The sequence below is a fragment of the Gossypium arboreum genome, chromosome 7 (genome assembly GCF_025698485.1).
Source record: "Gossypium arboreum isolate Shixiya-1 chromosome 7, ASM2569848v2, whole genome shotgun sequence".
Classification (NCBI taxonomy): domain Eukaryota; kingdom Viridiplantae; phylum Streptophyta; class Magnoliopsida; order Malvales; family Malvaceae; genus Gossypium; species Gossypium arboreum.
The window spans coordinates 5,301,241-5,415,168 of record NC_069076.1 but is presented as its reverse complement, the minus strand read 5'-3'; the positions used below and the strand labels follow the sequence as shown (position 1 = coordinate 5,415,168).

Sequence of the window (113,928 nt, the reverse complement as noted above, 5' to 3'; positions counted from 1 at the left end):
CGTCTGGAAGCATTGCAGCTAACAGCCCTGCTTGTGGATTCTTAGCACTAGCAGTGGATTGGATTGGATTAGGGAAAAGTCCAAAGAACTATATGTTGATATTAATTGTCATTTCAAGATTTCAAAATAAGGGAATATCTGAAATGATTATAATAATAATCATTGCAATATAAAATCTTGAATACAATAATACTCAGTCAAGTAGAATGTTTTGGAAGAATTAAATTAAATTCTACAATATTGCAACTAGATTGGGTGCAGAAGATGCTTATAAATGAGAGTGGGGCAGAAGGTGTTTGTCTAATACCTGAAATGTAGAAATCAAATGTACCACAGTAAACATTGAAAATTAATACTTCTGTGTCATTTTTTATAAGCCTACTTTTCCCCTAATTTATTATGAATTTTAGCTTTCCATGCCAGCTCCCCCTGTTTCTTGTTTTAAATCAGTTCCATGTCATCCACTTTTGCAGTTGGTTATAGCAATTAGTTGATTTTATGTTTCATTTAGGTTTATCATTGGCAAATTCTGTTCATGTTGTGTGATTCTGCCAATGCATTGCAGGTGGGAGGTTCCTCTTCTAAATATGATAAAAACTATTTATTCAACTTCACCTAAGCAGGGTACCGACCCTCGCTTTGTAAAATTGGACCCAGTTTTCAAGTGCTCAAAGTTAAAATGCGGTGATATACAGAGGTAATTTGCAATCTATAGTTTTTCTCTATTAAATTGTTCTATATGTGTGTGTGTGTGCTGCTTCTATAAAGTTGCAGTTCTTTAGAATTTCTAAAACATTTTGGAAACAGAACGTTTATCATAATGCTAAGTAGGGTTGTTCTTTGCTATGCGTACAAAGAAAATGGAGGGATGGGGTGGTTGTGGACATGTGGGTTATTAAGCAGCATGGATCCCTATTTATACTTAGGCAGTTATATCACAATATGCAATGCAACATGTCTTGGTTGTTCCTGGGTGCAGTTCATCTCAATGACGCATTCCCATTGACTGCTCCCATGTTTAGAATTATAGAAATCCTTTGCATGTGGAATGCAGGAGAATTTTTCTGTTAGAAAAGGAAAACTAAAGAACAAAAATTTTGCATAAATTGCTATTGAATATCATACTTCTGAGACTTTATTGATATACTAATTATTTATTAGAACTTCCTCGATTATATGGAAAACATTGTAAAAGAAAAGAAGAATTATTTTCACTTTACACCATATGCAGCTCTATTACTAATTTCATGTAAATGGTTCTGGGTCCTTCTAAGTGATATTGCATCTTCCATGTCGAGGAAATTAATTTGTAAACTTAGAATTCAGCCGACTGATTTACTAATTTACAGCTTTATTTGGTTGCTTGTAAATCCTTTGATTCATAAAATTGTTTAATTAGTCCTGTGACCTTTTGCTACTTTCAGTTTTCCTTTATGATCTAGTTCCGCGTTCGATTCTACTTCATTTATCACTAATTCAGAGGCAACTGTTTATTATACAGCATTCCTTTAACAGTTGAGTGGTCAACCTCACCTCCACATGATTATTTACTAGCTGGATGCCATGATGGAATGGTATAATGTTTGTTAGTTTGTTGTTTTATATACTTTTTCTTATAAATAATTTCACTCATATAGTATTTGATTTTGACTCTTGGAGAATCAATATAGTGCCTTTGCATAAAAGGAATTAGAAGTGTTCTTTTTGTTTACAAAATTGGTCTATAATCAATGAAACTTTTCCAGGAAATATTTGTAAAATATGTTCCTCCTGCATTAATATGTTGATTGAACATTTGCTGGGTTGCTTAGATTTTTCCTATTATTTCAATGGCTAGGATTATCATTTACTCTTGATTTTGATTTTTGTAGCATCAAAACTAATGTAGTTAATATCAGGTTGCTTTGTGGAAATTCTCTGCAAGTGGTTCACCAAAAATTAATGGTAACAAATTAGTCAAAGTTTTTTTGGTTATTGATGTGGTTTGAATTAGGGCTTTGGTTATCGGCATCAAATCCCTAGTTGAATTTTATTTCCCACTTCGTAATTATGCAGATACGAGACCTCTGCTTTGTTTTAGTGCAGATACAGCACCGATTAGATCAGTTGCATGGGCTCCATCTGGAAGGTCAGTTATGTCTGCAGTGTTCCCTTTCCAGACTAGATTTTATATAGCTATCTATGCAGCAATTCTTTCTTCTGTTCAGAACCCATATCTTATGGGAATTCGGTGGCTAAAATGCAAAAGGACTGGCCTTTGGTAGATTTGTGCCTGTCTTCCCTTTTTCTTTAAGTTTTCAAGGTTATGGGCTATCTGCCCTCCGTTGGACAATTGCTAATAAATTGGAACTGCTTTATTAACCAGATCTTTTTGTCTGTCAACTATACAGATGTTTGATGCTTACTGATTGTTGTAAATAAAAACTCTAATGTTGAATTTCAGTGATATGGAGAGCTCAAATGTTATTCTTACTGCTGGACATGGAGGTGTTAAATTTTGGGACATACGGTAACCTTGATAGCATGTTAAGTTTGATCGCTTTGTATCTCAGTTATCTCTGAGCATTTGCTTGTCATGTTCCCTATGCATTTATTTCAATTGAATCCAGATGCTTGGGTGGCTTTATTCTGTTTATTAAGATTGAACTCTTTGACTGTATAGTTCAAAAGCTTAATTGAACTTTAGAATCTTCTTAAAGATGGCATATTGCATGACATAGATCAATAGTGTAGATTGACAGCTTATGTTCACTTTTTAATTTTCTATTATGTATTTCATTATCTTTAGAAGTCATTTTAGTGCCATAAGCTTACATGATGTATTGAAGCTTACAGAGTCATAGGAGGTTCAACTGAAGTTAGAGTTTTTTTTTTTTTTACTGAAAAGTCAAACTAATTTCTATTTGTTTCGCTACTTGTGGATGGAATTTGGTTGATCCTCTTCAGCGTTTCCTCTAATTCATTTTTACCTTCACTTGTAAATCACTCAAAATTAGAGTAGCAATTGTTGTAGCTATTATTGAGTAGATGATAAATGAATTGGCATTTCTAATGTTGTCAAGGGTGCAGGGCAAGGGTGAAGCCAGAAATTGCCAAAATGCAATTTTACCATTCTACTAGCTTACAACTAACAATTACTGGAGGGACCAAACTAAAATTTTACCTGGGGGTGCATTCTAGGTGAATTGCCTGAGGCTTTAGGCCCAAAATAACCATTTGCCTGAGTGAAGTAAGGTGTGATGTATGTGTGTGTAATAATGTAAGGCTAAGATATATAACTATGATAATGAACTCTAAAGAGTTATTCTGTTTATCTACAAAACATGCATAAAATTATTTTTCTTTATTGGCCAATATGCATGGATTCCTTATAATCACATTTGTTGTGGTTTACTGTAATACTTAGAAGTATATTATCCCCATTTTTAACTAGTGATGGTACAATTAATGGGAAGTTTAAAAGAAAAAAAAAAGAAGAGAACTTCAATTAGGTGGGATTTTTTTTTGGCTCTTATCTCCATACAAAAAAAAGCTAAGTGCACCGGATGTGTGCCTTGCCCGAAAGGGTTTGATGCGCTTGTGTTTCCTGGCGCTAAGGCGCAACCACTAGGTGCATACCTTGACAACAATAGGCGATTCTATTGCATTTTATGCTTGTTTAGTTGATGAAATTAGGCATTAAGATGAAAAGATTGTACATATCAATTTAATGCTTAACTTGATCTATGTACTTGCTTTTCTTCGGTTGATTGGGCTTATGTGTGGAATTGCAATTTTTTGCATATTCGAAGTGCTTTCCTATTTTCTTTTTAAGTTCTGAATCGTTCAAAGTTTGAACTTTGTGTTTTAAAAGAATTGTAATTGTCTAGGATGTCACAGAAACACATTTACATATGTTAACTTCTGAATAGGTCTCCCTTGTTTTAAGGGGAGGGATCCTGAATTATGGGTCCCTTTTAACTAAAAGCACTGAAAATATGTTCTCTTGGTATATTGTATTGAGCATTTATCTCCAAGAACCTACATCTTCTTTAAGAGCTCTACTCTGATGATTGTTTGCAGTGATCCATTTCTTCCATTGTGGGATGTCCATCCAGCACCAAAGTTCATATATAGCCTGGATTGGCTTCCAGAACCAAGGTAGGTTATATGTCTTTCCTATTATTTTCATTTGGAATTGATGGTCTTCTCTTCAACTAGAATTGAGGCAACTTTTATGTTTGTAGATGCGTTATCATATCCTTCGATGATGGAACAATGAAACTGCTCAGCTTAGTTCAAGCTGCATGTGATGTGCCTGTCACTGGAAAACCTTTTGGTGGGTCTAAGCAACAAGGACTGCACGTTTATAATTGTTCATCCTTTGCAATCTGGTGTGTACAAGTGTCACGATTAACAGGTATGCTAGGCAATGATTTTCTTACATTACTAATATTGCCTTCTGACAAGAGCAATAGCCTTTCAAACTATTTGTGCGTGTAAAATTACAAATAATTTTTTCTCACTGTAGTAAAATTTGCTGTGGACCTAATATGTTGGACAGTAAGTCAAATTGTAGTTTGTTTTTTCCTAAAAGAAATATGGTGTGCAAAAACCTGAAAACTTTTGGAGTACAAGATATGCAAACAAAAGATCATGTAAAAGATTACATGTGACAACTATCCCTTTTTTCAGTTTGTGAAATATTAATTATAGATCTAGTATATTAGCTGCAATGTTACATGCCTACTTAGTCATAGATTTCTCTTTGTATTTTTTGTCCTTGCAAGTCATTGGAAATGCTTACAGCGGTTACAAATGTGATTTTTGACTATTAAAGTGGGATGAAGAACAACTTGATTTTCAAATTGTCATTTCCAAATTTACATTGACTGGTGGATTTAAATTTTAGGCATGGTTGCATATTGTGGGGCAGATGGTACTGCCACGTACTTTCAGGTGAGTTAGTTTACCTTTATTTACAATGCTTGCTATAATTTTTACCCTACAGACTTTGTTTCCAATGAGAACTCATCTTGGAGACTGTTCGAGAATTGTTCCTATGAGTTGTTTTTTGTTGCTTAACATTCTGCATTTCTCCCTTCGTTTTTAATCAACTGGCAGTGTAAAATTGTTTTAATCCTTTCACTAATACTGCGTATCATAAAAATCTGTCATACAACTGCTTGAAATTTCCTTTAATAAAGTTTAAAACCACTTGTCATATTCCGTAAGCTGCTTCTTCCGAGTTTTGCCTCATTGATACTATTGTTTCTGTAACCAGCTAACCTCAAAAGCAGTGGACAAAGATTTTTCACGAAATCGATCGCCGCATTTTGCATGTGGATCCTTGACCGAGGAGGAACCTGCTGTAATAGTTAACACTCCGTTACCAGATAAGCCTTTGCCGTTGAAGAAGCCAAGTAGTGAGTGTGGGGATGGCCAAAGATCCATGCGTTACTTCTTAACCGAGTCACTGGGCAAAAATGCAAAGCATAGGAAAGCGAAGGTTCCAACTTCCAATCAGCGAACTTTAGGTAACCTTCAGAATTGGGTTACTAATCAGATATTCCAACTTTCTTTCTTAACAATCAGCCAACAAATTACTTAAACCTGTTGCAGCCCTTTATGATGGCAACGATCCCAGCGTGGAGTCTGAACCCGATGAAACATTGGCAGCTCTGAAAAGCAAAATGAAACCAAAATCTAAAAGTGAGCGAACTTTAGGTAAGCTTCAGAATTGGGTTACTAATCAGATATTGCAACTTTCTTTCTTAACAATCAGCCAACAAATTACTTAAACCTGTTGCAGCCCTTTGTTATGGCAACGATCCCAGTTTGGAATCTGAACCCGAGGAAACATTGGCAGCTCTGAAAAGCAAAATGAAACCAAACTCTAAAAGTGACGGTAAGAAGAAAGACAATGATCGTCAAGCATTGGCACAAGGAACCAAAGAAGCAACGAATAAAGAGAGAGAAGAAACCGAAAAAGAAGGTGAAAGCCAAATGGAGACATTTCCTCCCAAGATTGTGGCAATGCATAGAGTGAGATGGAACATGAACAAGGGTAGTGAGAGATGGTTGTGCTATGGCGGAGCAGCCGGGGTTGTTCGATGTCAAGAAATTACAGTGCGTGATGTTCATAAGAAGTTAACCAGAAAACGTTAAAACAACGTTACGAACTGTGCCTGTAACATTCTGGCAATTATGTACATATTTAATTTAATGGCCTTTCCCCCCTTTATTTCTTTTAGCTCAAATTGAGCTAGCCTTGGGAAGCCTAGTGTGCATTCCTTGAATTGAAGTGGATGAAAAATGAAAATAATCAAATAAGAAATTACGTGGCTTTAAAAGAATTAATAAATATATTGATATACTAAATTATCATTCTATATCATCTATAAGTATATCATAGTTTTTTTTTTTTTTTTAATATAAAGTTTAAAGGGTAAAATGATCTAGGGATTAAAACTTAGAAGTAAGGCAGTTGGAATCGGATTGTTAGATTGGGAATTAGTTGAGGTATTAATTCGGAGAAGGGTATTGAAGAATTGGTATGGATTGGTTGAATCAGGTAAAAAATTGCTTGAACTAGATTTTTAATTTTTTTATGAATTTTTCAAATAATTTATTTAATAACCAGTTTGACTATCGGTTCGGTTTTAAAGATCTTGCTTAAAAGAAAATATTATATGCGAGACGGTTTTGTTATTTTAATGTGTTTAAGTGTGCTTAAATCTATGTCTTTCTTGTAAAGCTTAATATAACATTTGGTACTTAAATTTAATATATATTTTTTAAAATTTAGTATCTAAACTTATCACTTTTTCCTAAATTGGTACCTAAGCATTTTCTTGGTCCAACTTGGCACTTGATCTTAACCCTTTTTTTTTTTTTTTTAATTTGGCACCTAAGCTTTTTGAGCTATGCTTGTCGAATGGATATTGAAGAAGAAAACAAGAGTTTTAAGAACTCAAAATAAAAATTGATTATATTAAATTAAAAATAAAATAAAATTAAAAATAATTAAACATTTGAAAAAGAAAAAAAATTCCATGTCATTTGTCACATATCAGTCATATACTGTTTATTTTATTACCTTGTCAAAAATAACACTTAGTATATTAGAGTAATTTGTATAACATTTGACAAGGTATCAAAATGGAAAAAAAATTTAATGCCAAATTAGGAAAAATGTCAAATTTAAATACCAAATTGAATTAAAAACACTTAAGAACCAAATTAAAAAATTAAAAACCAAATTAAAAAAAATTGTGAAGGTATCAAAGATTATATTAACCCTAGTTGCTAGCAACAGTATTATTCATTATAGATTTCGATTATATCGCTCTTTTTAAGATAATATTTAAAATTATTCATAATCTCTCTTTAATCTATAAATAGGAGAATAATGTATTTCATCACACTTAAACCCACATCCTCTAATATTATCATTTTATTTAAAATTTTAAATTCCATAATGGTACTAAAAATAATTCGACTTGATTTAGTTTGCGGAGTTAAATATTTAAATAATTATTTTATTACTAAAATAATAATTTATGATCTGACGTACATAAAATGATAAATATACAAACAATGTCAGTTAAGTTGTTGCTATCTTATCCAATTTCACAGTAAATTTTAAATTATAAATTTGTCTTCTTTAAAATTAATGTTCAAGTAATCAGATTCATTTTTCATAAGTCTCAAATTGTGGTAAAGAAAATTAAAATAATATCAGCCTTAAATTAAAATAAATAAACAGCAAAAAATAAATAAATAAATAATCCATCAAATATAATTAAATAAAAATGCATAAATACAAATTTAATCTTTTTGAATTTTGCAACTTGAGTCCTTATTTATTTATTTGTACCAATTTGATTCCATTATGTTGTTTTCTGTATTGATTTCATCTAATTTTAAGGGTTAGTGACCAAGGGTGATTCACGTCGTGCCAAAGGTGCCAAGCACTACTAGAGGTGGGTTGTCAATAGTCTAAATGGAGGAGAGAATCCTTCTTATTGTTGAAAAAATCTAGTTTAGAAAACGATTTTCAGTCACAATGGAAATTTAATATTTTTTAAAAATTGAGTCGGTTTGTGATATTTATAATAATAAATTTTCTTCTGAAAAGTATCTGTGTTTTTTACGAGACGGATTTAAATCGTTCCGGCTTTTAACTGAACGACCTTCTCCGCTATCCTTATATCCCGAATTGCGTCAATTATGGGCTCGAGCAACACAAACCAAATACAAAATAAGAAGTTGAATTATTTCTTTCAGTGAGAAAGCAATTCTCTCAATAGAAACCAAAAGAAATTGTAATTTCTAAAAAATAAAATTTATTCTTGGAAAATAAATTTCCATTACTATATGGCAGAATAATAATATATTTATAGGGAGAGAAAAGAAAATCATTATTGATTTAGTGTAACAAAAAAAAAAAACTCTCCTAAACTAACTAACTAGAAAGGAGGGTGAAAACCCTAATGGCACACCCTAAATAAGAACACTAGGGTTGCCGCCCATCACATGTAAAATGAGGGAAATTGAGTCTCTCATGTATTAGGTCCAATTATATGTGCTTCATAAACTTTTGATCTAATATTTTATAATTTAATTTAACCCAATATTTATTTTCTATTCCTAGAATAAATATCATTAATTTAGTTAATTAAATTAAATTAACTAAATTCTTTTCTTAATTAAATAATTCTCGCAACCCAATTCTAATTACATTAAAGTTATAATAATTTTACCGTAAAAGAATCTATAAGGAAATATTTTAATTTACATATTCAATAGATTCATAATAACTAATTAATTTAATTTAATTTAATTTTCAAACTTCACTTATTTAATTATAACTAATTAATTAATAATTTAAAAATTCTCAAGTCATTTCTTTTCTCACTAACACATTTATTTGTAAATGCAACCAATTTCTCTAACTTTATCATTTCTATTCATTTTGTTTTATATGCAATTCATTTTTGGCTTCAACGAGCCAGCAAAGAGACAAATTAGTCATATATAATTAAGGCTCAAATAATTTACAATTAAGTTTCAACTTTTTGCCTATTAATTAAAAGCTTATTTAGTCACGAAGTCATTCAACTATACTATCGTGACTGAGCTCTCCGTAATTACATAACATTACGAAAGCTACTCAATGGGTGCTCCTCCAATGACCTTGTCATAAGTGTGTTACCCTCATAGAATATTCTTAATCTTTTTGAGATAAATATGTTCTCCTAATATGATTTTGTTTTATCTCATGGTAACCATTACATCTTCCTTCATGAAAAGGAAATTACTATCAAATAGTAATCAAGTCATTTATCACAAAGACAAATAACTCATGGTCATGTTTACTTTTCATCTATCATGTAATGTCGATAAGAGGATATCATTTACTCATTAGTTAGGCTATGAATTCCACTATTGTGAATGATACTACATACTACAGAAGTCGTATACCAATGCATCAACTTTCCGTTCTTTATCTATTTGAGCTCAAGCTTTTACTTACATCAAAGTATACGAGTCACGTATACATAGTTCATCATCCATTTAGGTTTAAGGTATGTTACACTATTATTTCAGTCAATATCAATCATTCACATTCCATATGTAATCAAATCAAGCATACAAAGCTTTAATCATACATTTGGGACTAAATCGGTAACATATAAATATTTCAAGAACTTAGAAAATTTTCAAAAATTTCAAAGGATACACGCCCGTGTGAACAAGCCGTGTGTCTCACACGGTTACCAGACACGCCCGTGTCATAGACCGTGTGAAAACAAGGCATACATACTGACTTGAACCACACAGCTGGAGACACGCCCGTGTGCCTTGGCCGTGGTCGAAACTAACTTGGGTCACATAGCTGACCACACTCCCGTGTGTCTAACCCGTGTACCCTTTGTAATGGCCACACATGCCTATGTGCCAAGGTTGTGTGCCTTACACAGCCACCAGACACGCCCGTGTGTCTAGACCGTGCTCGAGACTGACTTTCTTCTAAAAGAAACATTGAAGGACACAGTAAAGACACACGCCTGTATGCTCAACCATGTGGGCAAATATAGGCCATTGCTAAGGCCAATTTTCCACCCATTTTGGTCATACCTACAAGCCAAATTTAAGCATCAAATATACCACATTTCCAACCAATTTCAACTCCAAAATATGCATCATTCAAATCATAATATCAACTACCTAACCAACCATAAAACTTACCAAAATGACCATTTATAAACACATCAAACTTACCAAAAATCATACCATAATTTCATCCAAAATCAAACCATATATCAGGGCAATGATATATATATATACATCTCAAAACATATCCAAAAACTTCTAGCCTATACATGCCATACTTCAATATATACATTTTCAAAAGATACCAAAATAACGTTTGATAGTGTGGTGACGATCCTCGATGATCCCCAAGCTTTTAGTAGCTTCAATATCTATAAAACAATGCAAACACGCACAAAGTAAGCTTTCAAAAGCTTAGTAAGCCATATACAAATAAACTTATCATTTAAGCAAGCATATAAGCATTATAAAATACATATACTCCATAACCAAATACTATCACAAACCTCATAGTTCATATACATTTCACATATTTCCAATTCATTTGCACATATCGCTAATTTTCTCATACTTATATCACATATCATCACTTGTACATATACTTACTTCATATTAACAAATGTTGAACACATTTCAACATACTTGAATCGGATATTCATTCATTTAATCACGTATTTCTCTGAATGCCCGTTGAACCATTCGGAATCAAATAGGATACGCGGATAGCTTGGAAGCCTCGTACAATGCCAATGTCCCAGACGTGGTCTTACATGTAATTAATATCGAAGCCACTGTCCCAGATAAGGTCTTACAAGAAATCAAATATGATGTCGATGTCCCAAACATGGTTTTACACGTAAATCTCAAATCGATGCCAACGTCCCAGATGTGGTCTTACACGATAACACCTATCGGAATTCTATGTCATGACATATGTATCCTAACTATTCCTATGGTTCGTATGGGGCTTTCGGACGTCGTCGCATTATCAAAACTTTCTCAATTTCACATATTCAACTTCTATAACCATTCATCACAATTCAATATCATATAAACATAAATAAATCAATTTAAACACATTTATTTGTATATAGACTTACCTTGTACTTATTCGAACGGATGAAATCAACTAATTAACGACTTTTAACTTTCCCCGATCTAATTCTATTTTCTTTGATTCTTGATCTATATAAATTCAAATGTAACTCTTTTATTCAAAAAATCATTCAATTCAATCCATATACACATATTTTAGGCATTTTACAAATTGGCCCTCACATTTTCACATTTTAACACTTTAGTTCCTACTTCATAAAATCACAAAATATGCATAATTTCATTTCACATATGCCTAGCCGAATTTTCCTTTAGCTCATATAAATCCACATATTTCATTTATTTCACATTTTAGTCCCTCAAAATCTCATTTTCACAATTTAGCCTAAATTACTCAAATTCATCAAAAATTCAAATACAAAACATATTAATCTAACACATGTCTTTCATTTTTCATCAATTAACTTCATAAAGCTCACATTATTAACAATGGAACATCTCAAAATCATAATCAAATTCTGAAATTGAGGCATGGCCTTAATAAACACAAAGCAACAATCACAAAAACATAGAAATCATCAAAAATCGAGTTCGTATATTTACCTAATTGAATTTAACAATGGCCGAACCCTAGTTGAGCTTCTGTGCTTTCTTTTTCTTTTGTTTTTCATCAAGAAGAAAGAAAAATAGACAAAAATTTAACTTTGGTTTTAATTTTATTAACTTAATAATCAAATACCATTTTTAACCTTACTAACATCATTTAAAATCCACTAACTCATGTCCAACTATGTCCATGCATTAATTCAATGGTATAATTGCTTCATAAGGATCCCACATATATAAAGACATAGCAATTCGACACTTATTCATGTAGCACATAACTTTTGCATTTTTTGCGATTAGGTCATTTTTCTAAATTAAGCACACAAACGATCAAATTTTTATACGAAACTTTCACACAAATTAATTCACATATTATAAGCACAAAAAATAATATTAAAATATTTTTCTGACTCGAATTTTTGGTCCCGAAACCACTGTTCTGACTAGGATCTAAACTGGCCTGTTACAAAGCATCTGCCCAATTGGACTTGATAGATGACATATTAGTCTTTCAATCGATTTTCTCATTTTCGATTAGACTAAGGACATGTTTAGGTTCATCTACTAATACAAGTTGTCTTTTTGTATTACAATATGACCACATAATATCGCTTAGTATTAGTTAAATGTTAGATAGCTAGTGAGCCAAAATTTACTTCCATATTTACTTCCATTTTGCTTTGCATGCAAAAGCATTGAGGACAATATACAAAGGATATTAATGTAATTAATGGATATTTTATTAAACCAATTTGCTCAAAAAATACAAGTATACTTAGACGAAAATACCATACTAAGGGCACTAGATCCTAACACTTATTGATCTATCGTAATTTGATACGTCAAATTAGGCTCTCCATTATACTTAAAGAGATTATTCTCAAGAAAATTAGTGTCTTTTCATTGCATTTATTGAGTTTTCGTTCTTGTCATTAATAAAGTATTTTTGTTAGTTTTATGCCATTTTTTAGACCCAAATTGGTCAAACGCGCCATTGGGAACTAACGATATGGTGGAGTGGTGTAGGAAGTTGAGGATGGCTCGAAATCGAAGAAATTACCTTCTGAAGTAGGAGTATTGCGACACTGAACATTGGAATGTCGTGATACCCCTGACAATGCTAAAGTGAAGAAAATTTAAGTCAACTCCAGTGATATTGCAATACCTAGGATAGGTATCGCGATACAGAGAACTCCAAGACTTCCAATTTCAATACTGACTTGGGTATCGCGATATCACTAGATATGGCGATATCAAAGGTCGGGTATCGCGATATCAACACTTGACGTGGAAAAAAAATGACTGTAGGGGTAGTTTTTGTCCAACACCCACACCAATCAAAATTAGGCACTTAAAGGCTTTTTGGTCCAAAATTTCAGGTTGAAATCAGCTATTTAAAGCCACTTTTGGCTGAATGAAAAAGGGGACTCCTTTGCTTTGGTTTTCTATAATCGTTTTCCTTAATTTTAAGTTAGGGTTAAGGTTATTTTCTTTTGTTTTATTTTTTCATTTTTAGTTTAAGTTTTTTCTTTTATTTTTTAGGTTAGATTTTAGTTTTGTTGTTTACTTTCTTTTTTATTGTTAAAATATTTTGTAAACAATGATGGATAAACTCTTGGGCTTCAATGAAATTTCATCAATTGAATGAGCATTTTCTTAAACCCTTTACTTTTATTTTATGTTTACAATATGTTTGATAAAATGCTTGTTTGGAATTTGAGTTTGAGTATGTGTTAAACTTGTTGGATGATTGATTGTTTGGTTGTTTGTTAGCTTAAGCTGATGTTTGTTCTTGATTGATTAGTTGTTCAATTATATCGAAATGCTTAATATGTTAGAATTGATCGCTCTAGCAGAAAATCTAGATAAACGAGATTGAGAGGAGAGTTTATCCTTAGATAATTCGATATAATCGTGCTGAGTAATAAGATCGAAAGGTAATCTATATGCCTTAGTAAGACCAAAAGGTAATCTTAGGTGGTATCTCTTAGTTTAGGATGAGACCAAGAGGAGATTCCTAACTAAGAGTGGCAACCAATATAATCTTTATAGGTTCATTAGTTTAATTAGCACTCAACTAATCAATCGACCATCGTTTAATCATTTACATTATCTAAAACATTAGAAAGGAAGTTTAGCTTAGTTGGTTTAATTAATAGTTTAATTTTAGTTTATAAACAATTCTATTTGGACTTGCACTAATAATTTTTGACTCAATTAGATTAGTAATTTTTGACACATTTACCCACTTGACAATCCTTTGGGTTTGATCTTTGGGATACTTGAGTGTCCCATTGACACTACAAATATTATAATTGACATTGTATGCTTGCAGTTAAAACCCACTCTTTAAATTGTTTCATAAAATTATTTGTTTTTCTGTACACAAATATGAGCGGATCACTTATATAGGTGATGAACTTAAAGGGGAGTTGTCATGGGTCCCATCAAACAATAATCCTATCTCATAGGCTAGACAGTAGGGTTATGAGGATCTTGCAACGATGTAAATTGATGGCAAAGGCTATTTGGTAGATAGCTAGTGGTAGGATGTTATGACACGCATTGGGACATAGCACATGTGATGAGAATCATATTTAATAGATTTTTTGCAAGATATGAGTGGTTCTCTAAATAGGCAAGCCTTTAAGTTGAGCAAACCTTTCAAGAGATATGACATTGGCACAGTATTGGTACAACAATTGCCCCCTGTCGGGGGAAAGTTTATAAAGTGATATTATTCAAAACGATTAGGTTTGAGACTTTGTAGTATAGTGAAGGGGTTATGCATTTTTGGCTTTGGTGATTAAGCTTGAAAGGGCAAGGTAAAAAGGCAAGCCTTGACAATCAAGCCTGAGAAGGCAAGTTAGAAGCGCAAGCTTTGATAGTTGAGCTTGATAAGGTAAGCTAGAAAGGTGAGTCTTAAAGATTGGACCTAAGAAAGCAAGTTAGAGAAGCGAGATTTGTCCTATACTTAAAAAAATTTGCTTTGTTTCTATTTGGAAACTGATAGGTTTTTCTAGGGTATGTGTTTACCATGTGTGACATTTATAGTCTTTTTACTATTAGTTTTTCACGGTTTAATATGGTAGGCCTTGTGTCAGTTTTTAGGTAGACACTAACACATCATGTACTTAATGATTTTTCTACGTGCCTTTCACTGATTTGCCACTTGATTCCCACGTCTTTACAACTCCACCTCATTCGAGAGCTATAAAAGGGGGATCAAACTACTATGGATAACAACATGAACGAGATCATCTTAGGTACTTCAATGAAGGGAAATAATTCCTCCTAGCAAGAAACCAAAAACAATTTTTGAACTACTGATGAACAATGGGACCACTACTAAGACGAAAACTTCTTGTAATGCATCTTAGGAGATGATTTTGCCTATGACAAGTTTTGTTACCACTCTTCATGCTACATCACCCTAAGTTTCCACAGTGGGTGATCCTATTAAAATTGTGCCTCGAATACTCCTAGGTGGTCCTTTTGCTTTTCTCTTTATGTTGTGCCACAAAGGGAAGGTAAGTTAATTGAAGACTATCAAAAGATTATTAAGCGAGGGAGGTCTTGGATCTGGCTCCTAGTTAAGAAAACGAAAGGAGTAGGAGTTTTTATGATCTCAAGTGGTAGAGCTCGAAAACCTTCATTCTCCTAAATTTATAGTACAGTTTCGCAACACCACCAGACAGATAGGTCTTTCATTGTGCTTGTATTTTTGTGAATTTTTTAATAAATACCTACTCACTATCTATAAGCATATAATAACAATTTGCACTTAGCATGGAAGTGTAAGTAGATGGAACTAGAATTAATAATATATTAGACTAATAACTAGAATATATCTGGACTTTAATAAATCTAGAAAGACTCACATATAGTGAGACTTGAACTTGAAACCTCAAAATAGAATTGTTCACAAGTTGGATGACTTTCCTAGCTTGCTTTCGCTTGGGCTTGGACAAAAATTTTATGTCATCATCTTGGTTCGGCCTGATGCAAATTTTGAATTAAATAACTTTAAAATTATTTTGGAATAATATTTAGTATACTACCCGTTTTTAAGGGTTAGGAAGTTAACAAATATCCTATATAAATATAATATAATATTTAAAAATAAAATTTTTAAAAAGAGAGACACATAACAAGTTTTTAAAGTACCAAATGCTAATCCAATTATTCTATTGAAATTTAATTGTAAAAATATAAATATTAATATGAAACTTTTAATATTTTATTTCTTTTAAACATTTGGGGATTCCAATCAAGCCAAATTTAAGTTCTAAAAAGAATTAAATCGAGTCGTGATATGACTTGACTAAAACAGAAACATTATTATTTGAACTAGATTGACTGGTCGAATTAGTTAGGTCGAGAACCAATCGAAGTATCTATCTGGATAAAAACATTAAATTGATTGATTCGAGAAATATAGACATGATAAATCATATTTTTTATTTATTCTCGTTTTAAATTTTTTAATAATTAATTTAATCAGAACAATCAAATTAATTAAATTAATAAATTAATTATGTAATCGATTTGACAATCTAAGTATAAACCTTAACCATAAACGCATTTATATCGCCCTCTCAAAAGTTGCGAAGCTTCCTCTTTGCCATAGATTTGATAAATAGGAAGGGCAAAATCAAGGGGCCCATTTTATTTTAGCCCATTATCAAATGTCAATTTCTCAATTCACTCCTCCCACCTAAAAACGCGACCGCCGGCCCCACCTTATGTTTCTACCTAAAATACTTTTTTCCAAGTCCATCACCACGCGCCTAGTTCAACTCTTCGTTTACAAGGCACGTATTTTCAAAGCTTACTCGGATCGTTGACTCACGTTCTTCAAAAAATCGCGTGAACAATCTCCCGGCAGAAAAACTTGAAAAAAAGTAAATAAAAAAGACCCAGGAAATCCCTTCCTAATTAATGACAGATTAACAAAATTAAAACACAGCTTCCTCTGTTTTGCTGAATGGTCATGGTAAAGAGTGGAAATAGTAATTAAGAAATCCAAAAAGAAAAACATAAAAAAAGTTTAAAAAGGAAAAATATATGAGAGAGTGAAGGCCAAAAGAGTAAGGCTGAGAAGTAGCAGTGAGTGCTGCTTCCACTGCTTTATATGATATTTAAGTAAAATATTACTAGTATTTGTTTTTTTATTAATATTTATATCTGTGTTTGTCCGTAGTGAGTTTGCTTCGCTTCGATAAATAGTGAAAAAAAGAAGATGAAGTAATTGTCGATCTCTGTGTAACGGCTACTTTTTAGGGTGTTGTTGTAGAAGTGAAGACTGGGATTGCAAAAAAAGAAGGGTGTTATTTGATTCAGTTTTGAAGGGGAGAAGAAGAAGAAGAAGAAGAAATGGATTACAACTATGATCAGTAAAGTTTCTTTTCTTTCTTTTTCTTTTTCTTTTTCTTTTTTTCTTCTTTGGTGTGATTTTGTTTTAAAATGCATGATATTGTTTCTGGGTTTTTCTTGTTTTATAATTTTATGAGATTTTTTTAGCAACTTTTTGAGATTAATGCTAGTTTCTTTTTCCCCCTGAAATGGGTTTTTGCTTGATTTTAAGTTTTTTTAATGGGTGTGCTTGGATTTTTCTTTTCCTTTTAATTTTGGTAGTGGGATTTGTTGGATTTGTATTTGTACTGTAACTAAAATTGTAAAATTGAGAGAGTGAAGGTGTGGCCTCTCAATAAAAGGGTGGGTCACTGTGTTTTTTTTTCTTTAATTCTTCTCTTCTTTTTTGTTTTGCTTTTTGATTAGCTTAAACATCAATGCTGAAAATCATATAGATTATGATCCCCTTTCCTTGTTGCTAGATCTAAATGGTACAGGTGTCCTTTTTATTATTCTGCATGTGATGTTTGTTTAGGTCGTAAATAATTATTGGATACAATGCTTCAATTTTACTTTTCTTTTTTCCTTTTGTTGTTTTACTAGTAAGGTGGAAATGTTTACTGTTTAATGTTGTTTATCTGCATAATAAGTTTTTTCTTTGTTCCTTATTATGTCTATTTAGTTTTATAGATTATGTTGTTGATTTGATTCCTGACTTATTTAGGAACCCCATTTAAGATTTTGGCTTAATGCTGGTAAAATGTAGCATGGATTCCACTTTGGTAAAGCATTGGATGATTCATTGTGAAGTCTATCTGCTTTCGCCTAAATGCTTTGCTCTTTTTCTGTTTATTGTTTGATTGGTGACAGGGAGCCATGGAATTGGCATGGAGATCAAAAGAACAACGATTTTGGTAAGTTAATACCTGAGATTATCTAGTTAATATATTTGAAATGACGAAGTGAGTAAAAAGATTTAAGACAAAAGATTAGTGATGTCTGAACTATATTGAGCAGGTGCTTCCGAAGGTGCATGGACTCAAGTGACCTTGAACGAGGAAGACCTTTCCTACATGTTTGTTGAAGCAACCCCTGTTAAGGAATGTGGGGATCTGTCATACCATGTTACTCAAAATGGTAAACTTTGTTTCTTGATTTTCTTTGAAAACTTGTTGTCTTTGTAAGACATGTTCTTCTCGTTCCTTTCGAAGTAATACCATTGTGACCTTCAGATGATATAAGTAAGGAATCAGAGGAAAAGAGGGAGACTGCTTCACAAGTTAAAAGGCGTAGAATGCTTCAATTTGACACTCATGCAGTAGATTCTTCCCTTATCTGTGAAGAGATGCCATCCGCATTCCTAAAATCAAGGGTGAGTGCTATATAACTTTTCTATTCCCAAGAACTTGAAGGAAGCTTACCATTCTTTCTGAACAGCTATCTTTCTAATTTGTTTGGAAAAGTTGACATGAGTTAATATATTAGATGAGAATCCTGATGTTAGAACTTATCAGTTAATTGTAAGTTGTTTTATTTTACTGAGAATAAAAACTCCATCATCTGCATTATTTTGTGCATCCCATCTTCGACTTCTTTGCACAAGCCGATTTGTTTAGTACATCTACTGGCTTGAGGTTGCTGATATTTTCAAATTTTATTCTCTACAATTCATTACTTATTTAAAACAAGTTCTGGACTTCTGCCCATTCTGGTGGCCTTTGAAAAACATGCATGATAGATCTATGTCTAATTACTTTCTCATGAGATGCAGTCAGAACTTATTAATACTGTTGTTACTACGTTTTATTTATTTCTTTCTTCTTTCCACGCATAGGAGAGGGATGATGTGATTGAAGAGATCTTGCCCGATGCATCTGAGTGGGTTGCTGGTTTATCAGGTTTTTCATCCAAGCCCATTTTCATAGGGTTTAGGGTATAAATAGTAACCACTTATTCAAATGCATACTTGGGTTTGTAATCATAAGAAAAAATTGCAGAAGATGCATCAGCCTCCAGTTATGATGGCCTAGATCAGTCATGTGAAGGGTGGCTTGCTGAATACTTTAATGACCCGGAGCTGCTTCTTAGCTCTGATGATATGTATGCTTCTGTGGACTTTCAAGATTTTTGTTTGAATCATGTTATTAATTTGTTCTGATTGCTTTATAACATGAGATTCAGGAATCTGACTGGGGCATCCAATGTTCAAATTGATACTTCAGGTACATGAGTGCTTTTCTTCCGAAGATATTGTATACAGTGTACTTTTGTTATCTTCATTTTTTCTTTTGAAATCATTTTGGACATCATTGTTCCATCACACACTCTCTCTCGAAGTGCACATTTTCTTAACTTTACGATGAAACTTGGCTCTGTTCATAGAGTTGTGCAATACCCAACCTGAGTCTGGGGCTGATGCGGTTCAAAAGCAGGCAACTCGAACACTTGGAAATGTTGTTCTCAAAGGTAACCTATCTAATCTTGTTTATTTTTATTTAATTTTGTTTTCCTTTCAATTGTTGTGTCTCGGCATGTTCTATATCCAGTATCAGCCTATCTATTCCCTGCTGTTGTTTAAAGGACAAGTATAGCTTCTATGAATTGTGTCTCTCTATTTCAAATACCATGTCCTCTAAGTAAGATTAACACTGTCAGATCGGTTTTTTTTTTTTTTCCTTCATTTAGGTAGGAAGTCTTTCATCCGAATGCCCCCTAAGGTAGCATCATCTGTTGCCTACCCATTTGCTTTCATTAAACCCTGTGGTTTCCATGGAGATGTCACCCTGAAGGATATAAATCAGCGAATCCGAACTCCGCCACCATCAAAATCAAAACAAAGCAATGAAGATCTTGCTGATGCTTTCCCTACTTCTGCTTTTTCTGGGAAGCCTGTTGTCGGCAAAACTAAAATTCGTACTGAAGGAGGAAAAGGCACCATCACAATTATGAGAACCAAAGGCTGAGTAGATAAGTGTTCTGCTAAACTTATTTTTAACTTTTTTTCTCCTTTTTAGCGCCCTTTGCTCTCCCCCGTGGTTAAAATTTGGTGGTTGAGTAACTCTGTATTTTTTTGTTGGACGCTTGGAATTCATAATACACATCGAAGTGTTTTATGTTTCCAAATAGTATTCTGAGGGTCTAATATTTGTCTAATACATGCTTTATTTTTTTAAGGCTATAAATGACATGATATTTGAGATCCACCTATTCTTTTCGGTTTGCCAATTTAATGCTTTAGCTAAGCTGAATTCATATATTCAAATAGTATTTAGATATTCTGTAGAAGCATAAGATTGTAATGTTGTCCTCTCTTATCTCCATACTAAGTATGACAATATTATTATCTTGGTGTATAAAATGGTCATTGGCATCAAATTTTATGCTACCCCGTCATCTGTTTAACCTGTATTTGGTATATGATCACTGGGGTGATTGCATAGGTCCGGTGTCGATCTTTGTGCCTCAAAAGGAATAGGATTTGATTTTTTGAGTACCAAATTTCCAACATAGTTGCAATTTCTTTTATTTTTCTTCTTTCCTTTCGTTGTTATGTTGGTACAGATCTTGCGGTCCGTATATATGTGTCGTCTTTGTTCTAGCTGTATCATTGGAAACAACAGATTTCAGAACTTTCTCTTCAAATGGTTTTACACTTTTAGTAGCTGTTTAGTTCCCAAATTCTAGAAGGAAAAAGTAGAGGTTGTGATGAAGGCAGCTTTGGGGTTGGCCTTTGGGAACTGTGTTTTGATGTGGAAACTCTTACTTTGTTCTGCTTTAGAATGCTCGAACCTTGTGAAAGCTGCCTTAAAAGCTAAATTATATAATTTGGCCCTTCAACTTCTACCCTAAAATTGTTGGTGGTTCATGAATTTGTATTCCATCAACCAGGTTGGTACTTCTGCACTAACACCGTTAAGTTGTGCTGACATGGCACTGCTAACCAATCCAATGGTGCCATTTAGCAGTCTCTCAGCGCCATGCGGCAAACATAAATATAATTTTTAATTTATATATTTTTATTTTTTTAAATTATGTTTGTCATTTGGTGATCTGAGAGGTTATCACATGACATCATTGGATTGGTTAATTGGATTGGTTAGGTTAATTGGATTGGTTAATTGTGTTCCGTCAATGTAAACTAATGATATCATTAATATAGAGATGACGAAAAATACAAACTAGGTTCACTTTAGGGACCAACTAAGTACAAAGTTACATCAATATAAAAGCTGCAATATCCATGGATTAACTTTGACTTAAATCAGTCACAAGAATTGTTATATATGTGTCCTGTAAGAATAGGATTGTGCTTGTGATCGAACTTTTTTCAAATTGGACCGGACGGTGTTGAATCATTTAATTGGCTTAGTTGTACTTGCTATAAAATTACTCATAGTTTTATTGGGGTAAGCATTCCATCGTTTCATTGTTTATCTATAAACCACGTAACCGGTAAAATTATAAAATTATTATAAAATTCTCTGTATTAGAAGTTAGATTATATTTTTGTTTCTTTTAAAAAATAGACAAATTAGTCTTTATATATCGATCAAAGAACAAATTGGGTTTGTTTTTTTATTTTATTTTTTAATTCCATTAATTTTTACGGTAAAAAGTTTATCCTTGTGCGTCAGTATCAGATACACATGGCACGCCATGTGTCATTGTTTGGTAATTCTGTTGATTACGTTAGTTTTTAACTGTACAAATGGATGAAATTTTTAATAAAAATGATCAATTTTTCTTTGATTCTAGCTAAGAGTAATTTGACCATTTTTTAGTGGAGGGAACAAAATACAATTTAACTCTTAAGACAAAAACCTTCAAGGTACTTTTACTCGACAAACATTTCAACTAACCCTAAGTTGCTATTTTTAATATTGTTTTACAGAAGAAGAAAAAAAGTTTAATTATTAATTGCAAACTAGTGATGGTGGGTTGGGTATTTGGATTTTAGAATTTTGTTTAATTAATTTTGGGTTTGGTTAGATATGTACATTGAGTTTAGGGCTAAGTAAATTATTAAACTATTTGAGTTTCGAGTTTAGTAAATGTCAATAAAAAAATAAGTTGATTAATTCGAATAAAAAAATGTAAACTCAAAACCGATTGAATAAATCTATTTAAATTAAACTACTTAATAATTAAATCAATTCAATCAAATCGGTTCAATTAAATTCGATTTTATAGGATAATTCTTTTACGAAACCTTAAAACATGTAGTCCAGCAATGGGGGACAACATTGTATGATGATGTACCTCTTTTATGTTATACAATTTACAAACAAAAGCTGTTTGTTAAGCCAAACCTAGGTTTATATTTATTTTACCTACAAAGTCGCCTCATCCAAAATAATGGGAAATCATACTTCATTAATGCACTCAAAGGCAAACCCCAAGACATGGGATTTCTTTTTATAATTTTCTCTCGATCTTCCAATACAAAATTTTTGACTTAAAATGCACTCATGGCTTCTCTTTACGACTGGTATTTGCATTATCTAACACATGGTTGTAGTTGAAAATTGATTAAGTGAGAGGGTAGGGTAGCATACTAGCATTGCCCCCACCCCATTAAACACTACCAAAAGGGGCCTTTTTCAAAACAGTTGTGTTCCCATGCCTTGTGTTAATTGTCTGCAAGCTGTTCGTCATTAATATGGTGGCTACCATGTTTTGGATTTTGGGAGTAGATATAGTTAACAGAAAGGACTTTAATAGTTGATTAAGTCTTCGCTCGATTGGTATAAATATTGTTATCAATGCAGAAGAATATGGGTTCGAGTGCACTAATGCGTAATATCCTCTTATTGATGAGTTGGGAGGGGCTGTAAGTAGTTTTAGGCATTGTGTCAAAAAGAACAAATATGATCAGAACCACCTATAATGAGAATTAAACTGACTTTTGTAAGGTAATTGAATCGAACATCTTCAAACTATCATTATCAATGTTGATTAAGTATTCGCTCGATTGGTATAAATATTATTATCAATGCAGAAGAATGTGGGTTCGAGTACACTAATGCGTAATATAATGAGTTGGGGAGGGGCTGTAAGTAGTTTTAAGCATTGTGTCAAAAAGAACAAATATGATCAGAACCACCTATAATGAGAATTAAACTAACTTTTGTAAGGTAATTGAATCGAACATCTTCAACTATCATTTATATTTTAAATTAACTTTTAAAATGTTACGAGTTATTAAAATATCATAATTATATAAATTAGATCCTTCCATCAACTCAGTCATCAATTTAGCTGTTAAGTGTCAACTTGGTTCAACATGGAGTACGTTTTAAACCGTAACTTACAAATATAGCTCGCACAATTATAACCCTTTCTCCTTCATGAAATTAATTTTTTAGGAGAAGCTATATAAATAGCCACCTAATTATTAGTGTGTTTCTATTTTAGCCACTCGATTTAAATAAAAATTATTTAAAGAAATTTTAAAAACTTTAAATTTAAAAAAAAGAATAAACTAATTAATTTTAAATTTTTAAGAATCAAGATTAATTTGACATAATTGTAAAGTCGAGAGCTAAGTTTGTTGAATTGTTAAAATTAAGACCAAATCAATAGAATTTATAAATATTGGAGGGCTAAATTTATTATTGTGCCAATAAAAAACAGCTAGATCGGATGAAATTTTGATAATATTAATAACTAAAATTAAAAATTAAACCTAAATCACCCAAACAAAAATACACTAAAATAATTAGAAATATAAATAAGAGTATTCATCAACAAATGAATCAAAACAAAAGTTTAATTGATTATTATGTGTCTAAAACAAAATGATTGAACGCACAGAAAGTGAAATTCATTATAATTGTTCATCATTCATCACCATCCATGTTGTTTGTTTTATGGGACAAAAAGGGATTTCAACCTAATTGTATTTTTAAATATTTTTTAAAAATAATTAATTTATTTTATGAATGAGGTTATATAATTTGAAAAAAATTCACTGTCGTGACAAAAATAAACTCTATTGACATAATAAAAATGTTTTAATTTTTGCAAGAATAGAACATAATAACATATTAACAACTAATTTTATCACAACTTAAACACGATATATTTATGACTGATTGAAAGTATTTATATAAAAGAACCAACCTCGAAAAATTCAAAACGATGGAAAAAATTAATAGAAGAATTAAGCATCCACCAAGGTAAAAAGCATGACAAATCTATTTCTAAAAGCAAGTAGTCTAATCGCATTTGCTGACCAAATAAGCCTAAAAAATTATAATTTATTGTAATATACTTTTTTGGCTAGTAGGTGAGTAAATTTTTTTTATTTTAAAATGCAAGTGCAATAAATTTAACCCAAAAAAAAATAATTAGACTTTAATTTTAAAATTTAAAAATAAAAGATTAAATTTTTAAAATATAAATATAAAGACTAAATTTCTAATTTTTAAAAATACAGAGCCTATAGGCACATTTTAACCTATTTTTTTTAATCTAATCATTGTTTGGTTAGTTTTTAAGATATTCTTTTAATCTCATTAAAGGTTTGTATCCAGAGGCGAAGTTAGAAATTTTGTTTAGAAGGCTAAAATTAAATTGTAATTTTTATAATAATAAAAATTAAAGGATTAAATTAAAAATTTATCATTTTAGGGGGCTAGAGTATAATTTTACCTTTACTAATTTAAAATTTTAAAAAATTTAAAGAATTAAAATAGAAAATTTTTCATTTTAAGGGATCAGGCCCTTGCCAACCCCTAGATTCGCCCCTGTTTGTATCATATCTATTCTTTTTGATAGAATGTCTAGAACTACTCGTAGTCTCTTTCAAATCCTTAAATAGAAAAATATTACGTTTCAATACACTCAAACCTACGTTTTCCTACATTAACAACAATACCAATAGAAACCAATATCCAATCCACTTCAATCAATTTTTTTTATTTCTTCACTTTTTTTCTATTTTAGAAACTGTGTTGTGACAGTTGAAAATGATAAGACAAAATTGGCCTTCTTTTTCTTTTCTTTTTTTTTTCGATTTATTTTATTTACCTTTAAATTCCTCGAAAAACTACCAACACTCAACATTTCCAAGTAGCAGCAACAAACAACCATCCTCATCCTTTTACAACACTTCCAAAGCCAAAGCCAGTGACAGCTTTGCTTTTCTGCAGACCCTTTCATCACATCCCTATCATTCTCAATTTTTGAATTTTAATTCTATAAATAAAATAATATTATTACAACAACTTACCTCCTATTTAAATATTCAATTTAATTTGGTCCCCAATTTAGTCCACTAAATATTATAAGTTTTTATTCTTTTGTAAATAGGTCCACATTTTTGGAACATACCGACAAGAAAATTATATTTGCTTGATTACCAATTCCCATCAACCAACTCCCTTGCTTTGCCCCCTCCCCCACCTATTTGTTTTTAATTTTAAAGTTTGAATTAAATCGGTGAAATGGCCTTTTAGTCCTTCTCAAATTTGATAATGATCAGATTGGTCCCTTTTAAAAAGAACTGGAACAATAAAGCAAACTAAAGATTATTAAACACAATGTTAATGTTTTACATAAATTTGATTGGTATAATAACAATTTTAGTTCTAATAATTTACATATTCTATCAATTTGGTCATAATTTAATAAATTTAGCCATAATATTTTTCGTAAATGTGTAAATATTTAGGCTAAATTTATTATTATCTAATTAAAAATATGCACAATTGATGAAAGATATTAAAGATGTGATTATTTATTCTTAATCACTCACTTTTAAAGTTGATAGGGATTAAATTACTCCAATTGAGAGGGATTAATTTGCTTAATTTAAAACTTTTAATATTTATTAAAATAAGAGTTCTCATGATGTATTTTTCTTAATGCATGTTAAAATAAGAGTACTCTTCTAAATTCCCAAGTTATACTTTGATTTCTTTTAACAAATTTGTTTTTTCAATTATTTTTAATAATCTCATTATAGATTCTGATTATATCTGTTATTTTTTATACAATGTCTAGAATTACCCATAACCCCTCCTCAACTCATAAATAGGAGGATAATACGCTTCAACATACATGAACTCACGTCCTCTTGCACTGACAACAATGTTTATGTCAATCGAATTAAGACTCAATCGACTTATTTTTAAATTAAATTAAATCAAATTAATAGTGTGTTTGGATGAAAATTTTTAAATTTTTTGAAAATTTTAAAATGCTCGTTTAAAATTCATCAATTCAAAATGTTTGGATTTGTAAATGCTTTGTTTGGATAAATAATTTATTTAAGTTTACAAATTATAAAATAAGAATCATTATATAAAAATAAATCATATAAATATATTCAATATAAGTATCATTATATTTATAAAATTTTATAAATAGTTTTAATAAAATAAATTTCAATATATATTATAATTAAATAAAAATGTTTTTGAAGTTTAAGTTTTTATATTGCAGTGAGATCATATATATTAAATCAAATAAAATTACGAGAAATTTAAAAAAATTATTTAAATGAATTTTGAAAAAAATTAAAATTATTTTTTGAAAATTACTTATAAAATTCGAAATTTTAAAATATATTTACCCAAATAAATAAATTCAATTTTAAAATTTTAAAACAAATTCAAATTTCCTCTTTCAATTTTAAATATTTTTCCAGAAAATAAATGGAAATCAAATGAGCAGCATTTAAACCGAAATCAGGATAATAAATGCAATTTTTCATTTTTTCAAAGTGGGATAATAAATGCAAATTTAATAGCCTTATATTTATCTTAAATTAATTACAAATATATCATATCTTTAAAATACGATATTGTTGAAAGAATAAAGAGCCAGTCGAGATGGATTATAAAGATAAAAAAAATTAATTACTAATATAATTAAGAGTTAATTACACCAAAAATTTTAAATTATGATTCTTATTTTAAATTAGTTCCCAAACCTTAAAACATTTTAATTGCATACTGAAACTATCGATATTATATCAATAAGGTTACTTTATCACTAAAATAGTTAACCTAATTTTTAAATGAGACGTCAAATTTTATATGATATAATTTATTTTATAAAGGAAAAACTATTGCTCACTATTTTTTATTTACTTTATTTTTAATTTTTACTTTTAAAAGGAATATCAACATTTTACTTTTTTTTTTGAAATTTTCATTTTAAATATGCCGTATAAGATTTCACATGTCATTTAATGGATAAATTAACGATCTCAATAATAGAAAGACTTGATTGATATAACATCAATAGTTTAAAGATATAATTAGAATATTTTAAAATTAGGAATCAATTTAGAATGAGATCATAATTTGAGGATATCTAGTACAATTAACTCTATAATTAAAATTTTAACCACAAATACAACTTAAAAAAACGGTAAACTACGCGGATAGTCACTTAATTATTAAAAAATTCATTTTAGGTACCCAGAATAATAAAAACTTACAATTTAACTACTTATATTATATATTTCGACTATTTTAGTCACTTCCGTTAAAATTATAGACAATAAACTGACATGACAGTTAAAAATTAATATAATAATAAATTTAACCCTAAAATTTTACATAATATATCGATTTAGTCATAAATTTACAAATATTATTCACATGTGTGATTTACCCGAAAACAAAATCATTGAAAGCAGCATCGTCTCTTTTTTTATCATCTCAAAGATTATATAAAAATCACACACAATAATTGAAAAAAAAAAAAAAACAAGCGGAAGAGAAGAGAAGAACTGTTGTTTACAGAATTTCTCCACAATCAGAGATATGGGAGAGATGAATTTAAGTTACTGATATTGAAAAAATAATTACTAAAATTCTTAAAAAAAAAAAGAGAGAAAATTATTAAAAGATATCAAGAATTTCCTGGATTGTGCCATTGCAAAGCGGGCAATTCCCTCGCTGAACCCAAAGCTCCCTTGAACAAAGCCGGCAAAACGTATGGCCGCATGGAATAAACGCCGCACCTTTATGCCTTACCATGCACACGCAACACGTCTGCTCCATCCCGCCGTTCCCTTCCGCCTTGTCTTTCTCCTCGTTTTCTTCGTTATCGGCGTCGGCGTCGCTCGTCGTGCATTTCGATCCCGTCAGGCCCATTTGTCGCTCTGTTTCTTCCAAAAAGTCCATCAATGACATCCTCACCAGCTCCTCGGTGGAACCAATTGGCCTAGCATTGGTCTCTGCCACCGTCGCCGCTTCCTGTGCCGCGGCCGCTTCTCTCGCAGATAACGCCCTCTCCTCCTCTAATGCCGCTCCAAGTCGGCGCGTTTCATCACGCGCCACAGGAGAGTCGTCGTCGTCTTCGCTGCTGTTAGCGTTGTTCCTGGCGTTGTTCAAGGAAGGAAAAGGAGTCAAATGTTGACGGCTAATTTCTGACTCGTGATGCTGCACGAACCGACCCGAACCAAACCGCGCCAATTGCGGCCTAGAGTTCATAACCGTCGGGTCAGAAACAGGAGCACTTCCTCCTCGGTCCTCAACACCAGTCGAGTCAGCCGAGTGAAAACGAAACGAACCGTGCCGCGAGAACTGGGATCTATTATTATCATTAACAATAACATCAGAAGCCGGGATACGAACCGAGGAGGTCCGAGCAGACACCGCCAGTCGCTTGAGCCGGAGCTTGTCCCGTAACGCTTTCCAACTCTTCTTCTCCTTGTTGGAATCATCGTCTCGTATAATCTCCAGAAGGGTACGGTTCTGAGCAGGCGGTTGCTCAGGCCGCTTAGCGTTTCCCAAAACGGCGTCGAGAGTTAAACCGGCCAGAGCATCCCGGCCGTTCTCGACCGCCGAAATCTGCTCAAAAAGCGTAAGCCTCCTCCGGTTACCACCTTCCATTGCATCACAGTTTCATTAAAAAAATTGTACTTGTTTGGAATTAGTAATATATATAGAGAAAACATATGGAGGATAGAAAGAGAAAGTGAGAGTTTGTTTGGTTTTATAGCGGGGGAGAAAGCTGATCTTCTAATGAGAGATTAAACTGTAATTTAAAGTGGTAATGATGATTATCATCTGAGAATTTAAATATTAACTACGGAGCAGTTTGTTGGGGTGTACAATAACAGACGGTTGCTCAAATTATTTTTAACTAACTCAGATATTTATAATATTTATAATTAATTTAATTTTAATTTATTAATTTTAAAATTATATTATCCTAAACATTTTATTTTTATTTAGAATAAGGTAAAATGGACCATATTTAGATGATATAGCACATGTACCAAATTACGAAAAAAAAATGATAAGTTCAAGTATCAAATTGGACAAAAAAAAGTCAAGTTTAAGTATCAAATATTATATTAAGTCTAGGGGTGAGCATTCGATCGAGTCGAGTTGAATCAAGTTAAAAAATTTTGGGTTAGTCGAGTTGATGAATCTTATTTTAGCAATGAACTCAATTTGAATCGAGTTAATGAATCTTATTATTTATAATCAATGTTGCGTTTATATGGACCAGTTATTTAACTAGTAGACAATGAATAAGATTATTTAACTATATAAACAATATAATTTACTTAATAATTACATATAAAGAACTATTTTAGACATACAAAGTAACTATACGTAATGTTGCAAGACAGTCATTATGGCTATAATTCGAGTCAACTATATAAGCTATTACACCACACGCATAGTTATGCGTCAAGAACTATCCTATATACAATATGAGAAAATGATATACCAAAAGTTCGATATAGGGACTCGGGAAGGAAAGGAAGTGTACAGGCAAAGTAAGGCTGATGGATTCAATGGTTTTGACTTTTAACTTTAGAAAATGTAAGCATTTATCAAGAACGACGTAGTTTTACCTTCTTTTTTTTATTTGAATTTTTGGTTAACTTGAATTGTGTAATTCATGTTCGAGTTAAACCGAAAATTTTAATTTTTTTATTCGAATTGATTCGAATAACTCGAACTATTTAATTCAAAATTTGAATTTGTTATCGAGTTTTCGAATCAAATTGAATTTTGCTCACCCCTAATTAAGTTTAAATAAATTAAGTTTCGTTTCTCTCAAAATTTAGATGTGCTTATTCATTTCGACCGATATCAATGTATATCAATCCATATTGTTTGATACGAAAATTTGATATTTTAAACTAAAATATAATAATTACAATCACATAATTACATAAGAAAATATAAAACAAAATAAAATTCAAATATTATACGAAAAAATACATATGAAAACCTTTTATACGAATTAAAGTTTTATCATTAAAAATCAATAGTATAAGCTAAGATATATAAAGATTTATTATATATTACAAAAGAAAAACATAAGATTATATGCATTAAAAATGAAAATTTTATATCAAATATTATAATAATTTAATATTTTCTATTATGAGTATAATATGAAAATATTAATATCATAATTAATGTAAATATTATCGTTTAATTAATTGAAAAATAATATTTTTAATAAAATATTAAAATTAATAAGATTTAAAATAAAATTACCAATTTTATCATACAAAATTATAAATTCTATAAAAAAATCAAATTATAGAACTTTGGAGCAGTGGAATGTCAAATTATAAATCATAAGTATAAATTATAAAACTTTAATTAATAAAAATATTTTTAAATTGAATTTTATTAAACTATAGTTCTCTGTTTAAAATTTTCAATTTATAATAATTCTAAAATTTTTATTCATTATAAAAAATTATATTTATGATAACTATTTAAAATCAAGGCTATTTTAAAAATTATTTTAGTTATTCTATCTGCTTCTACATTTTCGACATTCTTCAACAGATGGTAATGCGCTTGATCAAAATAAAACTTTGGCGTGAGTTCAAATTTTACTGTATGTATTTTTCTTAGTTTTTTAAAATAAAAATTAAAATACTCTCAAATTTTATAATTTTTAATAAAATTAATATCTAATTAACTCGTAACACTAATTCAATTAAATATTTTATTAATAATATAAATATATAACTAATAAATATTATAAATTACGTATATTAAAAATATATATAAAAAGAAAATTATTTAAATTTTATTACTCGATTTACTCTCGAAACACCAGTTATGCAAACAGTTTTAAAAAGAAACGAAGATACTGAAGAATAAATGTTGTAGTATATAAAATTTTGTAATTGGTGGTGCGCTTGTTGTATTATTAGCCGCAAATAATACAAAATTCAATGCCGCAAATAATTCACAAAGACAATCGGTTAGCTGGCTTACTTAATTGCTGCCAAATTCTGAAACCCATTTCTTCATTTTTCCCTACTCTATTACTGGCCACCCTATTTCAACCAATAATAATAATTAAATACAATACGGTAAAAATAATTATATAATAAATATATTTATATATTTTGAAATGGTAAAAGAATTTTTAAATGTTAATGTTTTAGGTTTAAATTTTATTACGCGTGTATTTTTTATTTTTCATATAATAGATATAAAAAGATAAAATATTGTTGCTTAACAAAACAAGTGCTAAATTACAATAGCCATTACGACCTGATATTATGAAATTGTGCAAACAAAATAATAAGTAACACTACATCTGTGGAACTTAACTTAGTAAGAAATTCCATTATTCTTAGTCAATAATACAATAAGTGACTCATACTTTATCACTCTCCAAATACAAAGACCTCACTCTTGTATTTAAAAACTAGAACTCTCACCTCCAAAACCTTCTCTTGAGACCTTTGGCAGTAAACATTCTCAACAATGTTTACAATACAACATTTACGTTCTTTCACAAAAACAGTTCATCAATGAACAGATTCAAATACTTTTAATAAATTATCTTATAAAACCTAGGCAAGCTTTATAATATATATTCAATTCGGTTTGTTAATATAGAATCTAAATGAATACAAAGTAACTCATTGAAAATAACTATTATAATCACAATAATTAAAGTACAATCAATTAAAGATATAATTTTCAAAATAACTACATAGTCTTCATCGATCCTCCATGTTTCAAAGAATTATTTGATTTACTCGAATCCAATTCAATCTTAAAATGCCAAATGGACCGTAATATCTTTGATAAAGCAACACATAACTAGGCCAAAGATTTTCTTCATTAAACTGCCGAACCAAATAAGATAAGTATTAAAACTACCTCAATAGTAGTTTGCATTTGGCATTGCCGAATGCCACTCAACTCATTTTGCCTCAACAAACACCATTAAAGTAAATAAATGATATTTTACATAGTACCCAATTGAGTTAGTACTCGATTGATTTGTGACACCAACTTAGTCAAGAACTGAAAATATAGACTTACTATATAATATAGATATAGATAGATATATAAAAATAAATTATGTTAAATATATATATATATATATATAGTTTACCCATGTCCTCCTTATAGCTTAAAATTACCCATAGCCTTTCTCTAACCTACAAATAGGAAGATAACGCGCTTCAAGACACTTGAACCTACGTTCTCTTGTGTTGACAATAATATTCATGCCAATCGAGTTAAGAATTAATCAACACCTTCTCAATTAACTTCATCTAAGTGGGAATAGTTAGTTTGACTCAAAACATGATATATGATTATTTATCTTTATCTTTAATTAAATTTATCTAATATTTGATGAGCTCACATGTAAGACCATTATTTATTTATTAAGATGATTTAATTAAGAGCTTAATTAACGGACCACCTATGTTTCTTAATGTTCTTTTGTTTTTATATGACATGGAGGAATCAACGTGCAGTTTACGCCACCACACCTATGAGTTTTTACACTCCAACTTCGAATCAATAATTAGTGCACCAATATTAGTTTAATACGTCTCTAACACTTTATTTTTAAATCAACTCCAAAACATACAATAATTATTCATTTTACTTTGGGATATAGATTAGTTTTGGATTGTTATTGCCGTTAATAACTGATTTTTGAATGATTTTTGAATTAGTTTGAGTTTTAACTCAATTGATATGGATATTGTTGTTAATATAGGAGGATATGAATTCGAGTGAGCTGAAGCATATTCAGAGGTGAATCAGTAAAAGTAAAATTGCACTTTGACCCCTCTAAAATTATAAAAATATAGACTATAAAAAATTAAAATTTCATTCGGCCCCCCTAAAAAATTGTTCTGACTTTGCTCCCTGAGAATATTATCCTCCTATTTATGGGTTAGGGAGACTATGAGTAGTTCTAGGCATTTTATCAAAAAAAGTAGATATGACCAGAACATATAATGAGATTGATAAAAACCAAAAAAAAAAAATGATTTTAAAAAATGGTACTAAATATAAGTTTTAAATATTTTAACAAATTGGTTTAACTTCAAAGAAAATCAATTACATGTATATATATATTCAAATAATTAATTGTATTATGATATCTCTAAAAATCAAATTGAAAATTGATTAAAATATGATTTAAATTAGATTTGATCATGAGTCGGGTTGGTGTAAAAATTTAGACTCGTTTTCTAGGTTCGGGTCCGGCTTGGTCCAAAAAATAGGCTTAAAATTTTATCTAAGTTCGGTCTAGATTAAAACTACTAAACTCGAGATCGACCTAACCCACTTGTATTATTTTTTAGATTATTTTATATAAAATTAAATTTAAAAATATAATACATCAAATACACTAAAAATATTAAAATAAATATTTCTAAAAAATTGAAAATACATTAAAAAAAGGTCTTCATACTTAAATAATACTAAGATAATTGCAATTTAGTAAGCAAATGCCTCTAAAATAGTAGCAAAATTAATAATAAAATAAGAGTTATATAATATCTAAACAATAATAACAAAATATTAGTAATATAATAATGAAATGATAGCAAAACAACAGTGAAATAGTAGTAAAACAATTTATTCGAATTGGGTAAAAAAATCTTACCTAAGGCCTAACCCATTTAGAAAACGGGTCTTATTTTTTTGTTCAAACCTATTTTTCGGGCCTATATTTTTGCTCAATTTGACCTTTTTTTTAACAATCTCATTATACGTTTTGATCATATCTGTTTTTTTTTTTTACACAATGCCTAGAACTACCCATAGCCCCTCTCAACCCATAAATAGAAGGATAATGCTTTTCAGCACACTCGAATCCACGTCCTCCTGTATTGACAATAATGTCCATACCAATCGAACTAAGACTCAGTCAACTTAACTCACGTTTTCTTATTCGGAATTGAAACAAAACCAATTATAAAACTCAAAATAAATATTATTTTTAAATTTTACATTGAATTTAATAAAAAATTATCTAGAACTAGTTCAGTTTGTGATTTTAGCCTCACAAATAATTGATTTTTCCTATATATTTAAAAGACATTTTGATAGATATCTTCATGTGCTTGGTTATAAGTTAATATCAACTGGTCCCTTAAATATATGAATTTTTGTTTGTTTGTTAGGTTTTATTTTTAAGATATTTAAATTTTATGTATTTTCAATCAAGTAATTAATTCCAAGTTAAAAACAATTTAAGGATCAATATAGATATTTGCTTAAATTTAAGGGCTCGTTTAATTATACATATTTTGTTTAATTCAAGGAATACTTAAAGGTACATTTTGCTAAACTGTTCTTATTATATTATTCGTTTAATTTTTTATTCTTAATTTCCATAAATTTATGATAAATTATTGTAGTTCTTACTTTTTATTACGATTTATATATATTAATAAATATATAATGTTAAAATAAATTTATAAATCATAATTATTTTAAAATATAACATTACGGGTCATAAATATTTAACCAATCAAACATAACAATGACATTTTGCTCTGCCCATACTACTCATAAAGAATTTGCTTTTGTGTAAAGAAACCAAATATTTTTGAGGTAACAGATCTTGTTATCTAGCTTTAAATCAAGGGTGAAGCCTAAAACTTTGTACTAAAAAATTGAGAACCAAAATTAAATATTATGTTAAAAGAACCTAAATATAATAATAGTTATTATTATTATTTTAAAGGTAGATTTGGATGGAAGTGTGTTTACGTACAATTAGTGTAAAAATATTAATGTTGATGAGATTAAATATTGTAACGATATTGTAACATGAGACAAAAAGTAACCTAAACGTATCGCACTCTACCACTTATCAAAACTCATCCTAAGAACGATCAAAATGCAATTTATCCATTAAGCAAGAGGAACCCGAGCCTATTTTTATCCTCTTTGGATCCGCCAGTAGTTTAATTTAATTTTAGTTTTGGTATAAGAAAACCTTAGCTTGAAATAATTTTCTATTCAATTTTAACACATACATAAAAAAGAGAGTATAAATATTAACATAAAATTTTAAATTTCTTTTATTAATGATCCTCGCTTCATATATAGTTTCTTTTTCTTTTGTAACTTTTCTTCGATTTAGTTTAGAAATGTTTTTCAAAAATACTTTTAAAAAAAAAATACTTTTGAGGAGAATTTCAGCTTATGAAAAAAGTGCTTTGAGGCCAATTTTTGGCTTGGAAGAAACACTTTTTTCTTTCAAAAAAATAACTTGTTTAGGAATGTTTTTGTTCAAAAAATGCCTTTTATCCCAAAAGCACTTTTGAGAAGCATTCCTAAACTGGACTTTCGTCTTTTCCCATTTTTAGTTTTTCACCCAAGTTGTGCATGAGAAATCTTGTATATATCTATATTATGAGGATATTATTTATCTTTTTATTTTTTTATATAAAACTTATAAACAAAAATAATTTAGATTTAAAATAAATATAAAAATATATACATGGCGAGACTTAAACTCTTAGGCCCAAAATAAATCAAGAGGGGAAGATTTGGTGTTTAAAATGTTTAGAAAAAAAAATTTGCTTAAAGAAAATTAGTATAGGAGATTTAGAGTGGTTTAGTCTCAATTGCATACCTCCACTACTTTAGGTTTCCATTATTAACTATTCTATCAATTCATAAATTGGTACCTTTTAAGGACAACCTATAACTTTTATAATATACTATCTTTTCAATCGTTAAGATAGAATCACTTTTCCTTAAAGTTTTTTATTTAAACTTCGAGTAAATTCTCACAAATTGAGAATGAATAAGTACCTCTAGAAGGTAGATATATAAAGAGATAGCTCTCACAAATACAATCGAACACTTGAAACAATAAAAAAGAAATTTGACCCACAAGTGTTTGTACAAGAAAGATGAGAACAACAATGAAAGATTTGGATTTTTTCTTTTTTGACTTTGCAAGCTCGTTTCTTGTCTTCATTTGAGTGTTCTTGAACTCTATTTATATTCCCTAATGAGTTTAGAGACATTTGGAGATGTTGAAAGCAATCACTTCACGCATTATATGCAATTTGCGAGGTAATTTTCTGATACATTGCTTAAAAAATTATAGCCATTGGAGAATCGACTTATTGGAACATAGGATCATGTATTGTTACCTCATAGAGATGTTCCATTATACTTTTACAAGATTATGTAAAAAGTTTATTGACTTGGTTGTTTCGTACTTCACCAAGCAATGTACCAATACATTTGGGCATGTTTCGGTGCTTTTCTCCCTTGTTTCACAATTTTACTTATTAACTTGAATGTTCTGGTACATCAAAGTCTATGTAACAATACAACGCTCGAGACTTGGTTAAAAACACTTAGAAACATTTTCAAAACTTGGAAATGTTTCTAAGTCATTTGGACACTTATTTCTCGTATTTTATCACTTGAAAATAAATTTAAAATATTTGAAGTAATTTTATAAATTTGATTTATTTTATTATATCGAAACATTTGAAAATCAAAGTTAACATAAATTTATAACACTAATATTTCTAAAACTTCAACTTTGACATTTCAACCAAAACCTCTTTGATTTCTCTTTTATTTTTATTTATAAATATAATTTTTACATAAATGCTTTTTTACCTACAACATGTATGCACCATAATCTAGTATATATATAGGTTAAAATATGCTATTAGTTCATGTACTTTACAAAAGTTATGGATTTAGTCATTATACTTTAATTTGGTCTTTTTTTAGTCCCTGTACTTTCCAATCTTTAAAATTTTAGTTAGTACTAAATGATAACTATTAAATTCATTAAGTATGTTATTTCCAAACTTTGATCGACAAACATATTATCATGTATGTAATGTCATGTCAGCTTGTTAATATCACTAAGAATCCATATAATAGATTAACGATTGTTATTTATGTCAAGATTGAAATTTCAAAATTCAAAAAATATAGGACTTAGAATGATTCAAGTGAAGAATATGAACAAAATCTACAATTGTACGTGTAGTACAAAACTGATAATTGAAGTTAACCAAACAAATATTTTAACTACTACAATTTTGGGTTAGGACTAAAATTTCAAAAATCAAAAAGTATAAGGACTAAAATTGACCAATTTAAATTGTACATAAACTAAATTTGATTAAATAAAGTACAAGGACCAAATCTACAACTTTTACAAAGTATAAGGACTAATAGTAAAATTTAACCATATATATACTATATATCAAAAGGTCATTAGTATTAATTTTTATATAATTATTTTACATAAATATATATCAAAATTTTAATTAAATTTAAGTAAATAATAATTATTTAATGTTTTATTATAAAAGAGATCGAAACAATGTGTTGGGAAAACGATTTAGTGTATATCAAATGTGGCTTTGGTTGAAATAGTAAAACCATAATGTTTTAAGTTTAAGTATGCTATTTTTTCATTTTTATATAAATGAATAATATTTGGTACACTTCGAGTGACCTTTTTAGACTTCATAAGTAGGGTAATGGAGTTGACAAGTATCTTGTAGGAGTATACAAGTCCGTTCTTGATATTGTTGGGGCCCTAAATGAAACAATAAATTAGGCCTATAAAATGTAATACAATAAAAGCTGAAATTTTTTTGAGGCACTAGGAGATGAAGAATTTATGGTGAAAAATTGAAAGCTCTAGACATTTAATTAACTTATTTTAGTCTGAAATTGTTTTTCCTAAGTTAAAAATTAATTTTTTTTTTTTTGCCCGATTCCAACACTGGGTCCTGGACAACTGCACTCTCAAATAAACCCCAGGGTTGAGCCTGAGAGTATTAGTAAAACATTAAAAAGTTAAATATTTAAAAAAAAAAGACACATGACAATTATTTAAGTTATTTGTGGGATACAAAAAGTACAGTGCTAATGTACTAAATACTAATCCTTATATAAAAGGTTAAAATAAGTCATTAATAACCAAAAAGTAGTTGTAAGAAATAGAAGTGGACTTCTTCGCCAATCATTTAAACGAAGTTTGAATCCTAGAGTTCACATTGTTAGTAGAGCTTTACTTGAATGTCGCTCTTGACTCAAACAGGGCTATATTCATACTGTAAAATGGATAAGGAGACTTGCGATTTTTACTTATTTGATTTAAAAATATCAGTACAATCATTAGAAGTGTGAGTATTTTCTATCAAATTTGTCAACTTGAAATTTTGAGCAGGTTGTCCTACATGATGTGATATATGAATAACAAAAAATAAACATGGTAAACTAAAAAATTTTAACAAAATTTATCAACAGTTATAATGATTAGGCTAGATCATTTAAATTGAAAAAGTAGGAAGATTGAAATTTTAACTTTTAAAATATAAGGACCAAATATCAAAATTTATACTAGTACAGGGACTAAAAACTCATTTTAACGTACCTAAAAATACAAAACGTACTAAAAATAATATTAATTTTTTCGTAAAATTAATAAAAATTTGATATTATTACAAGAGTTGAGATCGATTGAAGGGTGATATCAATTTAATTAAATAGCTAATAAAAATTAAGGCTCTGTTAGTGTCCCAAAACCTTCGGTCCAATAGGTCCAACAAAATTGGCCCAAATTAGAAATGCCGAAGAAGAGGCGGTCAAGGAAAGTCTCCTTGAAATCGGACGGTGAGAACGTGGTACCCATTATTCCACAAATCGAAGGGCTATAAGTTGGCATCAAGCAGCAACTTGATCACAGCTGTGATCCCAACTTGTTCCCAAAATCTAGTATTTTATTTAAATTCCGATCAGAACGGGTAAGAACGAATATATTATACGCGACTTCTCGAATCTTCCGCAGATCCATTGGCTCTCAAGCAACTCTCCTTCTTTTAAAGTCTACGCCTTCGTTCTTCCTCACATTAAGATTTCAAATCCCCCTTTTTTGCGGGTAATATTTTTTTCTTGCTCACTTTCCCGATTGCTTCATTTATTTTCTTTGTACGTTTCATCCTTTTGTTGATTTATGGACTGTTTGAATTTTTCAGCGGTTAACGTTTGCTGATCGTTGCTCGGTTTCCGAGGATCAATCATGACTCATATCCTTTTGGTTTGTTTTGATTAATGCATAATTCGTGAAATTTGGGCTCAACTTCTTGTTTTTTTTTTTTGAATGGGTATTTATATATTATATATTTGTTAATTCCTTAGTGTAAGTTAACGCGGTAACCAGAGAGAGCGAGATCGAGAAAGGGCTCAAGCCCGAGCGGGCAAAGGCAGCAAGAACAAGGACGATGGCTTAACCCCAGAACAACGCCGTGAAAGGTTTCATCTCTTTTTTTGCCCAAAATTTCTCGGTTTTGTTAATTTTAGTCTTATTTTTCTGACTTTTGGAATTGTGTCTTTTTTTTTTTTGGATGGGCAGAGATGCAAAGGCCTTGCAAGAAAAGGCGGCAAAGAAGGCTGCGCAGGCGGCAGCTGGAGGGAACAATGCTGGAGGCGGAAGTAAAACCAAGAAATAATTATCCGATGATGTCAAATTGTTAATGATTTTTTTATGCTGGACGGTAAAGATAGTGTTGTTTCGTTGACTGGGGAATCAGATCTATGTGTTTCTTTTAGGGTTTTTCAGAGTCTGCCTATGTCGTCTTAAGATTAACAGACGTGTTTGCTTGATTTGACATTGATCTTGACTCTTAAATCTTCTATCTGATTTATATTGAAATTGATTTCCTATGTAGCATTTGTTCTTTTTGTTAATTTTCTGTAATTATAATCGATTCCCCGTTAATAGAACGCCATTTCATAATTTTTAATCATCTTATTGGTTTAATTGTTTCCCTCTGCATCGCATTGCATAGTGCAGATATGAATATAATTTGGGATAGTTAAGGCATTGGGGCTGATTTTTACCGTCACAATTGTTTGTCTGTAGCTATATAGAACTATCTACTCAACTCATGCCCTGTGTTATCTGAATTTGGATGAGTCCTAAATATGTGGATGCGTCCGTATGAACTGAGGTAGTTTAGGTGAAGTACGAGTTCAAGAAATAATGCTTGTTGTGCATCTCCACCTCGTACTTGATTCGAGTAGTTTAGGGAAATAAGAGTTCAAGAAGCAATGGTTGCTGTTCATAGGGTGTAATCAAGCTGAGTCGAGCTTGAATATTTCCAAGCTCGAGCTCGACTTGAAATTCGAAGCTTGATACTCTGCTCGAGGTCAATTGAACATTTGTTTTTAAGCTAGAGCTTGAGATATAATTGAACTACTCGAGTTGGAGCTCAGTTTACTTATCAATTTTTGTACTCGAGCTTCGCTCGATTAATAATAAATATATATTAATGGCAATAATGTAATTTAATAATTTAAAAATATGAATAGCTCAATAAGGCTCACAAGCAGTTCTGAGTCAAGTATTATTAAGCTCAGTTTTGGTTCGATCAATAGCTCGAGCTCAGCTTAATAATTACCGAATCAAGTTCGAATTTTTTTTGAGACAAACTCAAGTAACTGGTAAGTACTATATCACCACCCCTAGTTGTGCATCTCCACGTTGCCTAGAGTACCTCACTTCACTATGAAGCACCTTGCCAAACTCTTCTTAGAAGGATCTGGCCAAGAAGGGTCGACTCTTGGTCGTCTTTCTGCCATTTGTCAAAAGAAAAAAGGCAGAATCATGTTAATTTAAGAGTTTCTTAGAAAGTGACACTTGGTTACTTAATTACATCCAAACAGACGTGCAGGAGTCACACAATGGTTCAGCTTACTAGGATGAACACCTTTGGTCATAAAAAGCTATGTGTCACACCTTGCTCGAGAAAGAGCTTGAGCTTGAGCATATCTGTGAGATTTGATGAAAAAAATAGGTAAATCTCGGGTCACCAGTAAACCCATATGTGGCCAACTCGGAAATGTCATTGCTTCCATTTTGAGTTGAGTTGTGGATTGATAATGAAAATAGGTAATGTGTCTCAAGCATATATTGGTCTTGGCTTTTTCACCATCTGGTTCTACTGTTTTGTTGTGCCTGGTTGAAGAATTTTGATAAACTTGAGCTTCTATTGCTTAGTGACCACCACTGTCTAAGCCCAAGGCATGCCGGTTAAAAGTACTTAGCATAGAGGATTACTGTATAGTATAGTAGACTACTGGCATTCTCTATGGCATTTAGTGTTCGCAGCATGACGAGCCAAATGGTAGAGCCGTAGTGTATAGATGTCTTGTCGTATGGGTTCAAGTGTCCAATAAACGCGTAGAACTCGAAACAGTGTCTTCCATTTCTGTTGCGGACAGAATAGTTGGACAGCCGATATCCAGAAGTGTCGGAGTTTCATTAGTATTGATCTGGTTAGGAGTGGTTAGGAGAAGTTCGAAATGGAGTTCGGAGTGTCCAATGTAAGATGTAGCCATAATTAGCAGCAATGGTGGAGCCAAATAGAGGCCCGGGGGGCCATGGTCCTCTCAAGGTTTAAATTTTTTTCAATTTAGTCTTTTATACATATATTATGGCCTTCCGAAAAGTATGAGTAAGTTGCTTAAAGTTTAAGATTTTTGCAATTTCTTCTTTGTATATATATTACGACCCTCCTAAAAATATAAATAACCTCTCCAATATTTTTATAGTATTAAAATAACATAAAAAAGGTATTCTTAATAAAAATAAAGAAAAATCTCCTTAAAGAAGCTTATACTCATAATGACTAATGATATTTTTGTTAAATAATAATTTAATATTTATTTAATATTTTATAAGTAATATAATAATGTATATAAAAGAAAAGAAATAATGAACAAGCTTTTATTATCTTTCTTGTTTATATTGGGGCCTAATAAGAAAAGAAAAAACAATCAAAAATAATTTTTTTTCAAAATTTAAATATAACGTATGTTTTATTTAATTTTTTTATAGATTTTGAATCTTTAAAATTTATTTTACATACATGTATCTATAATTTTTTATACTATTTATAGTTAAAGTTGCTATTAAAGAATATTAATAGAAATTTATTTTAAATTAATTATTTATATATTTATATCGACGTTGTAGGCTTGCAACTTATTAGCAGGGAGGGGACAGATCCTTTGATTGCTGCCGCACCCTAACGCCGTGTGTTACAATTGTATGTGAACGCAATGATGACCGAGACCAACAGGATATGCTGGAAAGTGGAAACCGTGGTATTGCAGTGACAATGGTTATTGCTTTCCTGATTGTTTCAGGTTTGTCCTTGATGCGTGGTTGGCCTAAGTAAAAGATTTGGTTATGTTGATGGCATATCCGTGTGCACCGTAGTACTGACATTGGATTAGAATGTTGTTTCGATTGAATTTATCCATTGGAAAAATGTAAAATTATTTAAAAGTATATTTTATTAAATTAATTTTTCTTAAAATTATTCTTTTATATAGATGTTGTTTGATAAATTAAAAATTAAATATTAAAAATAATATATTTTAATATTTTAAAATTAAATTTAAATTATAAAATTATTTGATAAATCATTTAAAATTAATTATAGAATATAATTAGATTATTTGATAAATATATATTTTAAATTATAAAAAATTACATTTTATTCATAAATTTTAAACATTTCATATTATGTTAAACTAAAATTAAATTTTAACTGCAAAGTTTTTATAAGATAATATAATATTAAAATAAAATAGAATTAATCAAAAAATTCTCCTAAGCGATTAGTAGCTTATATTTATTTATTATTTTTACACTTTCTTATATAAAAATTTTTATTAGATTATTTTTATTTTTAATTATTGGGTAAAAAATTAAATCTGATTTAACTTTTGAATGGTGAATCCAGCAAGGCCTTAGTTAGATGATATTTTCTTTGAGTCTAAGAATGTGTTTGGAATAAAAATTTAAAATTTTTGAGATTTTGAAAATACAAGCATTCTAGAATTCATTTATTCAAAAGGATAGTATCTTGTAATTGTTTTGTTTAGATAAATAATTGATCTTTTGAAGGATAAAATAATATTTAAATTTAATTTTTGGTACTTCTCTTAATTTGATGTTTAATTTTTTCTGCTCGTAAAAGTAGTTTTAGAGTTTGACTATTTTTAAGTTAGTCTCTAAATTTAAATTACGTTAAGATACGATAATTCGTCATTATTATGACATGTTTAAGTATATAAAGTTTTAAGGTTGGTACAATACTTAAAACTATTCACAATTCATTCTAATCTTTAAATAAGAGGTTAAATGTGTTTCAACACGCTTAAATGTACATTCTCTTACATTGATAATAACACCAATATCAATCAAGCTAAAACTCAATTTACGAAATCTACTTAATTCTATTATTGGACCGGATTGAATTTAAGAATTTGTAAGATTGATATCTTACTGAAATAAAGTTAAAAAAATTATATTCCAAAATAGGTTGTCAGCTGGATTATTTACTAAAATGGGTCGTTTTTTTCATTTGCGCCTATTTGATAGGCACAACTCTTTTTTTATATTAAAATATTTTTTTATTTTTTAAAATAAAATATTTTTTATTTTTATTAAAAATATTTAAATTTATATATATATAAGATACGGTCAACGGGTCAAAATACGGGTAAAAAATTCTCGAAAATGGGTCGCGCCTGACAGGTAGGCGCGAATGGCCTGTTCCCCGCGCACATAGACCCCCCCCCCCGGCGGCGTGCCATCTGTTGCTGCTGCTGCATGCCTCCCTGCTCATGGCACCCTTGCTGGCTGCTGCTTGCAGCTGGCTGCTGTATATGTGCTGTCCCTTCAAAGGGAAAATGAAGATTGCAAATTGGGGACCTTATAAGCATGGTCCCCCAAACCAAACACCTGCCACTGGAAGAGAGAAAGAAAGAAAGAAAGGAGAAGAAAAAAAAGAAGAGAAGAAGAAGAAGAAGAAAGAAAGAAGAAAAAAAAGTAATGTTTTATTTTAATAAATTATTTTATATTTGAGATAAATCGAAAGTTAAAATCGAAACCCTCTAATGGATATTGATACCTTGCTTTGATTATTTAAGAAACCCTCTAATGGATATTGATACCTTGCTTTGATTATTTAAGCTTCACTATGGTATAAAAATAATATTTAAAAAAACAAAACAATAAAAATGGTTTGATAATGTTATTTCAGTATCCTTTCTAATTTTTATTGGACATGCTTTATATAAAACGAGTACATGTAAAAATTAACCTTGAAAAATAATTATGTTCTTAACAAAATTGAACAAAAATCTACATTTTAATAAAAATAAAAAAATAGAAAGCTATATTTTTAGAAAATTTAAGGAATAAAAAGCTTTAGAAACATAATATTCTTTAGAAATTTAAAAACATAAGTTGAATCCTTATTTTTCTTTATTTTGTTTTTGGTTCTTGCCTTGGTTTTGATTTTGTCTGGAAAAATATAATTTTCTTCAAGATTAGTATTTAATTTATATAAACTATTTTTGTATATGATTATTTGTTTAATTATATATCTAATAAAAAGCTAGACATATATGCGAAAAAAAAGAATTTTAGCAGATTTAAATTAATTTTAACAAATTTGATATACTGAAAATGATTATTTTGTGAATTTAAATATCAAAAAATAATAATATTTAATTGAATTGAATTTAAATAATAATACTTGAATAATTTATAGATATTAAATAGATTATATTTTTAAACAGATTCAAATAATTCAAAAATATAAATACCCAACCTCCTATCTTTCTTGAAATAAGGAAAAGACAACCGAATTAGCCGCAAATTTGATTAAACACTAATTAGTGTAGCATTAAACTGAAACACATGTCACAAATATATTGTTGGGGGCATAAATAGGGGTTTAAAGAGTTTATTAAGATGTTGTGAAATTTTTTATTATTAATTATTAATTATAAATTATTTATGTTTAGTGTTTATGGTTTTAGGTTAATATTTTGTATGAATGTATTTTTTATAATAATTTTAAAGGTAATTTGTTAGTAATTTAGAATTATGTTATTAATTTTTGTGTTTGTAATTATTTTAAAATTAATTTATTAGTAATTTAGGATTAAGTTATAAATTATTGCGTTTAGTTTAGTATTTGGTGAGTTTAAAACATATAAGCTTATAAAAAATTAAAAGTCATTTTAAAATGAAAATGAACTTGGACAGATGTTTAAGCTCATTTAATTTTTTAAGTTGTTGTTAAGTATTTGTATGTTAATAGTTGCTGTTAACTCATTTAATTTTTTTATACCAACTTGGATATCAATTTGTCCAAGTTTAATCATAATGAACTCTTTTCATAAATTTATATACTTTAAAATTATTTTTATAAAAAATGATTGTAGAAATATTGAAGAATATAAATCAACTTATATGACAAGGAAGTCTTCAAATATTTTTTAATCTATATAAATTGCTAATGTTTAGGTATGTGTTTTGTGATTTTTAGGAATATATTTTTAAAAATAATTTTATAGTTATTTTGTTAGTAATTTATGATTAGGTTATATAAATTGTTAGTGTTTCAAGTGTTTTGTATTTTTAATGTAATTTTATATAATGTAATTTTATTTGGTTTTTATTTATTTGAAATTTTTATTGATTTATTAAAATGTTGATTAAATGTGTTGTTATTTTTATAGGTTGTTTGTTTGAAAGAAACTAATTAGGTATGTTTCTATTTCTATTTTATTTTTTTAATTAGTATGTTTTTATATTTAGATAGTTTATATTAATTTTAATTATATTATTGTAATCTAATATAATTTTTTTATTGTAGGTAAATTATGGGAAATTATTAAATATTTACCGTGTTTTATTTCTAAAATTTGAAATAATTTATTGTATTTTTGAAACAAATTAAATGAATTCATTTTTTAATTGTAGATTTGCAGCAAATGGGTTCTTTGATTAATAATAATAATCACATATCAAGTACTATTAATGAGATGGTAATAAAATTTTTATTCGATACTCATGTTATTTGCGGAATTAAATTATATAGTATTAACTATTTTACTAATTTAATAATGTCAGCGCCCGTATCGTGTATTGAAGGGCCGTGTTAATAGTGTAGGGTTTCTGCCAGATGAACACCTAATACCATACTTGGAGTTAGCCGGGTTCGGATCAGCGGCATTGATCCGGACTTTTGATCTGCGATACGACTTGATTTCCACTTTAGTCGAGCGATGGCGTTCGGAGACCCACACATTTCATTTTCCGTGCGGGGAGTGCACCATCACTCTAAAAGATGTTGCACTACAGCTCGGGCTTCCCATCGACGGGAATGTGCTAATGGGCGTAAGTTCGATCTCTAGGCTGATTACCTTTTGCTATGAATTAATTGGACGTTTGCGAAGTGAGGGGAAATTTACAAGTTTGAGGTTTTCATGGCTAAAGGCCAATTTTGAGCATTTGCCTCGTATTGCCAATGAATGGGAGGTGGTGCAGGCTGTTCGAGCTTACATTATGCACCTTATAGGGGGTGTACTTATGCCGGATGCAAACGATAGTACGGTCCACTTGATGCACTTACCCCTATTATCTAATTTGCATAACACCCGTTCATACAGTTAGAGGTTCGCAATGTTAACCATGCTGTATCGCGAACTTTGTCAGACGATAGATTCTTCTGCGATAGACATAAGCAGATGCCTCATATTACTGCAATCGTGGGCACTTTACCGGATGCCATTCTTGGCATCCATTAGTCACCAATCATATATATTTCTACTCGTTAATAGGTGATGAATTTTTACTCGTTATAAGAATTAGTTGACTTTTTCTCGGATTATATTTTTCTAACAATTTGTTTTAGTAGATAGAGCACTAATCAGGGTATTGAGAGGTCATATACGGTTTCGATATATAATCTGATGATTGAGAATCATGCTGGAGAGGGGGTAAGTTTTTCTAATATAAACTTAATTTTATTATTTTATCTCTCTCGACTTGCGTTAATATAACAATGTTATTAAATGTGCAGTTCATTTGGATGTCGTATTCTGTTCCAGAAATTATGGCGGTTATTCCCTCATCTGTCCATGTCCGCTCAAACCTATGGTGCATTAGCGCACCCGTTATCAATTTTCAGATAGTGAAGTGGTATCATGGTGATCGAGTACTCCGGAAGTTCGGTTACATACAGTATATCCTGATACTGCCAGTACGATTGGGGGAGATCCATGGGATGAGTAGGAGGGGGCGTATGGAAATGATTAGGACGAAATGCATGAAGAATATATTACGATGTGGAACAACCGATTGGGGAGGGTACCTAAGATGGATCGTGCTTTGGATCTGCAGCCCTCGTTAGAGTACGTATAATGGTACTCTGAGATAGGGAAACCATTTTTGTTTGGTGGGTGGTCGATGGTAGTCCCTCAGCATACGACATGAATTGGGCGACCTCTTCCAGATCCGTATTATGCACTAGAGTCAGAGTCGGAGCCAGAGCCGGAATTACAATTTAGAGATAGTTCTTATCATCCAGATTTGGGGGGCGATGACTATTTCCTGGGCTCATTAGGCAACGGATATCATTTAGAGTTTGATATCTTCAGCCTACTACCACCTCAGTACTCAACTCCTTTCGGCCCGTATCCACCTCAGTACTCCACTCCTTTCGGTCCATATCCACCACCGTACTCTACTCCTCTCGGCTCAAGTTCATCGATGGCGTTTGAGACATATGATTTTCCATCTATGTTTCGTACCCCCCCACATACTGATGAAGAAAATGTTGATCACCGTAATCGCGCGCAACGTGAACATCGAGCTCCATAAGAATATACTCCTAGAATGACACCATCAAACTATCAATTTTAGGGGGTTTTTTAATATAAATAACTTCATATTTATGTAATAATTTTTTTGGCATTTTATTTATCAATCTAAGTTTTTTTTTTTGCAATTTAAATAGTCAACTTTGTATTTATTTAATGACTTTTTTGACATTTTATTTATCAATTTTATTTTTTTATTTTGAAATTTAAATAAATAGACTTTATACTAACTATGTAAGTCAAATTAGATTAACTGCAACAAATTGTAGACAAATTTGTGATTCAATCCTCTCAACATGTAATTAACTACATTTTTATTCGGTTGAGACGATTGTCCAACATGGTAGTTTCGGAGCGGACATTTACTCCTATTATGACTGGCTAATCTACATACGCCACATAGCTTCCCGTCAGATTTCTCCTTAATGTCCATTTTGTTATGGATTCTGGATGATTGTGGACGACCTTTCCGGTTCCTACGCAACCCTTTGTCTGGGACAAGCTCAAAGGTCGTCGAAGGTATCTCCCAAGTAGATAGGTTAGGAAGCACGAGGAACTCGTTCTCTCATACACGCAACGTACGTTCGAGGGTGTACACTTCATCGATAAATTGTTCTACATTAAGCGAGACTTTAGCACAAGCTGCCACAACATGTGCAAATGGATAATGAAGTGTTTGAAACCTCTTGCAATTGCATCGTCTGTTTTGAAGATCAACTCCATAGGATCTAGGTGGTATACTAGGTCGACGATCGATGGATTCTGTAACTCGAAATGTTTTATTACGTCATGAATATACTTCTACAAGCATGGACCTCGCCATCTTATGGTTTGCAGCAATTGCATCCCTAACATCTTCTACAAACACGTATCTCGCCTCCATCTAGTTGACTTTTTGTTGACCCATTATTGGCATCAAGGTAGCCAACCTTTAGAATGTAGCTGAGAAGACAAATGAAATCGGAAGATGTTGTGTTTTTAACAACACAACGTTGATTCCCTCCACCAAGTTTGTGGTCATTTGACCATAACGAAAGCCCTCGTCAAAACTTTGAGCCCATTGCCACGGCTCTATAGTATCCAACCACTGTCGAAAAGATGTGTTCGTTTGACCTTCATGTCGCTCTCAAGTCGAGTCATTCTTTGACGAAAAATGCGTGGCTTTAGCTCGTGCGCTGCATATGTATTAAGCAAAGATAAGTTACAGTATTGCCCTAAAACATTAAAACTTATATTGAAAAGATAAGGTAATCCTTTACCCATTCTCACAACTTGTCTCTTCCAGTCTGTATTCTTATAATCTTGCTGGAAGTTAGACACGATGTGTCGGATGCAGTAAACGGATCTCCATGGCACACCGGAACGCCTAATAGCGGTAATTAATCATTTTCCTCTATCGAAGATGATGCAAATATTATCGTTGTTAATAACATACCTCCGTAGGTTGGTAAGGAAGAATTTCCATGATTCCATGTTCTCCTTTTCGACGATGGCAAATGCTATCGGGAGCACGTTCCTATTACTGTCTTGAGTAATCGCAAGAAGTAGGATCTGTGTATAATTCCCATATAGTCAGGTCCCATCTACTTGCACAAATGGCTTGTAGTGGGGAAATGCGCGCATAAATGGATCAAACGTCCAGAACATCCGATGAAAAATTCTTTTTCCCGATTGTAGTTGGTCATCTGGCCCGTAATAAGGTCGTGTCTACAACTTAATGACAGTCCCCAGCACATACTCTCTCATAGCGACTATCCATCCCTGCAACTCATTGTACTATGCATTGATATCTCTGTACAATTATTCCATTGCCATTTGTTTAGCTGTCCATGCCTTTAGGTATGATACTTGATACTGAAATTGTACCTGCATTTCGACAATCAGTATTGAAACTTTAATGGTAGGCATGTCTTTCACAATTGGCATGATGCACGTACAGATAATTTTGAAATTAAGTTTTCGATGATCTTCTGTCATACGTGTTGAAGTGTATGTGTGAGGCCCAACAAATTTTTATATCTCCCACATCAGTGACTTCTGGATAAATGCAGCTCTTATCCGCCAATTGCAGCCTTCCACTAACCTTCAATACTCTCCAATATATAATGTCAGTTTAGACACTACAACTTTGTAGTCTACTAATATATTCATGCTATACCGCTTAATGGCAAATACACATTCTTCCTTATTTTCGAATCTCTGGCCCATGAACAACTCTTCAGGATCAGAATATACAACCATCCAGTAGCGGGTAGTATTTGAGGTACTCAAAAAAACTATTTGCGGCATGACGATCGGGTCTATCCGAGACATGTATACCCTAGGATTATTGTGTATCACAATACGACGAATCTGGTTCCCGATTGAAGACGCGTTAACGTTTCCATCATCATTCACGCCTTCGTCGTCAATATCATCTGGGACCTCGTCCACGTCGAGATCACTCTCACTATCGACTTTGTGATCAGAAGGATCACTACTATAGTATACATCATCACTAACCACATTAGTCTCGGGTGCAACATTAAGATTAATGTCGATCCCGTGTATAGTTGATTGACTATCAACGTACGATATCTGAACCACCATACACGGCTCTTGAGTTCCATCTTCTTCACCTAATAGAGTGGGATCTTCAGTTGCCTCCACACCAGCTAACTCAGCAAATAACTGAATCGGTGCATTTTGGTTGCTTCGAGTCCCACAATAAAGAGCGACCATTGTCTCCACGTCTTTATCGTCTACAAGTTCTATTTCGGTGAATTTTATGGGATCCGTCGAAACTAGAAACTTGTAGAAAAGTTTCGAGATCCTTCTCCCACAACGTTTATAAATTTTTTCACTAATTTTTCCCTTCATATCATTAAACGAGATATTTCTATTAAATCTCATTGCTACTTGTTTGTGACATTTAAATATATATCCCACGGTTATTGTCAAAATTTCTCCATCGAAATAAACAAATACGAAAAACTGATTTTCCATCTTCAATACTAGATCTGTTAAAAAATTTTTAAAATTCTTAAAACAGTTTCGAATAGCAAAAAAATTACATAAAATTTTTAATGCAAAATTTTTCATTCAGAAGCTAACAAAATTAATAACCTAACAAAATAGCTTTCAAATAATAAAATTACTAACAAAACTTTACATTCTATTTAAAATGAAATGAATTAAAATAGTTTATCCTTCTTATTGCTTTCCTTTCTTTTTTTCTTCTCCTTATCTTCTTATTTCCGTTCAACTAAATTTTGTTTCTGTTACTCTGCTAAATTTTGTGTATGCTCATTTGATTTTCGAGGTATATATAAGGGAAAAATTAAGCAACAGACGCTCCTGTGGGTCACACTATTTGCGCCTCTGAGATAAGCACAATTAGTCGCACCTTTTAGAAAGGCACAACTAGTCGCGCCTCTGAGAGCAACCTGTATTCGTATCTAACATGTCATACTGATCCGAAAATAAAAAAAATATTTTATTTAAAAAAATAAAAAAAATATTTTAATATAAAAAAAGAGTCGCGCCTACCAGATAAGCGCGAATGAAAAAAACGATCCATTTTAATAAATAATCCAGCTGACAATCTATTTTGATATATATATATTTTAATTTATTTCAATAAAAAACCCCTGATATCATCTTTGTGTTTTATATATGTTTTTCTATTTTAAGGAATCAATGCTTATCCTTTTCATCCCTTGGATTTATCCACTCATTTTATATCACTTCACTTTTATTATTTTCATCATTCATTGCCAAATACGCAAATTTCAGCTCAACCGTAATTTTTCTCCCTATTCTTTTCTGCAACAGTCATCATAAAATCATCACCGTCAAGAGTGGATTTATGGCTATAATTTATAAAATTTTAAATTAATAAAATAAAATTATACTTTAAGTCCTTTAAACTAATAAAAATTAAATTTAATCGTTTAAAATTATAAAACATAAATTTTAAAAATAATAAAATTTTATTTTATTATTATAAAAACATACAATTTAATTTCAATTTCCCAAAAAACTTTCCTAACTCACTCATCACTATCAACATCATCCTCGTTCTAATGCAAAATAATATTTCAATATATATATATACATATATTAATGTAAATATAGATATATTAAACATAACATACTTTCTTTTAATATTAAAACATTATATACTTAACAAAAAAAAATCATTACTTAATTAAATGATAATTATTAATTGAAAATGAAAACAATCTTGTCTAAATGACTAAATCTTACTTTATTATAATTGTTGTCGATTAAAGATATCATTTATTTGAAAATCAAATGTATCGAGTAAATTTAATGTTGTTATTATTGTCTAAAAGTGTTATTATTAATATTATATAACTACTTATAACTTCTTAACACTTAAATAGAAAGATAAACACGTCTTAGAGCATTCGAACTCATAAATTTTTGCATTGGAAACAATAGTAATGCCGACTGAACTAAAACTCTAATTTTATGATTTTAAAAATAATTTTATTTGATTCGGATTATATTCAAATAAATTCCTTTTAAGAAAGGATGAACTATACTTAAATTTAACTCAAACAAATGAAAAATTCATCACTATTCCTTTGTCTAATAGTTGGGTAAGATTGAATATAGACGGTTCGATTAAAGCAGAACATGCATTCACCGCAGCAGGTGGTCTTTTGCATGATCAAAATGGGGGATGGATAATTGAATTTAATAGGTATTTGGGCAATTGTGCTATACTTGAAGCTAAACTCTGGGGCATTTTAGATGAGTTGAAACTTGTTTTAGATCGAAAGTTTGAGAGAGTCTTAATTCAGTCAGATTGCCTTGAAGCAATAAACACCATTTAGGCTTGTGATAGCTAGAGCTCCAACTCGACCTTGGTAAGAAGAATTCATTCACTATTGAAACTCCTATGTCACTGGAGTATCGAGCATATTCCTCAAAAAGAAAATAAAATCGCAGACATGATCGTCAAGTCAATACATGATAGAAGAATCGGTCTAAGCTTGATGGAGGACCCCATCCTAATGTTTTACTCTTAATGTTTGATTTTTGAGTTGTAATTATTTAAAAAAAAACATTAATATGAGATTATTTTATCTCAATTTGATTGGTTAGTAGATGGTTTTAGTTAGGTTTATCCTGTTTACTAATTTGAATATTTATATTAATTTATTAATATATAAAAATATCCTCAAACATTTTATATGATATTAAAAATAATAAAATTTACAATTAACTAGATTTATATATGTGGGTGAAATTACTAGATAAATATATTTATTGAAATTTTATATAAAATTTAATTGATGCTTTGATTATCATGATGAAATTAATGATTTATCTATTATCACGCATGGAATTTTGGATTTATATCTTATTAAAATTAATTTTTCATTCATTTATTATATATAAAAAGATAAAAACACTACTATAAAATATATCTTAAATTATTTACGAAAATCTTTTGATACTTTTATAATTGAATTGGCGTTTATTTGTGAGTAAAACATTTAACATAACTATTAAATAAATTTATATGTGTTTAAGAAAAAATTCAATTAGATATATATATTTTGAATCTCCTCAATCCATAAATAGAAGGATAATATACTTTAGCACACTCGAACCCTTAATCAACAATGAAGCCAAGTAAAGGCCCAAGGGGGCCATGGCCCTCCAAAAGTTTAATGTTTTTCAATTTAGTCATTTATAAATATATTATGGCCCTCCAAAAAATATAAATAGGCCCCTCCAAAGTTTTAAGATTTTTGTAATTTTCCTCTTTGTATATATATTATAGCCGTCCTAAAAATATAAATAGGGTGCTATAATATTTTTATAATATTAAAATAATATTAAAAATTTATTATTGATAAAAATAAAGAAAATCTTCTTAAAAAGTTAAATTATTGCTGATGACTTTAGAATGATATTTTTGTTAAATAATAATTTAATATTTTACTTAAAATAATATTTTATAAGTAATATAATAATATATATAAAAAGAAAAGAAAAAATGAACAGACATTTATTATATTTCTTCTTCATATTGGTATCATTTTTCCCTAAATTTTAAGTATAATGTATGATTTTATTCAATTTTTAATAGATTTTGATTCTTTAAAGCTTGTTTTACATATACATACTAATAGTTTTTTTTAAATTTTATTTGTATTTAAAAGTTGTCATTAAAGAATATTGATGGAAGTTTATTTTGAATCAATTGTTTATATGTTTAAATCGATTGTTACTTAACACGTCTAATTTTAATTTGGCCTCCTAGGATTAACATCCTGACTCCGCCACCATCTTCAATATATTCAACTCATTTAAACTCAGATACTGATGTGTTGTTAATAATATTTATGTCGATCAAATTAATATACTAATATAATAAAACATGCTTTGTAAACGCAATGATAACAACCACTCGCTTCTTATGTATTATCTTAAAATATAAATAAGTAATCAAAAAATAATAAATAAGGATGATATTGAATAAAAATGGTAAACACATGACAAAGCCTTAAACGACGCCGTTGACCTAATAAACAACACATAAAGCTGATGTTGGCAGCAGCGGTAGTCTTTGTTCAGACTTGCAGAGATAGCAAACAAAAAAGGATCGCCAACAGAACTTAAAGACGGTGGTGATGAATTTCCCACTTTCCGATAAAAACATTTGTCACTCACGTTGTCGTTCACTGTAACTATCATAACCTCGGAAATCGACAGTTCTTTCATACTTTTCAATCTTGTCCTACGCCTAGAAATTTCCCCAGCCCACCTTTGATCTCTCATGTCTTTATTACCTTCGGGATTCCTTTTTCTTTGCTTAACACTCAAGCTTCTGTAAAATCACAGGTTTTCTCTCACTTTCTATTGGTTTTTTTTGTTTTTTTAGGAATTTTGTTATTTAATTTCTCATGGTGGGTTGTTTTTTTTTTGTTTTTTCAGGGTGGTGTTGTTTGAGCTTTTGAAATTGTAATGGTTTCTTGTACAATTCCTTCATGGACCTTAATTGGTCTTGTAAGATCTTTTCTTGATCTTACACTAGCTTATTTCCTTTTATGTGGATCAACCTTGGGTTTTTTTGCTTGGAAATTTTTTCATGTTTTTGGTATTCATCTGCCATGTCCTTGTTCTGGGTTTTTTGGTTACCCAAATACCAACCTCTGTTGGCATAAGCTGCTTATTCAATGGCCAAGAACAATGATTTACTCTGTTCAACACCAGGCTTTGGATAGGTTCCCTTTTAACTCGGTTTCATTCAACGATTCCAATGCCAAACCCATTAGTGCTGATGGGAAATTTGGCATTGGGATCATTGAATTAGAAGGTGAAGCATGTTCTACTTCACTTTCAGGTTTGAGATTGCAAACTATAGTGGATAAAGATAGTGGATATGATGCTAAGGGAAAGAGAACTATAAACCAGAAGTCGAAATCCGGAACTCGGCGCCGGAGAAGGGCTGCTTCCGGTAATGGAAAATCTTCTGCTGTATCATTGTCTGGTAATTTCCCAACATCAGCTGTTGCAGGTGTTTCATGTTCTTATATCAGTGGTTGTGAAACAAGACGTGAGATTAAGGATAATTTGGGTCCAGTTAGTGAAATAGAAGATAGTTTTCCTGGTAATATTTTGTGAAATCTTTTTACTCTATATGTGTATATATATGTAGATATGTCAAATTTGGAAGTGAATTTTTGGTAGTATCATGATTTACATGTATATTGACCTATATGAACATGCTGTTTTAGATGATAAAAATACTCGAGCTGGCACTGATATGGGTGAGGCAACCCGGCATGATTTTGAATTGAGCAGTGGAGAGGAGAAAGGTTTGACTTTTATAAAAAAAATAGGGTTTGTTGGAGAGGAAGCAAATCGGATTGGAATGTTGGAACGAGCGCTTGAAGAAGAGAAAGCTAAACGTGCTGCTATTTACTTGGAGTTGGAGAAAGAAAGGGCTGCTGCTGCTTCGGCTGCTGATGAAGCCATGGCGATGATTTTGCGTCTACAAGAGGACAAGGCTGCTATAGAAATGGAAGCGAGGCAATATCAAAGGATGATTGAAGAGAAATTTGCTTACGACGAAGAAGAGATGAGCATTCTGAAAGAGATGCTGGTTAGGAGGGAGAAGGAGAATCACCTTTTGGAGAAAGAACTCGAAGCTTACAGGCAGATGAATAATCGAGGAGAGGAGCAGGAGGAATGTGATTTTAGTTATATGTCGAGTAAAGGGGGACAACTGCCTTCGATTCCATTTGGTCTAGACGAAGATCAGCTGCGAATGGTGAAACAGGCAGGGAATGGTGGATTGACTACAAAGAAGGAAGTGGAGAGAGGTCCTGGTTGGGGTTCGGAAAATGAGATTCCGTTAGCTGGGGAAAGAAGTCATACTGCAGACGCTTATTTAACCGGGAAAGCAGAAGGACTGGATGACGGTGACATAGCAGGCCAAGCAATAGCAACCAAAACAGTCCAAGGTGATGAGAGAACTTGTTTAACTGGAGAAGAGCTCAAGAGAAATGTAGAATTTTGTGAGGCAGTAGATTGCAATCCGCACGATCCCACGGTTGATATGGAACCGGCTGTTTATGACATACATGTTGTCGATGATAAAGTAGACATTCTGAAGGAGGAGAATACAAAAGAAAGTAAATTACCATCTGGTTCTGCTTTAAATCACAAAACTTTGCTATATGACTCGAGGGGGAGTTTTTCTGCAGTCGGTACTGAAATGTTGGAGATTGGTGCTGAAATCAAATGCCTTAGAGAAAGGCTGCAAATCGTACGAGGAGAAAAAGTGAAGCTGAGTTTCTCATCGGATCAGAGGAAAAGGATAGATACCCATTTGAAACTCATCGAGGAGCTGGTGAACCAACTTCGAGAATTTCAGCAGCTAAAGGAGCCCGTTCGGCAGACTTCTTTACCTCCTTTACCTTCACCTTTCAAGGTGTGTCACTAGTCGATTTTTCTGCCTTTAATTTTATAAACCTGCATGCTTGTTTATCTAGCTTCATGCTGTTATTTTTCTGCAAATGTCCATTTTCGGGTACTTTAAAGGATGAATGAGGTGAATGTCCACTGCGTTTACGTAGCGTGCACATGAAGCAAACCCGTAATGTGCCCCATAAATTGCATAATACTGCTGTATGCGTGTTATTACTTCCTTAGTAAGCAATCTTCGAAGGTGCTTTCTTGAGCCGAAGTAAAAAAGATACTCATGATTCCATATAGAGACTCCTCCCTTCGTTGCCGGTTAATCATGCCGATCTTGTTAACAGTTAAGGTGCCTATACACCATTCCTTAGAGCTTTCAGTACTGCTTTTTGGATGTGTCATTTTAGGGTCATCATCCATACCATAGGAAACTTCTTTTGCAAGTAATTTAACATCCTATGCATCAAAATAGCTTGAAAGTCGTCTAAATCATGTGTCGTCTAAATCATGTGCCGATTTTTTCATTTAAAAGCTGTTGGAATGGTAATCCCTCCATTAATGTTTCCTTTTTCCCTTCCATGAATTTTGTGATGACTACAGTCACGTATCCGTTCTCGACATCTCTTGTCCGTTAATGTTTCTTTCATGTTAACTGAAAAAGCGATAATCCCTCCATTTTCAGGTAAACTCCAACCGGAGACGCTGCCGGAGCGTATCGGATGGAATCGAAGATAGTGCGTAAGCAATGTAAGCAATGTACAGAATAAGCTATGGAATCGGCTGTTTCTTAGGTTTTCTTTTTTTCAGATAAGAAGTTGATAAAATATCTGTGAAGTCCATAAATACATAAATATTTAAGTTTAATTGTTAATGTGTTTATATTTTTTCGTTAAATTTATTATTGTGATATTTTGAAAAAAAAAAAACTCATTTAGTAGTCCAATAACTAGAAAAATAATGTTATAATGGATCTGCATTTAACAAAATAGTTTCTAAGAGTGTAACAATTAGACCTAAATTTAGAAATTTAAAAAGTAGAGAGACTAAATCTTAGAAAAAAAAAGTACAAGGATTAAATTTCAAATTTACAAAGTGTATAGAGACTTATATCATATTTGAACCAAAATAAAAATATACTTATAGTGATATTTGACATTTTTAAAAATAATAAGTTGTTAAATCTTTTATTGGTTGAGCCAGTGTTTAGTTAACTCGTAATATTAACTCAATGTTAAGCGTTGATATGTAATTTTTTATATAACTGTTGCGACAAAAATTTCACTTTGGTCGCTAGTTGAGGCGATTATTTGAAAATTTGAAAACGGGATTTCGGTTCTAAAGAGAAAAGGAGTCGCCATCGATCTCTTTTCTAGGTGTGATCGGACACCTAATAAATCATCTTTTTTCTTTTGAAAGAAAATTTATTTTTGAACAAAAATGAAGGCCGAATTTGGGGCTACGTGAAAATCCAGAGAAAAATAGGGTTCGGGAGTCGGTTACGCACGAGAAAGGTATTAGCACTCTCGTGACGCCCAAAATTGGTATCTTGTTAAACACGCGTTGTCTCAATTCTCAAAAATACAAGTTTAATTTAATATTTAATCTCTAACCGATTGAAATATGAGAATTTGAAATTTTTGGTTTTTTTAGAAGGACGTCTCGTTTTCAACACGAGCCAATGATATTCACTTAACATAGCGATGAAATCAGCGACTTAGTGTTGAAATCGGTACGTTACCTTATTTATTGAAATTAATTGAAAACATAAAATGATGATATCATTTGCAATAGGAGTTTGTAAATAATGCAAACGATGATACAATTAATGAAAAATTATTAAAATACAATATTAGAATAAAAATAACAATAACATTCACAATAAAGAAAATAAAAATAAAGAATGTTCTAATAATATAATAAAAGAAATAATATATTCGTAATAATAGTAGAAAATACTAATATGAACATGAAAAATACACGTATATATATGTTAATAATGATGATAATGATAATATGAAAATGTAACAATAGTAATGATATTAATACCTAAATATAAACATAGATATAGTACCTAAAATATAATAATAATGAAAATATAAATAGATAAGAAATATAATAGAGGAGTAATAAGAAAATAAATATAGATGAAAATATAATAGTCATAATACAATAGTAATAGTAATTATAATAATAATAATAATAATAATAATAATAATAATAATAATAAAACATAATAGTAATAATAATGATAATAAATATTAGCGGTAAAAATGATAAAAATAATAATGATAATAATAATATATAAAATAATAATAATAGTAAAAAGATAATAAGAATATGATAAAAATAATAATGATAATAATATATAAAATAATAATAATAGTAAAAAGATAATAAGAATAGTAACAATAATAATGGTAATAACGATAATAAATAATAGTAGTAAATAATAAAAATAATAATAGTAATAATGAGAAGATTAATAATAGTAATAATAATGATAATAGTAATAGAAAATAAAAAAATAAAAAAATATAATAATAGCAATAGCAATAAAAATAAAAATAATAGTAATAATAAGGGTAATAGTAATAATAACAATAATGTAAATAATAATATACATATGAATAATAATAATAATAAAGTAATTATAATTAATAGTAATAATAAACAACAGAAAAATAATAATAAAAATAATTAATTTGAAAGTAAAACAGCAAAATAACACAAAAAGGACTAAATCAAACTTAAAGTGAAATTTTGGGGCGAAATCAAAATGAAAAAGGAGAGGGAGGACCAGATTGTAACGCACGCACAACGTGGAGGGACGAAAAAAGAAAATATCCCCACCCCTTTAAGTGCAGCGTCTTGCGCGAGACTTGGCAGCGAATCGATTTCTTCTTCCATTGCTATTTGTTTTTGATTTGTTTTTGTATTTGAACACCTACTGTTTGTATTAATAGTTCTCTCTTTTTTTCAAAAAAAAAAAACCCTCTTTACATTCAGTTTTAGTATGCCTTTTATAGCCATTTTACAATGCCCTAATCCTATTGCTTACGTGTTTGCTTGATTTTGTAGGTTAGTTGATGGCAGTGGAGCAGGTGGTGGTGGCAAACGGTGGACGTGACAGGCATGGGGCGATGGGACAGGGGCAGAGGCGGTGGCAGCTTAGGATTTCTTTTTGTTTTGTTTGCTGATAATTGTATTGGGCTAGGTTTAGGTTGAAATTGGGTTTGGGTTAGTGGTTAGGTGGGCTGAAATTTTGGGCTTCGAGTTTTAATGGGCCTTTGTATTGGGTTTTCATGTAATGGGTTAAATGAGTGTAAATTGTGTGTGGTTTTATGCATATGAGGTCAAAATTGGCCTATAACAATAACAATTTTAAGCTTTGGCTTATTAGATTTTCATATTATCTTAATTGTGAATAATATTTAAAAATTTTACATCATCACTTTAATAGGCAGCTAAAAATGTTATTAATTTAAACATTATAAAGTTGATAAATTAATTCATACCAAACTATAATATTTAAGTATTTGACAAAAAATACTAATAACAACAATATATAAACATAGTACAAATGGTCAAATTTTACTACTAGTTCATGTATTATGAGTAAGTTGTAGATCTAATTTGTAACACCGTATCTCTAACTCGATCGTCCGGTCCCAGCTATAGGATGACATATTCATTGTCAGAGCAACTACAATCAAATATAATTAATTTATACCATTATACGGTTAAATTGAACAATAGATGAATATGATACAATATACAATCATTTTAAAGTTAAATATTTCCGAGCAATATAATTAATTTATACCATTATACAATCATTTTAGCAATATTATTATTGAACTTTATTGTTAACTCAATATCGAATTAGGACCAAATTGTAAATATTTTAAAATATCAGGTTGACTTGCAACTTTAGGAGTTCCTCATCGCGATACAACATCCTGATCTTGTCATGGTGTGACCCCTGTTTTACAACAAAGCCCAATTTGATACCTATTCTACTAATTAACACAATTCAAACATACTTAATACCAAATATCAAAACCATTGGTGCTATTTCCAACATACAATTTCAACCTATCTTACCATATATATGTATACATTACTTAAACATACATGCCTAACTTAAGCACTTATGCCATTCACCATTCATTTACCAAGTTGGCATATATATATATATACACATTCACATTTAAGTCTCAAATACGACAATATAATTCACCAAGGTACCAAATTACCAAATTCACATATGCAAACCAATCATTTGGCCATTTCCATGTTACCATTTCAAGCTTCAAATATAAACACGATCACTTATTATGTCAAAATCGACTCAACCTAAGTACATGTCATAAATTTAACAAAATGAAACTATATAAACATTGCTGAGTCGGGGATCTCCTCTTAGATGCTTGAACCACATTTAGGAACCTCGAAATGTGCCTATACTTGTGCACGAGAAAATAAACCGTATGTTAAGCGATAATGCTCAATGGTAATTTCCATAATTCAAGTCAATGCAATATAAACTTATATCAAATTCTATTTTCAACTAATTCATATACCATTATTGAAAATTCTTATTCAACACATCAACCATTACATGCAATGCCATTTATATCTTATGATCAAACCATACATAGTTCAATTAACCAATCTAATGAGCATATCATATTAACATGCTAGTGTTAATGTTTACAACCATATTCAATTTAAGATATTTGAGCATAACAATATATATATATATATATATATATATCATTTCCAAATCGAATTGATTGATTCATCAAATTCCATTTCGGCTCTCCAGGCTCGTATAATGATTAGCATGATCTTTCACATGCTATTGATATTCATATATCGAAATTCACATTTGAATCATCAAATCATGATATCAATCCCATTCATATGTTATTTAATCTATTCACATTTTATAACTATATTAACCTAACTCGGAATCAAGATGGATACATGGATTAACCAACCTCTATCCCCATCTAACATCGTAGTGCATCATCGAATAAACTGAAGGAAATACACTAGTACACATAGTGCATCATTGGACAAGTTGAAGCAATTGTACTGGCAAACGAGCTGCATCATCTGACGAACCGAAGCAAATGTACCGGTACATAAGTGCATAACCGAATGAACCAAAGCAAATATATTGACACATAAGTGTATCATCAGCTAAACCGAAGTAAATATACTAGTACATAAGTGCATCATCGGTTAAACCAAAGCAAATATACTGGCACATAAGTGCATTATCGATTAAACCGAAGTATAAACCCATACACAATCTAATCCTATAGCATGCTAACTATATCCAACTCTGCCCAAACAATTAATAGGGTAACCAATTTTCCAATTTCATCACATAGTTCGATTCACATTCTATCATTCTCAATTCATTATAAATTCACCATTTCAGCACATCATATAACATTTTTCAACTCAATTTCATACCAATTATTACATATCAATTAAATCATCTTACTTTATAATTTATTCACTTTAGTCCTCTATCTTGATATACCATATAAATCACCACAGCTTAGTTCATACAACCAGTATATACTTACCTCATTATTAAATCTTACAATTTAACATGGATATGTAATAATTAGATTGATCCCAAATAATAGAAATACAAATTAAAAGCTTACGTCATTCGTCGTCAACTTTTGCTTTTCCTTACCCTCTTGACTACTCAACCTTATTTTTAATTGAATTTGATAGTTGAATATTCAAAGGTTTTCAAGCTTTCTTCCTTTTTTTTTTTCCTTTGATTTTCACGGGTTGAAGATGAAAATGATAACATTTCTCTTTCTTTCCATTATGTTTATTATTTATACCTAAATTACCATATTTTAACCTTAATTAATTAACATAATTCTTTAATTAGTTTAAGTTAATGCAATCCACCATAAAATCTCACTATGTATATTTTAATTTAATTATTTATTTATTTATTATTTTAATTCTTTGGATAGTCTCCATCTAAGTACTCAAGCTTTTTCTTAATTAAAATCTATAATGATTAAAATTTTATAATTTAGTTCCTAGACCTTAATTAACCACAATTTCAGCTAAATTACTTAATTGAATTTCAAATCATTTATACACTAACTCCATAAATATCTCTATTTAATATTTACTGGCTCGGTTTACAAAAACAAAGGCTCAAAACCATAATTTCCAATACCACTGAATTCTAGGTCGTTAAAATCTTTGTACTTTAATTTGATTAATTTTTTTTATAATTTAATTTGATTAATTTTAATCCTTGAATTGGTTAGTTTCAATGCTTGTACTTTACAAATCCAAAGTTTCATCCCCAACTAAACTCATTTGATCAAAATTTTGCTATTAGTCTTTGTACTTTGCGAAAATTATAAATTTAGTCATTATACTTTAATTTGGTAAATTTTAATTCCTATACTTTTCAAATTTTGAAATTTTAGTCTTAACCCAAACAATAGCAGTTAAATTTATTTAGTTAAAATCAATTACTAGTCGTGTACTGCACGTATAGTTTTAGATTTAACCAGTATTTTCCAATTAGATCTTTCCAAGTCTCTATACTTTTCAAATTTTAAAATTTCAGTCTAGACACACATGACAGTTGTTAATCCATTAACTAGATTTCTACTAAGTAATATGTGGAAATAACAAGTTAATATAGTATTACAAATATGATAATATATTTATTGTATCAAATTTTGAAAATAGTAGAACTTAATGAATTTAGCAATCATGGTGAGGATTGAAATTTTAAAATTTGAAAAATACAAAGACTAAAAATGACCAATTTAAAGTATAGGGACTAAATCTATAACTTTCTTAAAGTATAGGAACTAATAGTAAAATTTAATGATTTTATTACAAGTGTTGTAGTATGCATAAAATTATTAATTTAATTCAAAACAAATTGGTTTATTTTTTTAAATAGAATTTTATGCTCTACTGAGAAGCTTTGCATTCCAGTGAAACAGACTTTCACAATTTTACCCTTTATTTTACTTTTCCTTTCACAAATATGGTTTTAAAAAGATTAAAGATAGTTAAAAAAAACTTATAAATTATTATTAAATGAAATAAATCTATAAAAATTATTTTATATAATATTATTATAAAATTAATACGAATCATTACAAATAAATATACATATAAAATAAAAATATTCTTCATTAATAAAATTATTATTTAAAACAAATATATTTTTAATAAATTTTAATTAATTATTATTTTATAATATCAAATAAATCTGAATTTTCATTATATAAACTGAATTTTCATTAATATCCTTAATAGTTTGGCTTATTTCATTATATACAATTATTTAATCTAATAAAACTATAATTTGTTGTAATTTTCATAAATTAATACTTGTATTAAGTACAATTTTCAATCTACTATTCTTAATAGTCATTTTTCATTCTTACTTCATTGCTATAAATGCGTTTGAATTTAAATACATATCTCATCAATAATTTTTTTTGAACAATTTCATTATAAAAACTAATCATATCTGTTTTTTTTTTTTTTACAAAATACTTAGAAATACCCATAGCCCCTCTCCGGCCCATAAATAGAATAATGTGCTTCAGCACACTCGAATACACGTTCTCTTGTATTGACAACAATATCCCTGTCAATTGAGATAAGATTGTTATATTAAATCCCATCACTACAATAACTAATTTAACTGGCACTACTACTTTTAATTTCACTGAAATTAATCTTACCGCCCTTCCAAAGAGAGCCTTAATTCTTATGGTTTTTCAAAAATTTGAAATTCTAATCTTAACATAGAAGATGATCATTAAATCCATTAATTGACTTTTTTTGTAAGTAATATATTAAAAATAAAAAACTAATATGATAATATACATTTGTTAGTGTATTTTTCGTATAAAATTTTAGAGATAACAAAACTGAATAAAGTTAACTTGGATTAAATCTTGGAAATTAAGAACCCCATGCAATTTGATGATCAGAATGTTAACCGTCCCAGGTGTAGCCTGGATTCGAATCGCGCTATTCGTGTTTATTGTTTGGGATTTACCCTATTCTTATATTTCAAAAAAATAGTGGAAATTGAAATTAATAGAATTTAAGCCAATGAAATCAACACCTACATTTTGATCAAAATTGTAATTTCAAAATCGAAAAAAATATAGAAATACATGAAATTTCAAAATTCCGTAGTGGTTAAAGGGTCACAGCCGGGTCCGGGGAGCCCATTTGAGTAGTTGGGTTGGGCCTGATTTCAAGTACAGATCCAGAACAAAATTTTCGGGTTCGAGTCCATAAAATATTTTTAAAACGGAAACTTAAAAAATGAAAAACATATTTGCCACCTAGCTCCACCGCCAGCCACCACCGTCATCCTTCCCTCGCGCCGCCCCCCAAACCTTAATAATCAAAATTTAAAGCCCCCAATTCAAAAAGACCACTTTGAATTTTGAACCTCCAAGGCCTAAACTATGTCTTATGATCCAGCGCCGGCGGCTAAGAAACCCCAACCACTTCCTTGGACTCACCCAGAGACTCTCAACCTAATCCAAGCCTACCAAGAAAAATGGTACTCTCTCCAGCGCGGCCAACTCAAAGCCAACCAATGGGAGGAGGTAGCCGTAACCGTCGCCACTCGTTGCGGCCTCTTCGATGATTCCGCCGCCAAAACCGCCCTCCAGTGCCGTCACAAGATGGAGAAACTCCGCCGTCGCTACCGCTCCGAACGCCAAAACCTCGGCTCTGCTTCCCCTTGGCCTTACTACGACGCCATGGAATCTCTGGAGCAAGGGCCTTTGCCTATCTCGGCTCGACCATTGGCTTCCATTGTTCCAAACGGACATGAAGCTGGGAACTACTACCATAACGACGACGAAAACAACCCAATCGAGGAAGAAGAAGAAGATGACGAAGAACATGAAGGAGGAAACCGGTTCAGCAAAAGCCGCAGCATCAATTACATATTGCGGCGGCCGAGTGTTGTGAACCGGTTTTCTGGGCTAATGAAGAAAAGGGTTAGAACAGAAGAGGAAGGGGATGGTGATGGTGATGCAGCAATAACGGGAAAGGGGGAAGAAGACAAAGGGGTGGAACTAGCAATGGAAATTAGGAGATTTGCAGAAAGGTTTATGAGGTTGGAAAGGAAAAAAATGGAGATAATGCATGAAACTGAAAGGTTGAGAATGGAAATGGAAAACAAAAGGATTGAGATGATATTGGACTCGGAGAAGAAAATTGTGGATGCCATATCAACCAGTTTGGGGTCAAAAACAAAGGAGTGAAGGTGGAGCAAGATTTGGGTTCTTCAAGAAACTTTCTTCTATTGGAGCTTCAGGTTGTATAGACTAAATAGTGATGGAACTGAACATAATTTTTGAGCTGCAATTGTTGAGATTTTGCATTTCTGCTCTCTGGTGCCTAACTCTTTTGAACAGTATTTCTAATCTGATCACATGATTAAGCTTTGAAACTGTTTTTATCTAGCAATTGTTCTAGTGGGTTTTTTTCTTCTATCTTTGGCTTTCATTGATGAATAATGAGCTTAAGGTCATCCACAGTATGTCTAGGTTTCTCAATGTACATTTTTTTGTCGAAACCATAGTGTCCACTGTGAATGATTAATTCCCTTGTCTTAGATGCTTTCTAAAAAAGTAAACGATTTGTTATTAAATATACTAAATGTCTGGTGGGTAAAGATTAAATGTCTGGTGGGTAAAGATTAAATGTCTGGCTTCATTATTAAATGACGGGTAAGGATTGAAATCCAGTTCTCATTATTAAAGGATAAGGGTGTATAATCATCACATTATATCTCATAGTTAAATTTTTCAATGCATGTATATATATTTCAAGAATCTTTGAATGATCATATTCTCAGACGAACATCTCTCTCCGCGAGATACTTAAACTTACTAGGAACTAGGAATTTTTCTATGTATTTACACTTTTAACTTGAAACCTGAAGGTCACTATTTATAAAATGCCCAGAAATTCTTTGAAACATATTACTGCTTGGAGGTTTCTAACAAACTACAGTATACGTTTGATCCTTAGGTGCTAATTTGAAGCACTGGTTAATTTTATATCGGTAGAATCTGAAAATGTATAACAAAGTATGGTCTTTGTGTACTTCAAACACTTGGATGGCTAATGTATGGAGAACATTGTAGGAAAAATGAGGGAAGGAATATACTAGAGTTGATAACTCAAAAGTTATGCATATAATAAAATTGATAACTCAAAAAGTTCTGCATCTGATTGTTTATTGCAGTTTAGTTCAAATTAGATAAAAATTACAAAAGGGCCAAGCAAAGAGCTTTCCGTACCGCATTTCAGGTCTCTTAAAAATTTTGGATATAGTTTTTTTTCCAGTCAAAAAAGGGAAGAGACACTCATTACAGATGCCAATGAACTAACCAAATAGAACTAAATTCTCAAGTTTCATAAGCAAGAAACATAAGGGCTTATGGTAGACCCAGAAGGAATAGGGAATGGAAAGGGTATGCACCAATTAAAGGATTTTTGTATTATGAGAATCTGATGACTGTTTACAAATTACAAATAAATGCTTGGGTGGGAATGGCCATGGCCATGGCTATGGCAGTGACGGCTGCTGGTCGTTCTAATAGCAGTGACCAGTGTCTACACCACAACAAACCTTAATATTCACAAAATTCCCCAAAGGCTTTTTGCCCATAACAATGATTGCTAGATACCCACTAGACCTCAAAGGGTAATAAATACATGCACTGACCTACTGGGCCAAAAAGAAAGAAACCATGGAAAAGGGAGATGTGACCTATGTACAAATGCCACTATATCTGTCTCCACTTCCCTATAAGTGGTTATATACATGATGCCCTAAAAAACAAAAAGTAGAAACCCCAAAAAATGTCCAATACTTTCCGTGTATTTCTAACCTGCAAATAGCAGCAACCTCTTTCCACATTGCAATGCCAATATGATATTACCAGCTTCATCTGCGTTAAAACCACAGCCTGATTAGTCTCCACTCTCCATTCAAGTTTAATAAAATTTAAATACCAAAGAAATAAACAAAAAGGAAAAGAAAAAGACAACAAATTTATACAAATCATATAGTATACATGGATAAGCACCCACAGACAGCTAGAGTTAAAAAATAGCTATCCATAAATAATTGTCAGAAGTTTTAACAAACCAATAATGCAACAAAGTGGCAGAGAGCGGATATGATTCATCTCATTCCAATATTACAACATGATAATAATTCTAAATGTTCTAATGCTTCCTAGTAAGCGAACCTAACATATAACACCATATCAAACCTGCCTAAATCCGTAAAAGTTATTACCTGTACACTGCTGTTACATGGGCAAACAAACTCAATCATGCCAGGACCCATTGCTGTTGGAACTGCTCCAACCACTAATTGCTTCATTCCAGCTTAGAATTAGAAGGCCTGTGATACAAGCTGCCCTGTACTGCTTGTAGATGCAGAGTTTGCTGTTGCGACTGCTGTTGCAATGGCTGCTGTTGTGGCAGCAAACTATGCTGATTTTGTAACTGCTGGTAAGGCTGTTGAGATGGTGGCGATGTGGAAGATTGTTGTATCTGTGGCTGTTGTGGCCACTGTGACCCATCAGTACTCCCATTAGAGGGTAGACTACCTGATAATTGTCTCTTCCCTAACCCTTGGCTGACAGAAGGTAGCGAATCACTACGAGCAGAATTTGGATGAGGAGGGCTCCCCATGGGTCCCACTTGAGTGGCCACATTTGGCAAACCCAGATCACACACTGATTCTGATGGTTTCCCCTGATGGCCAACAGAAGGAGAAACAACCGATACATTGTCAGCTGAATCAATAGCAGCCTGAGGCATTGCCATGCTTGTGGCTGTACCCATAAGTGAAGCATTACTCATGGGCTGTTGGTCAGCTTGGGCTGGCTCAGCTTGAGATTTGCTGGAAGGATCAGAATTCACTTGCTGATTCTGCTGAATCATCCTTTTAACAGTAGGCTGAATTTGATTAACCTGCTTTTTATGTGATTGTGACTGTAGCTGCAAGTGCTGGCGGTTTAGACCCATAGCCGCTGGCAGGACGGACTGATGCACAGCTGATTGTGTATGAACAGAAGGCGCTGTGGAAACCTGAACTTGAGAACTATTATCAGAATGTGCAGCCATCTGCTGGAGATGCTTTGTAGAAGGGGGTGCTGCCCCAGAAAGTAGCTTTTTCTGTGGCTGGGAATGATTCATGGACTGAGAAGAAACTGGAGGCTTAGATGGTTGGACAGGGCTCATAACAGACCCAGAATACAGGCCCTGACGTTGCATTAAGTGCATCATCTGCTCTCCTTTCTCAGCAGCTTGGTTGCTAGTGGCCATGCTAAGGCCATTCAGAGGAGAAGGATCAACAGAAAGGTTCTGATGCACCTGCATGTTCCCCCTCCCTGCTCCCTTCAAAAGTTTAGCTTGCTGCTGAGATTGTGTTTGTTGCCGTTGCTGAGGGTGGTACCTACCAGATTGTTGAAACTGCTGTTGTTGAAGCTGCCGCTGTTGTTGCTGGCCTATCTGATTGTTCAACCCACTAGCACCAGGTCGGGAACTCCTACCAAGCCCACGAGGCACCAAGTGGTTTTTTTGTTGCTGATGTAATGACATAGGAGTTATTGGCGTAGATGGCGTTAGAGGGGAAAGCGATAATGCCTGAGTTGAAGCTGGAGATTGAATCTGGGAACTACTCTGAAGAGAAGATACGGGAAGTTGAGTCTGAGGTCGGACATGTGGCTTCAAAGTATTAGATACAGCAAACTTTTGATGTTGCCGATGCATATGAGACTGCTGCTGCTGCTGCTGCCTCTGCCTTTCTTTAGCAAGGCGCATGGCATATGCTTGCTGCTGTGACCCATTAGAACCCTGAAGAGAGTTGTTCAGCCCCTGGGACTTCTGGGGATGACCTGGATATGACTGAACAGGCGGTGGGGTTGATTGATTAGGGTAAGCAGAAGTCAACCCATTGAAAGCAGCAATTCCCTGGCTGTTCTCTTGAACGTGCAGTTGGTGCTCAGGTACCACCATTTGCCTCTGGTTCTCTGGACTCTGACCAGGCTATCAAACAAAAAGGAAAATCATCTTAGTTTGAAAGTCTGTTCTAGATCACCATAACGAGCAAAAATTAGAGTACCATTATCATTGATTATCCAGAAGTTCAATGTAATTTTTAAATAAACAAACATAAAAATGCTATATCAAACACATTTCAGTTCCTAGAGGAATACTCATCAAAATAAACACAACAAAGCGAGATTTACCAACTAGCTTTAAGGCATTGAGTTCAACAAACCCCCATTATCAAGCCTAAATTAAATTCCTCAATTGGAAGTCGTTACACATAAAGAAAGGAATTATCCAGATCTGCTTGCTACACAGAACCATAGGTAAAGGAAAATTTTGATGGAATTTTTTGCAGCAAGCAATCCTCTGAAAAGCCATACATATCTAGAACTGAAGTCCCCATTCTAGATTTAGATGGGTGCAGCAAGAGCTCAAGGGAAGGGGTTGATTGCAGTCAGTCTAAGATTAGCATGGAGTGCCTATCTTTGGATTGAGAGAATAGGAGAATTCATGGCAGCAAAACTAATTCTAATTCAGCACTTTTTAATTGAATTAAGGTTGTTGGATACAACATTCAAGGATTAAGGCGTACTGCAGATTGGCTGGCGAAATGCTTATTTTAACTGCTCTTCTTTTTTTCTTTTTTTGGCTGGTTTTAAAGTTGTAATACTGCAATATCCAGATTGTTCACTTTGTAGTAGATTGCTACTTATTTGGATGAATACAAATCACTGGGGGAAATATTAACTGATTTCTTCGTATATAACAATTATCGTTAATATGGGACAAAAGAACCCCAAACTGCAATAGCATGTTGAAGAACAGACTTGATCATACTGCTCCTTGAAAAGTAAATAACTTACTTGCATCATGTGAATGGTATCCCGAGGTCTCAATGTAGAGTTTCCTTGACCAGAACCTGGTCCAGAGTGCATATTTCCAGGGCTAGGCATTCCCACCAAATTAGAGGAGAGCATGCTGCCAGAATTTAGCATTGTTGATGATACCATTCCTTGAAAGCCTGGCCTTGACATTGGCATGTCTCTATTTATTCCACACATCATTCCCACACCATTTCCACCAGCCAGCATACGAACCCCACGATCTGACCCAGAAACAGCCCCAGGGAGAGTCAAGTTGGACTGCTGAACATTCCTGCCAGATAAGACTGGATTATGTTGTTGCACTCTATGCTGCTCATCAGCTGGCAAAGATGTTCTTGGAACACCAAATCTACCATCCCTGAGAGCAAGTATGACCACAATTTGTGCCATTGGTATATAATATATATTAAAAAACATGAATGAGGAGAAACTTCTGAACTAACTAAAAGTAGCCTTTGTTGTTTAATATATTTCTAAAAACCATTGTAAATACTTCTGTATTATATGAATAAATTATCTAATTTATAAGAAGTTTGATTTTCATTAAAATACTTTTGTTAAATAGATTTATTAATAAAATCTATCCAAATTATGAGTAAGAAATTTAATTTAATTACTTAAGTAATAAATTTAAAAATTAAAATTATTGAATTGCTTTATCTTCAAGATTCTAAAATAAGAGGTTAAAGTTCACATTAATTTTTGTTTATTTGTATAGAATTTAATTTACATTAACATTAAAACAAAAGACTTTATATTAATTATTATCAATATAATTTGCACATGGAACATCCATATGCTAAGGCAAATTTCAACTCTGTTTATTTATTTGTATAATGCTCAACTTATTCAAAAATAAATAAAATAGCAGATATTCACATGCAATGCATGTTAGAACAGATACTAATAATAGCATGTCATACTATGCACACAGAGAATGCAAGCTACAAATTAGCTTAATACCTCACAGAAGCATCGAGTGTAACAGAGGGTGATGATAAATTACTGCCAAGAACTGCATTAGAAGACCCCTGCAGTGACGAATTTGCTCCAGATGCAGGAAGCCTTGGTCCCACAGCTCCTTGATTCGATCTTGCTAAACTACTAGCCTGATATCCTAGGGGAAGAACGTCTTTGCTTGATGCAGGGGCATCACAAAAATCAAGAGGCCTTTATCCAAATGATAGGAAATTATATTACAGTCCATTACAATCAAAATAAAACATAATACGAAGAACAATGAAAAACTAGAAAACATGAATGAATTAACAAGTTAAAACTTTAATAAAAATGGAAGCAGCAAAGCTTACGTTAGAACCCCTCCATTTAGGTTATTTGGGCAGACTTGTGAAAGAGACATAACATGAGAATTGTGGACCGGCACTATCTGCTTCAAATCCTGGTTATCATGCTTTACAATACACAAGAAGACAGAAGGGACAATTGAGAAAAGGCCGGAAGAACCAAAGTGAAGAAAAGGAGGAGAATTTAGGATGCTTTCAAGTATTAAGACTAGGTTTTCATCATATTTTTGCCACACCACTGAATGCTAACACCAGAGTTGTAAAGGGCTACAGGTGAACTTGAAATGCTAGGGCCCCTATATTGTCCAAGGAGCAAGGTGCAAAAAGAGCACTTACGTAAGTGGAATAAAGGCATATATATATATCAAAGAAATTTTATGAATTAATGCGTGAAATAACATGTATATCAAAAAACAAATATGAATTCATGTCATAAGCTAGACTTTAATTGATGTAGTTCATTTAATAACTCAATTGATTGTGTTAAGTCTAATCCATTCTCTAATAAAACTAATAAACTACAAGGGGAAAATGCTTCACTTATAAACTAAAACAAGAGAAGTTTAACAAGGTATATCTAGCATATTTTAATCAAGTCCCATGCACCTTAAGAAATTGAACTAACAGTGCATAAAAGTCTTCTTTAAATGCCCATAGTCAGATGTTGCATCAAACTCGTATAAAAAACTAAAAACTTGATTGCATTGAAGATGCCAAAAGGACTATCTTCAACTAGGTTAAACTACTGGCTTATTCTTAAAACTACAAACATGCCATGACCTCTAGAGATAAAATAAATGCACTCTAAACTTCACTTATACCTGACTCCACCGGTAGTGCTGTTTCTTGCCAATAAGTATAATTTTTTCAAAATGAGACTTAAGAGTCTCCTCTTCTACTGGCCCTTGCAGACGTTGAAACAACTGTCTAGCACTTCCCTGCATGAAATACGGCAGTAGAAGCCAACCATAGAAGACAAAATTAGCTTCATGGAAAATATCCACCTTCAGTATATTAACAAAAATATGAATCTACTAGCTTTTGAGAAGAGAAGGGACCTTTGGAATGCCAGGTAATGTGGATGGATATGACTGAGAAGACATTAAATCATCAGCACTGTCAGCTCCATCTCCACTCCTATCCATTAAAATCTTGTAGCGTTCCTTACATTCTTTAGGCTTGTGAAATATGCACTTGACACATCGAGAAGTTAAAGAAATTATAGACATTTATAAGAACAAGTAGCAGTTTTAGAGCAATGGACACATCATTGGTGATAATTTAGAGTTATTCTAGACATATTAAAAGGAAGCCATTCATGACCTAATATGTTTGTATAGACATTTTACTCATGCACTAACCTTAAGTTGAAGGGTACCGTTGATGGCATCACTTACAAGATCCCAATTTGGACCCATGTCATGTACAAGGACAACAAGTGCCTGAGCATAAATACAGTAACATCTCATGGACATAGTTCAAATGCGAACAGGAATTGAAGATAATTTCACAAAAAAAGATAACAAAAGTTAACCTGATCTTCAAGTAATGACCATGGAGTACTAGAACCAGGCTGAGCAGCAGACATCTGGAGGAAGTTTACATTGTTTTAACAATTACACTGGAGCTAAGACGAACTCTGAAGCACATTATCAATCAGACAATCAACAAACAGGTAAAAGGAAAAAATACCTTAGGTGTTTTGGATTTTCTACTCTTGTCAGAACCATGAATTAATCTGATGATTTTGCTGGAGTTGGACATGTTACTCATCTGGGACCCTACTGGTGAAGGGATTGATCCATTTGAAGTGATGTCAAAAGTGTTATCTAGCTGTTGCTTCATTATCTTCAGCTTCTTGGCATTATGTTGCCCAAATAAACCTAATAAAAAGATAATTGACAGGATGAGGGGTGAAGAACATGACTTAAAATAGATATACCCAACCACGTAACCCGTGATTAAATCAAATATGATAAAAAAGCTTTACCGCTGGTTCCATTAGAATCAAAATGAGAACTCTCAGGTCTCTTTTTGGAATAATTCCCCTGCAAAATAAATGGAATCATCATAAAATAAAGTTCATCACAACTATCATGGGGAGCAGGAAGTCAACTTGATCCACCTACTACTTGATCTCATAAAATTTTGAAAATACTAAAATGACCTCAAAGCTTTAAAAGTTTCCTTAATTAAGAAACTGGACAAATCTGACTGAGGATATTCAGAAATCAACTTAAGAACCTATAATACCTTTGAAAATGAATCTCAAGCTAGGTAAAGTTACACAATTAAATTAACATAAACAAGGACCAAAAATGGTAATTAGACATCCAAGAAGAAAAAATTAAATTAAATTTCTTAATGATAAAATGACTGTACTGTTCCATTAAAGAGGAAGAAAACGATAAAGCAAAAGATCATTTACATCAAGCAACAGAGCTGAAGATGACAAATTACCAGTTCATTATGAGTAGATTCAAGTTGCCAACCCTCATCATATGCAGAACCCTACCAGAAACACGATTCATGACCTTAGAAACTAAGGCAAATAATGGAACTATACCATTCCATTATAAAAAAACCCAGTGTCAGTAAAACAGAAGAATCCCTACGTACAAGATTCTTGGTTTTTTTCTTCTTTTTAGCTTTTGTCGGTGGTTCTGCACGGTCATATTGTAGCTGCCTTTCAAAGTTCCCAACTGATTCAACCTCCGTGCTTTTCTCGATCTGGAATCCTCCATTCAAAGTACTCTGATCATCCTGAAAAGAATTATTATCTCCACTAGAAGCATCTGTTTTTGTTGGAGCTTGTAAACCCCCAGCAGCAGCTGCACAGCTAAAAGGACTTAAAACCCTCTGCCTGGGACCAGTGCGAACACGTTTCGTTGGAATTGGACCAACATTTAGACCACTGGCAGGCCTTTTACCCATTAAGGTTGATTGTTGAGCACAGTTTCCATAAGGCAAATTGGAACCCATTTCATATGATCTTGCAGGAGGATATGATTTCATAATTTTCATTGTCCGCTTCTTCTGGTTTAGTTTTGACGATTTGCTACCTTGAAAGGCTCCAGGCAAATAATACATACTTGTTTCTCCTTCATCCTCATCATACACAAAGTTGCCATACGGAAACTCTGAATTTGAAGAAGTGGTAAGGAACATATAACTATTGAATAACAAAGATAATCAAAACAAAAAAGTGTCATGATTACCGGCTCCAGCATCATAAACAGATGTTTCAACCACCTCTTGCACGTTACTCTCAATTTTCTGGGGGAAAAATTAAAAAATAAGCAAGATTTCGGATGAATCATACAAGTCCAACAATTTTTCTTCAGATTACTGTAAAAATATAGGGGGGACAAAAGAAAAAAGACAATGTATAAACTCATTAAAGAACCTACATTTACCTCAGCCTGTACCAAATAAAATTCAATAGATCTTCGGTAGGTTTCCATAGCACCTGAAGGAACTGCATAGATGAGGCTTTCCTGGAAATAAAGAACATAAAAAGTTTGAGCATAGGATGTACAAAGAATTTCCGCAAGATAAGAACTCCAGAGTCCAGAATGGGCATGCATGTTTAACAGATACAACTGGTTAAAACAGATGGATCAAAAAGCTATTTTCAAAAGCCAACAATAATGTGCTAATAAAACTGAAAATCTAAGAAAAAATAAGTCATACTTCAGTTAGGTGTTCATCCCAAGAGCTGTCCATAATGCTTGAGTCAAATATCCTGTCAGAAGTTGCTGCTGTATCAGCTTGACGTGATGGAACAGAGGAACTGCTATATTTTAAAAATCTAAGAGCATATGCCTGAATAGCAAGTTCATTGTCATTTCCAGGGTGCTGCTGCTGCTCCTTATTTGTATCCTTCTCCATAACATGTTGCACAAAAAGATGAGACATAAAGTAGAGTATTTCAAAGATCTGATACAACTAGAACATGAATATAAAATATTCAGCAATTTTGCAAGACAAAGTTACTGAAGACGAGGAAAACAAGACCAAACAGATCTATAGCTATCAATCAATTCCAAATACTTAATTGGATTTTCTTGATCTGAATTCCAAAGACCATATGCATTTAGATTTAAACTTTACATATGCATTTAGATTTAAATTTTAACTTATAATCCAGACCCTAGGAACTCAATCATCAAATAATCCAACCAACCCCAGAAAGCTAACACACTAAAAGAAAAATACGGAGACCACATTTCATATAAACTAAAATTAAAATCCAAAAAGGTTTTAATTAGAAAAAGACTAAAATCCATATAAATACCAAAGTTCTCAGTAACCACTTCTCTACATTTTTAAAGCAAGCCAGTTCTCCCATATCAAGTTTCCTACATAGCAACTAAGATAAACCATGTACCAAAGAACAGAACATATTAGTGGATAATCAATGTGCAAAAAATAAAAAAACAGTAACTGAATTTGAATATTTGAAAGAAACTACCACCAAGCTTTAATAAGAAAATTAAACATAAAAAATTATAATCATTAATGTCATCACATAGAAAGACATGCATAAATTGATTAACCTTAAAGACCAATAGAAGTCCATCAACATAATCAGTACCATATCAAGTTCTGCATTGTTGTTCTTAAGAACTTCATCAGCCTGTGGCCCCACTAGATCATAGCCACAGTTTTTTGGACCAAGACTTGCATCCCTACTATTTAGAAGCACCTGTGCTGAATGCCAAAAGTCCATGACAGCATTAGCTAGGATTAAAGCTACTTTTCTGAGTTTCCAATACTGATTCTTTTCTTCAAGTTGCAATCGCAAAGTAAAAGTAACACGTCTACATATTTGAGCAGCAGCAGTCATCTTCCAAAGACGCTCCTATAAGCACACAAAATTAATAAATAAATAAGAAAAACTCCAAGAAAATTTGCCAATTTTGTTATCTAGTCAACTTCAAATAGAAGCCCACTGATCAAGTAAAGCTAACAATAAAAAAAACTCTAGATAATAAAGGGAAAATAAAAGATCCCATAAGCTAAATCTAATCTATATTTTATAATAAATAGTACCTGAGCGAAATCATTTGCCAACCATGCCATTTCCTCAAGAACAAAGTCCCAGTGAGATTTTTGGCAGTTCTCCACAGATAAGCTAGCAACAGATAACTCTGCAATTCTTTTCCGCTTAGCCTGTTTACCATAATGCCAGACCATTTAAGATTTTAAAATACAAAATAAAATACATCTCAGTTAAGAAATCAGCAATAACTATGCATATATCCAGGAAAAGATACACCACCTCTATAATCCGTGCCTCTTCCATAATGGAATCTTCATGTGCCTTGTCCACCACTTTCACATGATTATCCAAACTAGCTTGAGTGTCAGGAATAGCAATAGAGGTTATTCCTAACAAAGTTGTGCCAGGAATCTCACAAATAGTGTTGTCCATTTTACCTTGAGGCAAACTAGACGAAAAGTTTTCCTTGCAGGAATTAGAATTATCACCTGGCACAGTACTAACTTCCCTTTCAGCTTCTGATACAGCATGACTACTTCGTTGTGCCTCATCGTTGGATAGACAGCTCACCTCATTTTGCAATTCAGATCTAATTTCTTCCACCACTTTGAAAGTAGAATCATTCAGAGAGTCATTTTGAATCACAGGTCTATAAGTATCAAGAACAACAGCACCATTATCAACGGCCTTAATCTCACTGTTTTGTTTTGCCATTTCACCAACAGCTAAGTTTAGTGACTCCTCTTTTTCTGATGTTTTCTCCACGAGCTTTCCATTAGAATCAACATTTTTTGGATTTATACATACATCTTTATCATTATTTACATCTAATCTTAAACTGTTTTGAGTGCAAGAGGACTCTGAATCTAATCCCTTCATCCCTATTGCCACACTGCTATTTTGCCCTTCAATTGGTTTTTTCTCATCTCTTTTGGCATCACCAAACCCATTTAGCTGGTTATAATCAGTTCCATTTTCAGCTTTTGTTGTACCTGTTGCAGGTGATTCTTCAAGACCAGTTGAAACTCCCTGCTCCTTCCCTGCAACAAGATAAGACTCTGCAGGAACCAATTTAACTGGAGATTTATCAGCCTCAACTTGAGCAGTTTCCTTATGCAGGTCATCGATCAAGCTTTTAGAAAATGTGACGTCAACCTTGCTTTCGGATATATCACCTTTTGATTGATCAGTTGTTTCTTCTGTAGCCTGACCACCATCAAACGCCATGTTGAACTGATTATCAGAAGTTATCATTTTTGAAGCCAAATCACCATCTGAAGTTGTCAATTTTGTGGCATCGACACAGTGTATGTTCTTTCCCTTTTGGTTATTTGTTTCAGAAGTCAAAGCCTTCACATCCTTCGATGCTACATGAGCAGGTAAACAAGGGCCATGACCACCTCGACCCTGAACAATATCTTTTGGACTAGATCGTGCTCCATCTCGATTTATTTTGGACCTGTTCCTTCGAGCATATGGGCGAAAAATAGCAGAATCTTCTGATTCCTTGGTATTTTGAGCTCCATCCATTTGAGAAGATTGCTCTGATGGAACAACAGTATTCCACTTACGAGATTTCATAGACTTCCTTTCACCTTCAGGCAACTCATTTTCACCAGAAAATAGTAAGAGACTGTCAGCACTACTGGGTTCACAAACTGCAGGAATCCCTGGTCTTCCACTACTCTCTACGGAATCACCATGAGGTGAGGCAGTGGGTGCAAAACTACCTTTTGCATCACTGCAACAATAGCGGACAGGGAAGCATCAGCTAGTTGCTCCAATACAATTCAGAATCATAGTATTGTAACACACAACAGTAAAAAGAACAAACCTGGTAACCAAATGTTCTGCTTGCTGATCAGTGAGAGAAGTAGACCGGACACTAACTGAAGCTGCATTGCCAAATTTGAAATCCAACGGATTGCCACCCTGACATCAACGTGTTTTATGGTGAAATTAATCTATAAGAAACTAGAATAACAAGAGAAGATAAAAGTGCATACTTTCTCAAGAAACTCTAGTTCCCTTCTCCTTTCCTCACGAACAACAAACTCCTGCCTGTTATATAGACAAATGTAAAAGATGATAGAAAATAAGTAGAGCTTGTACTTACGGATGTGAACCAAGTGCATAATTTTAGAATGATAAAATAGTAAATAAAAGTGGAATGTAAGCATCACCTAAGCTCTGCTTGAGCCTTCTCAATAGCTGCTCTACGCAGAGAGGTCTTGACACCAATGTCAACTCCGCTGTCAACAACCCCTCCCATAGAATCAACCTCAGCATTTAATAACAATGCAGATCCCAAGCTGCATCCATGCATCCCTCCCTATAAATCTACAGGCTGGCCCCTCCCATTGATGCAAAAAAGAAGGTATTGGTAAACACCTACAATAGATATCTGGAAAAAGTATCAGAATCAACCAGACTACTAGAGTAAATAGAAACTAATACAAACAAAAAATTGAAAACTACTACGATAACTATCTCCCCTTCATTTCAATGCAAAAACCTTTGTAACTACATTAAAAATGATTTTATTATTCAATTAAGGTTTGAGCTTGTATCAGTTCAGGATCACGCAAGCTGATCACAAACAGATATCATCAAACTCACTCAAGATAATCCAAAAAATAGGGAGTTTTCTGGAAGCTCAAATATATGCAAAATCAACACCAAAAGAACAAGGTAAAAACTCCGAACAAATGGATGATAATACATGAAACAGAAGAACTATACATGAGTCTATACATTGTTTACCATAAAAAGGATCACTGTAGAAAGATTTTTCCTGGAAACGAACAAAATGCATGATACAAAGACTTGAACTGGATTAAGACCTACTAATATTATTCCAAACAAGCAACTTTCTGCCAAACTTAGGGTGCGATTGTTTCACTTATTTGTTTTCCAGAAAATAATTTCATCATTTTCCGACATTTGGTTGAGGAAATTAAGTTTGGTCAACGCAAAACATTTTACAAGTCAACTAAAAAGAAAAGATAGCGTTTTTCCATAAAATGTCTTACGACTTTAAAATCCGGAAGACATTTTACGCAACTCAATCTCCTTTCTCTCTTTGACTCTCCCTTTCTCGTTTTCTTCTTCTTCGGTCCTCTCTTTGAGAAAAAGAACTCTAGAGGTTTTTAGAGAAATAATCGACAATGATGAGAAATTAACCAAAATGCAGGACCGATGAATTCCTTTCATATATATTAGAGAAAAAAAGAGATAGGAACAAAAGAACCATGGAGAGGCGAAAGGAGTGATGGGGGTAGGCCGAATTTGGGCCGTTGATTTCTCTGATAATTCCACTGCTCCTTCATTGCATGACATCCCCAATCCTTTTGGTTTCACTCATCCTTCTACCAATCAGGTTCCCTTTCTTCTTCTATTTCTTATAATAAATAAATAAATTCACTTTCAATTTTGTTATTACATTAGGGCTTCAGCTTCGCATTTGTATTTTTTTCAAGAGAACTTAGTTCTAAGTCAGCAATAGAAGAATGCTGAAGCCAATTGGAAAACACAGGTACCTCTTTTCTTTTTTCTCTATAGTTACTTTTTTGATACATTTACATTTGACTCTCACACACCCTTATAACTTACTTAATAACATAGGAAAGTAAGGATATGCTTTAAATTGATTTAATTTTGGATTTAAAATTTTGAAGTTATCAGCTTTGTAAGGATATAAATGCTTGAGATGAAAACTTGGGATTACTTTCTAATCAATTCAACTGCAGCACTACAATGACAAATCATTAGTAAAAATGTAATGAATCTATATGTATATCTATTCATCAAAGGATTGAATTTCAACATCTGAGTTGGAGTTTAGAGAAAAAGTAAAGGGGAAAGCGAAGGGGAAGAAGATATGTCTTTCCATGGTGCATGGTTGAGGCCTACTGATTGATTGTTGCATCATATTAACATAGTATTTGATTGCAAAATTGAAGTATATCATTGAAGTTTTTGCTGGTTTAGGTGTTCATTTAGGGTAGAGTTCCATTTTGTCACTTAAGGATGTCTTGAAGGGTTGGGAAGCGTAAGCTAAGCTATGATTATTGGTTTTTCTCTTATGTTGTATTGTTAGCTCAGGCATGTATTTACCATTTACCCTTTGCTTTTTGTTCTTTTTTTTTTTTTTTTTGTGCTCATAAAAGTAGGGAAACAATCATAAGAGGAAACATGCAAGAGTGCTAATTGTATGGGATAAAGGAGAGTTCTTGGCTAGTAAAAGTAGGACTAACAAGAATTTTGTGGTGGTTGAGGTAGAGTAAAGAAAACTTTGATGCTGCTATATGTAATGTGTAAGACACACAAGCAACCTGCTGCTCCTAAAATTCCACTAAAGGCTAGATTGTCTTTTAGTCAAATGTTATGGTTGTGCAATTTCTATTTCTAGGTTGGTTCATCAAAATATTTTGAGCCTTATATATATATTGGCATGTTTTTTAGCCTTATAAAGACAATAAAACATATCTTCTTGGACCTAATTGTCATGTTCTATCTTTTGTAGGTTACTAGTGTTCAAGAAATGCTTTCTCCAGAAGCATACATTTTTCTCTATGCTAGACGGAGTATAGTTTTCAATTGCAATAGAATTGTTGTCTTGTAAACAAGCGCTCTGATGTGGAGAGTATTTTCCTGTGTGCAATTGAAGCAGTTATTGCTAAATTCAAAGATCCAAACGTTGTGTATATGATTAAAGCATCAAATAGAGCTTCTTTAGATGTAGGTGAACCTGTCATTCTTCACATTTCAAAATTGGATAAAAGAAATAGAAATTGGAATTGGACAGCCATAACGTTTATAAAAAAAACTAAAACATTGCAATATATATACACAAAAACATTACAAAATGTAATTTTATAGCAGTAAAATAAACTCAATAAAAAAAACAAAAGATAAAAAGTCAAGAAAATATCTAATGTGTGTTTGTTTCACTGAAAACAACTTTTACAAAATGTTTTCAGGAAATTTGCCAAACATGTAAACTATTTTACCCAGAATCATCCAAACACCAGAAAATATTAGCTTTTTCAGAAAATCAAGTCATTTTCTAGAGATCAATTTCCAGAAGCTATTTTCAGCGAAACAAATGCATCCTAAGATTCTTAAAACCTTTTTATTCTTTCTTTTTCTGCAGAAGGGGAAAAAGGTGTAACAAAATATATAACACATTGATTGCATATTGCTCTTCATTAATTTCCCACTCCTGTACATAGTTTCACAGCAACTGAATATAGCCAAATTCTCTCAAAATCAATTAAAGTTCACTCAACGCCTTACACACATGAAAATTTGAAAAATAAATTAAACTTGCTTGGGGAGAGAGTTGCCACTAAATTTTTGGCAGTTAAAAAGCCCAAAAAAGGAATATATACCTGCTACTAACTAGAACACCAAAATCAAAGCTGAATTATAGTAATGATTCTATCACAGACGCACAATAAGCATATGCGTACACAATTATACATAGAAGCAAATGATTGCACGTAAAGAGCTTAGCACAAGAGTTCTCTTCAAATTCCAGGAAAATAGCCACTATAGGTTGAAAAATAGAAACTGAACAACACAATGTAGAGCCTGATGAGCTTCCCGGGAATTTTAACTTAGAATTAGTGTATATATATGCACATGAGAAGACCACTTACCGCGTAAATTCATTAGCATCCAATCGAAATGCGTATAGAATACCAAAAAGGAAACAAACGGAAACCCTAAACGTATTAAATTACGGACACTGCCCTAATTTGAAACATTATAAAATTCTAGGGTTTAGAAAACAAAAATTTAGCGCGAAAATAACCTGAATTTGGATACCGAGTCGAACAATTGGCAGCTAGGGCAAAGCACCGGGGAACACCTGAAACGTTCCCGCTCTTTTTTAGCACTCTCGTTACCTCTTTATCTCTCTTCTAGGGTTTTGAAGCTTCGGACCCTCCTTCAACGTCGTTGCCCTCACTCAAAACGACATGAACTAACCCTAAAATACAACAGCTCCCTGCAAATGCCAGCCATGAGCACGTTGTCGAGTCTCTCTCTATCAAGTCCTTTGTGTAAATTTATGCATTTCGCTCTTAAGAAAAAAAAAATGGCGACGATTTTTTAATTATTTTTGAGTTTTGTTCGGCCTGGCTGCTTTGAGAATTACTGAGCGACTCTTCTCTCAGTGATCAATGGGCTTGTCTTTTACATTAGGAAGACGACGATGATAAAAGGCCTTCCTTTTATTTTTCTGGTCCATTTGAGATTTTTAGTAATTTTGATAAATATGCATTTCCCATCTACTATCTAATAATTGGATATAATGGTAAGTCATGTTACATTTTAAATAAAAAGTTTGAACTTTAAAAATAATATTATAAAAAGTAGTCATAATCTTAAATATAAACCGTAAATTAGAGATATATCAAGAGAACACATAAACTTGAACTATTAATTTTTGTTAATTTGTTGTATATAAATTGTTGAACGATGACATTATTGGGAGGGACAGTTATAAATCCCTAAAAAGTTCGAACCTACATTGTAAAAATAGGTAGTCACGAACCCCATATATGAACAGTAAATTAGAGATATATTAGTAAACACATAAACTTGAACTATTGATTTTTGTTAATTTGTTGTATATAAATTGTTAAACGATGACATTAATAGGAGGAACAGTTATAAGCCTCAAATTTGAATCGTAAAAGCAGACATATATTAGTAAAATCATAAACTTAAACTATTAATTTTTATTAATTTATTATATATAAATTGTTAACATTTTTTTATAATTTCGTCCATTTAAATTGTTAAACTCTTAATTTTCAAACTAATAATGGAAAATTAAATCTATTAAATATAAACTATAGGAATATTTTGAAGTTGCTAAGAATATTATAATTCATTTCTTGTATTGATCTACATTATTGTACTATAATATAATAAGCCAAACTATCATGAAATTGGGAACTTTTTTTTTTATTTAAAGTTTGACAATACCAACCCATTATTGGATATTCTATCAATACCTACCTCTCCAACCAAAAGCATGGATATATTGCTATACACCTAAATTGTCACATGATACATGCCATTAATTTTAATGATGGCTTAAAATTTATGATTATTTGGTTAATTGAGTTTTATCTCAGTTAGTATTAATATTGTTGTTATTACAGGAAGATGTAGGTTTGAGTGCACTAAAATGCATTATCTTCTTATTTAAGGATTGGGGAGGGACTATTGATAATTCTAGACATTTTATCATAAAACATTGATTAGGAATCATTATGCTACACTCATATGAAATGAGTAAATAAAAAATATGATTATTTTGGACATTTTTTTCATGTAATTTTGTGGTTAAGTCATTTTAAATCTTAGATTATTGTGAGATTACAATCCTATCATATTTTAATTATGTATTTTTTATATTTTTTTCAATTTTGAGTTATTATGTTTCATATTATTAATATTTTGTTATAATTATTTATTTTAGATTCTAATTTGTGTATTTATATTATTTGTGTTGTTGCATAAGAAGAGCAAGCTAGCGGTCTTGGCACCCTAAAATAGCAATTTATCATTTTGTTGTTTTAAATTTTATAAAATTACATATTAATTATAATAAAATTGTATTTTAATTTTTCAATAATTTATAATTTATCTCTAGCTCCCACCATAACTAGGAGAAATAGAAGAATAAAAGAGAAGAACTAGAAATTTGTTTCGAAGTGCTTCGATATTGTTACATTTCTATTTATTTTTTCTTTTAACAAATTCAATTATTTTCAAGGATGAAACCCAAAAGTCTTTTTAATATTGTGAAGACTTTCTAAGTAGAATTCGTTCACACAAATTTCGAGTCATAAATTATATTTAAGTAACATGTTTTTACTAATTATTTTAAATAAATTTAGATATGAGTTTTATTAATTTTGATATTTAATTATAAGTATAATAATTGTCCAATGATTTAATGAATAAGTTAAATCGTAAGTCATAGGAAAGACTAGGCACAGGAGCCCGAGTTGATGTACCGGAACTTTTAGAATTCAAGATATATATTTAAAAGATGAGTTGGGATTAGATTTACTTTAAGGACTATGTGGAAGCTTCAAGCTTTATTTTTATTTTTTATTCTATCCTTTCATTTATTTTTAGGATTTTATTTTTACTAAAAAGGAGAGATAGGCTTTTTTGTTTTGAGTAGACTTACATAGTTTAAACTGTTAATTTAAGTCAAGTCCTTGTAGTTGGTAAGGAGGGTTTTTTTACTATAATAATATTAAAAAAACGAAAATAAATTGTCTTCAAGATAATTTATCAAAATGGTATATTTCAAGTGATGGAGGGTGGTGTATAGGCGGCACCATCCTAAATTTTCTAATAAACACAGTGAAAAAAATATAAAATAATGGGTAGAAAACAGTGAAAAAATAATAAAATAATGGGTCGAGGGCATCTCATAGGCGGCACCGGTTGTGGGATAGCCATAGGCGACACCAACGGTGGGCTTGTCAGAGGCGGCACCAGTGGTGCCTTTCTGACAGGCGTCACCCCTCCAGTATATCTCCACCCTGCTCCCCCCATTCGGCTCCTACCAGATTGGAAAAAAAAATTACAGAAGAAGATAGGGAGAATAGAAGAGAATAAAGAAAGAAAGGAGAAGAAAAAAAAAAAAAGGTAATTTTTTTATTGTTATTTTTAAATAGAATAGATTATGATAAGAAAAATTATTTTGTTAGTATTCTATTGTTTGTTTAGTGTTATTTTTATGTTTTGTTTTAAAAGTTATTTTGTTTATTGTGATATGTTAGTAAGTTTTGTGTTTAGATTAATTATGTGTTTATTGTAAATGTTATGTTTTAAATTTTTAAATATATTTGAAAGTTTTTATGTTAGTAAAATTATTATAAAGTAATTGTTAATTAGTGATAACAACTGAAAATATTTTTGTTATACATATTGTTAGAAATGGTAACATATTTGGTATTGACTGATGAGATAATAACTTTAGCACAAAGGGAGAAAGTTGATAAGATGATGAGAGAAGTGCAAGATTACAGAATGAAACCAGAAGAAGACATTGTTCAACACCTTATTACCGTAAATCGAAAGATGCAAAAAGTGTTGTGGAAGGGTTATGAAATGATTAGAAACAATAAATTGCAATACTTAACCATTAGAGGGACATTAATAGAACGGGAGCATCAAATCATTTTAGACGAACTTTGTAATACATCGATACCACAAACCTATTGGAATCTAGTTATAAACTTCGCGAAGTTTATAATCTCTTATGGAGCAAGCAAAATAGCGAGACAAAGTATCGGTTCACAAAAGTTAACTGGGAAGTAAAATGTGTTTGACAAACCATGGATGGATAAATTAGTTGTTAGAAAACTACCAAGAGAACTTGTATATTCAATGCCCGTTATAAAGATTGAAGAGCCAGAAGATCCTGAGGAATTTCCAAATTGGATTGTAGAAGATGAATATGAACAGAATCAACAATTTCTAAATTGGATTGTAGAGAATTTCCCAGATGAAGACACGGGATCAAAGATGGAAGAAAATGTAGAGCTGAATTTAAGTGGTTAAATGTAAAGATAAATGTTGTTCATGTACAAAATGAGAACTGAAAAAGTATGGGCTTATAAATAAAAAAAAATTGCATATTGATTAATTAATTTTGTATTTAAGTAATTTATTTGTTGTTCGAAATTGTTTTGAGAAATTTTGTTTATTAACAGATTGAGTATTGAAGATGGATAATCAGTTTTTCGTATGCGTTTATTTCGATGGAATCATTTTTGACAACAACCACTGGATGCATATTTGAATGTCGGCAACAAATAGCAATGAGATTTAATAGAAATGTCTCGTTGGATGATATGAAAGGAAGGATTAATGCAAAAATTGTTAGACGTTGCGAGAAAAGGATCTCGAAACTTTTCTACAAGTTTCTAGTTTCGACAGATCCCATCAAATTCACCGAAATAGAACTTGTAGACAACGAAGATGTGGAAACAATAATAGCTCTTTACTGTGGGAATGGGAGTGACAAAAAATGCACTAATTCATTTATTTGCAGAGTTAGCCGGTATGGAGCAAAATGAAGATTTCACTGCATATGATGAAGAACATGGAGCTCAAGAACCGTGCGTAGTGGCTCCAATATCGTACGTTGATAGTGAATTAACTATACGTGGGATCGGTATCAATCTTAATGTTACACCCGATATTGATGTGGTTGGTGATGATGGATACGATAGTGGTGATCATTGTAATCAAGAGGTTGATATTGATAGTGATAGTGATCCCGATGTGGACGATGTCCCCGATGATATTAACGATGAAGACATGAATGACAACAAAAATATTAACAACAAAAACATTAACGCGTATTCGGTGGGGAACCAGATGTGACGTATTATGATACACAATAATCCTGGGCCACACATGTCACTCATAGACCCCAACGCAGCACATATAGTTCAGTTCTCGGAGTACCCTGAAATACTTCTTGCTTACCAGCTAGCCGTAAATTCCGAGCATGAGGAGTTGTTGGTAGGCCAGAGATTTGAAAGTAAAAAAGAGTGCGTATTTGCTATTAAGCGGTGTAGTATGAATATATCAGTGGATTACAAAGTTGCAGTGTCTAAACCGACATTATATATTAGAGATGTTGGAAGTCGGCAGAAGGCTGCAATTGGCGGGTACAAGATGCATTTATTCAAAAATCATAGATGTGGGAGATACGCAAATTTGTTGGGCCTCACACATGCACATCAAGACGTATGACAGAAGACCATGGAAAACTTGATTCCAAAACTATCTGTATATTTATCATGCCAATGGTGAAGGACATGCCGACCATTAAAGTTTTGGTACTGATTGTCGAAATGCAGGTATGATTTCAGTATCGAGTATCATATCGAAAAGCGTGAATAACTAAACAGATGACAATAGAGCAATTGTATGGGGATTTTGATGCGTCGTATAACGAGCTACAATGATGGATAGCCGCTATGCGGTGAGAACTGTCATTGAGTTATAGACACGACCTTATTACGGCCCGGATGAGCAATTACAACTAGAAAAAATAATTTTTCATCGGATGTTCTGGACGTTTGATCCATGTGTGCGCGCATTTCCCCACTGCAAGCCGTTTGCGCAAGTAGATGAGACCTGGCTATATAGAAAATATATACAGATCTTACTTATTACGGTTGCTCAAGACAGTATCAAGAACGTGCTATCGAAAGCATTTGCCATCATAGATAAGGAGAACATAGAATCGTGGGAATTCTTCCTTACAAACCTACGGAGGTATGTTATTAGCAACGATAATATTTACATCATCTCCGATAGAGGGAAAGGATTAATTGCTGCCATTAAGTGTTCCGGTGTACCATGGATATCTATTTACTGTATCCGGTACATCGCGGCTAACTTTTATCAAGATTATAAGAATACAGACTGGAAAAGACAAGTTGTGAAAATGGGTAAATGATTACTTTATCTTTTCAACATATGTTTTAATGCTTTAGGGCAATACTGTAACTTATCTTTCCTTAATACATATACAGCGCACGAGCTAGAGCCATATATTTTCCACCAAAGAATGACTCGACTTGAGAGTGACATGGAGGGTCAAATGAACATATCTTTCCGACAGTGGTTGGGTATTATGGAGCCGTGGAAATGGGCTCAAAGTTTTGACGATGGCTTTCGTTATGGTCAAATTACCACAAACTTAGTGGAGGGGGTCAACACTGTGTTATTAAAAACACGACATCTTCTAATTTCATCTGTCTTTTTGGCTATATTCTACAGGTTGGTTACCTTGATGCCAAGAATGGGTCTCATGACTCCATGAAACATTTCGTGTTACGGAGACGATCGGTCGTCAACCCGATATACCATCTAGGTCCTATAGAGTTGATCTCCGAAACAGACGGTGTAATTGCAGGAGGTTCCAAACATTTCATTATCCATGTGCACATGTAGTGGCAGCGTATGCTAAGGTGAACCTTAATGTTGAACAATTTGTCGATGATTTGTACACACTCAAGCACACGTTACGTGTCTGGGAAAATGAGTTCCCCGTCCTGCCTGACTTGTCTACGTGGGAGGTGCCTCCGATGACTTTCGAGCTTGTCCCAGACAGAGGGCTACACAGGAATCCAATAGGTCGTCCGCAATCATCCAGAATCCGTAATGAGATGGACATTAGGGAAAAATCCGACGGTAAGCGTTATGGATTATGCAAGTTAGCTGGTCATAATCGGAGTAAATGCCCGCAGCGAAACTATCATGTTGGACAATCGTCACGATCTGGTAGGAATTGAGCCTATGTTGTAATGTATTTAATTTATATAAAAAAATTATATTGCAAAGTTTGTTCTAATTAGATTAATGTTGTAATGTATTTAATTTATATTACAAGACTAAGTTTGTTAAGTTTTAGTGTTTTAATATTCAAAATGTCCAAATTAATCTAATTTACGTTATGGTCAAATTTTGTTACAATTTTCAAAGTTCCAATTAATCTAATTAAATATATACAAAAAATACAAACTTTTTAATATCAAAACCCAAGAAACCCCTAAAATTGATGGTTTGATGGTGTGGTCCTAGGGGTATACTTATGCGGAGGTCGACGTTCACGTTATGGGTGATCACGACGACCAACATCCTCTTCAGTCGCAGGTGAGGGTGTCTGATACATAGAAGAAAAATCATATGGCTCGAATGGCATCGATGAACTTGAGCCGGGAGGAGTGTCATGCTGCAGTAGATATAACCCAGGACGAGTGGAGTTCTGCAATGGATATGAGCCGAGGATAGTGCTGTACTACGGTGGATACAAGCTGAAAGAAATGCTGTACTACGGTGGATACGACCCAAAAATATCAAACCCGTAATGGTATTCGCCCCTGACGAGCCCGAGAAATAGTCATTGCCCGTATCAGCCGAATGTGAATGCGATCGCTCGGACTCAGCCTCTGGTTGTGGCTCGGGCTAGAGATCTGGTTATGGATCAGGCTCTATATCGACCACTGGCTTGTATACCCCAGGTCGCTGCACGTGCAGGAGGACTACAGTCGATTGGCCACCAAGTAAATATGGCTTTCCCATACTAGAGTACAATTGTATGTACTCTAACGATGATTGCAAATCGGAAGACATATCCATCTGAGGTCTTCGACCCATCCGATTATCCCACACCGCAATATATCTCCGGTGCACAACCCCCCAATGCATTCCATGTTTCCCTCTCTTGTTGATACCGTGAACCTTCCCTACCTCCATTAGCGGATCTGGGATATATTGGATGCAACCAAACTATTGTAGTACTCAATCCCCGTGGTACCACTCGACTACATTGAAACTGATAATTGGTGTGTTAATGCACCACAATTGAAAATGAATGTAGACAGACGAATGTATAATAGCCGCAATTTCTGGTCTACGATATAGTATCCAAATAAACTGCACGATTAATACCATGGTTAAAATTTAACATGGTTTGAGTATGATATATAAAGTAATTACATGTCACGAATATTGGAATAGCTTACCCCTTCGTCGGCATGTTGTTCAATCATCAAACGATATATCGGGACAGTGTACGACCTCCCGATACCCGGATAAATACTCTATCTATAAAAACAAATTTCAAATAAATATAGTATCGTTAGAATAGTATCATTATAAAGAAACTGTCAATTGATAACAAGTTAAATTTAATCACCTGTTAACTAGTGGATATACGTATGGTTGGTGACTAACTGATGCCAATAATGGCATCCGATAAAGAGCCCATGACTGCAACAATACAATGCATCCGCCTATGTCTACTGCATGAGGTTTTGTCGTCCAAAAAAGCTCACGATACAATATAGCCAGAATTGCGGAGCCCCAACTATACGAGCGAACATTATGCAAATCAACTAATAGAGGTAAATACTGGAGATAAACCCTGTTGTTGTTCATATCGGGCATCAATACACCCCCTATAATATGCATAATGTACGCTTGAGTTGCACACATCAACTCTTCTTTAATGGCATTAACTGATAAATGCTCAAAATTGGCTTTCAGCCATTTAAATTTCAAACCTGAAAATTTGGACTCATCATCGCCGGACGAGGCTCTTAATAGACTATAACAAAGTACAGCCGGCTCAGTTATCGCACTTACGCCCGTTACGGCACTCCCATAGATTGGGAGTCCAAGTTGCAATGCAACATCCTCCAGAGCGACAGTGCACTCCCCACACAGCAAATGAAAAGTGTGGGTCTCCAGGCGCCAACGCTCGACCAATGCGGATATTAAATCGTATCGCAAATCAAATGTTCGGATCAATGTTGCTGACCTGAATCCAGCTAGCTCCAAGAAGGACATTAGTCGTGCATCCAGGGAATATCCTAAACCATTCACACGGCCCCTTAATACGCGGTACGAGCCTTGACAATGTTAAATTGCAAAAAATAGTTATAATAACATAATTTATTTCCGTAAATTACGTAGATCTTTTTTTAATGGAACCCGTGAGTAACAAATAACAATATATTACCATATTATTAACTGTGTTAGCTACGTGATGATCTTTCTTAATAAATGAAGCCATTGCGATGCCTACAATTTTAAAATAAATTTCAGTTATTAATTTCAATGTTTGATGGATTTTAAATATTTATCAAAATAACTAAATTTTATATATTGCTTTTAATTACAAAAAATACCAAAGCAGTTTTTTTAACCGCATATTTTTGCCATACTACATTAAAAAATAAATATATTCAATTACAAATATATTTATTGTTTTTTTAAATGATAATAAGTAAAATATTTTGGTTTAAATTATAATATATATAATATACCCGACATGTAGTTCAATATATTTTGGTATTTATTTTATTTTCGGATTTTATTTTTAAAATATACTATTTTATATTATTTTTATATTATTTTAGTGTATAATTTTTCAAATGTATTATTTTAGTATTTTTATATTAATTTAGTAAAAACTCTGATTTTGGCCATTTTTATTATTTATTTTATTTTTGGATTTTATTTATTAAAATATACTATTTTCGTATTTTATTTTTATATTATTTTAGTATATAATGTTTCAAATGTATTATTTTAGTGTTTTTATATTAATTTAGTAAAAACTATGGTTTTGGCCCTTTTTTCTTATTTTATTTTTAAAATAAATTATTTTGGTATTTTATTTTATATTATTTTAGTAAAAACCCATAACACCACTTTCCCCAAAAAAAGTTATTATTTTCGTGTTTTATTTCTATCCGTATTTTATTTTTTCATTAATATATTCTTTTAATATTTTTTATACTATTTTATAAAAAAACCTTATCACATAAAAAATAAAAAAATATAATCAAAATATAACATGCCAAATAAATTTCATAAAAAATATATCTAATTAACCTAAAGCACATTTAACAAATAAATTACATAAAATAATAACAAAACATTTTTGTAGATAACATACATAGGCTTTTTACGTCAATAAAATTAAAATAAATTATGAATATATATAAAAATAAAATAAATACAAACATAGGCTTTTTACTTCAATAAAAATTAAAAATTAAAAATAAATTATGAATATATATAAAAAATAAAATAAATACAAACATACCTTAATATCTCTTTTAACTAAATTATACCTTGCAAAAAATAAATTTAAAAATTAAATTAAAATCAAACAACAATAATAATAATAACAACTAAAATAAATAATTTATTTCCTTAAATTAACAACTAAAATTATTTCCTTAAATAAATTAATTACTTAATTTATAAAAAAATTACCTTTTTTTCCTTTTTTTCCTTCCTCCTCTTCTCCTCATTCTCTTTTTCTTTTTCTTTTTTCTTCCCTCACCAATGCCGCCTCCTCCTTCTTCTTCTTCTTCTCTTCTCCTTCCCCCTTTCTTCTCTTTCAATCACGCACCAGCAGAAACAAATTGGGGACCATTATAAGGTCCCCAAACACATAAAAAAACAAAACATGGTAGCATTGAAACATCCCATCGGTGCAGGGTGCCGCCTTTGACAGCCCAACCATTGGTGCCACCTATGGCAGTCCCATAACCGGTGCCGCCTATGAGATGCCCTCGACTCATTATTTTATTATTTTTTTCACTGTTTTTGACCCATTATTTTATAATTTTTTTCACTGTGTTTGTCAGAAATTCAGGGTGGTGCCGCCTATGCACCACCCTCCATCACTTGAAGTATACCATTTTGGTAAATTATCTCGAAGGCAGCCTATTTTCGTTTTTTTTTAATATTATTATAGTAAAAAACCCTCGTAAGGATGTTGAGGAATTATATCGTGGAAGCTAAAGTTAATTTCAAGATTGTTTGCTTAGTAAAGATTAGTTGTCGGGTTGTTCCTGCAATTAATTTTCATATGGAAGGGTTCATGGTTTAAAGATCACTATAATAGACTTATTAATTAAAGGAGAAAATCTATTCATTGGGATCAGTTCGAGAATGGAGTCAATGTCACGTCTAAGGCTAGACTTTTCATTTTGTTGGTTTATTCATATTTAGTTTTGATTTTACTTTTATTATTTACTTATATATAGATTTAATGTTCCTTTGTTTAGGATTAACTCTACATGCGTAGAATTTATTTTTGGTGGATTCGGTAACCATCATAAATTAACTTAAAAATTTTAGAATCAAATTTTATTTATCAACTTTGAAAACAGTTACAATATTTGGATTTCTTTATTACAAAGAAAACTCTTTTGATTCTTCTCTCTGGTTTGACTTCTCTCCAGGGTTCATTTAAACTTAATATTGGAAGTATGCAGGTTGTTTCAGGTGTTGTGTTGGCTTGCTCTTGAAACGAGTTTGGATTTTATTTTTTCAGTTGAATTGGATGGAAAGACGATTTTTCTTCAGAATGGATATTCTGTTTGTTAGAATTTTTTCAAGTTCTTTAGTTTCTTCATAGACTTTTCCAAATAACTTTTGGACTTATAAACTTATGAATGTATAGATTAACTTGAAGGTGGTTCCATTTTATAGTGTCAATTACTTAAATAAAAAAATTTCTTTTACTTCTTCATTTGAATTTTCTACGCTTATTATTTAGTATTTATCTTTTATTAATTTAATTAATTAAAGATAAAATAGTCATTAATATTATCACTTAATTTTTTAATTAATTGATAATATATATATATATATATATTATTTATATCTTAGTTAATTTAAATTCATAAGAGAAAATAATCATGACACAATATATGATATTACCATTTTAATCCACAGTAATCTCAACTTAACCTTCGGTAATTTTAATTTAGCACATGATGCTTTATAATTTATTTGAAAATTTCTTCATCTATAACGTCTTTTAAGAATACACTGTCATGAGGCTAGATATTTAGTCTGGGAAACATGCAGCCTTAGGCAATTTTTTGGGTTCAAATCCTACCTAAATCAACGTTGCAATTTTTTGGGTTCAAATCCTACCTAAATCAACTTACTCTCAAAAATTGAGAATTCTAGCAAAAATTCTCTAAGGCATCGAAGCAAAAACAAAAGCAAATTCAAAATGGAAGCGAAAGAGTAAGGAATGAATAGAAAAGCTAAAGAGAATTGTTGCACACCAAGTGTTTGAGTAAATACTCTCTGTGTAACTCAAGAATGGAATGATTATAAATGAGGGGAAGGCCTATATTATAGTTGAGCTCCCTCAAAACCAACGGTACAGATCAAATTACAACAATGGCTAAGATTAGTTCCTATAAAAAAAGAAAGTCCTAAGGGATTCCAATTCTATACATGTTTATCATTTAGGATTTTACAATAATTACCTTGGTAAAATATAATGTTTACAATTTAGCCAAATTCAAGTAGATGGGTCTTGAATATCTTTCAAGCAGTGGGCCAGTCCTGTTGGGTCGAATGACCCCCAATAAACAAGAGGGAACATCAGAGTGTGCTTTGGTCTCGAGTTTTTTTGTGCGGCTTATGACACTAGATCAACACTGTAGACATTCAATTTTGCTCGGGCCCAGAAATAAGTCCAAAAACAAAAATAATAAACCCAAAAATAAAAACGAAGTCCAAGTTCAGTCCAGAATTACAAATATAATTTGGCCCAATCGGAATGGCCCATTACTTGAAAAGATTTAAGGTCCATCTACAAGCTTGACTCATATGGAAATATAATCTTCAATGATATGCAATATTAGATATGATACAATCTTAGATATGATTGCAATCTTAGATATGATATGCAATCTTAAAAGATATGATTTTGTAATCTTAGAGATTTAATTTGTAGATACCTTTTAATCTTAACTGTTGATGTAATTGATCTGTACCGTTGGATTTAAGGAGGTTCAACTATAAATAGAGGCCTCTCCCTTCATTGTAAACACACTGGAGTTTTGAGAAACAATAAAATTTTTTGAGAGCTTTAACTCAAATTTCTCTCCCTCTTACGTTCTTATTTTCTACGGTTTGTTCTTATTTTATTCTTTGTTCATCTTCGTTTTTCAACCCTTTTTATTTTGATTTAATCCATGTTTCCTGATTTTTTATATATTTTAATTTTTAATAATTTTAGTATCATATCAAACTCTTTCATTTTTTAATATTTTTTTAGTATTACTCTTAGTAAATTATTTTTAAATTTTACTCAAATCATTATTTTAAAAATATATATTTCATTTAATTGTCATATTTTATCCAAAAGTTTTTCTAAAATGAGGCAATGTTTTTCGATTTAGGAATTCGGAAATAGTGCCCTAACATGTCTTGGGTTGCGATTTCTCGTTTGTCTAAATGCCTAAAGTATCCTTCTAAATAGATTTTGTAAATCACGAGATGATTTCGATTTAGAGTTTAAGAATATCGTGTCCTATCATCTTTGGATGTGATGTTTGTATTCTTTCGGAGCTAAAGAATCTCGATTTTTCAACTTAAATAATTTCGGTTTTAAAAAAGGGATCATATTTTTAAATATTTTCAAATTTTTGACATTAAAACAGAAAACTATTCAATTTGGTACCAATTTTGGGCGTTGCAAGGGTGCTAATCCTTCCTCGTACGTAACCGACTCTCGTGCTAATCCAATCACACCTAAAAAGGTTGGTGGCGACTCTCGTTTTTGTTTTTCAAAAGTCGATCCCCATTTTTCAAACATCTCTTTAAAAAATGATTTCAACAAACACCTTAGTGACTACTTTATTTCTCCGCTTAATCATCCTTCCCCAAAATAGTAAGATGTTCTTTGGCATGGTTCCATCAAATCCTAGCATTAGCAATTCAGCTTGCCAACATGCTATCTTCAATTAAGAAACATGAAATTTTGAATGAATCTTAGAACTAGGTTGTAATTGTAATATATAGGCTAAATAAGGCCAATAGGTCGTTTTTTAAATTAATTATGCCTTTAGGCCATTTTTAAATTTGATTAGGGAAATAGGTCGATTTTATGAGAGAGAAATGGAAAGTGCGTCTAGCTAAGGGAGCTTTCTGCACAAGTGTCAAGAAAGTGCACCTGGCTAGACGCGCTTTCCCTCAACGTTCAAAAAGCAATGGCCGCACCAATGGTTAAAAAAAAATTTAAGTTCCAATGGTAAGTTTTTTTACCTTATAAATGCCCCCCAAATTTTTATTTTTTTTCATTCACATCCATCTTTCAACTCTCTCATTTTGATTGTATTCGATATTTTCATTTTAAAATAATATTTTATTAATTATCTCATATTGTATTTGTTTAAAATCAATTTTTCACGAATGACCGCATCTCTAATCCGCTTCGACGACAAGCATATTTTTGCCGCCCAAGTAGTAATGGTAAAACAAAAATTTTAATTTCGTTAATTTTAATAATGTTAAATTTATTTTTTAACTTATATTAGTTTTTATTGTGTAATTAGGCGAATGATCGTGTTCTAGAGGGTTCATTCATAATATGGGAAAGGCTGCGATCCCTAATATTCGTAGCCACTTGCAAGTGACTGGATTCTTACATGCGTCTCGCATGTCCGGGGGTTGCAAACTCGATTTAGCACTAATTAGTGCATTGGTGGAAAGATGGAGGCTTGAACCACACACTTTCCACCTTCTATGTAACGAGTGTATAATCACACTCGAGGATGTAGCACTACAACTCAGTCTACCAGTAGATGGACCAATCATCATGGGATCAGCGATCGTTCCAAGTAAAGTGGACCTCTGTACAACACTGTTTGGGAAGGTCCTGGACAAGTTCAAAGGTGGTCGGATATCGATGAACTGGTTGAAAGATAATTTCGATGAGCTCCCTGAAGACTAAATGGAGGAGGTCATAGAATAATATGCCCGAGCATACATCATGAGGTTAATCGGAAGCATTTTAATGCTTGAAAAATCTCGAAAATTGGTGCACGTAAGGTGGCTACTACATCTAATGGATTTCAATAAGTGCGGAAAACTAAGTTGGAGATCTTTCATATTGTCCACATTATACTGGGAGATAGTCGAGCCACGGTATCGAGTGCAGCATCAATCGGTGGTTGCCTACTCCTGTTGCAGTCATGGGCCCGGTGGCAATTACTGTTTCTACGTCTAAAGGTGATCGATCCATACATGTTCCCGTTGGCGACGAGGAAAATATCATTTATTAACAAATATGTAGTATGTATAGTAAATTTTTTTTATTATACGTTTTAACTAACATATCGCTTGTACAGGTGGAACTATGAGCCGAACTATGTGGGATTGCTTGAGGAGCTAGAATATATTAAACTATTGTTAGATCAACACTCAGAAGCTGAGGTTAGTTACTTATTCTTTCGAACCTATATTAATTACGTAATGATTTTCGAACCTATATTAATTACGTAATGATTCGTAAAAAAATTCATACATAACGATATTTACAAATTTTTTCCAGTTTTATTTGGATGTTGTACACCGACAATGATTCCATATATTATATCCCGCCAAAAATGTTGGACAATCAACAGATGTGGGACACCAATGTATCATTGGTAGTATACATGATGGTGGAAATGCACAAACCAGATCGGGTGTTGTGGCAGTTCACGTGGAGGTAATGAATTTCGCCACCACCGCAAGACCTGAATTTTGCACTAAGACAAAGAGACAACGTTGACCCCCATAGTAGATTAGGAGGGGATGAGATCGCATGACGGGTTCATTATCTACTCCGATAAAAGATACGCCGCCTATGGCTACGCAATATCCAGGTCAGTTCGCTCCACTTATTCTTGTTCAATTAAGTAACCCTATGTTTTTTTTCACAAGCAACACTGCACTAAGAACCATTATCACACGTGGTCGGTTCTTCTTTTCTCGCAGATATATATTTTGTGACACCAACGTCCCCTGCATAGTACACCGTCGTACAGATGTCGATGCTAAACCCCATGTCGAGATAGACATCGACGTATGAACCGTTACCGATGACGTTATTGATGCAGACGTCCATGCAATAATCGATGACGATGTCGATGCTCGATGCCTTTTCGACATGTCTGGGATTTGGAGCACCTTATGGTTATACGCCTATAGTGACCCAAACATCGTGCGCATCACTATTTTACGGGGGTGGCTCATCGTTGTAACCACTGAACGTAGGAGTGGCGGATACATGATGGCAGGTGAGGACGATGCAACAATCAACTACAGAGAAAGATGATGACGCTGCAAATCCCAAAGAAACGATTGCCCAAGGGGTCATGCTAGATACATATTCAGGTGATGATGATAACGATGAGGAACTCTACAGGCTTGCACCTACGGTTGTACGACTGGTTGTATGTAGAAATCCTTCATACAACTGTCGTCCACCACCTTGTGGTACACATTCTCCTTGATGACACGATTGAATGTATTTTTTCTTATAAATATTGTGATGTAAATATAGATATGTCATGAATAAAAAAATCGAGGTTATCTATTTAAACAATACATTTGTCTTTATTGCTATCTATCATGAGTTATGCGTAAGTTAACAATAAATAACAAACTGAACCAATGGAAATATGCAAAACATGCTAACGAATATGAAATTTGGTAGAAAGTAATGTTATTGACGCTGAGGCCCCAACGTATCCCTGTACAAAGAACATATTGACTTCATATGCCCTGAGTTTCTACAATATCCGCATAATTTTTGTTAACAGTTTCTCTTCTGAATATCCACATTGTTCCTTATCCGGGTGGAATTCGGGCGACCTTTCGGGATGCGACGTAGGTCCTTGTTTGGTACCAACTCGAATGGTGCCCCGGACACAAATGGCTACGTATTCTTATCTGAGACAAATAGGAATTCAGGACTCCACACATTGTGAATGTGTTGCAGTCGTAGATGTCGTTGACGTAAAGAGCATATTCAATCCATATGTTCCCACATGCGGTAATTGCATGTGCGCATGAGAATCTAAGTACTTGGAATTTCCCACAATCGTAGGTTCTTTCCATTAGGTTCACACGATATGATGCACTTAACATTTCCTAATCGGACCTAACACGCTCCGTGACTCGAAAATTAAGGTTTCGATGCGAATGGCACATTATATACATAGTGTTCGCTCTTGCTGTACTTTGTTAAATCTTTTTCATCACGTCATCACAGAATGTACCACCGCCCGCTATCTCTCTAGCATACGCCAACTACCACTTAAGAAACAAGATGGTCAGTCAAAAGTATGTCTCTTTGACAACTGATATTATCGACAAATGACACGCCTTATTTAGTATGAAATTGATGAACTCGACCAAGTTTAACGTCATGTGCCCGTACCGTAGACCCATGTCGTACAACCGCGTCCACTCTTCAAACGATATATTCGACACATACGCCACACCTTAAGCATTAACGGTGCTTAAGTTGTTCAACATTTCATTGAATCGATGTTGGATGAGCTCGTAACCTATCGAAAAATAACTACCGATTAGTGGAATGAAATAACCTAGTATGAATATTCAATGTGTAGTGAATACATAGTTTGAACTACAAACTCATGTCGATGACTAGATCTCGCTCAGTTGCTAATGGATATTTTTTTATGGTAGTTGGATCCCATATGTCGTATGCAGTATCGATAATGAATATGATCCCAAAGGGATCCGTGATAATCAATCACCAAGAGTATTCCAGGTCCCCTGTCTATTATGACATATATGTCGGGCTACGGGAAAACGTGGTGGTGCAACCTGTTCAGGAAGAAATCCCAGTTATCTGTCGTTTCTCCGAGAGTTATTGTGAACATTATAGGCAGAATCTTCTGATTACCATCCTAAGCAACCCCAAGCAACAAACACTACTGATAGCTTTCGTACAGCTAGGTGCCGTCAATTTGGACCACAGGTTTGCAATGTTGAAATGCCTTTATGCATTTCTCAAAGGTCTAAAAGAACTAGTGGAATACTTTTTTTCCCAGGGACCAACTAATCGTCGTAGTACGGCACGTTTTTTAGACCGGTTACTGAACCTGGTATGTACTGATCCAGTAACTGACACCATTGTCATATATAGTTATACGAACCCTCCCACCCGTGATTATTCACAGGTCTTATTCACAGTCTGAGGGTAGTTCTTATCATCCGGACTTGGGGGTCAATGATTCTTTTCTGAGCTTGTCAGGCTATGCGTATCAATCGGAGATTCTCGGATCTAGTTCACATCAACTGGATTCGAGATCATCCATAATGTTTGATACCTTCAGCTCATTATCACCCCTGTACTTAACCCATTATGGGCAAATATTTGGGACATACAATTTCTCGAGTATGTTTGACATATCTCAAGGTTCGCTGATGGGTGTTGTGAACGATATTTCAGGTGAGGGTAGCAATGACCACCACAAATACCTTAACGTTAACGCCAAGCACCACAAAGTTTTACTCCTAGGACGACACCATCAAATCATCAATTTTAGGGGTTTAACATTATATTTACTGCATTTTCAAGTTTGTATTAATTTAATTATAGTAAATTTGGGCTTTTTACTTCTTTTTTTTTTTTACTTATTTTTCAAGTTTATATCTATCATAAATATAGATATGATTTTCTGAAAACAATATATATGCCAAAATATAAATATAAAATTCCATCACAATCATAATTTTTTTTACAAACGTGAAGATGAAGTACATTAATTCATAATTCTTTGGACAGGTAACTTTCTATTTAATTCGTCCAACTCTTCTATGTACTCCAGGATAAATCGAACTGTTTCTTCACCTGTACGTTGTTTCCCCTCATGCAAATAGATATTTCTACCCGTCGGTTCATATCCCCAAAATTTTAAACAAATTTTAATTCTTTTACCTATATAAATATCCATCAGTAAAATAAATAAAATTACTATATATACATGAAATTAAAATTTGCATAATACGAATTATTTAAATAAATAAAATTCCATCATATTTTATAATTTAATTTTATATTCATAATTTTATCTCTAATATTAATATTAATCTTCTACAACTTTTATGCATATAATATATTTGTAGCATATAATATATTTTAAAGTATTACAAATATATTATATTTCAAACAGGGCGGCCAAGGGGCGATGTGGGCTCTCGACTCCTTAAAATGTAAAATTATTTTTAGGCCTTTAAATTTTTTTAAAATTTAAATTAGTAAATGTAAAATTACATTTTGGTCTCCCTAAAATTATAAAAATTTAATTTAATCATTTACAAATTATAAATATATAAACTATAAAAAATTAAAATTTCATCCGGCCCACTAAAAATTTTTTCTGGCTTCGCCCCTGATTTCAAATAATTTTATACGTATATTAAACCCGTACATATATTATAGCAAGATTCTTAAATATTTTTAAAAATTTCGAGTTCATGATGAATTTAAACGGTGACAAGTGGCATGCCTTATTGTTTGAAACATGTACAATTAAAAATATTTAAGAAAATTCATGTCAAATTTTAAGTAAATCCTTTTAAATGTATGCTATTTACTGAATTTATGGAAACCCTTTTGGGAATATATATTTTGAAACAATTTATATGTAGATTGACTTTTATTTTAATGAAATTATTTTATTTAGTAAAATAAAACAGCTTAAGATAACAATTAAACAAATTTTAATTAAATAATTTTACTTTTAAAACAAAATTAATCTTTATATACTTGTATTAGAAAATAAAATTAATTTATTATTTTTGAACATCGAGAATTTCCTCTCAATTAGAAAATAACATGTTAGTTATTATAATATTTAGAGCTATTTACTAGTCGGGTCGGTCCATGCAAAGTATTTAAATCAATTTTTTAAGTTTGGATTTGACCTGGCTTGGCAAATAGGTTTAATTTTTTGCCAAATTCAAACTCAATTTAAGAAAGGTAAACGTAGATTCAACCCAGCCTACCCATGTTTGATTTTATTAGATTAATTTTTGTTTAAAATTATTTTTTTTAAAACATAATACACCAAATAAACTTAAAAATGCTAAAATAAAAGTTTTATGACACATTAAACATTATTTTATATTAAAAACACTACCATAACTATTGTCGAAACCATTTTTTTGAAAAACGGGGATCGACTTTAAAATGAAATATGGAGTCGCCACTGATCCTTTTTGTTTAAGTGTGATCGGATCACCTTGTAAAACATTTTGTTTTATTAAAACATCGATTTTGGCCTACGAAAATAAAAAAAATGAGTTCGGGAGTCTGTTACGTACGAGAAAGGATTAGCACCCTCGCAACGCCTAAAATTGGTACCTAATTGATTAATTTATATCCCAATGTTGAAAATTTGGAAAGATTTTAAAATATAATTTATTTTAAAAGCATTTGAAGAACTTGAATTGAATGCTAAGATTCTCTTGTCAAGAAAATAAAAATATCATATCCAGCACATTAGGATACGACATTTTGAACCCTCGGAATCAAGATCATCCTTTGATTTTGGAAACTCATGCGTTGAAAACTCAAAGGGTGTCTTTGGCCATTTGGTCAAACGAAAAATCGCAACCCAGCATGTTAGGGCACGACTTCTCGAATTCCCAAACACGAAGTATTACTTTGTTTTGAAAGGTTTTAAATAGGAGCAATTATAAAAACGATGAAATACAATTATTCAGTTTGTTTGAAGTAAAGAAAATGAAATGAACAGTTTTAAGCAAATAAGTTAACAATCTCAATCATAATTCAATACACGGAACTAAAACAAAGCGACAATTATGGAAACATACATGATTAAAATAATATACAAACTATTGACAAAAATATAAAGATACAAATATGCAAATCAAAACATACCCAATGATAATCCACTATTCGACATTTCTAAATAAGATTAAAGAAATAATGAAAATCAATTTAAAAATGAAACAAAAACTTTAAACGGTAATAAACAAATGTTAAAACAGATAAACTTGAAATCGGCAATAAAAACAATTCAGAAATAAATTATATGTATATAAACAAATAATGCATGCAAAAATTTGAATAGATTATAAAAATAAATAAAATAAATAACACATAGAATATAAAATTTAACATATAAATGAATTTCAAAATAAGTATTATAAGATTAGCGCTAAACAAAACAATTTACAAATAAAATATAATATAAAATAAAATAATAATGTACATAGAATAACTATAAACTATATATATAATAACATGTAAAGGTAATTAAATTAAATATTACACAACATTTTAACCATATGATATAAAAGAATATTTTAAAATAATAACTATATAATTAAACAGTAAAGAAACAAATGAAAGTAAAAAACAAATTAAAACAAGGCACAACCATTAAAATAATTCAAAATATATATTTAAAAATTAAAAAAGAATGTAAATAAATTAAAACTAAAGAATTATACCTATTGAAATAAAACTTGATTGAAATAGATCCCAACTAAAAGGGATAATTTATAAAAAAAACAAACTATTAAAACAGAATCGTGAGCAGAATTAAAATGCGCACAAATATTCGAGGATTAAAACAACAAATGTTTCAAATCCCAAAACATTGCGTTTAGGCGAGGATTAAAATGAATACTGAAATTGTAATACCCCTACCCGTATTCATTGCCGGAATAGGGTACGAGACATTACCGGAGTTTACGAATTAAAATTTTTTTTTATATTCAATATAGCCCTTTTATAAATATCTAACCTTCCCTGTAATATTAAATCGAGACCAATCCACATCAACCAAATCAATTCAACATATTTTTATGATAGATTCATGCATTTATATAAAATAACGTCATCACATATCTATAACCAGGTTTGTTAACCATACTAATGGCTAACTTTACATTCATTTCACGTTAACATTTACTTTGTTAGCTTATACATGCCATTGATTTCCAAAATAAAGTTTCTTTATATACCGAAATCCGAGGTTGACGATGTGATGTGTCTCCCACCAAATCCGACCTCCGAGCTCTTAACACTACAAAACAGGGAAAAGGAAGCGGGTAAGCACTTTGTGCTTAGTAAGCTCATGTAACAAGAATTATACTTACCTAATATTTTCAATACAATATAATAAACATTCATATATCCATTCAATGCATTATTACCCTAACATGCACAAACTCAACATTCAAGTTAGTACAATAATTTCCATGTATCAATAATATATATATATACCATGATTGATGTACTCATCAATACCATGATTTTCATTCCCTTATTATTTTTCATATTTATCCCGTTGAATTTATCGGAATTTCAATGGATTTTCAGAGGTACACTTTTAGTGTACAATTCCGGGTCCGTCAATTCATATTCATGTGCGCACATTTCCATTTCAGAGAGCACACTCCCGCGAACCTCAACCTTGCAGCGGGATTACCAGTCCAGGCTAAATCCCCTGCAATATAAACTCATAGAGTATTGTCGGGATTACCAGTCCAGGCTAAATCCGCAACGACAATTACTCTAATGAGCTTGGATCCAATTACCAGTCCAAAGCTAAATTCAGACCCTAATTCGGATTACCCGTCCGGGCTAAATCCATTTTACACATATTCTTCGGGAGGGCTATATCAGGATAGGATCACCCGTCCGGGCTAGATCCTTTTTACCGTCAATTTCTTTTCAGAAATCCATCGAATTTTCCTTTCATTCAAACGGGATTTCTTCCCATTTTATCAAATATATCAATGTTTCATAAATTTTCATACAATGAACATTCAAATCATATTCATATCAAAAACATACAATCTCAAGTAATTTAAGAATATAATTCAAGTTACGAACTTACCTTGATACTTGTTTGTAAACAGTAAAAATCTATTAATCCCAAACTTTTCCTTTCCTCGATCTAGCTTCAGATTTGAATCTTCTGGATCTAAATAAATAAATTTAATTATCAATTTAATACATTTCATGTTCATATGCAACATTCTCTATAATTCAACTATTATTTATAGTTCATTCAAAGCTGTCTACTTGAGTCATAGTCACTAAATTATTTATAACTTGAGCTACGGAACTCGAAATTAAGATCCGTTAATTTTCCCTGAAACTAGCCTCATATATATTTTTAGCATAAAATTTTTAGAATTTTTGGTTTAGCCAATCAGTACAGTTTATTCTTCAAAGTCACCCCTGTTCTGTTGTCTAACAGTTCTGACCCTTCTTCACTAAAAATAAATTATCTCTTTATACAGAATTCAAATGATGTTCTTGTTTGTTTCTATTAAAATAGACTCATTCGAATTCTATACATATAAATTTAAGTCCCTAATTATTTTTATTCAATTTTTTATAATTTTTCAAAGTCAGAACAGGGAACCGAATTCATTCTGACCTTGTCTCACAAAATTCATTATATCTCAAAATTTACAAATCCATTGCTTACAATATTTCTTCTATAAGAAACTAGACTCAATAAGCTTTAATTACATATTTTGTTCATCTTCTAATTCGATTTCTACAATTTTTGGTGATTTTTCAAAGTTAGTCTACTGCTGCTGTCCAAACTGTTTTAGTGCAAGCTGTTTATTACCATTTTTCCCCTAAGCTTTTAATAAATGATAATTTCGTCCCTACTCAATTAGCCTCTTAATTGAGCTGATTTTTCTCAATTAACATTTTATTTTATCACCTTAAACTAGTTTACAACCTTTAGGAATCAGAATTTCAGCAATAGACTTTAATTCCAAACATTTTCACAATTAGGTCCCAAAAATCAATTTCAATTGAAATTGCCTAATAAAATCATCTCATAAACAAATTAAAGCTTTAATTTCATTCTATTTCATCATAAACTTACAGAACTCAACCATGGTGACTTTAAATTTCATCCATGAAATCAAAAACTAATGAATTTAATAGTAGGATCTAGTTGTAAAAGTCTTAGAAACACAAAAATTACAAGAAAAAGGCTAGGATTAACTCACTTGGTGCAAAAATTATGAAATACCAGCTTAGAGAACCCTCCTATGGCGTTTTTAGCTGCTGGAATTGAAGAGAAATGAAGAGAAGTCTAGATATTTCCTATTTAGTCCTAGTTTTATTTAGTTAATTTTGCAATATTCTAATTTTACCCTTAATTTATCAATTTTTCTGCTGATTGCATACCCTTGCCGGCCGGCCCAAATAACTTTTGGGTCTAATTGCCTTTTAAATCCTTTCTCATTAGACTAATAAGCTATTTAATCACTCTAGCAACTTTTACACCTATTACAATTCAGTCCTTTTCATTTAATTGACTGCCCAAACATTAAAATTTCCTAACGAAATTTTAATACCACATTAATAAAATTTCATAAATATTTATAAAATTATTTTTGACTCGGTTTTACGAGATAGAGGTCCCGATACCTTATTTTACCCAATTTCTTCAATAATTTCTTTTTCTAACTAATCACTAAATCGATAAAAATTTCCTATCAATATTTTCATACGATTTTCCTATCATATAAATTTTCAAGCAAAAATATTAAAATAAATTTTTCTTTAAATCGGATCTATGGTTCTGAAACCATTGTTCCGATAACCTTGAATTTAGGCCATTACAACTCTCCCCCTTTTAAGGATTTTCGTCCTCGAAAATCTTACCAAGAAAGAGGTTTGGGTATTGTTTCCTCATTGCCTCTTCCAGTTCCCATGTTACTTCCTCAATCCGTGCTTTTGCCACAATACTTTCACCAAATTTATCTTTTATTTCTAAGCTCTTTTGTCTCCGTACAATATCTTGACCGGTTATTCACCGTAAGTCATATCCGGAATCTCTACTCATCGGAGAAATAACATGTGAAGGATCTGATCGATATCGTCGTAACATAGATACATGAAAAACATTATGGATTCTATCAAGTTCGGTGGTAATGCCAATCGATAAGCGATCGGTCCAATTCTTTCTATGATTTCATAGGGCCCGATAAATCTTGGACTCAATTTACCCTTTCGACCGAATCGAAGAACTTTCTTCCAAGGAGACACTTTCAGAAATACCTTGTCACCGACTTGAAATTTAATCTCTTTTCGCTTAAGGTCGGCATATGATTTTTAACGATCGGAAGTCGCTTTTAGACTATCTCGAATAACCTTTACTTTTCTTTCATTTCCGAATCAACTCAACCCCATGTATCTTCCTTTCACTGAGCTCTATCCAATATAACGGTGTTCTACATTTTCTACCATACAAAGCTTCATACGGAGCCATTTTAATACTAGACCGATAAGCGTTATTGTAAGCAAATTCAATCAAAGGTAGATACCTCTCCCAATTACCTTCAAACTCTAGTATACAACATCGAGCATATCTTCCAATACTTGAATTACACGCTCAGATTGACCATCCGTCGAGGATGAAATGCGATCTTTGAAATACAACCGAGTACCCAAGGCTTCTTGCAATTTGTCCCGAAACGAGACGTAAATCGGGATCTCTATCGATATAATGGAGACAGCACTCCATGTAACCCGACAATCTCGGATATGTACAGTTCAACTAGTTTATCTAAAGAATAATCCATACGTCGGAATAAAGTGAGTGACTTTGTCAATCGGTCTACAATCACCCAAATAGCATCTTTTTCCTCGGAGACAAAGGTAGCCCGATACAAAATCCATAGTGATTCTTTCCCATTTCCATTCCGGTATAGTAATTGGTGAAGTAACCTCAAGGTACGATGTTCACTTTAACTTGTTGACATATTAAACACCTTGATACAAACTCGAGATATCACGTTTCATTCCGACCACCGGTACATCTTTTTAGATCATTATACATTTTATTACTCCCGGATGTACGAGACATAGTACTACTGTGGGCCTCGCGTAGAATCTTCAGTATGAGCTCAATTCGAGGTACACATACCCTACCTCGAATATAAACAATCATCGAACCAATCAAATTCGAATCATTACGACTCACACTGTGTCCGCTTAACTCTGTAACTTCTCATCATTCTTCCGAGCTTCACATATTTGTTGTAAAATGTCGGTTTAGCTCTCAATTCAGCTAGATTGAACCATCATCAGTCAATGATAACCGGGTATTCATAGCTCGTAAAGCAAACAGAGATTTTCGGCTCAAAGCATCACCTACAACATTAGCCTTACCGGATGGTAATCAATAATCAAATCATAGTCCTTTATTAGTTCAAGCCACTGCTATTGTCTCAAATTCAAATCTTTCGTGTCATCAAATATTTCAAGCTTTTATGATCAAGATAAATATGACATTCTCACCGTACAAGTAATGCCGCCATATCTTGGTATAAATACAATAGCGACTAATTCAAGATCATGTCTTTGGTAATTTCTTTCATGTGGTTTAAGTTGTCTTGAAGCATAGGCTATTACTTTACCTTCTTGCATCAAAACACAACCTAAACCATTTAATGAGGCATCACTTGTAAATAACAAATTCCTTACGGTTCATTTGCACTAAATACAGTGCTTTCGTTAATAGGTCTTTCAATCGGTTGAAACTTTGTTGACATTCATCATCCACTCGAACTTTATATCTTTCGCAATAATCGAGTCATTGGAGAAGCTATCATAGAGAATCCTGTACAAATCTCCGATAATAACCAGCTAAACCCAAGAAACTTCTAACTTCGGATACATTCTTGGTGGACTCAATTGACAATAGTGAGATTTTACTTGGATCTACGATGCCTTGGCAGATACAATGTGTCCAAGAAAACTCACTTCGAAGCCAAAATTCACATTCTTGAATTTAGCATACAACCGCTTCTCTCGTAGAATTTGCAATACAATTCTCAAATGTTCGCATGTTCTTCTTCATCCCGAGAATAAACCAAAATATCATCAATGAATACTACTACAAATCTGTCTAAATACGGTCTAAATATCCGGTTCATCAAATCCATGAATCTGCAGTGCATTAGTTAGCCCAAACGGCATAACTAGAAACTCATAATGCCCGTACACGGTTCTAAAGGCTGTTTTTGGCACATCCGACTCCTTTACCCGAATCGATAATAACTCGATCGAAGATCAATCTTTGAAAACATAGTAGCACCTTTCGGTGATCAAATAAATCATCAATCCGGTAACGAATACTTATTCTTTATGGTTACTTTATTAAGTTGCCGGTAGTCGATACACAATCTCAAAGACCCATCTTTCTTTTTCACAAACGAACCGGAGCACCCCAAGGTGAATGACTCGGTTGAACAAAACCCCATCAACAAGCTCTTGCAATTGTGTCTTTAACTCTTTTAATTCTATAGGAGCCATCCGGTACGGAGCTATGGAGATCGGAGTAGTTCCCGGAATCAAATCTATAGAAAATTCCACTTCTCTTTCTGGTGGCAATCTTGGTAATTCTTCTGGAAACACATCAGAAAATTCACATACCACTGGAACTGCCTGTATCTTTGACTCAGATACCTTGGTGTCGAGTACATAAGCCAAGTAAGCATCATACCCCTTTTTGACATACCTCTGTGCTGCCATTACTGAAATCATATCAGATAACCCCTCTGTCTGATCAGATTTCACCCGGAGCAACTCACCATTCTGACATTTTAACACAATATATTTTTGTTTACAATTTACTACCGCATCATGCTGGGTTAACCAATCCATACCCAATATCACGTCAAATTCATCAAATGGCAGTAACATCAAATCAGCCGGGAAACAATAACCTCTTACCATCAGTGGACAATTTTTACAAATTTTATCCACTAACACAGACTGGCCCAGGGGGTTTGAGACTTTAACCACAAATTCAGTAGGTTCAACAGATAAATTTTTAACAATTGCAAGTTTAACACATATATATGAATGCGTAGAACCAGGATCAATCAATGCGAATATCAGTATCAAGTAAAGAAAATGTACTAGTAATAACATCGGGTGCTGAAGCATCTTCTTTGGCACGAATGGCATATGTCCTAGCAGGTGCTCGTACCTCAGGCCTACCTATAGTATCTTTTGTAGCTCCTCGACTAGCAACCGACATTCTGGGATGGTCGAGGTGGTCGCCTCGAAACTAGATTACTCGGCCGATATATGTTCAACTTCTTTTCAACCCTTTCGGACAATTTCGAGAAATGGTCAAAAGAACCACATCGGTAACAAGCCCCACTCTTAAATCGGCATTCACCAAAATGAGCTTTATTACAAGATCGGCATCTCGGTTTAGGAGTGCCAACACCGCCAACACGGTCATCGATGGAGTAGAAGGCCTTGGATTAGTGCGTTAAGAACCTCGCTCTTTGCCCGAATACCCAATGGTCAAGTAGAACGATCCCGATATTTCTTCAATTTCTTTGAAGCGTAAAACCGAGATTTTCCCATCGGTCTTTTACTAAAATTGAGCTTCCTCTCACTGTTTCTTTTCTTTGCTCAATTCTTCGCTTTATAAGCTCTCTCGCCAATGTAGCAAACTCTCGAATTTCAAGAATTCGATCAAGAACTTAATGTCTTCATTCAACCCTTCTTGAATCGTTTGCATATTTCAACTTACATTGTACCCATTCTCGAGCATATTTACTCAATCGAACAAATTCTCTTTCATATTCAGAATCTTGATCTATTGCCTGTTTTAGCTCAAGAAATTCTTTTCTTTTCGGTCAAGGAACCTCTGGCTGATATATTTTTTTCTGAACTCGATCTGAAAGAATTCCCATGTAATTTCTTCTTTCGGAACAACTGAAGCTTTAGTATTCCACCAATGGTAAGCTGTATCTTTTAGAAGTGAGACGGCACATTTTAGACATTCTTCTGGTGTACAAGATAATTCTTCCGAACCGAGTAGTATTTTCTAACCGAATTCACTGTTCGAATCATCATCAAGCTCTTTTTCGAAATTCTCCGCCCCATATTTTCGAATTTTATCTACTGGAGCTTTCCCTTTTCTGACAGATTCAGTACCTGTACCTTGTGGGATCTCGGGAACCGGTGAAGGAGCAGGAGGAAGCTTGAACTTCTTGCACTACTGAGGTTAGTTCTTAAGTATTGATTAAACCATTCATTCATCATTTGAAAGAAGGTTGTTTTGCCTCCTCCCTCGACCCTCTGTCTCGGGCCTTCTCGCTAGTTTCTTCTCTTTGTCTTGAAGTGGAGCATGACTCCCAGCTTCCTCAGATTGAGCTCGGTCGGATGACATTACTATAAGAAAAACACATTTTAAATGGTCAGGAGATATCACACTATCAATAATAATTTAAATGGCATGTATAGCTAATCCCGTATTTGCTACATCGATCCTAGAACCGGCTAAACCGTAGCTCTGATACCAATAAATGTAATACCCCTACCCGTATTCATTGCCGGAATAGGGTACGAGGCATTATCGGAGTTTACGAATTAAATTTTTTTTTTTATATTCAATATAGCCCTTTTATAAATATCTAACCTTCCCTGTAATATTAAATCGAGACCAATCCACATCAACCAAATCAATTCAACATATTTTTATGATAGATTCATGCATTTATGTAAAATAACATCATCACATATCTATAACCAGGTTTGTTAACCATACTAATGGCTAACTTTACATTCATTTCACGTTAACATTTACTTTGTTAGCTTATACATGCCATTGATTTCCAAAATAAAGTTTCTTTATATACCGAAATCCCGAGGTTGATGATGTGATGTGTCTCCCACCAAATCCGACCTCCGAGCTCTTAACACTACAAAACAGGGAAAAAGGAAACGGGGTAAGCACTTTGTGCTTAGTAACCTCATGTAACAAGAATTATACTTACCTAATATTTTCAATACAATATAATAAACATTCATATATCCATTCAATGCATTATTACCCTAAAATGCACAAACTCAACATTCAAGTTAGTACAATAATTTCCATGTATCAATAATATATATATACCATGATTGATGTACTCATCAATACCATGATTTTCATTCCCTTATTATTTTTCATATTTATCTCGTTGAATTTATCGAATTTCAATGGATTTTCAGAGGTACACTTTTAGTGTACAATTCGGTCCGTCAATTCATATTCATGTGCGCACATTTCCATTTCAGAGAGCACACTCATGAACCTCAACCTTGCGGCGGGATTACGGTCGAGCTAAATCCCGCAATATAAACTCATAGAGTATTGTCGGGATTACCGGTCGAGGCTAAATCCTGCAACGACAATTACTCTAATGAGCTTGGATCTGAATTACCAGTCCAAGCTAAATTCAGACCCTAATTGGATTACCGTCCGGCTAAATCCATTTTGCACATATTCTTGGGAGGGCTATATCAGATAGGATCACCCGTCCGGCTAGATCCTTTTACCGTCAATTCCTTTTCGAAATCCATCGAATTTTCCTTTCATTCAAACGGGATTTCTTCCCATTTTATCAAATATATCAATGTTTCATAAATTTTCATACAATGAACATTCAAATCATATTCATATCAAAACATACAATCTCAAGTAATTTAAGAATATAATTCAAGTTACGAACTTACCTTGATACTTGTTTGTAAACAGTAAAAATCTATTAATCCCAAACTTTTTCCTTTCCTCGATCTAGCTTCAGTATTTGAATCTTCTGGATCTAAATAAATAAATTTAATTATCAATTTAATACATTTCATGTTCATATGCAACATTCTCTATAATTCAACTATTATTTATAGTTCATTCAAAGCTGTCTACTTGAGTCATAGTCACTAAATTATTTATAACTTGAGCTACGGAACTCGAAATTAAGATCCGTTAATTTTCCCTGAAACTAGACTCATATATATTTTTACCATAAAATTTTCAGAATTTTTGGTTTAGCCAATCAGTACAGTTTATTCTTCAAAGTCACCCCTGTTCTGTTGTCTAACAGTTCTGACCCTTCTTCACTAAAAATAAATTATCTCTTTATACAGAATTCAAATGATGTTTTTGTTTGTTTCTATTAAAAATAGACTCATTCGGAATTCTAGACATATAAATTTAAGTCCCTAATTATTTTTATTCAATTTTTTTATAATTTTTCAAAGTCAGAACAGGGGAACCCGAATTCATTCTGACCTTGTCTCACAAAATTCATTATATCTCAAAATTTACAAATCCATTGCTTACAAT

General features: G+C 32.1%; 8 protein-coding genes and 2 long non-coding RNA genes across 17 annotated transcripts in view; 7 read left to right on the top strand and 3 right to left on the bottom strand.

Annotated features, from left to right (window-relative positions):
* LOC108456978 (uncharacterized) overlaps window positions 1–6,343 on the top strand; it is a 9,278-nt gene extending 2,935 nt beyond the window's left edge. For both annotated transcript variants that reach the window (XM_017755789.2, XM_053030826.1), the window contains exons 7-17: window positions 566–697; window positions 1,502–1,574; window positions 1,899–1,944; window positions 2,056–2,128; window positions 2,444–2,509; window positions 4,063–4,140; window positions 4,227–4,399; window positions 4,892–4,938; window positions 5,264–5,516; window positions 5,602–5,706; window positions 5,792–6,343. In XM_017755789.2, the coding sequence (XP_017611278.1) occupies window positions 566–697; window positions 1,502–1,574; window positions 1,899–1,944; window positions 2,056–2,128; window positions 2,444–2,509; window positions 4,063–4,140; window positions 4,227–4,399; window positions 4,892–4,938; window positions 5,264–5,516; window positions 5,602–5,706; window positions 5,792–6,147 (1,402 nt within the window). In that variant the 3' untranslated portion in view covers window positions 6,148–6,343. The remainder of the gene's footprint in view (window positions 1–565; window positions 698–1,501; window positions 1,575–1,898; window positions 1,945–2,055; window positions 2,129–2,443; window positions 2,510–4,062; window positions 4,141–4,226; window positions 4,400–4,891; window positions 4,939–5,263; window positions 5,517–5,601; window positions 5,707–5,791) is intronic.
* A 10,333-nt stretch (window positions 6,344–16,676) lies between these two features.
* Window positions 16,677–20,318, top strand: LOC108468669 (protein XRI1-like). Of its 4 annotated transcripts, none has more exons than XM_053031311.1 (10): window positions 16,677–16,850; window positions 16,964–17,156; window positions 17,986–18,029; window positions 18,133–18,252; window positions 18,348–18,487; window positions 18,950–19,013; window positions 19,113–19,215; window positions 19,297–19,337; window positions 19,498–19,581; window positions 19,801–20,318. In XM_053031311.1, the coding sequence occupies exons 2-10, from the start codon at window positions 17,137–17,139 to the stop codon at window positions 20,076–20,078; spliced, it is 894 nt and encodes a 297-aa protein (XP_052887271.1). In that variant the 5' UTR covers window positions 16,677–16,850; window positions 16,964–17,136; the 3' UTR covers window positions 20,079–20,318. The 4 variants fall into 4 exon arrangements, with proteins under 4 accessions (XP_052887271.1, XP_017625035.1, XP_017625029.1 ...); XM_017769546.2 differs by having other exon boundaries at window positions 16,677–16,869; XM_017769540.2 differs by having other exon boundaries at window positions 16,678–17,156.
* Window positions 20,319–27,667: 7,349 nt separating this feature from the next.
* LOC108468868 (uncharacterized) lies at window positions 27,668–29,201 on the bottom strand. Its single transcript, XM_017769730.2, has one exon. The coding sequence runs from the start codon at window positions 28,965–28,967 to the stop codon at window positions 27,972–27,974; it is 996 nt and encodes a 331-aa protein (XP_017625219.1). The 5' UTR covers window positions 28,968–29,201; the 3' UTR covers window positions 27,668–27,971.
* Window positions 29,202–39,062: 9,861 nt separating this feature from the next.
* LOC108470853 (uncharacterized) lies at window positions 39,063–40,141 on the top strand. The gene is made up of 4 exons (XM_017772352.2): window positions 39,063–39,273; window positions 39,371–39,421; window positions 39,545–39,647; window positions 39,748–40,141. Exons 2-4 carry the CDS (start codon window positions 39,415–39,417, stop codon window positions 39,842–39,844), a joined length of 207 nt encoding a protein of 68 aa, XP_017627841.1. The 5' UTR covers window positions 39,063–39,273; window positions 39,371–39,414; the 3' UTR covers window positions 39,845–40,141.
* A 2,192-nt stretch (window positions 40,142–42,333) lies between these two features.
* On the top strand, window positions 42,334–42,718 carry LOC128295096 (uncharacterized). Its single transcript, XR_008285407.1, has 2 exons — window positions 42,334–42,445; window positions 42,546–42,718. It is a non-coding gene; the product is annotated as an uncharacterized LOC128295096 (long non-coding RNA).
* Window positions 42,719–43,881: 1,163 nt separating this feature from the next.
* On the top strand, window positions 43,882–46,150 carry LOC128295162 (uncharacterized). The gene is made up of 3 exons (XR_008285488.1): window positions 43,882–44,238; window positions 45,942–45,968; window positions 46,079–46,150. It is a non-coding gene; the product is annotated as an uncharacterized LOC128295162 (long non-coding RNA).
* Window positions 46,151–54,600: 8,450 nt separating this feature from the next.
* On the top strand, window positions 54,601–57,903 carry LOC108457561 (myosin-binding protein 2-like). Of its 2 annotated transcripts, none has more exons than XM_017756648.2 (4): window positions 54,601–54,950; window positions 55,044–55,719; window positions 55,847–57,045; window positions 57,715–57,903. In XM_017756648.2, the coding sequence occupies exons 2-4, from the start codon at window positions 55,074–55,076 to the stop codon at window positions 57,772–57,774; spliced, it is 1,905 nt and encodes a 634-aa protein (XP_017612137.1). In that variant the 5' UTR covers window positions 54,601–54,950; window positions 55,044–55,073; the 3' UTR covers window positions 57,775–57,903. The 2 variants fall into 2 exon arrangements, with proteins under 2 accessions (XP_017612137.1, XP_017612138.1); XM_017756649.2 differs by having other exon boundaries at window positions 54,663–54,950; window positions 55,044–55,599.
* Window positions 57,904–65,205: 7,302 nt separating this feature from the next.
* Window positions 65,206–66,750, top strand: LOC108489378 (trihelix transcription factor ENAP2). Its single transcript, XM_017793899.2, has one exon. The coding sequence runs from the start codon at window positions 65,543–65,545 to the stop codon at window positions 66,350–66,352; it is 810 nt and encodes a 269-aa protein (XP_017649388.2). The 5' UTR covers window positions 65,206–65,542; the 3' UTR covers window positions 66,353–66,750.
* Window positions 66,751–67,573: 823 nt separating this feature from the next.
* LOC108489348 (chromatin modification-related protein EAF1 B-like) lies at window positions 67,574–83,654 on the bottom strand. 3 transcript variants are annotated; one of them, XM_053031089.1, is made up of 23 exons: window positions 83,181–83,654; window positions 79,546–79,766; window positions 79,369–79,423; window positions 79,197–79,294; window positions 77,642–79,103; window positions 77,413–77,532; window positions 76,955–77,221; window positions 76,051–76,239; window positions 75,774–75,854; window positions 75,576–75,633; window positions 74,977–75,497; window positions 74,818–74,868; window positions 74,348–74,405; window positions 74,050–74,240; window positions 73,892–73,945; window positions 73,719–73,799; window positions 73,416–73,550; window positions 73,179–73,295; window positions 72,364–72,464; window positions 72,017–72,223; window positions 71,033–71,411; window positions 68,404–70,163; window positions 67,574–68,050 (listed from the first exon to the last, which is right to left on the bottom strand). In XM_053031089.1, the coding sequence occupies exons 2-22, from the start codon at window positions 79,686–79,688 to the stop codon at window positions 68,487–68,489; spliced, it is 6,045 nt and encodes a 2,014-aa protein (XP_052887049.1). In that variant the 5' UTR covers window positions 79,689–79,766; window positions 83,181–83,654; the 3' UTR covers window positions 67,574–68,050; window positions 68,404–68,486. The 3 variants fall into 3 exon arrangements, with proteins under 3 accessions (XP_052887049.1, XP_052887050.1, XP_017649367.1); XM_053031090.1 differs by having other exon boundaries at window positions 71,033–71,324; XM_017793878.2 differs by having other exon boundaries at window positions 79,546–79,753.
* A 7,466-nt stretch (window positions 83,655–91,120) lies between these two features.
* Window positions 91,121–91,777, bottom strand: LOC108480173 (protein MAINTENANCE OF MERISTEMS-like). Its single transcript, XM_017783073.1, has one exon. The coding sequence runs from the start codon at window positions 91,775–91,777 to the stop codon at window positions 91,121–91,123; it is 657 nt and encodes a 218-aa protein (XP_017638562.1).
* Between the last annotated feature and the right edge of the window lie 22,151 nt (window positions 91,778–113,928).

What these genes read in the sequence shown, in the direction of transcription:
- LOC108468669 (XM_053031311.1), top strand. Translation starts at nt 17,137, where the DNA reads ATGGATTACAACTATGATCA. An exon ending in CCGCATTCCTAAAATCAAGG is followed by an intron (nt 18,488 to 18,949) that starts GTGAGTGCTATA and finishes TTCCACGCATAG; the next exon opens with GAGAGGGATGATGTGATTGA. An exon ending in TGTTCAAATTGATACTTCAG is followed by an intron (nt 19,338 to 19,497) that starts GTACATGAGTGC and finishes CTCTGTTCATAG; the next exon opens with AGTTGTGCAATACCCAACCT.
- LOC108468868 (XM_017769730.2), bottom strand. Translation starts at nt 28,967, where the DNA reads ATGGAAGGTGGTAACCGGAGGAGGCTTACGCTTTTTGAGCAGATTTCG.
- LOC108470853 (XM_017772352.2), top strand. An exon ending in CCAGAACAACGCCGTGAAAG is followed by an intron (nt 39,648 to 39,747) that starts GTTTCATCTCTT and finishes TTGGATGGGCAG; the next exon opens with AGATGCAAAGGCCTTGCAAG.
- LOC108457561 (XM_017756648.2), top strand. Translation starts at nt 55,074, where the DNA reads ATGGTTTCTTGTACAATTCCTTCATGGACCTTAATTGGTCTTGTAAGA. An exon ending in AATAGAAGATAGTTTTCCTG is followed by an intron (nt 55,720 to 55,846) that starts GTAATATTTTGT and finishes ATGCTGTTTTAG; the next exon opens with ATGATAAAAATACTCGAGCT. An exon ending in CTTTACCTTCACCTTTCAAG is followed by an intron (nt 57,046 to 57,714) that starts GTGTGTCACTAG and finishes CTCCATTTTCAG; the next exon opens with GTAAACTCCAACCGGAGACG.
- LOC108489378 (XM_017793899.2), top strand. Translation starts at nt 65,543, where the DNA reads ATGTCTTATGATCCAGCGCCGGCGGCTAAGAAACCCCAACCACTTCCT.
- LOC108489348 (XM_053031089.1), bottom strand. Translation starts at nt 79,688, where the DNA reads ATGCATGGATGCAGCTTGGGATCTGCATTGTTATTAAATGCTGAGGTT. An exon ending in TGATTCTAATGGAACCAGCG is followed by an intron (nt 74,241 to 74,347) that starts GTAAAGCTTTTT and finishes TCTTTTTATTAG; the next exon opens with GTTTATTTGGGCAACATAAT. An exon ending in GAAAATCCAAAACACCTAAG is followed by an intron (nt 73,946 to 74,049) that starts GTATTTTTTCCT and finishes AACTTCCTCCAG; the next exon opens with ATGTCTGCTGCTCAGCCTGG.
- LOC108480173 (XM_017783073.1), bottom strand. Translation starts at nt 91,777, where the DNA reads ATGTCCTTCTTGGAGCTAGCTGGATTCAGGTCAGCAACATTGATCCGA.